General features: G+C 40.6%; 2 protein-coding genes across 6 annotated transcripts in view; both read right to left on the reverse strand.

The window, feature by feature from the left end:
• Positions 1-12,269: 12,269 nt before the first annotated feature.
• On the reverse strand, positions 12,270-66,723 carry LOC140520134 (L-gulonolactone oxidase). 5 transcript variants are annotated; one of them, XM_072633846.1, is made up of 13 exons: positions 66,603-66,723; positions 64,699-64,800; positions 62,366-62,491; positions 60,125-60,219; positions 54,517-54,607; positions 47,109-47,294; positions 35,386-35,493; positions 33,720-33,796; positions 28,270-28,419; positions 27,077-27,241; positions 16,516-16,614; positions 14,599-14,689; positions 12,270-12,441 (listed from the first exon to the last, which is right to left on the reverse strand). In XM_072633846.1, the coding sequence occupies exons 1-13, from the start codon at positions 66,606-66,608 to the stop codon at positions 12,313-12,315; spliced, it is 1,425 nt and encodes a 474-aa protein (XP_072489947.1). In that variant the 5' UTR covers positions 66,609-66,723; the 3' UTR covers positions 12,270-12,312. The 5 variants fall into 5 exon arrangements, with proteins under 5 accessions (XP_072489947.1, XP_072489946.1, XP_072489949.1 ...); XM_072633845.1 differs by lacking the exon at positions 66,603-66,723 and adding an exon at positions 62,840-62,921 and having other exon boundaries at positions 64,699-64,783; XM_072633848.1 differs by lacking the exon at positions 16,516-16,614 and having other exon boundaries at positions 66,603-66,720.
• An 18,683-nt stretch (positions 66,724-85,406) lies between these two features.
• Positions 85,407-144,179, reverse strand: part of EPHX2 (epoxide hydrolase 2) — a 78,285-nt gene continuing 19,512 nt past the window's right edge. The window contains exons 5-19 of the mRNA XM_072633850.1: positions 139,660-139,782; positions 137,659-137,733; positions 132,538-132,633; positions 130,281-130,359; positions 129,072-129,106; positions 121,984-122,010; positions 120,146-120,231; positions 114,622-114,733; positions 99,034-99,111; positions 97,305-97,335; positions 94,457-94,553; positions 92,276-92,345; positions 90,025-90,105; positions 86,998-87,056; positions 85,407-86,377 (exon numbers count right to left, since the gene is read on the reverse strand). Coding sequence (XP_072489951.1) covers positions 86,299-86,377; positions 86,998-87,056; positions 90,025-90,105; positions 92,276-92,345; positions 94,457-94,553; positions 97,305-97,335; positions 99,034-99,111; positions 114,622-114,733; positions 120,146-120,231; positions 121,984-122,010; positions 129,072-129,106; positions 130,281-130,359; positions 132,538-132,633; positions 137,659-137,733; positions 139,660-139,782 — 1,128 coding nt within the window. The 3' untranslated portion in view covers positions 85,407-86,298. The remainder of the gene's footprint in view (positions 86,378-86,997; positions 87,057-90,024; positions 90,106-92,275; positions 92,346-94,456; positions 94,554-97,304; positions 97,336-99,033; positions 99,112-114,621; positions 114,734-120,145; positions 120,232-121,983; positions 122,011-129,071; positions 129,107-130,280; positions 130,360-132,537; positions 132,634-137,658; positions 137,734-139,659; positions 139,783-144,179) is intronic.

Here is a 144,179-nt window from a genome sequence, read left to right on the forward strand (position 1 = left end):
CCCTGTTGTCTTCCCCATTAAATTCCTTGGGATCAAGGGCTGGGTTTTGTTCATTTGTTTTGCCTTTCTATGTATCCCCAGGTGCTTAATAAATGCTGACTGATTCAAAAAAGCAGGAGAAACATCTGTATAGAGCCCACATATTTGTAGCAAGGCCTAAATATATTTTAAACCTTTTGTCTTTATATCACCTTGATTTCTGAGCATATCTCTCACCCCTTCCTATTGACAAGGTGTGGCCCCAGACAAATTGAGACCTGGGAAAGACCTTAATTTAGAAAGGCCAAGGTCACCCACTGCATCCTGGGCCATCAGCAGTCATCCCGACCTTTGTCTGGACACAGATGACTGGAGGAGACAGAGAGGCGGATGGCTGCTCAGCTCTGTCCCACTTCAATCCATTTCACGTGCAAATCAAGACATCACCCTCTTGAGGTCTTGTTGCTCTTCGAGAATGAAGGACTAAAAACAATTTAAACAGAAAAAAAGAAAGAAAAAAAGCATCCCAGGGAAACTAATCACACCACCCAAGCCTGACAGCATGTGACTGTTCCACACCCATATCCTCCCTTCCCCACTCATCAGAAAAGAGGAGCCTACATTTTCTAATCTCTTTTCAAGAACCAAGCTTGGTCCTTGTGAAACCACTGGATCATCTAATAGTCTATTGAAGGTCAAAATTCCATTTAATTTTTAAAAACAAAGAGTAGATTGCCACCTTGCAAGACCAGTTGAGGTTGAAGTCGAATGAATGAAGTTTAAAGTTATTTTATTTAACAGTTGCAATTCTATATATGTTTCATGGCATGCAGAAGGGAATGCAGTAGTGATCTGGTTAAGGGAGGGGGAGTAGGATAATGATTGCCAGCTCCTTTCAGTCTTCTCTACCCTTAACAGCCAAAGATGAAAAGGAGATTTTCTCACCCAAAGTCAAACAAGCATTTAGATTTAGAGATTTGAAATGGTAGCAGGAGAAAAATAGAAACAGAATAGAAATAAAATGGAGAGATGCTTATGGGCTTCCTGAACTACCAACTGAGGTCTGTAACATAAGAGAAGGTTTCACTGAAATTAAAACCTACATTTTAAAAGGTGGCAAGTCCTTCCCCTGGGGAAGTCACAGTACAGATGAACACCAGCAGGTGGCATCAGAGAGCAACATCCACTCAGGGAAGATGTCCCCAAAGGGTGAGGTGACTTCAGAAGAGAGGTTCACTGGAGACACCCCAAAGAGGACAGTGCAATGACATCCCTCCAGGACTTCTGCAGCTCTGCAGCATCAGGAGCACGAACTAGCCAGCAATGCCTGCTCCCTGGCCACATTTCTGAGTGTCCTGCCTGTCATACACATAATATGTGTGTATGCACATACACTCTAAATCTAGTCACAGTCCTATGATGATTTCTGTGAATTGTTCACCATTTATGTTTAGTTACTAGGCTGTACAAAAAAATTGCAATATCTTAGTGGCCCTCTTATGAATGGGTCCCTCCAAAAATACCCTAGGAGCTTTTGATTTGTGGGTATTTTGTGGTTCAGAATCCCTTCAAAATGATATCCCCCCCCATCCCCAATCCAATCAATATTCATAGATTACCACCAAAATCCATAATGGGAGAGCTTTTCATCCTCTCTACTGGTGAATCTTGGATGAGGGTAGAAAGGGAGATGCCTGAGAAGAAAAAGGAAATTGTGATATTCAGTAGGTTATAGCAAAACCAGAAACAAAGTAGATGCTCATTGATTGTGGAATGCATAAACAATGAATATTCTTGTGCATGTGAGTATTATACAGCAGAGGAAATTATGTATATGATGAATATAGGGAAGCATGGGAACACTTGTAGCTGGTCAAGTTTGGCCTGAAGAAAGAGATAGAAGAAGGTACCTCCCCACTGCTCCTTTGAAGAGATCAGGGACTATGGGTATATATACATATATATATGTGTGTGTGTGTGTGTGTGTGTGTGTGTGTGTGTGTGTATGTATATATATATACACACACATACATGCATACACACACACACACACATATACACATATACACATGTATATATGTATGCATACATACACATACATGCGCACACATATGTATTTATATAGTAAAGCTTTTTTGATATATTGGTTAGTTTTGCTAAACTGTTTTTTTCTCTTCTTTTTTATTCCCTGTTTTAAGGGATTACTTTTTGGGAGGAAAAGGAGAGAAAGATAACCTGGGAAGTGTAAGTGGTATAAAAACAAAAGATACCAATAACACTTATTTATTCTTTCATTTGTTTGTTTAGTGTCATAAGTTTTATTTTTTAAATAATATTTTATTTTTCCCCTAGTTACATGTAAAAACAATTTGTAATGTTCATTTAAAAAAATAAATCCCAAATCTTCTCTTTCTTTCTCTCACTTCCTCTCCACCTGAAAAGAATATTTTTAAAAAGGAAAAAAAAATAAGGAATGTGAAAAATATCAGGTATGGTATGGGAAGACATCTAATAATAGATGCAACATAAAATTTCAGAAAAAAGAAAATAAAATGACTGTAGCAATGTAAATGAGAAAAACAAAGCAAAAACACAAAACTATAATCATGTAAAAAAACATGAGTACTGTAATTTTACTGAACAAGTTTGGTCCCACAGACCTGGGCCCCCCAGCTTAATCATAGGCCATCTAGACACACCTTGATATATGTTAGCTAGTGAAAATGTACTCATGGTCTGAAAAACTTCTGAAGAACCTAATCATGGATTCAACTCCAGGTGAGATAGGTCATGATTGGAAGACAATGACAAAAATGGAATCTCGATCTGCATCCTTCTTGACCTCACTCCCATGTTTGATGTTGCTGAAACCACTGACTACCCCTTTCTTCCGAATATTCTCTCCACTTTTGGTTTTCATGACTCTATTTTGTCTGACCGATCCTTCTCAATCTCCTTTATGGAATTGTTATCCATGCCCTTTTCTCTTTCTGTAGTCACTCTTTTTGGTGATCACCTTAGTCCTTATGGGTTCCACTATCATCTCTGTACAGATGACTCCTAAATCTACATATTCATCCACCATCTTTCCCAAGCTATAGTCCCAAACCATAGTCATGGTCATAGACATGGAAAGGACTTTGGTGGCCATATGGTCCAATCTTCTCATTTATAGGAACTGAGGCTCAGTAGGAGTAATTTACTCAAGACCACACAGATGGCAAGTAGCAAAATGTGGATTCAAACCCATATCCTCTGACTCCAAATTCAAAGCTCTTTCTGTTGTCCTATGCTGCCTCACCAAATGCCTGCCCCATCTCCACCTGGATATTTCAGAGGCATTTCCAATTCCACACTTCTCTAAAAGAACTCATTATATTTTCCCCTAAAATGACTTTTTTCTAACAGTTATTTCTGTTAATGGCACCACTATTTTCCCCAACACCTTGGTCTGTAATCTCTAAGCCATCGTCAACTTCTCCCTCTCCAGCATTCCTCCAACTCCAGGTGTCAAGTCTTGCTGATTTTACTTCTACACCATCTCTGAAACTGTTGCTTTCCTCCTGTTTACACAAGTACTGCCACGTTCAGGCCTTCAGCAGCTCTCACCTGTCCTTTTGAGAAGCCACCTAACTAACCTCTCTTTATCTAGCCTCTCCCTTTTCTACACTCCAACCTCCATCATTCATCTACCCATTTTTCCATTCTCTGTAACTGCCAGACTGATACTCCTAAAGACCTGACCATGTAACTCTTCTGATCAAGAAGTTTTGATGGCTCCCTATTGCCCCTAAGATTAAGACCGTTTCAGTATCATTTTCTTATCAATCATATTTGCAATTGATTTTGTCCATTCTGCTTAAGGCACAGTTCTTTGTCTTTGAACTTAGAGTTCAGTTGGCTTGCGATGGGTTAAGTTTAAAAATTTAGGCCTTTTTGTCTCAAGGAATTTTACTGGCCAGAGGAAATATGTGTGAAAGAAACAGTCAGGCCTGCTATCTTTACTCCACTGAGCTATCTTTAAGGATGTCTGGTTTGCTGTCCAAAAGTCTGGGCTGCTATCTTGCACCTGGACTCAAATATTGAGCACTTCTTAGTCTCATGGGAGAAAAAGGGGAGTTGTTGTTGGCCTGCATTACCACACTTCCAACTAATTATGTTGTTTCCCTCATCTCAGCTCTGTAGCCAATCATGTTGTGTTTAAGTCCATGACATCATCTACCTTGTTTTTTGTTCTGTATTCCCCAAAGCCTATATAAAGAGAATTGTACTCTTAGTAGGAGTCTTTGGCTTAAATGGAGGCAAGCCATCGCTCCATTTATAGATAGGTAGCATGCCCCTGCTAATAAATGTTATCTTGCCTGGAGGTCTGCCTTTGTTTACCTTTTTGTTAAATTGCAATTGCGACAGATAAAATACAAACTGTTTTGTTCACTATTTTAAAACTCATTTCAATCCTGTTCCAACCTGTTGCTCCTCCCTGCACACATTCTAAATTCCTGTCAAATTTCCCTAGTTGCTATTCCTCATACACAATAGTCCATCTCCTGCTTTTGTGCCTTTGCCTGAGCTCTTCCCCATGCCTTCAATTTCTCATTTCTAACTCTGCTTCTTGGAAGCCCTAGCGTTCTTCAAGACTCAATTTGTATCATCTAGTAGATGACCTTTAAGGTGCCTTCAGAGTTTGAGGTCTTATAATTCCCTAAGCAAAACATGGGAAAGTTTTCTTCCTCTGCCTCTCTGGACTTCATTTTCTCCATCTGCAAAATGATAGAGGGAGCTGGATAATGACGATGATGGATGCTGATAACAGTTTAAAATAACACTTTAAGGTTTATAAAGAGCTCTGCGTATGTTGTCTATCCTGTTTGATCCTTCCACAAAGACAAGGTAGGTGCTATCATTATTCTTGTTTTACAGATGAAGAAACAGATTGAGAGGGATTAAATGATTGGCCGGTTCATATATCCAGTGGTATCTTGCCTGAGGCAGGATTCAAACTCAAGTCTTCTTGATTCTACATCCACTTAGCAGATGATCTGATTTGATTATCTTTCCTGTCAAAGACTGCTGGTGTTTCTCCACTCTCATGTCTCAGGCACATGTCCTTCCTTGCATCTGGTCCACTGCAATCACGTATACGAGGTCTGTTCAGATGTACAGTCAAACTTTATTAAGAGTATAATGGAATTTCAAGGGCAAAAGCTCCACATAAGGTAATTCACAGGGGCAACATGATATTACTCAGTAAGCTTTGCCTAGGCTTAAAGCATGAACAACCTTTCTCCAGTGATTCCTGATGCTTAATGTTATATCCCTTTGGTCTCTGGGTCCTTCCTCTGGGGGTTACGGCTCCTTCTTCTCTCTTACCTCACTTTCTGCCTTTATATTGAACATCCTTTTGGTTTACTTGGAGGCCATCGTATGGACAAAATCAAGAGATCCTAGAATCCTAGAACATCAGAGTTGGGAAGGATTTCCATGGCCACCTAGTCCCACTAATACACAGAAGGAATCTCCATTATAGTATATTTGATTAAGTGATTATCCAGACTGCTTACAGACCTATAAGGAGGAGGAACGCAGCATTTCTCAAAGTGGCCTATCCTACTTTGAAACTGTTATCAATGTGATGAAACCTTTCCCCCCCCTTATATCAAGCCTAAATTGGTGTCTTTGCAATTTTCACTTTTTGCTACTGAGTCTACCCTTTCCCTCCCCCCCCCCCCCCACCCCTGAGCAGAACAGAATGAATCTAATCCCTTTTCAGCATGACCATCCTTCTGATACCTGAAGACAGCAACCATTTCCCCCTGGAGTCTTCTCCCAATTTCTTCAACTGATGCTCATGGAGTGAAGGCCCATCTCATCCTGGTGTTCCCTCTGGACACTCTCCAGCTTCTCAGTGTCTTTATTAAACCATGGTGTCCCAAATTGAGAACAATACTTTCAAATGAAGTTGAATGAGCTCAGAGTACAGTGGGAGTTTGTTATTGTTTGGTCATTTTCAGTCATTGTCCAACTCTTTGGGACCCCATTTGAGGTTTTCTTGGCAAAGATACTGGAGTCGTTTGCCAATTGCTTCTCCAGCTTATATTATAGATGAGGAAACTGAGGCAAATAGGGTTAAGTATCGTGTCCAGAGTGACACAGCTAGGAAGTGTCTAGGGCTGGATTTGAACTTAGAGCTTCCTGACTCCAGACACTTAGCTTCCCACAGTGGGAGTATCATCTCCCTATTTCTAGAAGGTGTGCCCTGCTCCTCTTAACACAACCCAAGATGGCCTTTGCTCTTCTGGTTGCCACATCACACTGTTGATCTCCAGATATTTTTCAGAATAACTGTTGTCTATTGATGTTTCCTTCATCTAATGCTTGTGGTGCTAATTTTTTGTATCCAAGGACAAGATTTAACATTTATCTCTATTGAATTTCATCCTATTAGATTTTGCCCAGTGCTGGATCCTTTTGGATCTGACTCTATCTTCCAATGTATTTGCTATCCCTCTTAGCTTTGTGTCATCTTAAAATTAATAAGCCTACTATCTACACTTTTATCCAAGGCATTGATCAAAATGCTAAACATCACAGGGCCAATCACAAATCTGTGAGTCATTTCTTATCACATGGACAATGAGCCGTTATCAATTGCTCTTGGAGTCTGGTCATCTAATTAGTATATATGTGTACTATCTATATAGAAGGTAAATATCTACATCTGAACCTATCTGATTGGCATTCATCTAGTTCATATCTCTTCATATTCTAGTTGGAAATACTTCATTAATAGTGATGCTAAAATCTAAATTAAATTACATTTGCAGCATTCTCCTCATCTAATGGTTTAGTCATCCTATCAAAAAAGAAAATGAGCTAAGTCCCATGGTACCTGTTCTTGGTCTAGACTGAGAGTTCTTAATTTGTCCAACTATCTGTCTATGTAGACACACTTACACATACCCTAACTTCTCATATATAGATGTATGCATATATACACACACATCTTGAGCGATGGAAAGATAACATCCCTTGGTCACCTGTCACAGTTTTTAATTATGCTCAATCTAGAAATTCTTCCATATGTAGGATGGATTTCCCTTTATGGCATTTCAACCCATTTTCTTTTTTTTTTTTTCAGCCCCGGAGGAATCAGAAAACAACTATGGAGGGTTGTGGCTTAGCAAGAAAACATTTACAAGCCCATTGTTGATTGTAAAATAAATAGACCTTCAGCTCAAGAGCTACTTGGGTAAAGTTATATGTAAGGAAAGAAATAAGGAAGCAGTTGGGTGGTTTGAGACTGGGCTCTCTTTTTCTGACACTAGCTAGCTCTCCATTGTTTTTTGTTCATCCACATAATGCACCCTCAATATACTAAATAACTCATTTTCAGCAAGTGAAAATTTAGGAGGAGGCAGAATTATAAAAGGGACCAAGTGCTGGCCTTGGAGTCAGTTGTTCAGTCAATATGCATTGATCAAGTACCTACTATGTGCCAGGCACTGTGCTAACGGTTGGGGGTACAAAGAAAGGCAAAAGACAGCCAATTCTCTCAGTGAGCTTACAATATAATGGGGAAGACAACATGCAACAATTATGAAAAACATGATACATATAGGATAAATAGGAGGTAATCAACAGAGGGAAGGCCCTGATATTAAGGTGAATCAGGAACAGCTTATAGAAGTTAGGATTTTAACTGGGACTTGAAGGAAGCCAGGGATGGCAGGAGGTAGAGATGAGGAGAGAGACAGCTCCAAATACAAGGGACAGCCAGAGAAATTTCTCAGAGCTGGAAGATGGAGTGTGTTATTTGTGGAACAGCAAAGGGCCCACTGTTACTGCGTCATGGATTATTATAGAGGGAGTGATAAGGGGGAGGTAAATAAGGTTTAAGAAGACTGGAAAGGCAGGAAGGGGTCAGGTTGAATCAGAAAGAGCTAAATTCAAAGCTCACTTCTGAAAATTGTGGACCCCTTGGAATATCAGGAAACTTTTGAAGGCTTATATAACTAATCTATAGGCAATTCTCTGTGCATTTTAAATCTGAGAGAGGCATTATATGTAAATAACGCCTTCTCATAAGCATCTTTGAATACTGCCTAGAATCTGACTCTCTCTCTTCCACCTAGTATTAGTTAGATAAAATCTTGCTGGAGAGATGCAGTGTTTTATGCACCCTTAAGGAGCTTCGGTTATACTCTGCAAACAACTCTTCTTGAATTAGCAGCATCTGCTTGGACACCGATTTCAGTATTTCTCTTTAATGTCTCAAAAGTTTTTGATCATTCACCCTTATTAGTAAAAGAACACAGTGAGATTTGAGGTGCAGATCATGACCTGTCCCAACATCAGTTCATCCTGGGACATTCACTGTCACCCAAAATGAAGAGGAGGGGGATCTTAGTCTTGTGCACAGGAGCCAAGGATGCCTGGCTCAGCCCCTCTCAGAGGGCTAGGGATGCTGGGAGGCAGGAGATTTTTCCTAAGGCACCTGACCAGCTTCTGTTGTGGGTGGCCAGGTAATGATTTGGTTTGCTAGTTCAACAGTCAGGTACAACTGGAGAGGTTGGGAGTGGGCATAGGGGAAGGCATGGAATGATGATAGATAGATAGATAGATGATAGATAGATAGATAGATAGATAGATAGATAGATAGATAGATAGATAGGATAATTAGTGACAAACCCTAGGACTGGCTATTGCTAGGAAGGTGGGATGCACTCCATCTTTCTACTTTTTGATCCACTTTTCATATATCCCTGGGAGTCAGACTGGGCCTTCCAAGGTACCCCAATCCCAACTTTGAGACCACTGCTCCAAGATTCTTTTTAGTTCTAAAAGTTGTGTGATGCTAATTTCCCTTCCCCATCTATCACTCTTCTATGTGATGAACCAATAGGAGGGTGGGAAAATGGTTTGCATTTCACCCTCCCTGAAATAACCAGTCCTGGGGTTCACCTCCAGAACAACTACATTTATCTTATCCCCCATCGTTCCTCCATTCCCTTCACTGCTTTTCATCCATATTCCAATACAGTATAGCATATTAGGGGATCATAGGGACCTTATCAGTGATATTTCTAATCCAACTTCACCCATTTTGTAGAGATGAGGGAGCTGATGCTCAGAGAATTGTCTGGCTCAAGGTCACGCAGGTAATAAGTGGCATAGCCAGTCTCATGACTCAGATCCTGTGACTCGAAGTTCAGAACTTTCCACTTTACCATGTTGTCTCACTGAGGCCTTCTCTCCCTCTTCCAGGTATCCAGGACATGTCAATACCATATACTAAATATATTCAACTGTTGTTCAGTCATTTCAGTCATGTCTGACTGTTTATACTCTGTACTTCTCTTCTATCTCTACCATGTCCCAGAAGCAAACAGCTTTCTAATATGGAATTCAATCCATAGACTGTGGAGGTCTCATATTTTGACTTGTAATATTGTGGCTGGAAGAACCCATCATACTTGAGCCCCTCCCAAAAGCTAGCATGGGTTCAAAGCCTCTTTGATCTAACATCTACTTAACAACATATCTCATGGGCCCCAATGATGATTTAAAAAAAAATTATCAGTAAAAAGCAAAAAACATTTAACTAAACAGAATAGCAAAATAAATAATAATGAATATTTTCCCTTATACACTTGGGGGCTGACGCTCCCATAGATTTCCATACCATGTGTGACAGAGGGCTACATGCATAGGGAATATATATGGCCAGGGGACACAAATGGAAAAGAGTTATGAATAGCCAGGGCAATTCATACTTCTAGAGCCGTATCCCAGCTGGAACTCCTCTCCATTTCCAGCTCTATTATTGGCTGCTCCTCACATCTGCTGATGTCAGCACCAATCAGATGGTCTCATTGAGCTACAGAGCTGGACTATCCTTTGTTCTGCTCTATCACGGAAGGTCTTCACCTACTCTTCTCCGTATGGGAAGAATATATTGGCTTTTTTAGTTCATGGTCCCAAGGGCTCCCTCAGCTAATTTCCCTTCCCCATCCCACTTCCCTTCACCGGGAGTCAGCCAACTGACTGTCTTTTGGATCTCCTTTACTGCTACATCTATGCTGTTCCTTCACCCCAGTCTACTGATTTAGACTTGAAAAATTCCTTTCAATTCCTTTCCCCTCCCACCATGCCAGTCATGGTCTATGTAAATCTTTTCCTAGGGAAAATGTTGAAAGAGGCTTGATGGGACTAAATACCCTTAGACCTATCTCTCAAGGATGTTTAGTCCCATCGAACCTCTTTCAGTTGTTTTCCTCCCTACATTATAACATTTCACTTTCATTTTATTTCCCCCAAATAGATTGTAAACTCTTCCTTGGTGAGGGTCATGTGTTCTTTTTATTCTCCATAGTTACCCTTTATTCATTCTTTCAAAGTACCGTAGATCAGGCACAAACTGAAAACAAGGCCATACAGAGGAAAAATATAGATGTCTTGCAAAGAAATCTAAAGTTCATAGTTATATCTTCAAATGTCTAAGATGGCCAGAACCAGCATGCCACTCTCTGGTCATTTTCTAGTCATGCCATCATGTATATATATACATACATATGCACATAGGTATACATATATATATATATAATTACATACAAATACATACATATATAAATGGATATGTAATTTATATACAGTGTGTATATGTATATATATGTTTAAATGTAACATATGTGTATGTATATATAAATAATGACAACTATATAAAAATCCCTAGGAGGAAGTGGAATCCTAAGTAATGGAAAAACCATTGAATACTTTGGAGAACAGATAATGAAACATATATCCTCACTTGACAAAAAGTTGCGGAATGAGTAGGATAGACATGATGTCTCTATTCAGTGTTTTTGCTGAATTGTTTTTCTTTAATATAAGGGAGGGTTCTGAAGGGAAGTGGGATGGCGAAGAATGACGTAGAGACAAGAAAGACATCAAAAAAATTTTATTGAAAGATAGTAAAAATAATAAACTTAGTGGAGGAAGATAAGCTGACATAAGATTAAAGGAAGTGAATGATTGAAGGTGTGTGAGGCTTATTTATATTTTATTTGAATTATATTATGTATATAATATATAATTTATATTATATTATTCATTTAAGTTCTAATTTATTTATTCCTTCAACAAGCCTTTATAAGTACCAGGCCCTGTGCTAGGGGATACAAAAAAAGAAAGGAGGAGGAGGAAGAAGAAAGGGAAGATTAGAAGGATGAGGTGGAGCATAAAAGAAAAAAGAGGAGAAAGAGCAGGAGGGCAAGGAAAAGAAGGAGGAGACAAAGGAGAAGGAGGAGGAGAAATAATTCCTGACCTGCCTTCAAGAAACTTTCACTCTAGTTGGGGTGGAGGATGGGGAAAAATTAATCTGAAACAGTTGATTTATATCATCAATAATAAAAGGAAATGAGGTCACTGTTGGCAATTCAGGTCTGAGGCTGCAGTCATTCATTCTGGCCTGGCTGGGACAGAAACACTCTGTGCACATGCACAGAAGGGAAGTTTATACTAGGTGTGAGATCTTTGTCGACTGAATTTTAGGGGCATCATAACCAAGATAATGAGCCTGTTATGCTAGGTTCTGGGGTGCCATGTCTTAGGAAAAGATATTGACAAGTTAGAGGGCAGTCTGGTTGGTAAAGGAACTGGAGCTCATGCTATAGTCCCTTTGAAGAAACTGGGCATGGGAGGCAGCCTGCTGCAGTAGGAAGAATGTTGGATTTAGAAAGAGAAACCTAGGTCTCAATTCTGTCTCTGCAACATACCACCTGTATAACTTTGGGCAAATCATTTTAACTTCACTGGTCTGTTTCCTCATCTGTAAAGTGATGTATATTGTCAGACTACATGACCTCTAAAGTCCCTTCCAACTTGAAATCCCTGATCCTATGGTTAGGTCCAGGGAGAAGAAAAGACTTCGTGTTTAGGCAGTGGAGAGGACATAAGGACTGATTTCAGGTATTTGAAGGACTGTCATGTAGAAAATGGAAAATCTTTTCTACTTGAAGGCAGAATTATGAACAATGGGTAGAAACTGTAGAAATGCAAATTTCTATTCAATAGAAGGAAAAACTTCCTAACAATTAGAATTGTCTGGAAATGGAATGGGCGGCCTCTGGATCCATTCCTGGAGGTTTCGGGGAGAAGATGGATAGAGTAGCCAGTTTTTGGAAATGCTATGCAGAAGGGAACTGATAACATCTGAAATTCTGTGAATCTGAGATTTGGTCTGTGCTATACCGGGGGAGCAGGAAGTGGTGGGAATGAAAAGTTGAGGTATCTTGGAGTAAGCAGCCAGGTTTATTTTACAGTTTCTCCCGTATCTTAATAAAACACTTTCTCCAAGTATGCATTCAGGAACATTCCAGTGGGATCCAATTTTTCCCGGATAGCACAGAATTTCTGAAAGGATGGATACATCTTCTCGAAGTCTTTCCGGGTACAGGTGTGTGCCTAGAGAGGGGAGGGGACCCAAAAAGATATTAGCAGGAGATAGAGTTGTAGCAGTCATACACATATACATGCTTATACATTTGCACACAGAATATGTTAAATCTCACCAAATAATACTTGACCGATAGAGTAATGTAAATATATGGCAGTAGCTTGCAAACACTTCATGTATCTTATCTTATTTGAGACTCATAACCTCATTGTTATGTAAGAAAAAGTAGGAATCAATCATTCTGAGACATCTTGATGAGTTAACAATATAAAAACCTCCCAACCATTCAATGACCTAGTATTAGAACGTCCTCAACCCCTATTGAAAGAGAAATAAAATACAATAAATGATGAATAGAACTGGTAAAGCTGCCATCCATTTTGTAACAATTATTAATTGTCCTTGAATAAGAAATCTGCAGTTTTGCCTAGAAGGACTTCTTTCACAAATGTAAAAGTATTTGGTCACTTCTTGTCTTCTGCTTTTGAACAGGTGATATTTTTTTATAATAAATCCTTCCAATTCCATTCCAAATACTCCCCCCTTTCTCCTTTGGCAAATCCCTCTTTTGTTCTGCCCTCTTTCTTCCATGAAATGCTTTTATTATCTACCCTAAATTGCCACACAACGCAACTGATTGACTGTGTGCCCTAAAGTGGGTCTGAACATCATGCACAGCAACAGCATGCTGTGTGATGTTTGTGATGATTAATTATGAGAGACTTAGCTCTTCTCAGTAATATGATGATCCAAGACAATTCTAAGAAACTCATGACAAAAAATGCTAACCACACCCAGAGAAAGAACTGATGGAGTCTGAACGTAGAATGAAGCATATACTATTTTCATTTTTTTTTTCTTTCTTTCTCGTGGTTTTCCCCTTTTGTTCTGATTCTTTTTTTCACAACATGACTAATGTGAAAATGTTTAACACAACCTATAATGTATATACATATGCATATATATAACCTATATATGTACACATATAGCCCATATCAGATTGCTTGCTATCTTGAGGAGCGGGGAGGGAAGTAAGGGGGAAAGAAAAATTGGGAACTCAAAATTTTATAAAAATGAATGTTGAAAACTATCTTTATGTGTAATTGGGAGAAAAATACTATTAAAGTGGGTCTGAAAGGCTATAAAATCCATACCCTTGGAAGCTGATGTTATCATCAATCAGTCTTCTCCCTTAGCATGCTAACTTGTCTCTTCTTTTGGGTTGGCCTCCTATCTCTGATTCATCAGACCCTCTGCCCCCCAACACCAGTGGGTACACTTCTCCCAAGAAGTTCTGTTCCTCCTGTTTGAGAATTCCCCAATAAGAGCTAAAAGCCAGAACAAAAGACAAAGCAGGAGGAGGTCGAACGTGGGGTGAGGAGGAAATTTGGAACCTGTGATTTCACGGGTGTGGGAGGACTCCCACTTGGGAAGCTCTCCACTGACTGAGTGGTAATCTGAAGGTTCTTGGAGAATGGCTTGTGGACATTGAGAGCTCAAGTGAGTCTGCCCATAAATGTCAGAGGACTTGAACCCAGATTTTACTGAGCCCAGGGCCTGCCTTTACCCATTAGGCAGCACTGCCTCTTCTAAACTGGCATTTACGTAATGATTTAAAGTTTGGAAAGCAGGACGACAAATGATCTCATTCCAGCCTCACAACAATCCTATCTAGATAGCCACTGGTAGGCATGATTATCCCCATTTTCCAAATGAGAAGACTGAGCTGAGGAGGAGTTAAGTGCCATTTCCAGAGTCCCAGCACTAGTAGGTATCTGAGACAAGATTTGAAGGCTTTCCGACTCCAAGTCCGAAGAAGAGGGCTTCTTAAGGAATGAAACAAAAAATCAAGCCTTAAATCATACATTAAATGTTTCCTATCTTCTCCGCCTTGATGGTGCTTATGAGTCACATGATTAAGGGAAACAGGGTCTTAAAAACAAATAGATTTTTCTGCCTTTTGGCATATTCTGCTATTCTAGGTGTATTGTTCTGGGTTTTGTTTTGGTTTGAGTGAGGCCAAAGAGACATCTGTTCTCCTTAAACTCAGTTAATATTTTTGAGTTGCTTTTCATTTAAGCAAAGCCACATTTTGCTTGGGGCCAGAAATCTTCCCAGGAAGTGCTTTTCAGGTCTGAGCTGCTCAGTTAGCACTGTGTCCATACCTTGGCCCAGTGGGGCCTCCCTCCAACCTTCTTCATGATGCGTTCATAGGCCAGCCAGTAGTCAAGGCGGGGAACATCCTTTCCATAGGGCCTACAAAGTAATACATTGAGGTCAGTGAGTACACACCCCAGCTCTTACTCTTCTTGCCATGCGGTAGAACCAGAAGAATAAACACTTTTTGAAAATCCCTTTGTCCCACACCAAGAGGAACTATTCAGGACTTGGTTATAGTAAAATGCTTTCCAAATCACAGGCCATTAGAGATCTAGTTTTAAAAAAAAAATTCTGGAAATCTTCACTCTTGCTGGTGTAGTGTAAACTTCAATTTCCTGGAGGTATAATCTATATCCTGTAAGATATACATTCTCAAGATCTTAAGAGATTAGGGCATTACTATTTTGTGAAGGACTGCTTTTGTGCACTAGATTAAATGTACCTCAGTAGCTTAACATTGTTGGCACAACTCTAGCTCTAGGGCAGAATTTGTGGGCTGAGCTCCTGATAACTACCCTTTAGCTAGCACATTATTATCATGGACCATTTCATGATCTCACCTACCACCTACTCTCTGAAGCCAGCTTCTTTGTCTCATCCAGCCCCATCCTCCAATTACACAGCTTATCATCAATCTTCTGACAGTATAAGAATTTTCATAATTATCCAGATGATTTTGTGTTAAATAGTTGCGAATCAATGAACCAACTACCACTTATTAAGATCATATTTTGTGCAGGCTCCAGAACTAATTCCTGGAGATACAAAGACAAAAGCAAAAACAATTCCTGAGTTGAGGCAGCTTAAATTCTTATTGGAGAAACAATGTGTACATGTGAGGAGGTGATCTTTGAAAGTTTACTTTAAGAGAAAAAAATAGTTGATGAGTTGTCTGATTTGACAGTTCATTAGTCTGGGGGCATAAATCTGACTCAAGATTCTAAATCATGTCTGGCATGGAATTCTATTTTAAGATAGCACTTGCTCATTTATAGACAGTGGAACTTTGGAGTAAATGGAAAATACAATTGACTTCAGTGATTTCCATATGGAGAGTTTAAGAATTAGGGAACTAAAGGTTTATGATCAGGGAAAAAAGAGAACTAAAGATTTATGACTGGAGAAATATGGACCCCAGAACTGTTCTGTGATTATGGGAAAAGCATATTTTACATGATTATAGACAGAGGATAAGAATTTGATTACTAACTATAAACAAAAGCATGATTTTTTTTGTAGAGAGAACACTGCTGTTGAACCAAGAAGGTAACAGAAAAGAGAGAGAAGTAAAAGAATTTGCAGAATTATATAAAATTTCAGATTTATATGAAAAACAGACCAGAACTCCTTCTCCAATGTCACTTGTTGCCAGGCACATAGGTTGGTCAATGAGAGGCTGGATTATTCCCTACTATTACCTATTGCTGAGAAGAAATGGACAAAAATATACTCTCTTCTCTATTATGACTTACTATTGATAATAAGAAATAGAGAATAAATTCTGCTTTCTCTCATGATTTGGTGCTGAGAAAAGAGAAGATAAAAGAAGAGAAGAAAAGAGGAGAGAAGAGACTAAAGATATATTCCTGCATTGTTGTGTGTTGTTGCTGAGAGGTAGAGGGGAATAGAGAACACAGAATATATTTTTCTACATTGCCACCTGTTGTGGAGAAAAATCCTACAAGGGGGTAGCCTAGGAGAGACTTTTGCTCACTTTAGAATAAAGGTCATGGCTTTTTTCCTAAAAAAGAATTGTGCTTCCTCAGCTGAAGGCATCAGCTAAATCTAAAGCTATAAGAGATAGATACTATAGCTGCTGTTAAGCAGTAAACCCAACTGAACAGACTAACAGCATGGAAGCAGAGCATTAAAGAAGCAGCCCATTGGATTAACTGGTCTGGCTGAAATACCGTGAACCTCACCCAGTGAGATGTTTAAGCACAATGTGTATCATCTCGGTTTGGTAATGGAAGCATCTGTCAAGGAAGCTATGCTCATCAGAGAACTTGTATGAACACTTCCTAAAACAGAAAGAAGACACCAAAATTTGTAGTTTCAGAGTTGTAAGTTGTCCTTGTCACATGTGGTTCCTATATATGTTTTACCATCCTGAGACTTTGAATGTGTTCTCACTCTTCCCCTGACACTGCACACATTGGTGGGAGAATGTAACTGAGATATATGGGTGGATGTAATGTAAATATTATGTTTGCTTTGCATTCAGTGAATGTTTTGGTTACAATTAATTTGAGTGTTTAGTGACTGAAATGTTAATGGATGACAGAACAGCTGAGGGTTATAAGCTAAGGTGGAACAATCAATGATAAGGATTACTTCATGACCTGGACATTTAGAGTGGCAGCCACATTTGTGTACCTGCGGGGAACCACTTCAAACTAGTAATGGGTGGAGGCTATGGGGTCAGAAACTGAGCAAGCTCCTGGCCAGGGAAAGAAAATCTAAGAATAGTTGGAAGTCAGGGGTATGAGAAAGCTTCAAGCATATCAGTATATACAAGAAATAAACACAATGAACATAAGGGTTGGATATGGTTGGTTGGTTGGTTGGTTAATTGGTTGTTGTCCTTTGTTACTGAAGAAGACCAAAATGACATCACTGGGTTGGAGACCAGGTACAGTGTGTCTGTGATTGATCAGACCAATATAAGCTCATAAGGCTCTACCACAGGTTGGGCACAATAGTCCATGTGAACATTTGGAGTGGAGATGTCTCTAAATTTGTGCACATTTGTTTTGAGCTACTAATTCTGCTTCACTTATAGAGCACATCACTTCCTTGATGTGCCATGTGACATGCCATGCTTTGCTAATATCTCCCATGTCACGTAATCTATTCCAGAATTCTTCAGAGAGATCTTGGGAGTGTCCTTGTATCACTTCTTCCGACCTCCATGTGAGTGCTTGCCTTTTGTGAATTCTTCATAAAATAGTCTTTTAGGCAAACATACAACTGGCATTCAAAATAGCCAGCCCTTTGGAGTTGCACTCTCTGTAGCAAAGTTTGAATGCTTGGCAATTTAGCTCAAGAAAGGACCTCAGCATCCAGTGCTTGCCAGGTAATCTTCAGAATCTTCCTGAGACAATTCAAATGGAAGTGATTCAGTTTCCTGGCATGGGGCTGGAATACTGCCCAGGTTTCACAGGCATACAACAGTGAGGTCAGCACAATGGCTCTGTAACCCTTCAATTTAGTAGAAAGTCTAATACTTCTTCTCTCCCATACTTTGATTTGGAGTCTCTCAGACACTGAGCTAGCTCTGTCAATGCATGCATCAACCTTATTATCAATGTGTACATCCCTGGAAAGTACACTGCCAAGGTAAGTGAATTTATCCACAGAATTCATTGTTTCCCCATGTACTGTAACTGATGTTTCCATGTATGGATGATGCAGGGTTGGCTGGTAGAGAACCTGTGTTTTATTGGTGTTAATTGTTAGGCCAAACTTAGCACAAGCAACAGAGAATCAGTCGATACTTTGTTGCATCTCAGCCTCAGAGGCTGCACAGAGTGTGCAATCATCTGCAAACAGAAAATTGTGCGCCAATTCTCCCTCTATTTTAGTCTTGCCTTGTAGCCTTTTCAGGTTAAATAATTTACTGTCACTGCAGTAGCTGACCTTGATGCCTTTTCATCCTCGTTGAAGGTGTCTGACAACATTGCTGAAAACAACATGCTGAAAAATAAAGGAGCAAGCACACAGCACTGCTTCACTCCACTGATGACTGGGAAAGTCTGAGAGCATCATCAATTATCCAGAACCCACATAAGCAAGCCGTCATGAAATTGATATACAATACTGATGAACTTCACCAAATTTTGCCATAATTTTCCACAAGCCCTCATGACTGACAGTATCAAAGGCCTTGGTTAGACCAGTGAACATTGTGTACAGACCTCTGTTCTGCTCCTGACATTTCTCCTGGAGTTGTCAGATAGCAAACACCATGTCGATAATTCCTTGGCCCTTTCTAAAACCACACTGGTTTTCAGGTATATGACCATCTTCCAAAGTAAGGATCAGTCTATTAAGAAGGACTCTGGCAAGTATCTTGCCAGCAATGACTAAGAGAGAGACCCCCCCTCTCCCTGTGGTTGTCACAGGACAATCTATTCCCTTTACCTTTTTAGAGATGGACAATGGAGGCATCCTTGAACTCCTGGAGCATAACTTCCTCTTGCCATATAACCTGGAAAATTTCAGTTCGCTTTTGTATGAGCAGTAAACCTCCTGCCTTGTAAATCTCAGCTGGAATAGAATTAGCACCTGGTGCTTAACCACATGAGAGAAGCCTAATGGCATTCAAGACCTCTTCTTTATTTGTAAGTTCGGCTAGAGAGGGACTGACTTCAACCTGAGGTATACAGTCAATGGCTTCAGCATTGATTGATGATGTTCTGTTGAGAACACTATGGAAATGTTCAGCCCATCTCAATAGGATCATATCCTTATGGCTAATCAATGTGGCTCCATTAGCACAGAGTAGTTGAGATGCACCATAGATCTCTGACCCGTAAATGCCCTTCAGGGCATCATAAATGCTTTTTGGATTGTTACTCTCTGTGTAAAACTGAATTTTGACTGGCTTTTTACTGAGTCAAGAATCCTGAATCTCTCTAATTTTTGCTTGCACTCTACTTTTGATGGAATTAACACTGCCTTCCAGGAGATGGATGAACCATCCTGTTGCTAAACCCTGTGAAGTTCTGGGTTTGGTTTTTTGTTGTTGCTGTTTAGCAACTCCTGAATTTCCCCATCATTTTCATCAAACCAGTCTTGATGTTGGTGAGGGCTCTGACTCAGATGAGCAAACGCAGTGCTGTCTATCAGATCTCTGCAAGCTGTCCACTCCTTTTCTGCTCCACTGTTGCCAACAGTGTGTTGGTTCAGGTTTCCCTCCAAGTTAGCCACTAACTTCCTGCTTGAAGAAGCATCTAATCTATTGACATTGTCTTCTAGTAGTTGTCTTGCCCTGGGCATGCAGTTTTTGTTGAATGCAAATATTTCCCTTGGAGAGGACAAGTCTATGATCAGTCTAGGTCTTTTCATCATACACTGCCTTCGTCTCTTTTACATCCTGTCTGTCTCTTCTCCTTAGAATTATGTAGTATATTTAAATGCCAATGCTTGTTGCCAGGGTGCATCTACAAAGTTTTATTGCATTTAGGTAAACCGAAGACAGTGGTGGTGATGATAAGATCATAAGATGCAAAAGTCTTCAGTAGTAAGTAACCATTGCTGTTGCTGTTTCCAACTCCACTCCTTTTAAGGATTTCCTGCCATGTCTGATAGTCTGTGCCTACTCTGGCACTAAATTCACTTAGAATTATAAGCTTGTTTTATTTGGGCACAATGATGATGATGGTCTCCAGTCTTCATAAAATTTTTCTTTGACCTCATCAAGGTTCGTCATGGTGGGAGCATACACACTAATGATAGCGGTGTGGTACTTTCCTGCAAATGGCAATAACATTGTCATAATCCTGTCATTCACTCCTTTCGGTAGGCATAACAATCTTGTTGACTAGATTAGTTTTGATTGCAAAACCTACGCCAGCTTCACAACACTCCTCATCATAGCGACCACCCCAGAACATCGTGTATCTAGCTCTGACATTAATAAGCTAGCCTTCATTTAGCAGCCTTGTTTCCCTCAGCGCTGCTATTTGGATGCCATACCTGTTGATTTCTCTTGAAACAAAAGCTACTTGTCTTTCAGGTCTAGCGGATTTTGTATTGTCCATAAGTGTGTGCACATTCCATTGCAAAAGTTCTTTTACACTTTTTTTGTGTTTCAATTGCAGGGTAGGTTCCCTGACTGCTGCAGTATGCAGGCCAGAGTTGGGTGAAGGAGATAATTTTTAGGGCACCTTTCCTAGATCCTTCCTAATACCAGGAGGCAGGTGATACAGTCTTTCAGGGAGCTGCCGAATCCCACTACATCTTCAGTTCAGTGAGAAGATAACCCTATGACTTGGGTCACCTATATGCAGGGTTGTGGCTATAGATCCCAGTGTATCTGCACCTGCTGCTTCATTCACTTACCTGTTGCCACAAGACTTTGAAGTAGATAAAAATGGTACAATACGATAGGGTGATGTCTTGATTTACCCATGGATTGGATTTAAGTGAGGCAAAGTTGCTCAAGGTCATCAGCCTCACTCTCTCTTCCAGAGTCATTAAAGTCCAGTGGCAAGACAAAAAGTCAAGATAACTGGTGATGACCTTGGTGTCTCTGATGTTTAACCAAGCTCTAAGTGTTCTACAGCACCTACTTCAGTTGCCTTTCTGGTCATTAGAACAAATTTTCATCATCTACCATTCTGCCAGGAGAAGTCTTCTTAGGGCAGACATCCCCTAACTCATTGATGAGTTTGAAACTCCTTGGTTACCCTCAGCCTGGTTTAGTCCATCTGCCAAAATAGTTTACCAGGGCGTGGCCACTGTACCTGCTCTAAGTGGTTGGAGCCACAGTTGAGAATTGGGTGAATCAGGAGGACACCAAAGGTAGAAAGTAGCCAGAGGTACTAGTCTTCTCTGAACACACCCTATACCCCGATATGGACTAGTGGGTGACAGATCAGGAAAAGTTTCTTGAAGAAGGTGGCAATTGAGTTGAATCCTGAGGGGACTGAAAGAAGCAGAAGTAAGGAGAGATCACATTTCAGGAAAGAGAACAGGAGCCCAGGCAAGCATAGAAGCAAAGACAATGTGTACAGGACAGTAATGGGCCAGTGAAGTTGGAACATGAGGAAGCAAGGAAAGTGTTAAGAAGACTAAAAATGCAAGAGGGGAACAAGTTGTGAAGAAAATGAAATGTCCGACAGAAGAGGTTATATTTGAACCTAGAAATGCTAGGGAATCTCTGGAGTTGGGAGATTGGTAACATGATCAGACCTGAACTTTAGAAAAATCACTTTAGCAGCTGCATGGAAGATGGATTGGAGCGGAAAGAGATTTGAAGCAGGGAGAAACAAAGACATATTTCCTGGCACATGGAAACAAAAGCTCCCTGGAGCTTAGCACAGTTCTTGGCACAGAGTTGGTCCTTAATAAATGCTTATTGACTTGACTTGGAAGTACTGATTATAGATGGCCTTCTCAAGGAGCTTTGTCATGAGAAGAAAGAGGAGTACAGAATGTTAGCAGGGATGGATACATTGTGTGAAGGGTTTTTCTGAGGATGGGGAAAACACATCCATGTTTGTAGGCAGTGGTGAAAAAGACAGGAGGGAGTGACTGAAGATTCATGAGAACAGTGAACATAGAAGGATCAGTTAGCTGGATAAGATCAGGTAGAGTAGGATCACTTGCGCATGTAGAGGAGCTATTTTGGCAAGAAGAGCCAGCTCCTCATGTAAGATAAGGGTGATGGAGAAATATAGTGGCAGAAGGCACCTGAGTAATATGAGATCAGGAAGAGGGGAGAAGAGGGAGTTCTCAGAGAATGGTCTCAATTTCTTCAGTGAAATATAAAGCAAGGGAACCTCAGCAGAGAGGATGGGGGGGAAGGAGAACCATGGGAGTTTAGAAGAGAGATGAACAGATCTGGAAAAACTGCTCTGGTTTGGCATAGTGAGTTAATTAGGGAGGTGTAAAAGGATTGCCTTGTCATAGTGAGTGCCTAATTTGGATTTTATAGCATAAATTCGCAATGGATCCAATCAGCATTGGTTCATGATTTTTTCCAGCTTCATTCTGGAATGCATGAGTTGGAGGAAAGACAATGATGGTGGAAAAGATATTGTGAGGGTAAAAACAACAAAATTTGGCAACTGAGTGGATGTAGGTGGTGAGGAAGAGAGAAGAGCCTTGTACAACTAGCAGTATTTACATATGAGAGAGAGCAAACCATACCCAGGAGCAGATATAAGCTAAATATACCATCATAGCTCCTTTTTAATTTTATTTTTTTAGTAAAGAGGAGATGGAGGAGGGGAACTGGCATCAAGGGAAGGAGCTCACCTGGGGTGTGACTGTGGAGAAGAAAGCTAGACCATAAGTTATCCTAGTTTAACTCATTCTTCTTGCTAAGTGCTAAGCTCTATTGTTTCCTTATTTCTATCAAATGAAATAAAACATAAAAAAACACTTGGAAAACTGTAAAGTGCTATATAAATACTAGCTATTGTGAGGTAGCTAGGTAGTGCAGTACATAAAGTGCTGTGCTTGGAGCCAGGAAGACCTGAGTTCAAATGTGGTGTTAGTGACTTACTAGCTGTGCCCCCCAGGCAAGTCACTTAACTGCTGTCAGTTTCAGTTTCCTTACCTGTAAAATGGGGATCACAATAGGTCCTACCTCCCAGGGTTGTTGTGATAAATGGGAGATAATATTTGTAAAGTGCTAAGGGTAGTTCCTGGCACCCAGCAGGCACTGAATAAATGCACTTTCTCTTTCCCCTTCTAAAGAACTGCAAGTACTCTCAGTGTCCTCTACAGTAAGCACCCTAAGGAAAAGTCCCAGTCATCTATCTCCACATAAGGTTCAGTGATGTGTGCATGTTTATGTATACATCTGGAAGTACTTAAGCAATAGGCTCTTCTTGAGTTAGGGGGCTGTCAATGCTGGCTGCCTGAAGGACATCTCTGTTGCTCTCATGCGAATGCTAAACACTCCTAAGTCCATTGCTGTCACTCTGGGCACTGCGCTATGGACCAAAAAAAATGTCACAGATCAACAGCCTTGCTATCTCTCAGATATGCTGCCTCTGAAGAGTGGCCAGCCTCTCATTTATACTTAGACCAAAAGTCATAGGACAGGCTAGAGGGATGCTGTCTGTACTTGGCAACATTTTGTTTTCATTTCCTCTCTTCTTTCCTCTGTCCTTGCTGTTTAGACTTCTGGGAGAGTAGAGTGATGGGAGAGGCTGGCATGTGCAGAGATAGCATGGAAAGGTGCACCTTTCTGGATTATTGCCCAGGGAGAAGCAACCATGACTTTCATGTATCTGCAGGGGCCACAAGGAATGAGGTAACCAGAGGGAAAACCAGGAAAGCTTCAGATTCTGGAGCAGGAATGATGACTGAACGCCTTGAGGAGGAAAGAGATCCAGCAGTGGGGAGAAGGATGAATTTTCATTTCTCAAACTGCTTTCCCCTTTTAATCTGGGATCCTGAGATGGGGAGTGGAAACTTTTCTCTGTTGTCCCACTCTTTGGGATCCACCATCATAAGATGGGGAACATATGTTCTTCTACTGTTTATAGTATGTACAGTACACATCAAAAGACTAGGAGGGAAAGGGGAAGACTGGATGGGGGAGATGGTTGGAGACAACTGTCTTCATATGGGAGTTTGGGATCTAATTTCCTTTCCAAGTATTTTTATGTATATGAACACAACATGCTAAATCTTTCAATTTATAAATACACTGAGAAGTAAATGGAGAGAGTAGAATGCATTGTGGGATGGGGCCTCAGAGCTAGTTACAGATGACAGGTTCCATATTTTTATATTTTGAACAATAGTCCTTTTCAACTTTTAAATTAAATTGGAATATGGCCAGCAAAGCTGCTTCTGCAACGCAAGGTCGGTGGGAGAGAGCAGCAAGAGCCCTTTCAGACAGATGCTCCCCTCGTGGCCAATTGGGATATTGCAACCTCTTAGGATAAGGCTATTCAGATGGAATGGGCTAGAGACAGTAACTGACAAAGGCTGCTGGTTCAATTAGAGCGTCACCTGGTGGGCAATTCAGACATTGCATCCAACTAACTAAAGTCCTTTGTTGGGTAATTAAAAATACACATTGTCGTCCTACAAGCTTATAGAAGGCAGCACGCAACCAAAGGACCCTATATTGGGGCTAATGTAATATTGCTATTTAGTGTTCATCTCTTTGGACACAATACTTTTTCCCGCTTTGGCCTTAGAGATACCATATTCTCCTGGTTTTTCTACCTTTTTAACATTTTTTTCTCTCATTAAAAAAAAAAATCTCCTCTACTCCTTGATGTGTGTATTTTCCAAGAGTCTGCTCTTTTCTTGCCCTCCCTCCCTTGACAATTTCATTCACTTTCATGGTTGCAACTACCATCTCTAGGCAGCATACTCTAAAACCTATTATCCCCAGTCCTGACTACTCTTCTGAGTTCTGGACGTGCATCTCAGTGTTCTCTGTGATCTCTCCTTCTGACTTTTCCACTGGCAGCTCAAGCTCTAATCACAATGGGATGTGGGATTTCCCATTTTAAACCTGTTCTCTGACTTTAAAATTCCTATCTACAGGACCACCAACCTTCCTGTCTTCCATGTGTAAAATCTTAGAGTTATTTCTTCTCTTTCGTGTGCCAAATCCTGGAAATGTCACTTCCATGCCATCTCCTAAAACTGAGATCTTTCTGTTGTTATAGGTGAGCTCTCATTACCATCATCCTGGACTTCTGCAGGTCCTCTCATCTCTACTTTCTCTGCCTTACAATCCATCCTTCACAATTCTTCCACAAAAATATAGCCCTGAACAATTCACTCCTATGCTTCAGTGGCTTCCTATTTCCTACTGAGCAAAATTCACCTCTCTGTGTGGCATTCAGGGCCCTCCACAATTTGGCAACACCCTATTTGGTTCTCCTTTCTGAGACCAAGCACAAATAGCCCTTCAAATATTTGGAAGTAGCTATGATGTCTTCCTTATGTTCTTTAAGTGGGAAGGGACGGAAGGAAAAGGAAATTCCAGGAGGAGGCACATGGGAAGCAAAGGAAGCCCTTGTGGTCATCCAGCTGGGTGGCCTTTCATATGTAAGGCTGTATTAACTTGACTATAAATATATCAAGACCTGTGAGCTCCTTTACAAAGGCACCATGAGAATTGGTTTTGTACTGAAAGTTCCTTTTTGCCAAAAATGCTAAGGAGAAAAATGAAAAAAGGAAAACATTTAAAATCTACAATAATTCCCAAGAAGGAAATTGATTATAATGATATATTCACTTCAAATCTGGTATGGAGGCCATAAGGAAAGGTTTGGATGAGGAGAGACAGAGAGGATTTGAAAATTCTTACCTTGCTGACTGATGACCTGATAGAGAAAGAATTCCCTTTCAATGTTATCTCCAAGATTGAAATAATGGTGGTTTTGGGCAAAAAGAGTCCATTTTTGGAGTAATAACAAGTAATGAGAAGAATTTATGTTTTCCCCCCGACCCTTGTGCCTTTAAATTCCTAGCTTCCTTCAAAGCTGAGTTCAATAGATCCAACCATTCTGGATAGCAATTTGGAGCCATGTCCAAGAGCAACCAAACTGTGCATACTCTTTGATTCAGTAATACTACTTCTTGGTCTGTATCCCAAAGATATCATAAAAAAGGGAAAAGGACCCATATGTACAAAAATATTTATAGCATTTCTTTTTGTGGTGGCAAAGAACTGGAAACTGAGGGGATGCCTGTTAATTGGGAAATGGCTGAACAAGCAGTGATGTATGAATATAGTGGAATACTATTGTGCAGGTGGATTTCAGAAAAACCTGGAAAGACTTGCATGGACTGATGCTGAGTGAAATGAGCAGAACCAGGAGAGCATTGTATACAGTAATAGTAACATTATGTGATGACCAACTATGGTTGCCTTAGCTCTTCTCAGTAATGCAATGATCCAAGACAATTCCAAAAGACTCATGATGGGAAATGTTATCCACATCCAGAGAAAAAACTATGGAGTCTGAATGCAGAATGAAATATACTATTTTTACGTTTTTTCATGTTTTTTCCCCTTTTGTTCTGTTTCTTTTTTTTACAACATGACTAATGTGAAAATGGGTTTTACATGATTGTACATATAAAACCTGTGTCAGATTGCTTGCCATCTTGGGGAAGGGCAAGGGGAAGGAGGGAGGGAGAAAAATTGGAACTCAAAATCTTTCAAAAAATGAATGTTGAAAATTATCTTTGCATGTAATTGGAAAAAATAAAATACTATTATTTTTTTTTAAAAAGTTGAATTCAAGTACTACGCCTTATATGATGCCCTGTTATTGTCTTGTATTTATTTAGTTTATTATTTATATACTCACTATATGTCATATATATGCATGTATATACATACATGTATACAAACATATATTATGTATATACTCATGTATGTATAATTGTTTGTCTTTGATAGAATGTAATCTTCCTGAGGACAGTCATTGTTTCATTTTTGTCTTTGCATTTTCAGAGCCTAGTCAAAGTTGGTGTTTAGTAAATACTCATTGACCACACATTAGTGTGCTGCTGATGGAGCCATAAATTGGTCTAGCCATTCTGGAAATCAGTTTGCCATTACACCTCAATCATGCTCACCCTTTGAGCCAATGATGCCACTACTAGGCCTATACCCCAAAGGGCTCAAAGAAAGAAGAAAATTATTTGTATGTATAAAAATATTTATAGCAATTCTTTGTCTCAAGAACTGGAAGCTAAAAGGGGTGCTTCACCCCCAGCATCCTGAATTGAGCAGAGGGAGTTCACAAATACATCACCCTGTACCTGTACATGATGATGTTCATGTAGCAGCTGTCCTTCTGGAAACACGGACTGAGCAGGATGTCATCTCCCTTCACAAACCGGACTTCCACGGGGAAATGGGCCACCACATGGGGATTGCTCTCCAGCATGGCCTTCAGCTCCAGTAAGGCCTCTGCTGTCTTTTCACTGTACCCAGGTCACAGGAATAAACAGAATGAGATCAGAGTATGTTAGGTTGGTGCAAGGGTTCAGTGCTTCTGTCTGGTGGGTTTCTAGATGTGTCAGTAAGGAATTTGTGGACAGAGAAAGGAAGCTGAGAGGTCCTCCTCTATCTCCACACCAGCCAGACTTTGTAGAGTCATTCTCAAAAAGAATTCCACCTACTCCTTGGAACCACCATCCCTGCTGGATGAACTCCTGACAATACCTCAGAGCCTGAGTGTGGCATGCCCCTTGAACTGAATTATTCATCCACAATCAGCTTGCCTTTCTCCCAGAAAGAGCCCGAGAAAGCTCCTGCAGCCTGAACCATCTTTACCAACTGCTATACTTTTCCATGACTTGGATCCATCAGCCTTTCAAACCACTCCCCTCCTCCTTTTGCTTTCTGTCCTTTTCCTCTTACTGTTATTCCTAATGTAAGAGTAAAAAATGAGTGACCCATAATGCTTGTCAGTTGGATGTCAGTTATAGTGGGGAAATAGAGAAGCCTGAATAAAGGCAGGAAACACACCAAGCACCAGGAGTAAGGCTGGGAATGGGAATGGGAATGGGAAAATGGCAAAGGAATGATTTCTCCTATGGGCAATCACAAGCTTTTTTCGGTTATTCTGCTATTGTGGCTAGTTCAAAGCGATAAGCAATAAGTTAGGAGACCTTAAGAACCAAGTAAGAATCAAAGAAATAATTTAGAGATTTTTTGCAAGTGAAAATCTGAAGCTAAGAGGAAAGGAGGGAGAGAAACTTCTGAGGCACCACATCCATCATTTCTTGTTTCATCACTGTTGTTTACCTGGGATCTCCGCTATCTCCCCTTCTAGCAGTTTATCAGTGTGTGAGAATATTTAACAGGGTGAGGGAGCATTCCCACCCACTGCTATTCATCCCTGGTGTTAATGCCTTAGTCCTGGGAGGCAAGCCTCCTAGCTTCTCAATTCTACATAGTAAGCCTTGTTACTTCTGCTGAATGCAATGATCCTGAAGAGGCAGCGTACATGGGAATGGCCCAGTCCTGGACATACTGCTTGAAGCGACACTCGTAGTTGAGGATCTTGTAGCTAATATCACTGCTCTCCACCTTGCTGGTGAACAGAAGCCAGAAGAAAAAACGATTGATCCAGTGCACGAGGCGGGGCAGGAAGGTGCTGGAAACAAACAAGGCATTACCATCATGATGTATCACCATGAGACTTGATCCTTGACATTATATAGTGCTTACATACCTTATCTCATTTGAGCCTCCCTACAATAGTGAGGGAGGTGCTATGAGCAATATTACCCCATTCTACAAATGAGGAGACAGGCTCAAAAATTTGCCATTGATCCCATGGCAGATAAGTCTCAGAGGTAAGACTTGAATCCAGGTCTTTCCAACTCCCCAGTCTAGCACTCTGTCCAATAAACCACACTGCCTTTCAAGGTCTCCCAAAAAACTGGGAGACCCCAGTAAATTATCACCCAAAGTAAGGAGCCAGTAGAACCAGAGGGCATAGTCACACTTTATGAAGGCAAAGATGCATTCAGAAAAGCATCTTGTCCTGTGAGCTTCTCAAATTCATTAGGAGAACTCATCAATTGATCAAACCTCCCTCTTATAATACTTTGGACTTCTTCTACTGTCTCTTCCCTAACACTCATCTCCACATCATTAATTTACAAATATGCGAAGAGGAAGAATTTTGTTGTTATTGAGTTGTGTCCAACTCTCTGTGACTCTTTGGGGATTTCTTGGCAAAGGTACTGGAGTGGTTTGCCATTTTCTTCTCCAGCTCATTTCACAGATAAGGAAACTGAGGCAAATAAGGTTAAATGACTTATTCAGAGCTAGTAAGTATCAGAGGCCAGATTTAAACTCATGAAGATGAACCTTCCTGACTCCAGGTCCAGTGCTCTATCTACTTGCTGTCCATAAAATATCAATTCATATACAACAAAGACTTTTTAGAATCTTTAATGAACTCAGCTTTGTGCAAGTTGCTATGGTGGATCCAAAGAAAGAGATGGCATGGTCCTGGTCCCCTGGGAGCTTACACCCACTCCCCTCCCCACACACATCCCTAAACCTTCCATTCCCTCCCATATTCCTTCCCATACCAAACAGACATTTGGTTGTGAAGGTATCATAAAACTAGCAAGGGATAGAGAAGCCTTCAACACAATGTTACAATTGCACGACTCCTCTGGGTAAACCCTCTTTCTGGGTATCACCACATTCTAGTTCTGTTTCAATAACTACAGGAACCTACTCACCTGTATAGTAGGAATGGAGAGAAAGGGCATGGATGTGAAAACAGAGGAGAATCGATAGGACTTGCTAACTAAAGATGGAACAGCCTTCCTTTTGCCATTGCCAGCTTGTATTACTTGCCCCACAAGGTTATTGTTCAGATAGAGGAAATTAATGGAGCCTTTGTGGTCCTCAGTTTCTTCATTTATAAAACTACGGATCCTTCCAGCTCTCAATCTATGATCCTATGATCATCCTACCCCATTCTGATCTAGGAGAAGGCATGACTTTAACCCATTTTGCCCTCAGTTAGACTTTATTAAAGGAACTTGGACCTTGTTTTTGGATAGCAAAAAACTGGAAGCAAAGTTAAGAGCTGATCGAGTGGGGAATCAGGAATTAAGTTGGGGAACATGAATGTGATGGAACATCATTCTGTTGTTTAAAAGGGCCAGCGTAAAGAATTCAGAGATGTATCACCCACTATGTGTCTGGTACTGTGCTAAGTCTTGCTAAACAGGACTTACATGAATCAATTGTGAAATAAGCAGAACCAGGAAAAAAACCATAAACAATGATTTAATAATATAAATGGAAAGAATAGAAGCCACAAACCAAACACTTTGTAATTAAGAAGACTAAGCATGGCCCTAGAGAAGACATGAAAAAACGTCCCTCTCTCCCTTCTTTGCAGAAGTGGGGGGCTATGAGTGTGGAAGATTGCATATACTCTCAGACACAGTTGATTCTTAGGTTGGTTTTGCTTTCTAATGCTTTTAAAAATACAGATTAATTTAATTAATTAATATCAATATTATAAACTATAATAATTGCTATTATATTATTAATTGCCATGAAGAATTAATGTTCTATTAATATTTTTAATTGTGACCTTTTAATTATTAATGTTAACATTAATTTAAATATGGGGAAAGGGATACATTTAGAAATAAAGGTAATTTAAAAATCAAAAGATGTCAATAAAAATGAAATGAAATAAAAAGACAGGATTAACCCATTCCTGCCTTCTTTTAGGAGGGGAGGGGAAAAGAGTTTTGCTTAGGCAAAGTTAGTTGATTGGTTGGCAGATATAAAAATCTAGACTAGCTTCTAAACAGATGTAATAAGAAGGCCCCAAAGAAGGACTACATTCAGCAGAAAGGCGGAAATTGATATAGGGAGGCTTTGATTTAGGGTTTCATTTATTTCCTGGACATTAACTTCACTGACACAAACACATAAAGCTGTCATGTTGCTAGTAATGAAATTCGTGATCATGAAGAAAGACTCTGATGTGGCATTTTCCAGCCTTTTTTTACAATCTATAATCTAGGCGCCTTGAGTGACCTCCATGTGAAATGGAGGTACTTTTTAAAATGCCAATAAATTGTGAGGGCAGAGCAGAGTAGATTTTAATTGCTGATGGAAAGTAAGATGAAGGCTCCCAGTTCCATTTGCTCCCCCTGAGATTTCTGATTTTTGCTTAGGCTGGTTTTCAGGGCAACCAAGGTAATGAAGCCGGAGTGGGTAGGGTGAGGTGGCAGGAATTTTCTTACTCCAGTTCCACCCTTTTCCTCTGCAGTTTTGCTAAGTGGGTCTTCAGTGTGATTTGAAGGCAGCTAGATGGCACAGTGGATATAGCAACAGTCCTGGAGTCAGGAGGTCCTGAGTTCAAATTCTGCCTCAGAAACTTACTAGTTGTATGACCCTGGGCAAGTCACTGATTTGAAGGGGGACCAGATTAGAAACCAAGGGACGGAAAAGGGAATTAAGAGAAGTTTCAAATCATGACTTAGATTCCTCAATTATAAAATGAGGTAGTTGAAAGAGATGACCACTAAGAGTCCTCTAAACTCTAAATATATTATCTACGACTGAGAAGTAGTAGAAGGAAAAGAGTTCTAAAAGATGGACAATCTGGGGCAACTCAGGAACACAATGGATAGAGCACCAGCCCTGGAGTGCGGAGGACCTGAGTATGACTCTGGGCAAGTCACTTCACCTCTGTCTCAGTTTTGCCATCTGCACAATGGGGATGATAATAATAGCACCTCCTTCCCTCCCAAGATGATTATGACCCACAAGGGCCACATCAGGTCATTATACTCAAACACATTCTCTTGTCAAATCAGGGACTTGTAAAGTGCTTAGTATAGTGCCTAGAATACAGTAGGCATTTAATAAATGCTTATTCCTTTCATCTCTTCTCTCTTGTAAAATTACAGTGAAATGAGCCTCATTGTACGATCCCAGAATACACAAATAGTAATGTGTTCTTTGAAATAATCCTAGTTGCTGATCAGCCCCAGGAGCTTATATCCAGAAGTAAGACTAGATTAGAAGGACCTTAGACAAGAGTCTCATGTTCTGGAATTTGGAGGGGGGAGGGTCCCTTGTTCTCTGAAAGCTTGTTGTATTCTTCTCTCCCTTTAGTTAAGATCTGGGGGTCCACATATAGATTTCGGGGGGTCTGTGACCTGGGATGGGAGAAAAATACATTCTGATTTTCAGTTACCTCTAACTGAAACTTAGCATTTCTTTTAATTATGAATATAAGAAAATTATTCTGCAAAGAGGTAAATAGACTTTCGCAGATGGTTAAAGATTGACAAAACCTGCATTGACTGGTAGTAAAGTTCTTTTATGAAAATCCCGATCTCAAGTCTCATTTTTCCAAAGGAGAAAGAAAGTAGGGCAGCCAAGTGGTTCAGTGGAGCACTGGATTTGGAATGAGGGATATTCATCTTCCTGAGTTCAAATCTGGCCTCAGACATTTACTAGCTGTGTGTCTCTGAGCAAGTCACTTCATTCTGTTTGCCTCAATTTCCTCATCTGTAAAATGAGCTGGAGAAGAAAATGGTAAACCACTCCAGTGTCTTTGACAAGAAAACCCCAAATGGGGTCACAAAAAGCCAGACATGACTGAAACAACTGAACAGCAAAGTAGAGATTGTTCTCTCTTCTGCCCCAGTAATATAGGAGTTACAGGACTATAGTTTTAGAGCTGGAAGGGATGTTAGAGTCCAACTCCCACATTTAAGATGAGAAAACTAAGTTGGGGGGGGGGAACGAGTTGCATGGTGTGACACAGCTGGTGTCTTGAGGTGGTTTGGAACCTAGGTCTTCCTGATAGTAAGTGTAGTACACAGCTCCTTGCTGAGTTAAGTCAGTAAAGTATGACAAAGAGCTGAAAAGGAAGCAAATCCCAAGTGGGGCAGAATTCAGTGGATTCTCTCTCTGTCTAGGATCTTTTCTTCCATCGTAACAGATACAAACTGCAATAGGATTTTAGATGAAGAGCTGCAAGGTACCTTATATCAACCAAACCAACCCTCTCATTTTATAGGTGGAGAGACTGAGGCCCAGAGAATTTAAATGACTTGTCCAAGGTCCCATAGGCAGGGCCAGGATTTTAATATGGGTCCTATGACTCCAAGTTTTGGCTTCTTTTCACTGCACTGTACTTCCTTCACAGATCTTGACTGTGGAATAGTGGTTACTGATGTGCTAGGTTTATGAATGAAACAATGAAAAAGAACTTAATATGAACTGAGGCAGCAAAATGTCTCAATGAATAGAGAGCTGGGCCTGGAGTCAAGAAGACCTGAGTTCAAATCTGGCCTCAGACACTTATTAGCTGTATGATCCTGGGCAACTCACTTAAATACTATTTGCCTTAATCCACTTAATAATTTGCTGCAAACCACTCCAGTATCTTTGCTGAGAAATCCCATAGACAATATGGTCTATGGGGTGTTAAATGCTGGGCATACAAAAACAAAAAACAAAAAGGACACCTGCTTGAAAGAAGCTTGTGTTCAAATGGGAAAGAACATGCCTAGAAAGGTAGTGATCCCCCTCCTCCTTCCCCAGGTGCTAGTACTTTTCCCTCTGAAAGGGAGGGGCACTTTGGTCTGCAAAGTAAAGGTGAATTTGGCTATTGGGAAGTATATGGACACAGCCCACTCCATCCTAGAACAATGGCACAGTAGATTTACGCATGGTTCTTGGTTCTAAAAGCAGAGATAGGAGATGGGCTGGGAATTGGGGAGGTCGGGAAGGAGAGTCTGATATAGGTGGTCAAACAGCTGCCAAGGGGGCTGCGCAGGAGATGTCCAGAGAGGAGGAAGTGGGATAAAAGGGGGGGGGGGGCTTGAGACCCTCAATTCCTGGCAGAAGTGGAAAACTCTCCAAACTAGCCAACGAGTTCAGTCCTACCTGACCCAGAGCAGGAACTCCAGAAGGTGGAATCCAATGGCATAGTCCCAAAACCAGTTGGCAGCTGAGGTGGGCGGCTAGGGGAGTAGAATGGCAATAAGAAAAGAGCAGAGCAAGATAATCTACTGACCTGGTGACCCAGTATCCTAACAGAGAAGAGACCTTGTCCTTCTGCGAATCTGGGGGAGCTTTCTTATTGCTTGGATAGAGACCTTTCACTGCTCCCAGTGTCCAACATGACTGTACTGTGGTTCTTCAGAACATGGGGAAGGGCCTTAGGGCTGGGCTAGTTCCTAACCAGGTTCTCCCTCTCCTTTTCTTTTCTACCTATTGCTTTCCTTTTACATCTGGAAGAAGGCCTATACCTCTGCCATGGAGGTGCCTCAGATTGTCTGCTCCATCTATCTGAAGATCACTTTCGTTTCTTTATGAACCCCAAATCCTCACCTTTACCTGAGATTCCCTGGCATCCTTCAAAGCAAATTTAAGCACTGATTTCTGTACTAGGAAACTCCTTGGGGGTAGGGCACATTTCGTTTTTGCCTCTGTATCCCCAACACCTAACAGTGCTTGGCAGATAGTAAGTACTTAATAATTGCTTGTAGCTTGTTTGACTTCCTGATCCCCCTCCTCCTTCCCCAGGTCCTAGTGCTCTTCCCTCAAAAATAACTTCATATTTACTTTGGGCATCTATGTGGCATAGTAGATAGAATGTGCTAGATCTGTAGTCAGGAAGCCCTGAGTTCAAATCCAGCTTTAGGCATTGTCTAACTGCGTGACTCTCAGCAAGTCACTTAACCTCTATTTTCCTCAGTTTCCATACCTATAAAATAGGGATCGTAATATCACCTATTTCTCAAGGTTGTTATAAAAGGATCAAATGATATAATAATTGTAAAGTGCTACGTAGATGTTAGCTGTTATTATTATTGTCTGGTCAGAGAGAGTTAGGTGGTTTAGTGGATAGAATGCTGGACTTGGAATGTTGAAGACCTGGGGTTCAAATCTGGGCTCAGACGCTTAGCTGTGTTACCCTGGTCAAGTTACTTAATGCCTCTCTACCTCAGTTTCTTCATCTGTAAAATAGGGATTTAAAATAGTACCTTTTCACAGAGTTATTGAGAAAGTCTACTAAGATAACATTTGTAAAGTGCTCTGCAAATGTTGAAGTGCTACATAGATGTTGGCTATTATTGTTATTAGTATTATAGATTCTGTATATATGTTGTTTTCCCTGAATAGAATACAAATTCATTTGTGGGCAGAGACTAGTATTTCACTTCCACTTCCCTTTAGTTTTGGTACCTAGCACAGTGCCTGGCACATAGCAAGTGCTTAATAAATGCTTACTGAATGAATGTCGACGTTCAGTAATAGAATTTTGAGGAAACTGGGACCTTTCAAGTTTAAGTGACTTGCCAAAGTCATACAGATTGTCCGCATCACAGATGGGATTTGAATCCCCTTTCTCTGATTCCAGAGTCAATATTCTTTCCACTGAGCCATACTGACTTCTCTATTAAGCCCATAGATAGACCATGGAGAGAGTTTTTTACACTAGCAATATCCGTACACCAACCAAATCAGATCCTACAATAGTTTCCATATTTGTGCATCATCATATTCATAATAAAAGTTACTTTAAAAAAATGAAGTATACAGGTACCTTGTTGGTGTGGTCTTGGTAGATGACACTGACATTCTCACTGTGGGGAAACCAAAGGAATCGGAAATATTCTGATTTCCTGAGATGGCTGTCTAAATTGTCAAGAACCTAGAAGAGATGAAGGAAAGAAAGGGAAAATATGGTTTAATCTGGTGGCTTCCTTAATAGGATGCTGGAAGTCACAAGGCTCCATTGGTACCCTAGTTTCTCCCTATTTGCAAACAAAAAAATAATTGTATGAGGATGGAGAAGATGACACCATATAACCCTATTATAAATGTTACTATTATGTCGATTTTGATAGACTACCTGTTAACGATGGCCCCCCCAAACTAATCACTTACATCAATCCATTGATCAACAAGCATGGATTAAGCATTTGCAATGTGCCTGGCACTGTGCTAATGCTAAGGATACAAAGAATGAGTAAAAACAATACCTTTCCTTAAGTTGTTTCCTTTCTAAAGGGGGAAACAGCATGTACATAAATGGAAATAGAGAAAACACATGTAAAATCAGCCCTGAGCCAACATATAGATAATGTGCAAAAGCATTGCTCAGCATATATGCGTACCTGAGTTCAAATCGGCCTCAGATACCAGCTTGATGGCCTTGGACAAATCATTTAACCTCTGTCTGCCTCAGTTTCCTCAGCTGTAAAATGGAGATCGTAATAGCATCTACCTCCCAGGGACATTGTAAGGATCACATGAAATACTATTTATAAAGCTCTTTGTAAACGCTAAATAACAATGTAAATCTACATTGTGTAACGATGACGATGCCAAACCATAGTTTACTCCAATAAAGTGTGAAGTATACGCCTGGGGTCCATGCTGTTCTTTTACAGATACCACTCCTACTCCCAGGTACTTCTTTGAAGTCCTTCCAGTTTTCGCCTTGTTCCCCTTCACCTTATCCTAGCCCATGATGATCTCTCCTTCTTCTCACCCCTACTGCATTTAGAGGGTCATACAATTAGGTTGAAGGGAGAAGGAATCTTTAGGAAGGGAACTGAAAGGATGCCCATCAATCGGGGAATGGCTAAACAAGTTGTGGTGTACACGCAATGGAATGTTATTTTTCTACAAGAAATTATGAAGGACATGGGTTCAGAAAAACCTAGGAAGATTTAATATGAACTGATAGAAAGTGAAGTGAGTAAAATAAGAAAACACTATACATGGTTAACAGCAATACTGTAATGATTATCAACTGTGAAAGACTTAACTACTTTGATTAATACAAGGATCCATGACCATTCAAAGGACTCATGACAAAAAATGATATCTACCTCTAGAGAGAGAACTCATGAACTATGGAGTGCACTATGGAGTGCAGCTTATTTTTTCACTTTATTTTTCTTGCATTTATTTTGCAATGTGGCTAATATGGAAATGTGTTTTGCATGACTTCACATGTATCATATCATATTACATATTATCATACTACTTGTCTTCTCAGTGGGAGAGGGAGAGGGAGAGGGAGAGGCTAAAGGCAGAGAGAAAATTTTGGAATTCATAATTTTTAAATAAATGATTTTTTAAAGGGACAGAATCTTAGAACGAATATTTTTCTATATACTAGATGAATAGATGAAGCATTTATTAAGTGCTTACTGTATGCTGTGTTAGAGATATAAATGTAAGCTAGGCAATCTCTGCCTTTTTCTCTCCAAGTATCTTTCATTCTAAAGAGGAAACACAACATATAAAGGAATGTTAGAAAGGGGAGGGGACTGGGGAAAGAATATCTACCCAGAACACGTATAGGAAGTGACTATGGCATGGTGACCTGGTTCCTGGCAAGATAAAATCAAAAGTTCTTGATGTTGGAGCTGAGGATCCTGGGATGAAGTCTAATTTTCCAGTGGGGTGAGATAGTAATAGAGTAAGACCATTATATTATCTTGAGAACTGTCTTCTTGAAGGCAAGCACCCGAGTTTGTTAATCTCTCCATCCTGTCATCAGCAGGGATGCCCCTGAATTGCCCCTTTTCTTTCATTTTGCATTTAATGAAGAGTAACACAGTTATGATAGATACCTCAATAATTGCTTATTGCTACCAAAGCACCAGCTACAACACACATCACTGTTATCAAGAGCCATCACTAGGTTCAGATGAGACGGTTAATTAAACTAGTCATAATGGTGGACTCAGAGAATGAGTTTTAGCTTTAATGTTTATTCTTAATAGGGGGGGAGTAAAGGTCAAGGCCAGGAGAACATTGAGGAAGAGACTGAAGCAGTCATCCTACTTGGTTGTCAAGATGAGCAGAGCTATAACTAAGGTAGGGTAAATAGAACTTTGATTCAAGGTGTTAAATTTAGTAAGCACTGAAAGCATTTGTAATCCTTTGGTGGCAAAGACACAACAAACCTCAGTACCTAGTTAGCAAGAAAAATTAGTAAAATAATAATATCTAATACTTATATAGTGCTTTAAGGTTTACAAAGCCCTTTGCACATTATCTTATGGGATCATCCCCAAAATTCTGTAAGGTAAGTACTACTATTATTACTATCCCCATTTTGCAGATGGGGAAACTAAGGCTGGGACAGATTTAAATGACTTGCCTGTGGTCACAGCCAGTACGTACCTGAGGCAGCATTTGAACTCAGTCTTCATAACCGCATGTCTTACAGCATACACTGCACTCCCCTTCCCTATGCCACCTAACTGCCTAAAAAGTTAGGAAACTACCAGATGATCTGCTTCTCACAGCCATAGCTGGAGAGCTCCTCTCTAGCCTGGACCCACTTCTTTCCTTTCCCTTCTTCTCCATCATTTAGCCATGGCCCTTCAAGTGTCCTGGTTTAAGCTGATTTCATGCTATTTGCCCTAGTTACTAACATTGATAGGTATATGTAGGAGGGGGAAAGCTGTAGCAGAGTCTGAATCCTAGAATCCCAACCAGAAATGTTGGGAAGGGCACATGGCCCTCCGTTAGCTGAAAAGTAAAAGGATTTCTAGGAGAAAGGAGCTAGTGCAGGAGCTGTGCCTACATTACAGTGATTGTCTGGAAGAAGACCATCTGGGCTGTACTGAAAGCCAAAACTCATTCATTGAAGGACCCAAGTTCCCTTTGAGGTTCTCCCCTTGTTTAAAGGAAAAACATAACTAGAGAGTGAGCAGAAAGGTTTGAGAGAAAATACAAGAAGATCTATCTCCTTGTCACAGTCAACTTAAATTGCTAGAAGCTTCAGGCCACCAATTAGTAGGTTTAAGAGAATTCCAAGTAGTCATGGATCACTTCAACCCCTTGAGCTCCCTCTCAGACTCAACACAAGGCTCAGGTTCAGTACAAGGATGAAACAGACAAACTCTGTCATTTAGAAACTTACAGTCTAATGGAAGGAGTGTATGAAACATGGATGCACAAATAGTATATAATATGCCACAAGAAATGATGAATATTAAGAATTCAGAGAAGCAGAGTAAGGTAAACCATACCATGAATATAATGTCTATAATGACTCAACAATCTAAAGGAAAATAATTCTGAAAGACTTAATGACTCTAACATAATGAACACTAATCACTCCAGAAGACAGTTGATGAGGCACGTTTCTTGGCAGAGAAGTGATGGACGAGAGGTGCAGAATGAAATACGTACTTTCAGATATAGCCAATGGGAAAATTTGTTTGTCTTGACTAAATATATTTACTACAATAGAAGGCATTTGTCTGGGAGAGAGGGAGGAAGAAGAGTCATGGAGGAGGAATGAGGAGGGAGTGATAGTAATGCACCAAAAGAAAAGAAAGAAAAGAGAATGGAAAAAAATACACAGAAGGAAGCAGAAGAAAGTTGAGAAGGGAACTGACAAGAAGAGCAGTGTTGTAACTTAACATCTACTATATGCTATTTACTTTAACATATTGTTTACCATATACTACAATATACTATTGAGAATGCATACTTTAAAATATATATATACATACATATATAAACCCAGGCTGTTCATAACATTGATTCATAATTTTATATGTAATCCTTTTTTCTTTTCTTTGTTACATATTGAAACGTCTGCTTGTTAAGTTTGTAATTTAAAAAAAGAGAAATTTAAAAGAAAACAGTGTCAACCAAAAGACCATCACCATCAGCTACAAACCGGACACCAAATGCTGTATAATTCTAATGAGCAAACTTAGCTTCAAAAACAGAGAATGTATCTCTGCCTTCCCTGAAGAGATGAGGGACTTCAGGGACACGTACTGTCAGGCTCAAGTGGTCATTGCTCAGTTTACTGAACTGCTTCTTCCACTGTTTTTATTCATTACTACAAGGGAAGGTAAGAAGACATGAAAGGATTCAGAAGGGAGGATGATATGAAAACAGAAGACATCAACAAAAAATTAAAAACAGGCATGATACCAAAGACAGTACTGTGAATGCAAAGAGTCAAAGTAAAACGCCAAGAGAAATTTGAAGTCTGAGAAACTGCTTTTCTGGGGTAAGGTGGGGGTGGGGGAGATGCATCAGGAAGAGCTCAACTTGACCTTCAGCAGACAAGAATGCTTTGCTGTTGTTGCTGAATCATTTTCAGTCGTGTCTGACTCCTTGTGACCCCATTTGGGATTTTCTTAGCAAAGATATCAGAGTAGTTTGCCATTTCCTTCTCCAGCTCATTTTATAGATAAGGAAACTGAGGCAAACACAATTAAGTGACTCACCCAGGGTCACACAGCTAGTTAGTGTTTGAGGCCAGATTTGAACTCAGGAAGATGAGTCTTCCTGAGTCCAGGCCCAGCACTCTATCCACTGTACTGTCTGGCTGCCCTTAGGCAACTACAATGAGGGCATCTATTTCCAAGAGAAAGAATGACCTATGTAAAGACATAAAAGCGGGAAGCGCTAGGTGTATGATCATATTGTGTGATTGATGGCCAGCAGTCCAGTTTGGTTGTAAGGTAGGGTTTGTTCCCAAAAAGTATGAGGAGACACAGGGTCAGGTGGCTTACTACATCAAAGGATTCTATTCCCTGATAAGGGGTCACTATCTCATGTGGTGTGTGGGGCAGAACCAATTCTGTTTGTGCATTGGGAGTGCAAATAGTTCCTTGGTTTTATCTCCTCTTGTTAAAGGACAAAGGGTAAATCTAATGCAAACATCTCCCTCTTTCTCCAGTTCAACAAATATTTATTAACTCCTCACTATGTGCAGAATGAGAAGAAGCACAGTGTGAGCCGTGGAGTCACAAAGACTTGAGTTTAAATCCTCCTGTTGATTCATGCTGGTCAAGTGACCCTGGTCAAATCACTCACCCTCTCAGTGGTCTGAACAATTCTCTAAGACTCCAGGTTGAAAAGGAAACACTGATCTGTGCTGAGAATGAAATCCTAAGTACTGTCTATGAGTAAGAAAGGCACTGGCCTACCTGCTGGGGATACAAAGGTGGGATAAGATGTTCAATGGATGCGTAGAACCTGAAAGAGACGTTAGAGATCATATATTCGAATCCCTTGATTTTATAGGCAATGAGGTCCATAGTCAAGTAACTTGCCCAAGGTTACACAAGTATTAAATAACCAGAGTTGGGATATGATCCGAATCCCTTTGACTTCAAATTCAGGGCTCTTTTCTTGATTCCATATGTTCATAAAAAAAACAACAATTATGGTACAAGGCAGAATAGGATAAGGGAGTTATTTCAACAGGTAACACGTAAGAGAATTCCATTTCAAGTACAGGGGATTGTGAGAGCAAAAGTATACAGAAGAAAGCTGGTAGGACAGTATTTGGGAACAGCAAATTGTCTGATATTGCTGGAGCACGACATGGGTAGGGGGTCGCAGAAAACCGCAGGGTAGGGTGGAGTGATTTTGCAAAGAGCCTTGATGAAGAGTCTACAATTTATTTGCTTGTCAATGGGAAACTAACGAAGAGGTTTGAGTAGGAGTGGTGTGAACAAAGCAGTAATTAGGGACAATATGAAGTCATATGGAGACCCGACTGGAGATGAGGAGAATGGAAACTGAGAGACAGTTTAGGGTTAGGATGATTACAATAGTCAAGGCATGGTCTGTTGAGATCTTATACTAAGGTGCTTGTGGTAAGATCAGAAAGAAGATGGATGCGAGACATATTTAGGAAATGGAATAGACAGATCTTGACTAATGATTCAATAATAGGAGTGAGATTCCTACCCATCAGTAGGAATCCCAGCCAGGGGATTAGATTGAACTTGGTGATTGAGAAAATGGTAGTACCATCAATACAAAGGAATAGTTAGGGAGAGGAGTAGGGATTTGGGGGGAAGCAAAATAATAGCCATTACCATTACTTAGAGTCTTAAGCAAAGAGTCTTGCAAAGCTCTACAACTCGGTGAAGTAGGTAATATTATTCTCATTTTGTAAACTAGAAAATTGAGACTTTGAGAGGTTTAGTTATACACCCAAGGTTACACAGTTTAGTAGCGTCAGAGGCTGGATTCCAGTCCAGTTTCTTCTGAATCAAGGTGAGGAATTTGACTTTAGACATGTTGAGTTTGAGCTTTCAAGTAGGGCTATGTAAGAGACCATTGAAAAGAAAGACTTAGAGGCAGCTAGGTGGTTCAGTGGATAGAGTAACTGGAGAGTTCAAATCCAGCCTCAGCCATTTACTAGCTGTGTGACTCTGGGCAAGTCACTTAACCCCAACTGCTTCCAAAAAAGGAAAAGAAAAGAAAGAACTTGAGCTCTAGACAGAGTTGAGAGGTTGAGATCAAGATTTGTGAGTGATATGTAGAAAGGATTTGAAGGAATGGCAGTTTATGAAATTTCTGATTGGGACAAAGTTCAGGAATAGATAAAAGCTCTGGACAGAGCCTTTGAAGACACCCAAATTTAAGGAAATTGAGAATAAGTGGTGAGATAAGAAGTAACCAGGGGAAGAGAACCAGAAAAAGGTAGCATGTCTAGAAGCCATAGGAGGAAAGCATCCAGAAGAGTGAGATACTCATGCCAACTGCTGTAAAGCAAGTAAAACACTCTTTTAAGTTTGTCACTCTCCCTCTGGCTCCCACTCTGCCCCTCAAAATTTTTCTAGGACTTTCTGTTACCTATAAGATATGATCATAGGATCATGATACATATAATACCGCTCTGAATCCAGCTCTTGGGCATTCATATCTAGTTGGGGAAAGATCAATAATACAAAGATAAGTAACCCAGTAGTCAACCAAGAGTAAAGGTAATCAGCACTAGAAGAGGTCACCAAAATAGGTCCTTCCACAAAGAATTGGCAGGAAGATGGGATACATTTCTCAGGGAAGACTAGGATTTTAGCTGAGTCTCAAAAATCATTAAGACTGAGACTAACAGAGAAGAACGGAAAACCATTCTCCATTTGAAATGAGGGGAGTCGGAGTGAGAAATGTTATCAATGAAGGTTTGTTGTTCAGTCCTTTCAGTTGTGCCCTACTCTTCGTGACCCCATTCTCTTGGCAAAGATACTGGAGTGGCTTCTTCAAACATCTAAGGTAGTAATCTTCAAAGTGAAGGGAGGGGTGAGTGGGCAAGCCCTGACCTCAAGGAATATCACAGTTGGGAGGATCAGTAATTACCCAGGGTTTTTTTTAATTTATTTTTTCCCTTGTCACTCATTATTTCCTTATTTCAAAACAATGAATACTGATTCCTTGGCCGGGAAAATTTCAGGTTGAAGCAAGTCTTTGTTTCCTGTAGTATCCATTTTCAAGGGTTGGGATTAGTAGCTTAGGTCCCAGAAATCTCAGCACTGGCAAGATTGGGTTTGGCTGTTTTAGGGTTAGTGAACCTTGAAATCACTGGATTTGGTGATTTTAGAATCTGACTTCTTCCCTTAGCTTTGCACTTGGTAATCTTGTTGTCACACATGCTTTCCTTAGCTGTCAGTAGGCTAAATGAGTTTGGAAATCTTAGGGTCAGAGGCTTTGGCAACCTCTTAAATTAATTAGCTGTGTGGCCTTAGGCAAATTCCTTAATCTCCCTGTAAAAAAAACTGAAGGTTTTTCATCCAAAGTCCTTGTGGTACAGTGGATAGAGTGCTGGGCTTGGAGTCATCTTTGTGAGCTTAAATCTGGCCTCAGAACTACTCACAATGAGACCTTGGACAAGTCACTTAACCCTGTTTGCCTCAGTTTCCTCATCAGTCAAATAACCTGGGGAAGAAAATGGCAAACCACTACAGTATCTTTGCCAAGAAAACCCCAAAAGGGGTCACGAAGAGTGGGACAAGACTGAAAAATGACTGAACAAGCATGACAGGGTGTGAGGGGCACTAATGTACAAAATCAATTTTAAAAGATTAGTTGGCACCAGATTATAAACTGTTTTAAATGCCAATCAGAAGAACTATAATTTTATCTTGGAGTCAATAGATAATCAATGAAGCTTCTTGAACAAGGAAGTGAGTGGGGCAAATCCCTTAACCTCTCTAGGTTTCATTATCTGTGAAATGAAGAAATCTGCATAGATGACCTTTGAGGGCTCTTCTGCCTCTAAATCTAGGAACCTAATGATCTTGACAATCCGGATGGAATTTCTGTTTGAGCGTTTTCTTACTCACTCGGAATTCCATCCTGAGATAAGCCATACCTATCTCTGCTTGGCTTCAGTTTCCCCTTTTCATGCAATGGGGATAATAATCATAATAAGTTTTCTAGGAAGCCACTGAATTTCTTCAGACTGGGTGGTCTTGAACTTCCATGTACATGTGTATGTGTATGTGTGTGTATGTTTAGGTATATGTGAGTACATATATCTATACATACACATGTATAAAAATTGTATATGTGTGTACACCCACACCCACATATAAATAAATATATTAATGTATAAATATTATAAATAAATATATAATATAAATACATAAATATATATTTATAGATATACATAAAATATAAATATATATACGCACACACACACTACCCACACACATGTTTAAGCTGCCTGTTTGGACTTGACTATTCTCAGATTTTGTCGTGTTTAATCATGGTTACCCTTGAATCCTAGGGCGGTCCCAAGTGCTGCATCACTGAAATCAACCAGTTTTAACAGTACACATTTCAGAGCACTTTTGAGTTTCCTTTCTTTGCCTCTGAGCTGACATAAAGGACGTCAGGACTACCGACCCTGGTAACCTGGTCCAGAGCATCATCTCTCCTCCATGCTAGGCTGGGGTCGGCCCTGCAAGAGATTATCTTAGTCTGGTGGTCTAAAGTATGAACTACCAAGGCACGGCTTTGAGCTGAGGGTCAAGGGAGGGCTGAGGTTTTTTCTCTTTGCCCATTTTCATTAATATTAAACTTCTTAAATGAAACAGCCAAACCATATTTTGAAATACTATTATTTAAAGATGATACATACAGAAGAACTCAGAGTTTGTTGATGTTGTCGGTTTTTAGTTGTGTCCCATTCTTTGTGACTCCATTTGGAATTTTCTTGGCAGAGATAACTGGAGAGGTTTTCTAATTTCTTCTCTAGCTCATTTTACAGATGAGGAAACTGAGGCAAACAGAGTTAAGTAACTTATCCAGGGTCACACAGCTAGGAAGTATCTGAGGCCAGATTTGAACTCAGATCTTCCTGACTCCAGGCCTGGCACTCTATCCATTGTGTCACCTGCACAGCATCATATCTTCCATCTTTGTGCCTTTGCAGAGGCTAACACCCCGCCTTCCTACACACCCCATGCCAAGTGGGATCTCCTCCTAGATTTCATCTCTTAGAACTCCTAACTCCCTCCAAAGCTCAACTCTTCCTTACTAGCATACCCCCCCATTATTTTGCATATTTTGTGTCTAATTATTTCTGCATGAATTATTTCCCTTCCAGCAGAATATATAAGTTCCTGAAGGGCAGGGATTGATTTGTTATTTGTTTTTGTATCCCCTGCAACTAGCACAGTGTTTGACATATAGTCATTACTTCATGGGGCAGCTAGGTGGTACAGCAGAGAGAATGGTGGGTCTAGAGTCAGGAAGACTCATTTTCCTGAGTTCAAATCTGGCCTCAGACATTCACTAGCAGTGTGACCCTGGGCAGGTCATTTCACCCTGTTTGCCTTAGTTTCCTCATCTGTAAAATGAACTGGAGAAGAAATTAGCAAACCTCTCCAGTATATACGCCAAGAAAACCCCAAATGGGGTCACAAAGAGTCAGTCACGACTGAAATAACTGCACAATAACAAAAAACACTTAATGAATGCTTTAAAAAATTTTTTTTTCAGTCAACAAACATCTATTTTCTCTCAGCTTCTCCTTACCCTCTTAGTAAATGCCTGTTGAAATGAATTGTCCAGGGTCACAAAGATAGCAAGTGACTTAGCTGCAGTTTGAACCCATGATTCCAGATCCAGAGCTCTTTTCACTGTGCAGTACTAAGTGCCCCATTACTCCAAACAGATTGACCTTATGGAAACCTGGAAAAGGGAACCTGTCCTCTTATCTGTCTATCATGATTTATCTCCTAATCCCAGCAGTTTCAGAGAACCTTCAAGGCAGCCGCCCTACCATGCCCCCAGCCTGTTATTTACTGAGCAAATTCCCTTAATCAAATGGTTGAAAATGCCAGCCCAGGCTCACAATGAACCAGCTTTATTTATGATCCTGCTTCCTTGCAGTGGAGATAGCTGTCAGGAGTATATGATGGAAACTGATAACTGCTAGATCAATAGTGTATCTGAAGCACCGCAGAGGACAATGACATCCAGCTCTGGGAAGAGAATGTAGCCTGACTGGTTATGTGCCCGGCAGCCAAGGCCTCTGCCCTCCTAAGGGGAGAGGTCTCTGGTTAGAGGTACAGCTATTGCCCATACCAAGCAAGGAAATATCTAGGTAGGATTGGACAAAGTCCCTACCATGTATGGGAGCTTCTGTTCTTCATTAGCTTGAACCTAAGAGATGAGATTGGGGCATGAATGTTGGCCCTGGAGATGGGAGCACCTGAATTCAAATCTGGTCTCAGATACTTCCTAGCTGTATGACCCTGGGCAAGTGATTTAACCTATTTGTCTCAGTTTCCTCATCTAAAAAATGAGCTGGAGAAGGAAATGGCAAAGCACTCCAGTATCTGCTAAGAAAATCCCAAATGGGTTGACGAAAACTTGGATACCACTGAACCACAGTAACTAGAACCCCCGATATTAAAGAAGTAATGTGAGTTAATATTCCTTGCAGAGAAGTCAGCTCTTTCTAGAATTCATGTTCCTTACAGCATCTATCTCCCTGTCTTAATTCCTTGCCTCTTCCATCCAGGCTGGAAATAAAGCTGCTGAGAGAGGGTCCTACTGCTGTAATCCATGGTCTAAAAGGACTAAGAGTGGTGGAGGATTAGATAAACCAGCACCACCCAGAGCCAGAACTAGGGTGAAAATCAGAGGGTACTACTAGCAATTACAATCTTTGAGAAACATAGCTCACAAGCTTAGTGGGAAATAGTAGGTTAAAAACAGGAAGCATTCTTCCTATACTGTAAATATGTTCTCCCCACCCCTTCATGACTCTGTGTTTTCCCTTCAATGTTTATTCCTGCCCTCATCAGCCTCCTTGGCAACAGCCTGAATAAATGGGGAGTTTCATCTCCCCGCTATTACATGGTATCCTGGCATCTTTTTCCCCATCCATTTGATGGCATTTGTCTCCAGAAATTTATCTGAAGGCATGTTTTTTAAAAAATACTTGCCCGGGGAACCCAAATTCCCAGTCCCCCTCTGGCTTGACTCTTGGTGAGACATTGAGGTGGAAGGAGAAAAGCATACCTCTTTAAGGGTGGAAGGAAAGGAGGTCTGTTGTAAATGGAATTGGGGCACACACTGGAAGGTGATGGTGAGTATGATACCAAGGCAGCCAAGATGCACGAGGGAAGCCTTGAATATGTCCTCATTGCTGGTCTCAGAGCACTCGATTATGGTTCCTTCTGCTGTTAGTAGAGTTAATGCCACCACCTAGTACGGAGAGAAAAAGAAACCCACATCTCATCCCCATCAACCTTCCTGCTCTGACAATCATACCGGCCCACGCTCACAGGACCTGAGTGACTGGGGATCAGAAAATGGGATAGTATCTGAGGGGGGGTAGCTCATGCTTTTCTGGAGAGCCAGGAGCCCAAAGGTGAATGGCCAGCACTACTTTTTAAATGAGATCGTGAACCTCCAATTCCACGAAGCCTTGGGAAGACAGAGAGTGAACAGCACCCCAATTTAGGCCATAGAGGCAGTCAACTCAGCTGTGTTGGGTTAAAAGTCAAATATTGGGAGTAGAACACAACTGCAAATATGGACATTCTGGATGTTGGTACTACCCCTAGGAAAAAGCCGAAACCCCTTGGACTCTGGACTTTTGTTTAGGCGAAGCCTGAGGAGCACAGGAAGGAAGAGGTAATGGGCAAGGTCTCATGGTCTCATCCTGTTTCTTTTCTATTGCTTGGCTATGGGGCTTGGATCTTGGTACCTCCATATCCCAAAGGCAGCAATACTTTCTACTACTACGAAATAGTTCTAAGAATGTCAGCTCTGCCAACACAAAGATGTATCTGGGAAAAGTGAAATACAAAGCAAGTATATTCAGCCATACCTGAGTGTATGTGGGTGTGTTTACACACACACAGGTGTGTACACATGTGCCTCAGTCAGATGAGGAAAAGCAAACAAATTGTTGCAAACGCCAGAATGATAGTCAATAAACCAGGGTTTGATTCCTAGCTTTTGAATCTGCTGCTAGTTAGCTGAGGAACTATGGGCAGTGTCACAGGGGCCTTGGCCTTAATCCTGGCCACCTGATTCCTGGGGTCTTTGAGGCTTCCCCAGGAGTCCTGCTCCAGGTCATACACATTCTGAATGCTGTCTCTGCCCTAGGGAGTCCCGTATCAATCCACTGGCTTCTTGGTCTCTCTTTCCACCTCCGGGGTGCCTCCCAATTCATCTCGTATCTAGGCCATAGACGAGAACCTTTTGTCTCCAGAGATTTTTCCAGTTCTGTAGAGGCCTTTCCTACAGCTGACCCACTTTCACTATTCATGCCTGCTGTCTGATAGACCTCCTGAACCTTGACAGATCACCACCTGCTCCAAGGTTGGATGCTGAGGGAGAGCCTTGAAAAGTCTAATCATCTGCCTACCTCAGGGGATCACTCTCCAGCCACTGATACTCTACCTGGTTTCATTCCTCAATGGTTAGCATGTTCCCACTTCACCATACTTTCACAATCCCAATGATACTGAACCCCCAGCTATAGAAGTACACACCCTGATTCATAGATACGTAATCCCCAACTGCCAGATCCCCTATCTCCCACCTTATTCAGCCCCCAATGTCCAACTCCATATCTGTCCAACCCTTCGGCATGCTTGTTCAATAATTAACAAACTTCCTGGCATCTTAAACCTTTTTCTTTCTCCTTCCTTCTGTCGTCTAGCTCTCATTGAGTTCTGGGCTCCCTTCTGATAAAACTGCACCCTTGGCAGGGGTAGAAGCATCCCTTGCTGCCTTAGCTGATCATAACCTTCTATCACTCCATCTTTCCCTCTGCCTTATGACACCTAACCCTGTTTTTACCCTCTTCATGACTTCTAATACCTCCATCCTAAGTTCTTTCCCAGGCCAAAAACTTCTGCAGCATCTATCCTTTCCACCTTTCTCTATCTTGACCCTTTAGTGAACCATTTTGACTATACCCTATCCCCTAGACTTGCCCCCGTTGTCCAAACAAAGATCATTCCTTGGATCATCACTCAACCCTGGATTACTCCCACCAACCAGATACATTCTGTCTGCCCCTGAGAGCATCTGATTAACATTCGATCAACCAATTAACTAACAGTTCCTTGCCAGGTACTTCGAGTCCAAGTACAAAGAATGAAAAAATCCCTAATTCCCTAAATCCCCAAATTCCTAATCCCTAAATCCTAATTTTTTGCACACACACAAGGAATAAATACAAATATGGATTGCTTTCCAAAGTGTGGGCATATAAGATTAAGGCCTTATTCAAGTCCTAAAATATTAAGAAGTAATGTTAAGGAAATATTTCAGTCTAGAGTCCTTATTTTTACTTGTAAAGACCTAATCAGTCTTCCTGAAACTTAATCAGCTTCAGAGAGGGATCTTAATTTCCTGTGACTCAGAGCATTAGAGTAAATGAGTAAGAATCTCTTCCTGTTTGATTCAATTAAGAAGAATTTCTCTTTGTACACCTTGAACTAGATGGAAAAGGGGAATTAGAGAGATAAAGACATAGTGATTGGGTTGGGGAAAATAACTGTCCAAGGGGCCCCTGCATCTACCTCATCACTGCTGTTATTTGGTAGATTTTAAAAAAGCAATCAAACTATGTACTTTCATCTTTTGGTTGTGGAATTTTGTCTTCTCTTTGAGGATTGTTATAAAATATGAGAAGACACTTCTTAGGTGAGAGATATTTCCACTTTTGAAGGGGGCAAAGGAAGGAGGGAAGGAGGGAAGAAGGAAGCATTTATTAGGCACCTACTATGTATCAGGGATGGTGCTATGTACTTTTCAAATATTATTTCATTAGATTTTCACAACAAACCAAGAGGGACTATTGTTATCCCCATTTTATAGTTGATGAATTGAGGTGAAAAGAGATTAAGTGACTTGTCCAACATTACACAGCTGAGTGTCTGAGATCACTTATGAAATCAAGTCTTCCTGATTCCTGGTCCAACCTTTATTTACTTGGTTGAGGGGACTAGGGACTTGGAGTTAGTCTCTCTTTGACCTAAAGTATAAGTCACAGGGCAGCCCAGTGGTCAAAACCTTTTGTTTTTCTGTTTCCAAATTTGACTTCAGACTCTTACTGGCTGTATGACCCTAGGCAAGTCACTTAACCTTGTTTGCCTTAATCCCCCAGAGAAGAAAATAGCAAACCATTCCAGTATCCTTGCCAAGAAAACCCCAAATAGGGTCATAAAGAGCTGGACATAAGTGAACCACAAGACCACAAGTCACCTGACCCCTCTGAGTCTCAGGGTTTCCTCACCTGTAAAATGAGAGACTGCACAGTCATGATAAAGGTTTTGATTTCTTTCTTTTTCAAAGACAATGGGAGGAAAGGTGAGAGGAAAAGAAGGTGGATTTGTGTTCACTGAAAAAAAAAATTTAAGCCAAACCTAAAAAAAGGAGAAAAAGCATTGGAACTTTTTCCAGACTGACAAAAAAATAAATGAATTAAAAGAGAGATGGACTAGACTATCTCCAGCAGCCCTCCTAGCCCTAGCATCTGCTTCACAAGGTTGTCATGAGGATTAAGTGAGCTCGTGAAGGTTAACTTTGTAAAATGAAGAGGAAGTGTATTGTCAGGAACGTTGGAGGATAGAGGTTCAAATCCAGCCTCAGAAGCTTGCTGCCTGTAGGACGTTGGCTAATTATTTTATCTTCCTGGGCATCAGTTTCCTCATTTGTGAAATGGAAAGATGTTGTTGTCTCACCTCTTGCAGTTACTACCTCTGTGACCTAGAACAAGTCCCTTCACTTTTTTGCACCTCAGTTTTCTCATCTGTCAAATAATGAGGTTGACCTTGATAGGCCCTAAGATCCTTTAAATAATATTAGCTATTATGCTGGTGATTCTGTATCATGGTGGGCTGGAAAGTCCATCCTCAGCCCCACTCATTTCTAGGCTTTCTTTGTTTGGGGGAAAAGGCAGGGAGCCCAAGACAGCAGGTGGCACTTGGGAAATTAACTGTAACTTCCCTTTTGGCCTTCATTTCCAAATTAAAACTCTCTCTTATTCCCGCCTTCAAATGTTCCTCCACACCTTGTTACCTGCTGATTTGGAGGAAAATTGCTTTTGACAAGTGCAGCTGGTGCTGTTATGCTCAGGGTGAAAGACCAGATTACGCTGAACTAATTTCTGATTAACCATAGTCCAACTTGTGCGGTAGAATAAGACCTCTTTCCAGCTGGGCACAGGAAGGATCCAGAAAAGGTTTTTTTAAAAAGCTGAGATTTCACATAGAATATAAATGAATTTTGGTGTCCTGTTTTATCTCTGGAGTTCAGGAACCCAACTAAACCTTAGATTATGAGACAACTAAAGGGTACAGTAGATAACAAATATTGGGTTTAAAGTCAGGATGTTTCTTGTGCAGTCATTTCAGTCATGTCTAATTCCATGACCCCATTTGGGGTTTTCTTGATAAAGATACTGGAGTGCTTTGCCTTTTCTTTCTCCAGGTGACTTTACAGATGAGGAAACTGAGGAAAACAGGGTGAAATGACTTGCCTAGGATCACACAGCTAGTAAGTGTCTGAGGCCAGATTTGAACTTAGTTCTTTCTGACTTGGCATTCTGTCCACACAGCTGCCCTAAAGGAGTCCAAAGACAGTCTTCTAACTCCCAGGTTGTCCCCCATGTCCAGAATGTTTTTTCTCGATCACTCAATAAACATTTATTAAGCACCTACAGGCAGCTAGGTCGTACAGTAGATAGAGTGCCAGGCCTGGTGTCAAGAAGATTCTCCACCCTAAATTTAAATCTGGCCTCAGACACTTAGTAGTTGTACACCTCGGGGCAAGTCGCTTAACCCTGGTTGTCTCAGTTTCCTCATCTGTAAAATGAACTAGAAGAGGAAATGACTAGCCATTCCAATATCTTAGCCAAGCAAGCCCCAGATGAGGTCACAACTAAAACAACTGAACAATAACAAGTCCCTACTATGTGCCAGGCACTGTGCTGGATGTTGGCGATACAAAAAGACAATCCCTGCCCTCAAAGAACTCATAATCCAATAGGGGAGAAAACCAACAAGTAAATATATACAATCAAACTCAGTACAGGATAAATAGGAAATAATTAACAGAGGAAAGACACTAGAATTAAGAGGGGTTGGGAAAGGCTTCCTGTAGAAAATGGGATTTTAGTTGGGACTTAAAGGAAGCTGTAGAGTCCAGGAGGCAGAGATAAGGAGGGAGAGTGTTCTAGGTATGGGAGATGATCAGAGAAAATGCCCAGAGCCAAGAGATGCGGTGTCTTGTTTGTGGGGAAGAAAAGAGGCCAGTGTCACTGGTTTGGGGTACATGTGGAGAATAAGATGTAAGAAAACTGGAAAGGTAGGAAGGGGTTAGGTCATGAAGGGCGTTGAATTGCCAACAAAGCACTTTGTATTTGCTTCTGAAGGCAATAGGGAGCCATGGGAGTTCACTGAGTGGGGAAGCAATATGATTGGGTCTGAGTATATGGAGTGGGGATGGTGTGAGTGTGAGTGTGAGTGTGTGTGTGTGTGTGTGAGTGTGTGAGTGTGTGTGTGTGTGTGTGTGTGTGTGTGTGTGTGTGTGTGTGTGACACATCTGTCACTTTAGGAAAATCACTTTGGTGGCTGAATAGAGGATGGATTGGAATAAGGAGAGACTCGAGACCTCCAGATCCACCAGCAGATTATTGCAATAATCAAGGCTTGGGGTGATGAAGGCCTGGACCAGGGTGGTGGCAGTGTCAGAGGAGAAAAGGGGCATATTTGAGAGATTTATAAGGTGAAATCTACAGACCTTGGTAATGGAGGTCTTCACTTTGGCTCTGTAGTATTGTTAGCTTCTTATAAGACTCAGCTCAAGGCCCACTTCCTGTAGGAAACTATCCTGATTGTTGTTGGCTCCCATCCCTCCATCAAAATTTTTTCTATCTCCTTTCTATATATCTTATATTAAGTTTTCTGAGCAAATGTTGCACCCTGCCCTTTCCCCCATAGAACATTGAGTGTTTTTAGGGCAGTAAATATTTTATTTTAGTCATCATATTCCCAGTACCTAGCACATAGTAGATGCTTTAAAATGCTTACTGGATGAATGACCATTTTACAGATGAGGAAACTGACCTTGAGAAGTTGATGGACTTCTCCATTACCAAACGGCTTTGGCAAGGTCAGAGTCAGGATTCCTGACTTGAAGATCACCAGCATTTCCACTATATTTACTGCCCCTCAGAGGTGGATGAGAACTTAGGAACCATCTAGTTCAATCTCCTACTCCATGCAGTAATAGGCCAACCATGATGTCTGGTTATCTATTTGTCTATGTGAGAACCCAGGACTTTGCAAGGTACTCACTGTATTACTTACTACCCCTGAGAGCAGCATAATCCCTGAAGGACTGGGTTCCAAAAGAGTAGTGGTCTAGTGAATCTGCTTTATAGCAGTTGGCTACTGTCCTGATGCCTTGGCCTTCTGACTGGGGCACCTGACCACTGCTAGCCTGCCCCAGACCTAACCCCCACTGCTGCTCCCCAAGCATCTGGTTGTCTTGCCATAGCATATGCTAGGTTCCCTTCCCTCCACCCCTTTCTGTCTCTAGCTCAGAGAATAGTAATCAGATCAATACTACCATGCCAGGAAATAATGTGTCAATCAACTGCTCGGTGACTCAGTATCCCTGTGGCTTCTCTATCCAAAATGCCCCTCCCTGGTTAAGATGCTCCTATGTTTTGTTTTCCCCCATTAGGATATAAGCTCAGAGTGGGCCTGCTCTTTGTATCCCCAGTACTTAGTACAGTAACTGGTATATACAATAGGTGCCTAATAAGTGCTTTTTCCCATTCATTCATGATAATAACAACAATAATTTCTATAGGGATTTAAGGTTCGCTGAGTGCTTTATATATATTATCTCAATTGAGCCTCACTACAATCGTGTGAGGTGCATATTACATAGAAAATGATTTCTAATTGGCAGATTAGAAAATTGAGATTCAGAGGGTACAGAATTTATCCAAGGTCATACAGCTAGTGCCAAATGTGGGATAGATTTGAATCCAGGTTTTCTCTATTCTAAAACCCTACCTAAAGCACTCTATCCCACTGATAAAGTGCTAATTATTATTTGATATCTATCATAAATTCACCTTTTTTAAGGTAACCAAGGCATTGAAGATTAATTTCATCTTCTTGAAGTCTCATAGCAAAATACCATCTTAGGAAGGATAAAGGCTCCTAAGTAAACTGTGGCTCAGGGTAGCAGCCTTAATCCTTGACAGATTTCAGCCACAGAACTGAAACTTTGCACCTGACTCTAGAATTCTCCCCCTCGTAAGAAGAGTTGGCTCTCCCAGGAACAAGAATGGATGGTTTTTTCCCACTTTCATTCCTCACCCTGAACGCAGGATTTTGTGAATTACCCACCATTAGCATGGGATACTGACATGGAACTCCATTCTCACCTGAGTGGGCAAAATGCCATGCTTGATTCCCGTGTTGTGGGTCCCTGTCCCAATCACACCAGCAGCAGTGACATCTGACACGGCTCCCAAGCTGTGCCCACCAGACAAGGAGTCAGAAAAAGAGAAAGGGCAGAAGAAGTGGTTAATTTTCCTTTGGAGGATAGATTACTTTTCCATGAAACAGTCAGAAAAGAGTGTGCAGACCAACTCTAGGCTAGAACACTGGACCCTAGTCTCAGCCTGGCTACCATGCTTTATCCTCTTCCCTTCCAATTCTAACATCCTGGTTCTCCTTTTAAAACCCTGGGGAAGTCAGGGTTCAAATTCTAGGATAGAAGTTCTAACATAGATAATATGGTATAGTGAGAAAAGCCCTAGGTTTGGAGTCACAAGATGGGTTCAGATCCTTACTCTGCAACTTATTTGCTCCCTGATAACCTCAGGTAAATCACTTCATATCCCTAGACACCAATGTCTTCTTTAATAAGGAGTGGAGTGAGGTAGACTAGATAATTTCTTAGGTTCTTTACAGTTCTAGATCCTGTGATCAATCAACAAGCATTTTTTTTAAGCAACTACTTTGTGTCAGGCATCAGGCTGGGTGCTGGGGATATGGAGATAAAAGTCCCTTCCCTCGAAGATCTATTGGGGGAGACGTGCATATATCACTATAGATCAGTTAAACGGAAGGTAATATTGGAAGGGAGGTACTAGCAACTGGGGGAAAATCAGCCTTCAGTAGAAGGCAGTGCTTGGGCTGAGTTTGGAAGGTTTGGGAAATCAGGAAGACCTGAATCTGAATCCAGCCTCAGTCAATCATTAGTGGTGAGACCTTGGGCAAATCATTTAACCTCCATTTGCCTTGGAGTCAATGAGGTGGCACAGTGGATAGAGTGCCAGGCCTGGAGTCAAGAAGACCTGAATTCAAATCTAACCTCAGACTCTTACTAGCTGTGTGACCCTGGGCATCAATAAACCTCAGTTTGCCTTAATGCACTGGAGATGGAAATGGTAAATCACTCCAGTATCTTTACCAAGAAAACCCCATGGACAGTCTGGTTCATGGGATCACGAAGAGTCAGACATGACTAACAACAACCATAAAGCGAGGAAAGCATTCTGGGCACGAAGGACTGCTCATACGATGGCACCAACATGGGAGATGGTGTGTTGTGTATGATGAACAACAGGAAGACCAGTCTGGCTAGACTGTGGAGTGAGTGGAAGTGAGTAATAAATGATAAAGCTGGAAACAGAGGTTGGAGTCTGGCTGTAAAAGACTTTAAATGCCAAACAGTGAGGTCTGTAGTTTATCTTAGAAGCAACAGGAAGGACCTAGAGTTTTTGAGCGGGAAGGTGACATGTTGGCACCCAGAATCTTTGCTCCTGATGGACTTATAACTGCTTTCTCTCTGCTCCTTCCCCACATAATTCCTTGTCCACAACAGACCTTTGACAAATACTCACTGATCGATTATGAAAGTGGCACTTTGCTTTGTACCAGTTGTATGACCTTGGACAGTGTCTTTGGGCTCTGTTTCCTCATTCATAAAATGATAGGGTTAGGCTGGATGGTTTCTGGGATCCCTTCCATCTCTAGATCTATGATCCTCAAATTCCAAATCCAAGGCTCCTGGCTCTGCCAATTAGAACTGGTCTTCTTGGCTAAATTACTTGAATCCACTGTACAACTAGAGAGTTGGAAGAGAAGAGGTGGAAGTGAGCTTGAAGAGCTAGGATTCTGAAGCAAAGGTTCTTAATTTTTGTGTATGTGTCTTGGACCATTTTGCAATCTGGAGAAATAGCCTAGGGACCTCATCTTGGAAGAATGGTTTTAAATGCATAAAATAAAATACACAGATTTACAAAGGAAACCAATGATATTGACACAGTTATCCTTTAAAAAAAAACCACACCAAACTCATGATCATTTGTTCTAAGTGAGGGGAAAGGAGGAGAAAGACACTGGTCAGGAACCTGAGTTGCCCCAAGTTCAGGTACCAAATAACACAATGGAGATACTCAAGCTCAGCCATAGGGAAGCATGGGCGAGGTAGCTGACCTTCGTAGTCCCCTGGAGATTAAATGGAAGAAAATTCTAGCTTTCTTTTATGAATAATTATTGACAATTCTTTTTATTTACTATGTAAATTTGTTCATATGATTTATCATTTTTGTTATTCAGTCATGTGTGACTCTTTGTGATTCCTTTTGGGGTTTTCTTGACAAAGATACTGGAGTGCTTTGCCATTTCCTTCTCCAATTCATTTGACAAATGAGAAAACTGAGGCAAATAGGGTCAAGTGACTTGCCCAGGGTCACACAGGTAGTAAGCTTGAGGCTAGACCTGAATTCAGGAAGATAAACCTTCCACAGCACCTCCTAGCTGCCCATTGTTTATTTATGCTATTTATACAAATATGTGTGAATATGTGTGTGTATATACACATGTACATATAAATACATGTACACACATGCATATATACGTATACTACGTATGTATGTATATATGTATGTGTGTATATTCTAGCCCATTAAGAGGTTACATTGCACTGTGCGTACATTACCTCATTCAGTCTTCACAACTACCCTTTCAAGCAACTAGAAGAACAGTGGATAAAGCCCTTGGCCTGCAGTCAGAAACACCTGAGTTCAAATTTGGCTTCAGACACTTCAGATACACTACAGTGTGTGACTCTGGGCAAGACACTTAAATGTCTATTTGCCTCAGTTTCTTCATCTGTAAAATGATCATAATAATACCTACCCCCCAGGGTTGTGGGGATCAAATAAAATAATATTTATAAAAATGCATGTACATAGTAGAAGCTATGTACATTTTTACTCTTATTAATATCCGTCAGAGGTGGATGCTACTATTTCCATTTTTCAGATTAGGATAACTAAAAGTCAGAGAGGTTAAGTGATTTTCCCAAAGTCACACAGCTAGTGAGTATTGGAAGTAGGATTTGAACACAGAGCTGGAGCTCATCTCATTAAACCCTACTCCCACACTCCTGAGCTGCCTCAAGAAAGGGAAGGGGAGACCACCACACTGAAACAAAGCTGTTTTTAAAATTATGGCAGGGAATGTCATGAAATACTATTGTGCTATAAGAAATGATGAACAGGTGAACTTCAGAAAAACCTGAAAAGACTTATATGAACTGATGCTGAGCGAAGTAAACAGAAGCAGGAGAACATTATATACAGTAAAAGCCACAGCGTGTGAAGACTGACTGATAAACTTAGCTTCTCAGGAATGCAAGGACCTAAAACAATTCCAAAGGACTCTAGATGGAAAATGCCATCACATCCAGAGAAAGAACTATGGAGTATGAATACAGAACAAAGCAGACTATTTTCGTTTTTATTTTGTTTTATTTTTTCTCTTTCTCATGGTTCCTCCAATTCATTCTAATTCTTCTATATAGCATGACTAATGTGAAAATATGCTTAATAGGAATGTATATAGAGAGCCTATATCAGAATGCATGCTGCCTTGGGGAGGAGGAGGGCAGGGAAGGGGAGAAAACTTAAAACTTATGGAAGTGAATGTTGAAAGCTAAAAATAAATAAACCTATTTTAAAAACAACAAAAACAAAACAGAATATGGCAGGGGCTGTGCAATCCCCTAAGATAAAGACCATGATCACATTCTTATCACTAACAGGGTGAGAGAAATTCTAATGCTCCAGAAATTAATACTCATAATTAATAAGAACACGTTTCTTCCTGTCCTCTCAGTCACAGGCTCTGATGTGAAAAGTTCCTTTCAAGAGCAGAACTCAACAACCTCTCCTTCCCTGTTTGGGTGCCACATCCTTGGGATGTTAATGATTACTGAAAGCCAGTGAGCAGAAACCTACTGTCCTGACCTTGAGGCATTGGTAGAATAGATAGCTATCAATACAGTATGTTTTCAAGGCCACAGAACCAAAATAATTCTCCAAACTGGTACCAAAAAACCCACAAATAGAGATTCTTTCCTTTGGCTTAATTTTGGTCCTCATCAAAATGCCAATGTCCTGGGACAGCCAAAAGCCTTACCATCTCTCTGCCTTCACAGGGTAAAATTTCATCTTCTCCTAGGCTCTTTCAAGCAGAACATGTGACTTATTGTTTATATGATTTCAAAAGAGCTGAATTGTGACCAGTGCAGGTGGCTTGGAAAGGGAGCAGGGCAAAAAGATGCTGGGTTTGTATCCTCGTTCTGCCTACTTAAGAGGGCTGTGGGTCGATAGCTGAAAGTGGTTGTAAGGTCATCCAGTCTAAATATCTCATTTTACATGTCAGGAAATCAAGGCTCAAGGTCATACAACTAGCTGGACTGAGGTTTAAAGCCAGGTCTTCTAACCCCTTTCCAATGTACCACACTCTCTATCTGTGTAACTATGGGAAAGGCACATAACCTGGAAAGTATACTAGATTTGAAGTCCCAGAAAGTCTGGGTTCAAATTCCGGCTCTACAATTTACTACCTGTGTGACCTTAAACAGGTCTTCTGAGACTTGGCTCCTTCTCTGTAAATGAGAAGGATGGAATAACTGGCCTCTAAGGTGCTTTCCATTTCTACATCCATGATCTTAGGATCCTACAAACTTCTCTGAGAGTCAGTTTCCTCATCTGTAATTACTCCCACTACTTTCTACCTAATAGGACCATTATTAGGAGGATTTTTTATAACCCATAAAGTGCTCATAAAGGTACAGATGAATTCTCATTATCGTCCTTTCTTAAAGGATGTTGAAATACAACCCTCATCTTGTGCCTTCCTCGATAGTCTTCATGGGTTGTTGTGGTCAAACCCCATCATTGTCCTTGGAACACAAAACTTGTCACTCTTCATGGCTAAATTCAGAGCCTTAGCAGGTTGGTAGGACCTGCATGCTGGCATAACCTTTGAAGACCCAAGGTCAACCACCCCACCAGGATGAGGATGACACTGATAGAAGCTCTCCTTTGGTCTTTTCAGAAATTTAAGTGTCCAGCTGAACAACATGGCAAGGCTGAAGAGAATAAGCTGGATTTAAAAGTCAGAGGTTTTTGGTATTCAGTCATTTCTGACTCATTTTGACCTCATTTGGGGTTTTCTTGATAAAGATACTGGGGTGGTTTGCCATTTCCTTCTCCAGCTCAATTTACAGATGAAGAAACTGAAACAAAGAGTGTTAAGTGACTTGCCCAGGGTCACACAGTTGCTTATTTCTGCGACCACATTTGAACTCATGAAGATGAGTCTTCCTGATGCCAGGCCTGGTGCTCTGTGCACTATGGCTCCACCTAGCTGCTCCAGAGTCAGAGGATCTGACACTGTCAGAGGCTCTGTCACTCATTTCTCTGTGTGACCTTGGGTAATCAAATAAAAGCCTACCAGGTCCTGTCAATCAAAGATAAAAGAGAAACAGATCCTTCTCTCAAGTCATGTCACCTCTCTGGGCCTCAGTTTCCTCACCTGTAAAATGAAAGGATTAGAGATGATGACCTCTAAGGTCCCTTCCAACTCTAAAATCTATGATGCTATGACTTGGGGATAAAAGAAAACCAGGAAATCAGTCCCTCCTCTTTAGGCAAGAAATTGCCACTAAGATAGGAAGGTCTTGCTTACTTGGGGAGTGCCAGGCCATGCTTGCTCAGCTCCACATTCAGGTCCTTCAGGAGGATGCCACCTTCCACTGTGATTTGGTGCTTTTCCTTGTCTACCTGCAAAGGAACAGAGCTGGGCTGGGGAGCCACTCTACCTTCAAGAGAAGCCCTTACCAGTCATGGTAAACTGAGCTACCCTTTCCCCTGGAAGATAGAGGCAGTTAGGTCACAGTGCATAGAATCAAGAAAACCTGAATTCTGATCCTGCTTCATAGTTACTAGGTTTGTGACCCTGGTTAAGTCACTTAATTTCTAAATAGTCCCTTCCCTCCCCCCACCCCCCCCAACCTAACTGAATTTCTTCACTGGAAAATGAAGGGCTAAGTATAGCTCAGTGAAGAGATTTAGAAAAGGACTAGAGAAAAAGAAGTGACCTAAGAGATCATCTAATTTGAAATCAGAGGCCTGGAGCAATTAAGCAACATGTCCATTATTAATGTTGGGGTCAGGGCTAGACTCTGACTCCCAATTCAAACAGGGCTCATTACATAGGCATGGCCAGGTAATGGTACCCATTACCCTGCACGTCCAGGTTTCTTTGGGAGGTTGTCAGGTCACTGACCCAGTGGAACTCTAACAGCTACAGAGGGTCCTCAGTCTCACTAGAACTCTGAATTCTCTTTGCCTTCTTCCCAAAGTAGATGGAGTTCTTTAATTAATGAAGCATCAGGAAAAATGGGTGAATGGATGCTCCAGTAGATACTTTGGGGAAATTAATTAGCATAATTCTGCTAATTTAGTCACCTTTAATTACTACCATGTCTTATTTCTTGACAGAATTTTCAGGAAGAGGCCAACACCAGTGGGCCTGGATGGTAATGAATGAATTTAGATGAGAATAGGACCGTCAAGGTTATCTTCAGAACCTTCTCATTTTACAGATGAGGAAACTGAGGCTCAAAGAAAGGAACTGACTTGCTCAAGGACTTGCCTTTCTAGTCCTCCTACACCTTATTCCCACCTTTCATGCCCTTCAGTCTAGTAACACTGACCTTGGGCAAATCACTTAACCCCAATTGCCTCATCCTGGGTCATCTCCAGCCATCCTGATGAATATCTGGTCACTGAATTCAGATGACTGAAGGAGAAGTGAGGCTGATGACCTGCATAGCCCTTCCTTACTCAAAACAAAGTCAAGTGCAATTCATGTCATCATTTCTCTGATGGCATGGTCTTCTTCGGCAACAAAGGATGAACACACACCGACCTCCTGGCTGTCCTCAGAACACAACACTCTCTCTCCTGACTCCCAGCATTTTTACTGGCTCTTCCCTCTCCCTGGAACTCTGTCTCTCCTGACTGGTCTCTACCTCCTGGTTCCTGTGGCTTTCTCCGAGCTTACCTTCTGCAAGAAGGTAGGGTCCTTTCCTGATCCCCTTTCACACGAAGATCTTCCCTCCCATTGACTATGTCTAATTTACTCTGTAAATAGCTTGTTTGTACTTTGTTGTTTCCCCTATTGGACTGTAAGTTTCTTGAGAGCAGGAGCCATCTTCTGCTTTTCTTTGTATCCTCAGCCCTTAGCACAGTGCCTGGCACCTACTAAGTGCTTAATAAAGGCTGACTGTGGTTGATCACTGAATGACACCACAGGTGAGGGGCTGAACTGGGGTGAGGACCCAGGTCCCCATGACTCCATATCCAGCACTGTTCCTTAGAGGCTGATGAGGAGGTGTGCATCTGGTTTAAGACAACTAGTTAGAGGTTAGTTCTGCCCAAAATCACAACCAGAAGGTCTTCTTAAGAACCCTCCATGGGGTCTGTGGTGTAGTGGGAAGAGAGATAGGCGAAGAGTGCCCAAGACCGATGGACTCCAGCCCTGGCTCTGCCATTGACAAATTTGGTGGTTTCCCTGGGCCTTAGTACCATCATCTGTAAAATGGAGGGGTTAGACTAGGTGGCCTCTAAGGTATGATCCCCACCAGCTCCAACATTCTTAGATTCTGATCCTAAATTGAGGCTCTTTTTTTTCAACAAAGAACACAGGAGCTCAGACTAAGAGAGGAACTTGCACTCACTCTCACTGTGGGAAAACTTAGAGACATCAACCTGAAAGTGCGACAGGATCCTTAGCAGTGGTTCCCCAACTCTACCTCCTCCCCAGGGTGTCTGACCTCCACAACAAGCTCTTGGGATGGAAGACAGGGCTTGTCAGACTCTGGCGATCTCAGAGGTTTAGAAATCTAATGGTTTGTGGGGTTACCTTGAGGATCCGGTTCATCTTTCCCATATGGATCATGAAGCCATCAGTGCAGGCGATATCTGAGGGTGAGTGGCCTCCCCCAATTGCCTTCACACGCTTGTTTTGCTGCCTGGCTAGGTCCAACACCTGTAGAGACATCAAGACTAGACTCAGGACCTTTCCCTCCCTCCCTTCTCTCTTCCTTCCTTCCTTTTTTCCTTCCTCCCTTCCTTCTTTTCTACCTTCTTCTCTCCCTCCCTCTCTGTCTTCTTTCCTTACTCCTTTTCTCCCTCCCTTCTTTCCTCCCTCCTCTTTCCCTTCCTCTCTCCCTCCTTTTATGCCTCTTTCCTTTACTTTCATCTTCCCTCTTACCTTCTTCCCTTCTTTCTTCCTTTCTTTCTTTTTCCATTACTTTCTTCCTTCTTTCCTTTACTCCCTTCCTCTCTTCCTCTTCCTCCTTCTCTTCCATCTTTCCTCTCTTTCCTCCTTTCTTACCTCCTTCTTTTTCTCTCTTTCTCCCTCCTTCTTTTCCTTCCTCCTTTTCCTTCCTTCCTTCCATCCATCCATCCGTCTCTCTCTGTACATTTCACAACATTCAGAAAAACCAGGATAGGAACAACGTTGCAAACCAATATGTGAAAAGTGAATCCAGTCCATTCCCATTAACCAAGAATCTTTTTAAAAAAATGTTATCTATATCTTCTGTTTTTATACAACTTTCATTTCCCTATATATGTACCTTCCCCAACCCAGAGAGTCATTCCTTATAATAAAGAATTAAAAAAAAAAAAGATAAAAAGGCAGTTCAGCAAAACTAACCAACACAGAGTCCAACACAGTCTAATCCAGTGTCCTATATTCACAGTCCCCCAGCTCTGTAAAGAAAGTGACTTCCTTCACTAGGAAGAAACTATGGACAAAAGTCAAGAAATTGTTGTGCTTGTAATAAGCTTTCTCCTGGAAGGACATGATGAATGAGAGGAGTGAGGGAAGTCAAAAGAGGGCTAAATCCAGAAAGAGGAAAAAAAGAAGTGGCTGGGGCAGGGCTGGGGAAGATGGACTGGGGCTAAAAAGAAATAAAAGCAGTATGGCCTAATGGGTAGCATGTTGGCCTTGGTGTTCCAATCCCTCCTCTGACACTGTCAGTTTTGTGACTGAGAAGCAATCCCCTTGGCCTTAACTACAGTCAGTTCTGCTATAACTTGACATATATATTCTTAAAGATCATCGGTCTGTGCAAAATTGAACAATTAAAAACCAAGGCTTACAGGAAAAATTGGGTTGGGGCACAAACACTCAGAAACTTCATCAGTTACCAACTAAAAAGATAGGAAACTAATAAAAATGGTAACACAGATTTATACATATGCAATGGTTAAGAAATATACAAATAAGACAATAAACAGAGGCAGGCTGCTGCTCTGTCTGGGCCATTCTGGAACTGGGGTAGGGATAGGGAATTGGTTATATGGGTGGGAACCTGCCCTTCCCTGCCCGCACCTCCACCTGTACTAGAAGATAGCTTATACAATAAATATGGACTTAGACATGTTTAGGATATTGAATGAATTCCTTTACATACAGAAAAGTTCACAAATGCAAAAGAAGAGCAAAGCACAACCTTATAGAATAGCTGGTAGACATTTGAGATGTATGACTTTGGAATACTCTTCCAAGGTTCCGTTCAGCTGGGCAGTCTTTTTGCATGCTTTCTGTTTCTCAAGGAAGAAATTGAGCGCAAACTAAAACTTCATGTTATGCTTAAGTTGTTCTCTAATGTATCCGTTGAATTGGAGCAAATTCATGTTTTTAGAACAAGCTTATAGCAGAACTGACCTCACTTAGACCCAGAGGGTCATCTACAGTCTTGAGTTATAGAGATCCCACAAAGGAAATTCTATACCTTTGCATATTGGGGCAGGAAGAAATGCAGATAGCCACCCTGGCTCAGAGTGGATTCAGTTAGCTCTTTTCTACCAATGACTTGCCATGAAATTTTGGATTTTTCTGGGGCCAGGAAAGGCAATCTCCTGGGTCTCTGCTATAGGGAGAGCTGTGTGGGGTAAAATTGCTATGGCTCATACTCTCATAGAGCTAGGTTTTAAAAAGACATCAGAGGTATTTTATTCCAACTCCCTCATTTTACAGAAGAGGAAATTAAGTCTCAGGCAGCAGAATAAGTGACATGTCCAAGATCTTATTGATAGTAGGTGTCAGATGCAGGCTCAGAACTTAGAACCAGCATTCCTTCCTTCACAGAATGCTGCTTCTCTATGGATGGAGTCTGACAGAGCTGTGGGTGGTCCCCGAGGGCGGCTTGGGCTATGCCTCCCATTGTTGGCAGTGCCACTCACCTGTCTGACCTCCTCCACACATGTGGGCTGAAAGTACATCTCTGGGTAGCAGCCATAGGTCTTTGCCCAGTTCTGGAACTTGAATCCTTTGTGACCATGCACCTGAGTTGTGAATAAGCAAGATGAACAATCGCTTACATGGTGGGGCACCAAACTCTCCAAGAAACCAACAAACCCACTTCCCCCCCTGCCCCTCTGCACTTGCCAACCCTGCCCTGGCAGATGGACAAGGGTATAGGAAAGGTTGCTTCCATTTTATACTTTATTGGATTATAAATTTAAAGCCAGAAGTGACCTCAAATGCCATTTGGTCCAACCTCCTCATTCAACAGGTGAAGAAACTGAGGACCAGTTGTCTTTAGGTACTGTCAGAGATATGGTAACAGGAAGGACTTTAATCCAGTTCTTGACCCCAAATTTATCTCTCTCTCCACTGTGCTACAAAACACAGAGGCTGAGGAGACATTTTGCCCAATTCAGCAACCACCTGTAAGAGAACAAAGATTTTCTACACCTTCCTAGGGACCATCTTGGGATGGACCCTTTCCAGGCTGGGTTAGGACTTTCTGAAAGATGGCTCTCTATACTCAGCTCCACCTGAAGACGGCCAGATTAGGGAGGACTTAGAACTGTCCAGAGGGGTGTCTGCAGGTTTCCCCTCATCAGGAAGGGGGGAAAGTGTCTTCTGACAGAGCTCATGAGTGGGAAAGGGAGAGCAGAGCACATTAAGGTTTTAATTGACAGGAAGTTAGTGGAGAAAGAAAAGCATGGATTTGAGAAGATTGTAGAGGATTTTGTTAGATCATAGGTAGTTAGTATTAGAGGTAGGATTTGAAGCTGAGCTCCATGGATTCCAGAGCAGTTAGGTGGTGCAGTGGATAAAGTGCCAGGCCCGGAGTCAGGAAGACTCATCTTCCTCAGTTCAAATCTGACCTCAGACACTTACTAACAGTATGACTCTAGACAAGTCACTTAACCCTGTTTGCTCCAGTTTCCTCATCTGTAAAATGATCAGGAGAAGGAAATGGCAAACCACTCTGATATCTTGGCAAGAAAATTCCAACTGGGGTCATGAAGAGTTAGACAACCTTACAAAGAAGACTGAAAACAAATACAACTTCTGATTCCAGGGTTAATGCGCATCCCACTGTATTGTGCTGCTGCCCTGGCTAATCAAATGAGATCAAACCCTGTATCAAATCTGATAGGATGCGAGTACTTTGAAAACCTTAAAGCACAATTTAGCTATTACTGTTAAGAGATATGGAGCTGAGGATATAGAGCTGGCTTCAAGGGCAGAAAAACCTGGCTTCAAGTCCCAACTCTGAAGCATACAGGCTGTGTGATCCTAGACAAGTAAGTAATTCCTTAGTGCCCTAGGCCAGAGATGTCAAATACACAGCCTTGGGAAATATTTGACAAAATAAATAAAACTTCAATAGAAAGTAGATAATGTTAATATATAGCTTTTGAAATCAATATACAGCCAGTAGGGATCCTTAGGTAAGGTTTAACCACCAGGGTTTCTTGAGTTTGACACTGATGCTTTATATAACTCTCTAATGGCTGAGAAGATGCTGATCTGCATTTGTGGCGCAAATTCTTTGATCAGACAATTCCTCATACCAATGAAATCCCAGATTCATTATTATTGCTACTGGAGTCTCATATCAGAAATCACAATGCCCCATGAAGGCATCGCATCCTTGTGTTCTAAATGAAGTTCCAAAAAATTCTAGCACATGCATAAAGAACAAGTCCTCAGACTGTTGAATGGGTCCCCTGTCCACAACCCTGCTGCCCAGCATCCTTGACCCCACTAATCTGAATCTCTGGAGGGTTCCAGACTTAAACCAGACTTCTGTAACTGATCTATGCCAGTACTATCATGGGAAATTACTTACCATCATATCCAGCTATCCAGTTGCTCCAGGTCTGTTTCTATCTCCCTTTAGAAGTGAGAAGGTTCTGGGCAGAGATCTCAAAGGAAAGGTGATTTTCAGAAGAGCCCTCTCCGGTTTTAACAGCTCCGCCTCAGCTGCTGAGTCAGCCCTTGGGGGTTTGGGGCTAGGTAATAAGTAACTGACTCCTTTCCCTATGATGGGAGAGGAGATTATGGGCTGCAGCCCAGGGCACTGGCAGTTGGGGGGAGAGATCATAGAATTTAGAGTTGGTAGGAGCTTTCAGATCACTTATCCCAATCCCCAAAGCCTTCTTTGGTGTGAGGGAAGAGGAGGCAGGGAAAGAGGAGAGGAGTTCTCCTGAATGTACATCTTCCCCAGGTTAAACCTGGGAACTGAGTTTCAGGAGCAAGAATCCTCCTGGGCTTCCTGGCTTTGTGACTAAGACCCTTGTTTGTTGTAATTATCTGTCCTTCATTCTAGAAGAGGGCCATGACATCAGGAGGTGATGCCATGATTTGCAAGTGAATTGTAAGTAAGTGAGACAGGGCTGTGCAAAGTAACCAGCCTCACTTTCTCCTCTTGAAAGTTCAGTGGCAAGATATAGATCAGGACGACTGGAGATTCCCCTCCAGATACATTATACAACTTGTCTAAGGTCACAGGGATAGTAAAGACAAGTCTTTTGATGGTTAATTTAATTCTTCCTCTTTCCACTTTCCACCCCTATTATATTTACGTTTAATCCAGCATATTTTTCACTGCACCACATTAGGTATCTACAAAGGATAATATCCCTGGTAATTTAAGTCAAAGAGCATCCTCAGCTAAACTGTTCCTAGTATGTTACCTGAAAGCTACCCTGAGCAACCTCCCCTGAACAACAGGTAAGGAAACAGCTCATCATAAGGCTCTAGACTTCAGAGGACCCACATTTGTCACGTAAGGGAGGGGTCTAGACCAGAGCTATCCAAAGAAAAACATGGGGAAAATTCCCACAAGATCTATGGAGAGAAGAAAAATGTATAACCAAACAAGGGATAGAGGGGATAGCAGAAGATAAAATAGATGACTTGGATAAGATGAAATTTTAAGTTTTTACACACACACATAAATCCAGTGGAAATAAGATGAAAAGAGATACAATTAATTGGGAAAAATATTTACAGTAAGTTTGTCTGATAATGGTCTCATTTCTAAGACTACATAAGGAACTGATTCACATTTATAAAAATAAGAGCCATTCCTTGGCTCATAAATGGTTTAAGGATATGAACAGGCAGTTCTCATAAGAAGAAACCCAGGCTATCTGTAGCCGTATGAAAAAAAAATGATCCAAATGACTACTAATTAGAGAAAAGCAAATCAAATCAATTCTGAGATTCCTTCTCACACCCATCAGAGCGACAAAAAAGAAAATGATCAATGTTGGAAGGGTTGTGGGAAAACAGGACCTATTAATTAACACAGTGTTAATGAATACGAACGTTCTGAAAAGTGATTTGCACAAAATTACTGAACGGTCATGCCCTTTGACCCGGTCATGCTATTGGGTCAAAAAAAGATCAAAGAAATAGGAAAAAGTCTCATATGTAAAAAAAATATTTATGTCAGTGTTTTTTGTGGTGGCAAAAAATCAAAAACTAAAGGCATGTCCATCAGTTGAAAAATAACTGAATTAGAGAGAAAGAATAAAAAGTATGATGTTTGGCTTTTGGTATGTGAGTAAAGTGATCAGTGGGCATGTGTAAGATAGGAGAGGGGAAGAGAGAAGAAGGGAGAAGGGGAAGGAGAGGAGAAGAGAAAAGAGGGGAGAGCAGAAGAAGGGGAACTAGAAGGAATGAATCCCTCTCAGACTATCTCCAATCTATCCTGTATATATCTTTTCTGTATTATTTGTCTTTGAGTTATCATCCCCTTTAGAATGGAAGCTCCTTTAGGGAAGGGGCTGGTTTTGTTTTTCGTTGTCATTCTTTGTATTCCCAGGATTTAGGGCAGTGCCTGACCCATAGAAAGCACTTGTTAAAAGCTTGTTGATTCAACCTGACTTGACTTGATCCAACTTGAGTAGATGCCTAGTCTGTGGTACGTGTAGGTTGACTTTAGATGGGGTGGAATATTTGGATATCACAAAATGGGCCTCTCCCTTTAAACAGCTCCTTGGAAGATTCACCAACCAACCACAACATGAGAGATGAGAGAGTGGGAATTACTACTCATCATTATTACAAAGTACTTTCCCACCTCTTTTCCCTAACTCTCAACACCAAGGATAAAAAAATCAAAACAAAAACCCAGCAACCTGGAGACATTGTTGTTGTTTGGCTGTATTCAGTTCTTTATGACCCCATGGGCCACACTGTCTGATGAGGTGCAGGGGTAATGGGGGACCCCAAAATACCGACAGTCCCGGTCATGCTCGAATGAATTCGACTCAAGCCTTCTTAAAGCCAAAGAAAACAAAGTTTATTAAAGATTCACCAAATTGGGTTGGCTTTTAAGGAACCTAAGCATTTTTAATGCTTGTATTCACAAGCAGGCCAGACAGAATCCCAGCTAGACAGAGTCTGAGCTGGATTGAATCTGAGCGCCTTCATAGAGGCAAAATGGAACTTAAAAACAGAAAAGTATAGGACGGATCTGGGGCGGGGGGAGGGTCTGGTAGTCCAGGGTGATGGGAGGAAGGGTTTAGGAAGGGTCTGGAGGAGAAATCCAAGGAGGGTCAAAGGCTGGAAACACCTGGAGGCTATCACGAGACAGACTAGGAGGCAGACTAGGGGGCGCCTAGGTGGGAAGCAGGTGGGGCAATCCAGAGATCTTGATAGGGGCAGTATGGAAATAGATACAGATCTTGATGGGAGTGGTCAGGAGCCTAGGGCATGGGGTTTTGATGGGATCAAGGGTGGGGAGTGCAAGAGACCTGAAATGATAATGAAAAGCCCTTGGGCTTCCTGAGACTGCTGGAACAAATGGGAAGGTTAGATGTGAGTAAGAAACGCCAGATTAAGTGGAAAGATTCCAGGGGAGCTCAAGGAGGCTCCCAGAGTCTGAACCCCATCATGTCCAGGGGGGTTTCTTGGCAAAGATACTGGATTGGTTTGTCATTTCCTTTTCCTGTGGATTAAGGCAGGAATTAAGTGACTTGCAGAGGGTCACACAGTAAATGAAAGAAGGTGGATTTGAACACAGATCTTCTTCCTCAGTGTCCCATCTACTGAGCCATTTAGCTGCCTACTCTGGAGAGAAGGTAGAGAAATAACTGCCTTGCCTCCTAAAGGAAGGCAAGCCTGAGGTAGGATGAAGGGGGGAGCAGAGCTTGGGGGGAGGAGAGGGCAAAAAGTGGCAGAAAAGTGAGGGGGAGGAGGGTATGGAAATGGCAGCTGCCCAGCTGATCCTGGGACCGGTCTTCCTGCTATATCGCTGGTACAGCTATTGGTCCTCCAGGGACAAAAATGCCTGCCCCATTTCTAGTATGGCAAGGAGAAATAAATAAGAGTTTATCTTTGGTGCTGATAATGTTTAATATAAAATTTTGGAATAATCTCTTTGTTCTCTCTGAAGCAAACTCAGAGAATGCCTCTTCCTATGTCAACAAAGCCAGCCAAGGCTGACTCTGCACTCCTCGGGAGACCTTTAACCTATGACATATCTTGAATAATGGGACTTTCCTTTGTATCTTATTATCTATAGACACATACTATGTTATGGCATATTAATGGTAAAGAAAAAATAGGCATCCTGGGTTTCTATTGAACATTGTTTGCCCTTTCCTGCATCAGTTATCTGTTTGGGGCAGGAAGCCTGCCACTTCCTAGTGGTGGGATTTCCGAGACATGTTTACCCAGCTTGGAATCCCAAGGCCTGACTAACATTGCTTTGTTAATTGTCCTGTCTTACTGAATTTATGATTTGCTTAATTAGGAGAGTTTCTTTCTCATGGCAAAATGTACTTAAGACAGATGATTTCTGTACTAGATAGTCAGAGTCACCTCTGACTCCATAGCGCTATGTAACTGTTTTCTTTATGGGGAATTGATCAATTAATTAATTAAATCATAAAATGTATGCATTTAGCCTGTTGCCTTTTCTTAATAAGTTTTCAGGTCAACAGTGCCCTTTACTTGCTGCTTCTTTGATATGGCCTCTCTTCCCCTAAAATGTAAGCCTAACTAGAAGCAGGTAGTACCCTGTCCAGGTGGGGAAGGGGCTGCAGAATTCACTAGAAATGTCTGCCCTGCCAGACAAAGGAGGGTGAGGGGAAGGGGAATGATGAGTCTGGGCAACCTGGAGCTCCACGGTAGGAGAAGGTGGTGTGTGTTGTGTGGCCCAGAGCTTGTCTTTCTTTGCTCAGGTCTGTTGCAGTCAGGTCTCCCTTTGGAGACCATGGAGCAGGATGAGAGACCTTATCAGGCACAGACCGCTGGGTTCCGCTTCCTAACCCTTTAGGGGACAATGTGGAGACACAGGAGGCGCCTCTGGCCAACTATGGCCTTCGGAAACAGCAAGTCTTGGGGGATGGTGGCTCTGGAGCAGTGGGGGCCCGTGACCTGTGGAAAGGGGTGAAGAAGCTGCTTGGCTCCCATCCATTTCTGTGCCTTGCTCTCGAAAGGCAAGCCTCACCTGCCTTTGGGGCCTGGGGCAGCTAGGAATGTTTTTCTCTCTTTCTTTCATTGTAATGTAAGCTCCCAGCTTGTGCAGAAAGCCATCCCTAACCCAGTGCCCTCCAATATATAACTCCAATGCCCTCCTTCTTTTAATTATTTCCTATTTATCCTGCACATAGCTTGCTTTGTATACATTTTTGTGGATGTTGTATTTCCTCTTCCACCCCCCCCACCCCCAGATTGTAAACTCCTTGAAGGTATTTTTGGCCTCTTTTTGTGCCCAGGGTCTAGCGCTTAGTTGGCACTTAATAAATGTTTATTGAGCTGGCATGAACTTGAGGGCGGGGACTATTTTTGTTCTTTGAATCCGTAGCATTTAGCACACAGTAAACACTTAATATTGCTTATTGACTGACTGCCATCTATTCTGATCTAGCCCCACCAGCCTGAGAAGGGCGTTGATTATGGAATGGGGCAGTGCAGGTGTCATGACAAAGGAGAAAATTGGGTGGGAAAAGGAATGTGGAGGACCATTGTTGTTCAAGAATACTACCTATTGGCAAAAAGAAAAGCCTGGCTTTCAGTCCTTCCCTGACCCCTCTGTCCTTTCCCCTGGAATCAACAGATTTAGGGCTGGAAGGGACTTTGGGGATCATCTGAGCCAACTCCATCACTGGATCATAGATCTAGAGTGGGATGAGATCTCAGAGGCTTCTTTTACATATAAGGAAACTGAGGCACAGCAAGGTAACTTGTCTGAGATCACACTGGTAACAAGTACATACTTGTAGCTGGGTTGTTTTTGTTTTTCCAGACCAGGTGGTACCCAATGCCAGTGTCCTGACCTTGGCAATATAAACTGTTATTTCAGTTACATTGTAATTGAATACAAATGCAAAGTAATTGTTAATCCAACATATTTTGTTTTATGCATTTAAAAACATTCTTCAGAGAGGGGCTTCAACCAGACTACTACAGGGGCTCAGGTTAAGAACCTGAGATCCAATTCAAACTTCTTATTTGATAAATGGAAAAAATACATCCCAGAGAGAAGAAATAGCTTGCCCCAGATGACAGAGCCTAGTAGTGGTGAAGTCAGGACTGATAATAATTAGCATTTATTTACAAAGGCAGCTAGGTGACACAGTGGATAAAGCTCTGGGCCTAGAATCAGGAAGACCTGAGTTCAAATTTGACCTCAGACACTTACTAACTGTGTGATCCTGGGCAAGTCACTTAACCCTGTTTGCCTCAGATCCTCATCTGTTAAGTGATCTGGAGAAGGACATGGCTAACCACTCCAAAATCTCTGCCCCAAATGGGGTTACAGAGAATTGGACACAGCTGAATTGACTGAGCCAAAGGTATACACAGTCCTCGATGCTATCTTATTTGATCCTCACAATAATCCTGTGAGGTGGTTGCCACTATTACACCTATTACAAATGAGGAAACAAGCCAAATAATCTGTCCAGTATCCCGCTACAAGTGTCTGGGGCAGGACTTGAATTTCATTCTTACTGAATTCCAAGTCCAGCATTAGAATCCAAGCGTTTTTATGTCTTCTGGAGTGGGTACTTTTCCTACCATACCACAAACATGCTTCAGAATCTGAGTTGTGGGATGTCTAATCTCTAGAACTCCTGGGGATTGGAGTCTGAGTCTGGAGTTCTGAAACACAGGTCTAGGCCCCCCCCATCCTGCCAGAGTACAGGTTCTACTACCTGGCTCATGGTTGAGGTTTATCTCCCCATCTATAATCCAATCTCTCTCCTCTTGGTCCAGAGTCCAAGTTGTTGTGGATCAAGGAAGGCTCTGGATCTCCCCATCCAGAGGCATTGTTCTTGGATAGTGTCTTACTTTCTCCCTTGTGATTACATAGGTTTGTTAGGCACTACATGGAGTACAACAGCATCCAGGGTTCTAGCTCTTCCTATTTAGGAGGAAAGAAATTTAAAAATATCTCCTGCTTATAAGTGGGGAGATAAGGGAAACCCAGTCCAAGACCTTTGTTTTTTGAAGAGTATTCGTGTAACTGATAAAACTGTCAACATGCATACTGGCCAGAGGCTCTGAAACAGCAATCAAAAAAATCCTAAAAATTTTATTTGGATATCTAATAATCATTACTAATGATAATAATTACAATAAATATGAGAACTTATTAGGTATGACTAATGGTGAGTTCAATAATTATGGGTGGGAAGGAGCCAGTAATTAAAATCTGGATATCCATAGGTATCATTAACCTGTAAAGTGGGCATTACCCTTCCAAGGGTCATCATGGAAGTGAAGATGGGGTACTACACTTGGAATCAAGATGTGTGTTCAAGTCCTGCCTTTGGTATTTATATCAACTGGGGCATCAGGGGCAAGTTGAATACATTCTCTGAGCCTGAGACAACACCCTAAGACTTCTCCCCTAAGTGGAATTCTCAGATAATCAATCAAGAAGTCTTTATTAAATGCTTACTATGTGAAAAGCTGCATGGTGTGATCATCATGATAATAACAGCTAATCTTAGAGGCAGCTCGGTGGTGCAGTGGATAGAGCACCAGTGCAGGAGACAGGAGGACCTGAGTTCAGATCTCACCTCAGACACTTGACACTCACTAGCTGTGTGACCTTGGACTTAACCCCCAACTGCCTCATCCTGGGTCATCTCCAGTCATCCTGATGAATATCTGGTCATTAGATACAGATGGCTCTGGAGGGGAAGTGAGGCTGGTGCCCTGCACAGCCCTCCCTCATTCAAAACAAAGTCAAGTGCAAGTCATGTCGTCATTTCTCTGATGGCGTGGTCTTCTTCGGCAACGGACGAGCACACACACACAATAGCTAATCATTATATAGTGCTTTATGACTGTGTGTGAGGAGATGGGGGAAGACCAAGAGGATTGGATTGTGGAATGTATGGACTGGTATAAAGTATAAGAAGGCTAGAAAGTTAGGAGAGGACCAGGTATTGAAGAATTTTAAACACAGGACTTTATATTTGATCCTGGAGGTAATAGGGAGCCATTCGTGTTCATTGAGTTGGAGGGTGTCATGGGCAGACCTACATTTTACAGTGTAAAATATATTTTACAATGTACTTAAAAAATAATATCCCTTTGGTGTGGGGCAGCTAGATAGCACAGTGGATAGAGTGCTGATTTGGACAGGAAGACACATCTCCATGAGTTCAATCTGACTTCACTTAGTAGCTACGTGACCCTGGACAAGTCACTTAACTCTTTGCTTCCATTTCCTCATCTATAAAATGAGCTGGAGAAGGAAATGACAAAGCATTCCAGTATCTTTGCTAAACTATGGGGTCATGAAGAGTCAGACACAACTGAAAAACTGCTTGAACAACAACAATAACCAAAATGAGTTGGAGAAGGAAACGGGAAACCACTCCAATATCTCTGCCAAGAAAACCCCAAATGAGGTCAGATACGACCAGATAAGAAACAAAAACCACTTTGGCAGCTTCATAAAGAGTGGATTAGAGTGAGGAGAGAGCCAAAGTAGGCAAGGAGACCAATTAGAAGGCTATTGCATCAAAACAGGTAAAGAGGACTGAATGGGTTGCATGAGAGGGGGGTGGGGAAGTGCCTACACAAGTGATGATTTTGTGAAGGTAGAAACAAAATATGACAACTGACTGGTGCATCAAAGTAAGGACTGGAGGATGCCATCAAGGTTGTGACTCAGAGGATGATCATGCTTTCCCTGGACAGAAAGATGAAAATTCAGGGGTGGGTTTGGCAGGAAAGGTAGTGAGTTCTGTTTTGGACATGCTGAGTTTGAGATATCTATGAAATATACACTTCCAAATATCCAACGAGCAGTAGCTATTGTGGGACTGGAGCTCAGAGAGAGACAAAAAATTTAGGCATTACTAACACACCCTTGTTACTGTCTGAATTCGTTGTACTCATAGCCTCTGCAACATCCAGTTGGCAGAATTTTCATTCACATTTCTGAAAAAAGAAAAGGATTAAGATCATAAGATTCAGAGTTGAGAAGGACCTTAGAAGTCATCTTGCTCAACCCTACATTTTATAGATGAAGAAACTGGGGCTCAGAAAGGTTAAGTCCAATGTTGACCCAGGGAGTAAGTACCAGAACCAGAACTCGAATCAGAATTTGAACTCAGGTTTTTTTATTCCAAATCTAGTACTTTCCTCTGAAGATTTGTTTACATTTACCTGAGTCATTCTCTTTTTCATTATTCATGTCCAGAGTATGTCCAATTCATTTCTGGGGTAAGTTTCATTTGATTTTTTGGGGGGGAGTGAATTTTCATTTGATTTTAAGACAAAGGAAAAACCTCTATACTCTGGACTTTTGGAGTCTGTCAAAGACAATGTATACAAGAATTCCTTCTTGAAGGGAGATCCAAAGGGGCAAAGTTTATGCTACAAACTGGGGAAGGTTGCCTCCAGATTGTGGTAGAAGCCTACAGCCTAGGGGCATTTGGGGAGGGGTTTTTTTTTTAAGAGGAACTGACTTGGACATGGCCTTCATGCCTTCTAAGGAAGAAGAGGTTATGGAAAAATTTTGAGTGTTTTTTTTACTTTTATTGGGAGGTCTTGATTTGGCTACAGCTCGGATTTTTTTCTGGCTCTGTTCTGATAATTTAGCTAGAATTGTGTTGTCTGTCAGATACAGCCAGGGCCAGTGTGAGTAATAATCACTAAGTTCTGAACTGACATCAGCCTGGAGTTTTATCATCTCCTGATCTGTGACCCTGCTGCTGGTCAAGGCCACTTCTATTGATCAGCTCCAGTTCAAAGGCGGCAACATCATGAATGAGCAGAGTACAAGGGAGCACATATGTGTGTGTGAATTTAATTTAATTCAGTTCAATTTAACAAATGTTTCTTTTTTTAGTTAATTTATTTACTTTTAGCTTTCAACATTCACTTCCATAAGTTTTTAATTTTCTCCCCCTTTTTCTCCCCTCCCTTCCCAAGATGGCATGCAATCTGATACAAGCTCTACAGATATATTCCTATTAACCACATTTTCACATTAGTCATGTTGCATAGAAAATTATAACGAATGGGAGAAACCATGAGAAAGGAAACAAAACAAATAAGGAAATGGTCTGCTTCATTCTACATTCTGACACCATAGTTCTTTCTCTGGATGTGGATGACATCATGAGTCCTTTGGAATTTCTTTAGGACCTTGCATTGCTAAGTCTATCAAAGTCAGTCATCGCACACTGTGGCTGCTACTGTATACAGTGTTTTCCTGGTTCTGCTCGGCACTCAGCATCAGTTCATAGAAGTCTTTTCAGGTTTTTCTCAAGTCTGCCTAACAAACATTTCTTAAGCATCTGTTTTCTGTCAGGTACTATGCTAGATTCTGGGGATGCAAAGACAAAAGTGAAAACTTTCTGTCCTTCAGGAGCTTATATTCTAATGTGAAAAAGGAACAACATGTGCAAAAGAAAGCAAATGTAAAGTCTGTACATAAAATACATTCAAAGTAATTTCAGGTCACCAGGTGTCGCAATGAATAGTGCCAGACCTGGAGTCAGGAAGACCTGAGTTCAAATCTGACCTCAGATGCTTACTAGCTGTATGACCCTAGGCAAGTCATTTAACCCTGTCTACCTCAGTTTCCTCAACTGCAAAATGAGCTGGAGAAGGAAATGGCAAACTGCTCTAGTATCTTTGCCAAGAAAATCCCAAATGGGATCACACAGAGGCAGACATAACTGAACAACAACCGAGGCATTTTGGTGGTGGGAAGGGTCAATCAGGAAAGGCCTCATGTAAGAAGCAGTCCTGGTGCTGAGCTCTGAAGGCATATCAAGAAGGGGAGGGGAGAAGGACAAGGAAGATTTAGCTGCTTGACTATAAATGGGAGTATCATGAATAGGGAACATCACGTAAGCTAGTTTGGCTTCAATATAGATTATGTGAGGAAAGACTACGTAAAATCAGCCCAGAAAGATGGGCAGGAGCCAGAATTTGAAGAGTTATCAACATTAAACAGAGGAGAATGCATTTTATTCTAGAGGCCATAGGGAGCCAATGAAACTTCTTGAGCAGACAAATGACATGGTCAGACTTATGCTTTGAGAATGTCAGTTTGGCAGCTGATCCTTTCACAAGAATCCATCTCTCAATTCCAGGGATTTTTCACTGGCTCTCCCTGAGGAGAAGTGAGGCTGGTGACCTTGCACAGCCCTCCCGCACTCAAAACAAAGTTAAGTGAAAGTCATGCCATCATTTCTCTAATGGCATGGTCTTCTTCAGCAACGAAGGATGAACACAACAACTTGTGAGTAGACCCAGTTGCCTGAATGGGGACCCAGGTAGGTAGGTAACTCAGCTCTTCCTCTCCTGTCTGTCTCCCCCTCCCCATCTTTTTCCTATCCAAAGGAAGGTAAATTTGGATGACCAGAGGATGCCCAGTTTACTTGGGGTTTACTGGCTAGGTCTTTTCCTCCCTTCTCCTCTCCTCTCCCCTCCTCTCCCCTCTCTTTCCCTCCCCTCCCCTCCTTTCCCCTCCCCTCCCCTCCTTTCCTTTCCTCCTCTCCCCTCCTCTCCTCTCCTCCCCTTCCCTCTCCTTTCCCAAAACCTTAAACCTACTGCACTCTGAAGCCCATAGATTGTACCATACTAGACCCCTGCCTAAGCTCCCCTTAAGGGCTATTTCCTGGACCCTCCTGGCTTAAGAGTGATTATCAATAGTAATTGTTGCCGTTTCCCTCCCAGACTGATTTAATTATTTTTCTTTGCTTCATTAAAGGGGTCATCCCCTGACTACTTCTTAAACAGGTCTATTTGCTGAATGGGCATTGCCTCACCCTAAGTGAGTACTGACTAGGCCTTGGCCTAAAGGGCCCAAGGTCTCCCAGTGCATCCTGGGTCATCTCCAGTCATCCTGATGAATATCTGCTCACTGGATTCAGATGGCTCTGGAGGAGAAGTGAGGCTGGTGACCTGCACAGCCCTCCCTCACTCAAAACAAAGTCAAGTGCAAGTCATGTCATTATTTCTCTGATGGCCAGGTCTTCTTCGGCAAGGAAGGACGAACACAACTGGCTCTCCCCTACACCTGGAATGCTCTTCTTTCTCATTTCCACCTTCTGGCTTCTTTCAAATTCAAGCTAAAATCTTATCTTCTAGGAGAAGCCTTTCCTTATCCCCCTTAATATTAGAGCCTTCCCTCTATTGATTACCTCCAGTTTATCCTGTGTGTATATATATATATGTATATATGTATGTTTTTTTTTCTTTGTACATGTTTATTTCCATTTTGTCACTCTTGTTTGATGGTGAGCTCCTCGAGGGTAAGAATTTTTGGTTGTGCCAATTTTTTTTATCCCTAGCACTTAGTACAGTGATTGGTATATAGTAGACACTGAATAAATGTTTGTTGACTGACTGACTGAAGAAGTTTTCATAGCTAAGAAGAGATTGGAGGGTCAGTCACATAGGCTTGATGGCAGAAGTGGTGAAATTGTATTGTTTTGTGGAATATTTCCTGGCCTGGCGGAGACAAAAGAATGATTCAAGAGGTGAGAAAACCTTTGAGATCACAGGATAGTGCTATATCACTGAGACAAAGAAAGGAAAAAATTTTAAGAAGTGGTAGCACCAGTTTGAAATAAAAAGAGGTCAAGGAGAAAGAGGCCTGGGAAAAGGCCAAAAGATTTGGCAAGGAGGTCACTGGTGACTTTCACTCTTGTAGTTTCAGCAGAATGGCAGAAAATTTAATTCAATCCAATCGATGAATATTTATGAACCATATCTCAGAGGCAATGCAAGAGGGAGTGAGGAATGAAGGGATGGAGTTGGCAGGTGGAGAACACTCATTGGAAAACTTGGCCATGAAATGAAGGAAGAAAATAGGATGTTAAGCAATGCAGAAGGAGCAAGCAATGTGTTTTTTCAAGTTAGAGGTGTTTGAAGGTGGAAGATTAGGATGGGGGGAGGGAGGTGAGAATAGGCAGTAGAGGGAGAAATTTAAGGATTTAAGAGCCTAGAATGAATGAAGCATTTAATAAGTGCTTATAATGTGCCAAGCACTGTGTCAAACACTGGAAATACAAATTCATTTGCAAAGAAAGGCATTCTTGACCCTCAAGAAGCTTTGTAATTTCCATGGAAAGATATTTTCATTTGGAAATTTACTGGGATGGGGAGTGGAGTCATGAGGAAGTGGATTGAGAGATATGCCCTTTCCAGTAGCACTGACATTATTATTGGTCTAGAGTAATAGATAAATATCTGGTCAGGAAGTCAGGAACAGAGTGACAAAGACTTGGATTTAAGACCACTTCTAATACATTGACTATGTGATCTTGGACAAATCACTAAAAATGTCCCAGTGCTCTAGGCAATTCTGGAAGGCTTTTAAGTCACAGAAAAAGTACAGACATCCATTAGTAAATTAGAACACTCCTCACTCCCTTCCCTAATCTCACTGGAGTAGCTCTGATCCTATTCCCTATCTCTGTGGTTCCAGAACTGGAAAGGGGAAAGAGGGTGGAGGTGATCAGGAGACAGTTATACCTGAGCCTGGTAAAAGGATGACTGGGGATTGTGGGGGTGGGCAGTAAAGTGAAGCATGCCTGGGGTCCCATTAGTATGTCAGATGAGGTACTTGCCAAACAGAAATGGGAGGAGGGTCCAGAGTGAGAAAGGAAATAAAATTGCTAGAAGGAATGGGATCAAGAGCACAGGTATAAAGATTTGTCTTGAAAAGGAGAGAGAAAGATGGAAGATTTTGTTGTCTGTCATCGGGGATCACAAGGCACTAAGGTGGGGTTTCTAAGTCTAACCAAAAATAAAGCAGTGCATCACTTTTACAAGGTTATTAACTCTTGGTTTGGAGGATGTTGCCTCTTCCCTCACAGAATTTACACTACAGTTCAGGTAAGACACACTTGGATGGATCAGCTAGATGGCCCAGAGGTTAGAGCTTAGGTTAGAGGTTAGATCTGGATCAAATCTAGCTTCAAAAGCTTATTAGCCATGTGACCTTGGGCAGATCACTTAACCCTGTTTACCTTAGTTTTCTCATCTGTCAAATGAGTTGGAGAAGAAAATGGCAAACCACTATAGTATTTTTGCCAAGAAAATCCCAAATGGGGTGACTAAGAGTCAGACATAACCGAAATGACTGAATAACAACACTTGAATACTCCTGAGGACATCTGGGAACTAACAGAGGTCACTGATGTTCCCAATTTCAGTCGCTCCTCTGACATACACTATCTGTGGCAGTTGTTGGAGAAGAGAGATAGGTTACATCAATTTCTTTCTTTTTTATTGTGAACTTCATCATTGCTGCCAAAAACAAACATTTTAATCAATGAAAAATAAGGAAGAGAATTGTATAAGAAACTGTAAACTTCCATAAAAGATTTTTGAAAACATGCATGTATATGAATAGAAGAAAAAAATTATTAAGCACTATGTGCCAAGAATTGTATACAAATATGCTGTGTGTATATGTGTGTGTGCATATGTGTGTGCAAACCAGGTAGTAAGAACATTGCTCTATGTGTGGCCCTTTTTGTACTTTTTTCTGTATATTAAAAAGATATTTTCTTGATGCATTTTTCATGTCTAGTCCTACATATTCACCTATTTTCTCCTGGAGTGGTAGAAGCCCTCCTTGTAACAAACATAGATGGTAGAGCAGTACCAATCTACACAGTGACTGAGCCTATCTGCACACCTCCTTCTGCACCTCCAGTCCATACCCCCTTACCACCATTGGCAGTGTGTTTCATCATCAGTCCTGTGAAGTCATGATTGGTCACTGATGTGGTCAGAGTCCTGAAGTCTTTCAAAACTTTTTCCTTTCATTTTATTATTGCTATCATTAAGTAAATTGTTCTCCTGGTTTTGCCAATGAGCCAGCTCCTATAAATCTGTTCATATTTCTCCAAATCCATCGTATTCCTCATTTCTTGTGGGGTGATAAAATTATATCACATTCACATCCCACAATTTTTTCAGTCACTGCATGTTAGCTCTGGGGACTCTGCTTCATATTGGGACTGGAGCAGGTGATCTCCTAAGTTAGGTCATTTCTAACTCTGAGATTCTATACTTCTAAGGTTCTTCTATGCTCTCAGGCTGCCTTCACTATGGCTTCTCTAAGGGCCTGTCCTCCCTAGGATTATCCCGTAGACAATTTTTATAAATTCAATTTTCTTTTCAGATCCAAATTCTCTTCTTTCTACCTCTACATCCTATTGAAAAGCAAGAAAAACAGGAACTATTACAAGAATGTATATATAGTCTAGCAAAACTAATCCAGGCATCGTCAGTTAGATAAAAAATTTTAATAGACATAAAATCCCAGAATAGGGCCTCAGAGACTATCTAGTCCAACTCTGTCACTTTGCAGGTCAGGAAGCTGAAGCAGGGAAGGCTGACCTAACTGCCCAAGTGTCCTGTTCTTCCTGGGCCTCCATGACATAGAGTCAGTGAAGATAGATAGCTTTTGCAAAAAAAAAAAAAAATGAACAATGAAAAGGAGAAGATACAGGGGTTGGTAGGTGGCTGGATGAGCTAGAAAGGTCAAAGGGAAGTAGTTTTAGGATTGGGCAGACCTGAGCATGCTTATGTTTGTAGGCTGATGGGAAGGAGTGAATAGAGCAAGGATGGAAGATGCTTTGAAAGGTCCTGGAGGAGGTTGTTGCTGTTTGTCATTCATTCATCCCCAGGAAGGTGATGTCATGACTTGCAGTTGAACTGGATTTAAGGAAGAGGATGTGAGAAGAGTTGAGCAAAGTCACCAGCCTTACTCTTTCCTTCAGAGTCATCTGGCAAGATATAGATCAGGATGACTGGAGATGGCCCCTGGAGGACATAAAGATTTGATGGGATTATGGGTTCAGGTAGAGAGATTAGCCTTAGTGAGGAGTAGATCTACTTGTTCTGTAAGTAAGCAACAGAGAAAGTTCTAGGCCTGGAGTCTGGAAGAGCAGAATTCAAATCCAGCCTCAGACAACTACTAGCTGTGTGACCCTAAGCAAGTCACTTAACCTTTATCTGCCTCAGTTTCCTCAACTTTCAAATGGGGATAATAACAGCATCTCCCTTCCAGAGTGGTTGTGAGGATTCAGTGAGATATTTGTAAAATGCTTAACATGGTGCCTGGCATATGGTAGAACCATATGATGTTAGCTATCTTAATATTATTATTTTAATGTTATTATTATTATGAAAAAGGAGAGAGCAAGGGGTTCTGAGGAATTGTTGAAGAGAATTCATATTACATGGCCACAGTCTCCTCAGTGGAAAAGGTGAAGTTATTTACTGAAAGTGTTGGGGGACAAGCATGATGAGGCTGGGAGCAAGAAGAGAGAGAGTTTACAATGATCAAATCTGCAGGTGCTGTTGTGGTTCATCCTACATTCTCAAAGAAGGTCCACAACATCATGAGGGTGGGAGTTATAGCTAACAATAGAGGATTCAGGATCCAAAAAGATGTCGCCAGGTCTAGAACCTGGCCCTGCATTTCATAAGATGTAACTCAACAGGGATCTATGTTAGAAAAGTCTTGCACTTGGGTTCAAAAATCAATTTCTCAAGGATAGGATGGGAGGCGTTATTAGACTGTTTGAAGAAGATCTGAGGGTTTTAGTGAACTGTAAGCTACATACCCATGAGTCATCAGTGTGATGTGGCAGTCACAAGTGCTAATACAATATTGGGCAGTGCTAGTAGAAGTATTGCTTTCAGAAATAGGAAGGTGATTCTACCTTATCCAGGAGTATTGTGTTCAATTGGGAGCCTCACAGTTTAAGGAGGACATTGATAACCTGGAGAACAAAAACCAGAAAAGTGAAAAGCCTTGAGAACATGTCATCTAAAGATCATTTGAAGGAACTGGGACTATTTAGCCTATAGATGACTGGGAAGGGATGTATTAACTGTGTGCAAGTATTAGAAAAGATATCGTGGAAGAAGGATCAGATTTGTTTCATTTAGTTCCAATTAGCAGTCATAGGTAAAAGTTGCAAAGGAATAACTTTAGGCAGGATATCAGGAAAACCTTCCTAACAATTGGAGCTGCCCCAAAGTGGATTGGGCTGTCCTGAAAGGAGGTAAGTTCTTCCTCATCAAAGGTCTTCAAGCAGAAGCTGAACAACTCTCATTGGATGTGAGGTAGTAGGAGTTCCTTAGATATGGTACAGTTGGAATTCCTTTGCATGTATGAGTTGGTCATCACCTCTGAGGTACTTGTTAATTCTAGAATCTATGTTTCTGAGAAAGAGGTTTTGGAATAGTCATTAAGGGGCAAGAAATATGGAGTCACCAGCAGTAGAAGAGAAAGCTGATGGTCAGCACTGATGATCCTGCTGATGTGATGCACCATAAACTTAAACTGAATCAAATCAGTTCCACTTTGTGACAGTCTTTCATGGTGTTCAGCAGTTCAGAACCAAGAGTGAAGAAATCAGATGGTGAAGGATGAGGATCCATAGTTTGGGAATGGCATAAGGTTGGTGGAAACCTAGGAAACTTGTAGGGTAATGGCTAAAGAGCCATAAAAGTAGAGAACCCATGGTATAAAAACTGGGTATGTCCTCTGAGGACCAGCCCCCTAAATTCAGAGAGGCTTATCATTAAACAGCTGGCCACCAGCTGATGATCTCCCTAATTCCTTAAGCCTAAGGCATGGGAAAAGAGGGGTTTATGATCTGAATCTCCCCCCCCCCCCCCATGAAACCACAGCTATTTTAAGGTACTGAAATGCTGTCATCAGCATGATGAGGCCAGATGTCTGACTTCCCTCCCCTTCTCACACAACCAATTAGGATGCACATTGCCTTTTTATGTTATTTCCTCCCCTTTTTCCTTTCAAGGTCATACTTTGGATAGTCATAAAAATGAGAGGGTGTGGGAAGGCTAACAAATTCATATGATCTAGTATTGGAAAGGAAGAAAACAAGCACTTATTAAGTACCTACTCTGTTCCAGGCACTGTGCTAAGTGCTTTTCAAATACTATCTCATTTTAATATTATTTTTATATTAATATTATACTGTATATTATAATTTTATATTTTTTATTTTTATATCATTCCCATTTGACAGTTAAGGAAACTGAGGCAGACAGAGATTACATGATTTGCTCCTGGGTCACACACCTAGGAAGTATCTGAAGCCAAATCGGACCTCAGATCTTCATGAGTTCAGGCCTTGAGCTCTCCCCACTTTGCTTCCTTGTTTCTAAGGACCTTAGAGATCATCTAAGGAAATGGAGGAATCAGGGAAGCTGCACAAAATAGTGGAAAGAACCCTGGATTTGGAGCCAGGGGCCTTGGATTCAGATCCTGGCTCTGCTTGAGTGACCTTGGGCAAATCTTGTAAAACCTGATCTCTTACACCTTTAGACTCCACAATTGTAAAATGGAGACAGATAGTCTAGATAGTCTGAGACCACTTCTGGCTCATAAGCTATTACCCTGTAATCTAGCCTAATCCTTCTCTTTTTTTTTTTTTTTTTTTTTTACAAGTAAGGAAGCTAAGAGGCTTAAGCAATGTGTCTATTGTTACATACAGGAGGCAGCTGAACTGGGTTTCAGACCCTGGTCCTCTGGCCCCTAAAATCAGGGCTCCTGTTACTTAACTCTTCATGACCCCATTTGGGGTTTTCTTGGCATACTGAATACTGATACTGATGTGGTTTGCCATTTCCTTCTCCAGCTCATTTTACAGATGAGGAAACTGAGGCAAACAGGGTGAGGTGACTTGCCCAAGGTCACTCAGCTAGTAAGTACCTGAAGCTGGATTTGAACTCAGGAAGAGTCTTCCTGACTCCAGGCCTGGGGTTCTATGTACTATGGTGCCACCTAATGACCTGCTCTGGTCACTACAATACAATTAAGATGCCCTCAAGTCCCTACCTGAAGGATAGCATGGAGTTAGCTGAAAACCTTGGAAGGAAGTCCTGAAGAGAAGGCCACTTAATAGGTTTCTAAGCAAGTCCAGGCCAAACTCAGGTCAGAATTGAGGTTCCTTCCTCTCGCTTGACATGAGTCCCAGGAGTCTTAAAGCCTTCTTTGAATGCCACTTATTTTCTGGTGTATGTCCCATGACCACAGGCAGAATTTCCCAAGGTCCCTCCTCCAACCCAAATTCCCTTGTGCTCATCATCACTGACTTTATTCTAAGCATGGATCTGGCTTCTACCTCCCAAACAAAGTAAACCCAATGATACTATGTCTTTTACAATTTTTTTATTGTAGTTACAACCATGATTAACAAATTATTTGCAACACTATTAAACACTCAATCAAATTAGAAACCCCTGTTTTAACTCCTCCATCCTACACCTCAAGACTAATCAGGAAACCTTATTCCTTTAGTGGTTTTTTATCCTGCAACATTTGCCCCATTTTTAATTTCCTGATCGATCTATCTATGCTAGAGATGGAAGAGACCAGGGAGATTATCTAGCTCTAGTCCAACTCTCACTGGATGGATGAGGTTCAGAAATGTTGAATAACTTGCGCAAAGTCATTCAGCTAATAAGTAGCTGAGCTATAACTGGAGCCCAGAAGCTTCTGATTTTTGGGCCAGTTGATAAAGATTACCCTTTCCCATTCTGACTTTTTAAATTAAATCACTATTATTTAAGAACTGTCACCTATCTCAATTACTGTCATAAGGAAGAAAGTGTTAATGGGAGTAATTCAAATAGCTTCCTATCCTTGCTCACTAAACCAACTTTTTCCTCCCCCCAGAACTGAAGCCCTTATTGTGCATTGTAGCAAGAGTAGAAGAATGCACTTTCTGGTGCATTCCATGGGCCTCTGATAATGCTGTTGGTTAAAGGGGGTGGATGGAAGACAAAGATAGCAGTAATCTCCCCATATGAAATGACAGAGGTTTTTTGCAGGATCTCTCTCTCTCTCTCCCTCCCTCTCTCTCTCTTTCTCCCCCCTGTCTCTCTCTCTTCCTCCCTCTCTCTCTCTCTCTCTCTCTCATTCCCTCTCATTCTCTCTCTCTCTCTCTCTCTCTCTCTCTCTCTCTCTCTCTCTTTCACACACACACACACACACACACACACACACACACACACACACACACACTCACTTTTACACACATGCCACATTACAGCATAGAGACCAATGACGGATTCTTGGCCACATCTTGTAGCCACTCAATGAGGATCTGATTCAACTCTCTTGGCCTGTAAGGGAAACAAAAGCTGTCAAGAATTCTGTTGGTGCCATTTGTCCCAGTTTGGATCCATGGTAAATGGTAAAGTCAGAAATTGGGCATAGCTAAGACCAAAGCCAAGATAATTCATATCTGAATGAAATTGAGTTAAGAACAGGGAATTTAGAATTCTACACTCTACTCTCCTCTGAATCATCAAGCTGTGCTTTATGCAGGGCGTCCCAAAAGTCTTATCGAAGTTCTCACCCCCCAACCCTCCCAAGTGGCTTTTGGGACATCCTACATCACACATGATGTACATGGTATCCATTATGTAACTTGATCCTTTCAACAACCAAGTGATATAAATAATATCTCAATTTTCATAGAATATTAGAATTGGAAGGAATCTTAGAGATTACTTAGTCTAAACACTTCCTTTTCAGTGGGAGAAGCTGGAGCCTTGAGAGGCCAAAGTGACTTCTCCAGGGTCATACAACTTGTCAGACCTAGGGTCTGAACCTGGGGGGTGGGGGGTGGGGCGGGGCAGGGGAACAGGACGAATTAACTCCAAATCCAGCATTCTTCTACTTTTCACCAGAAATAGCTCCCAAGGAATTTCACCTAAGGGGCTGTCCAGCATTTCCTTACTTTTCCATCTGAGTCCAGTGTCCACAGTTCTCAATATTTCTCCGTGTCAGGTTGGGGATCTAAAAGAAAGAACCACCAAGATGAGAGGAAGCTATTTTTATCTTTTAATGCAGAACCTGGGCATAAATTTATCTTCCCGACTCTGGGGCAGGCCATGGAAACAGGGGCAGGTTAAGATACATTCCTTTCCAGCCCCTGTAGATTGGAAGTGTCAAACTCAAACAGAAACAAATCCTAGGGTTCTATGTTCACTTAGAAAACCACAAATTAACATCATCTATATTGTATTGTATTTATTTTATATATGTATATATTTTTATACATTTATTTATCCATATTATATTTTTTTTTATTTTGTTAAACATTGCCCAATGATGTTTTAATTTGGTTTAGGCTACGCTGTGAGATGAGTATTTGATATTTCTACCCCCAAAACATACCTTTCTTTATCAGGTCAAAATAAGCTTCATTTGCCATTAAATAGACTGTGTATCTAACATAATGGGCCCTAACTCTTAAACCAGGCTCTCAGATCCAAGCAGGCCGTCTTCCTACATGTTACCTCCTCAACAGCATCCCACCACCTTGTCTTGGTGGCAAGTGAATAGACCCTGGGTTCTGGAGTCAGGAAGACCTGAGTTCAAATTTGGCCTCAGACTCTTAATAGGTGCATGACCCTGGGCAATTCATTTGACCCTGTTTGCCTCAGTTTCCTCATCTGTAAAAGTGAGCTGGAGAAGGAAGTGGCAAACTACTTCAGCATATTTGCCAAGAAAACCCCAAATGGGATCACAAAGAATTGGACACAACTTAAAAACAACTGACCAACAACCAACAACATAAAATCCTGTCACTTAGAGCAGGGTGGGCTTGGGAGGTCATAGAGGAGAGAACTGTGGGGCTTTATCTTTAAATCAGCATAGGATCAAGTAGGCCAATCTACTACTGTTAAACTTAGTGATTATGATTGCAGTGGAGTAAGTTTGGAGTGGGTTTTGGCCCTAAGTCACCATAATAATAATATTATTAGTATGCATTAAATTGTGCAGCACTTTAAGGTCTGCAAAGTATCTAAAGTACATTATCTCATCTTCACAACAATCCCATGAGGTAAGTGATATTATTATAGCTACTTTACAGATGGTCAAATAGTGTCAGAGAGGTTAAGTGACCTGTCCAGGGTCACACAGCTAGTGAGTAAGACAGCATTTGAATCTCCACCTTCTTGCCTTCAAGGTCAGTACCCTATCTACTCAGTCAGAGGACTAGAAGGTACATCACAGAGTTCACTCAGGTGCCTTTCATTTGCCTTTCACTTCATGTCCTTCGTCTGCAGTTTCCAGGCAGGTTATTGCTATAACAAAGGCAGATGAAGTAGGCAAAACAAATTATTTTGCAAAAGATTACTTCCCAATAGATTTGAGAGGTCCAACAATTAAGACAGGTAACTTTTCTGCAACTTTCAGTCTTACAGAGTTACCTGGGGTGCTAAGAGCTTAGCCAGTGACCTGCTCAGGGTCACAGAGCCTGCTTGTGTCAGATGTAGGATCTAGGTCTTCCTGGGCACCTAAAGGCAGCTAGGTGAAGAAAGAAGAGAGTGCTAGGAAGTTCTGAATTCAAATTTGACCTCAGATATTTATTAGCTGTGTGATCCTGAACAAGTCACTTAACCTCTGTCTTAGTTACCTCATATATAAAGTGGAAACTGTAATAGCACCTGCTTCCTAGGGTTGTTGTGAGGATCACAACATTCCTCTCTTTCCTTCTTCCTTCCTTCCTTCCTTCTTTCCTTCCTTCCTTCCTTCCCTCCACTCTTCCCTCCCTCCCTCCTTCCCTCTATCCTTTCTTTCTCTCCTTCCTTTCTTCTCTCTCTCCCTTCTTCCTTCCTTTCCTCCCACCTTCTTTCTCTTCCTCCTTTTGTCTTTCCCTCCCTCCTTCCCTCCTTTCTTTCCTCCTTCCTTCCTTCCTCTCCCCTCCTACCTTACTTTCTGATTCCAAGGCTGACCTTTTATCTGTTATACCATGATTCCTCTTATTTATGTCAACAGAAATTCCTGAGCACTCATTCTATGAAGTGCTCTGGGGAGACAGAAAGAAAACATGGTATGGTTGTGCCCTTTAATACTTCTTTGGGGGATCCCTCTTCTACCTCCTAGTAGACAAGATTTTGGGGTTTTGGAGTTGCTAGGACAGAGAATTTCCAGAGCACCCTGCAGACAACTAGGCCTTGAACCTCTGAACCTGACTAAGCTGTTCTTGCATGACAGATACATGATGTATAGACAGATACCCAGTTGATCCTCCAAGCCTCTCCTGAACCCATCAGAGATTGTGACCTACTGGTATAATCTTCAAGCCCCCAAGAAGGGCCACCTCCCCTTGTAAAGTCAGTATCTTTCATGTTGGCAAGGAAAGTTTTTGTTTAAAAGGTATTAAAAATATCTTTCATACTTAGTTGGCTCAGGGGGACTAAATGGGGGCAACTGATGTAGCTTTTGGGTGGCTTAAAAACCAGCACATAAGGAGGCAGGAGTTTCTCTGCTCTACCAGGTCTCTGACTAGTAGACCAGCATAGCCAACAGCAAGGGAAGGAAGCTGTGGTCAACTGAATCAATGGTGTATCCTTGCTGAATATCCTTCCCCTAATACAATTACATAAAACTCCTCTTATTAACTGTTAAATAGTCAATTTCATTCCAATCTGAGCTAAGTAGGCCTGACCATCAACATCTCCAGTCTGCCATGAAGCACTTGAAGAGGACTTTTGTGGAAGGAATGCCCTCAAGATACCCATCTTGGTAGAAGATTCAAATGGACTTCAAAATCACTTCACCTTCTGCTTTGCTTTGTCAAGTAAGGCACTGTTACTGGTGCTCTGTGATGACTGACAAACCTTCTCCCTTAGCTTCTGTCATCCCTCCCTCTGGGGCATTCTCTTCTCTTGGATAGCTGTTTTTCTATCCTAAAACATTTCCCACCTCCTCCCTCCTCCTGCCCCACCTTGATTTTGGGCCCCAGGACACTTACCCACATCTCCATGTGCTCAGAATACTTTGGACGGAGAACCTTGTCTTTCTCAGCTGTGACCATCAGGGATGGAATCAAGATCTGGGAACACAGTATAGCAAAAAATAGCAGTTGGAGGAGAAGGAAGGAGACTTGAGAATAGATACCTTTTCTTTCCACACTTTTGTAGTTTAAAATCTCCCTCAGTCCCAGTTGGAAGTGATGTAAAGATATGGGCCTCAAGAGTTGCAGTTATGATTGGTATCCCCAACCCCAGCTTTGTGGTTGTGAGTAATGGGACACATCAGAGCATTCTAAATATGAGAGTAGCCCAAGCAAAGGTACAGAGAGGGGAAATGGGATGCCATATATGGGAGACAATGCCATATATAAAGCAGGCCAATTTGGCTGGATTGTAGTTAGTATGTACAAATGGAGTAACGTAATTAGGCTGGAAAGGTAGGATGGGACCAGGTTGTGAAGGTCTTGCATGACAGACTGTATATCTGATCTTCAAGATAACAGAAAACCACTAGAGTTTACTGAGTAAAGGACTAATATGGTCACACTTGGACTTTAGGAAAATAACGTTGGTGGCTATGTAAACATCATCTACACATATCAGTTAAACACTAGAGTGGTGAGGGACTGAAGTCAAGGAGACAAATTAGAAGACTACTGGAATAGGTCATTCAAGAGGTGAGAAGGATATCCATTAGAATGGAGAGAAGGAGATCGATTTGAGAGATGTTATACAGCGAAAAGCGACAAGATTTGGCAACTGATTAGAAACTCAGAGAGTAGGAAAGTAAGGAGCGGAAAATAAGGGTAAAGTAAGAATTCCAAGATTGCTAACTTGGGTCATCAGAAAGATGGTGGTGGCATTCTCATTGAAAATAGGGATTTTAGAAAAGAGACTTTTTTGGGGGGGAAAGGAAAGAAAATGCATTCTGTTTTGGACATGATGAGTTTGAGATACCTATGAGACATCTAAATAGAAATGTTCAATAGGCAGTTGATGATACATTACTAGAGCTCGGGAGAGAAATGAGGGCTGAGTATATCAGTCGGAGACTCATCTGCATAGAAAAGATAATTAAACTTTGTTTTGAATTGTTGAAACAGTTTTCTGTACTCAAACAATAATATGTCAACAAAGCATCAAAGAAATGGCTTGAATAATAAATATTTATTTCTGGAAATGGAAGGGTTTATGATGGTGATTCAGGAAGCAGAACTTCACCACTGGGTACTATATCGTCACCTTTACAGAGTTTGGTTTCATGAGTGTTCCAAAAGTCTCAGTGCAGTTTGGAGCTGCTACAGTTTAAAAGCTTAAAACTGCCCTAAGACTTTTGGGATACTCTGTATATCCATAATGACTATAATATTGTAAACAGAAAGAACAACTACCACAAAACAATAAAAAAAAAAGAATGTTGCATAATTACAAAGAATTGTTCTTGCTCCTCCTCTTCTCCCTCTCTGTCCAAGGTAGAGGTGGAGGGTCCATGGGTATGAAACATTGTATATATTTTTAGATTTTTAAAAAAGTGCATTATCTGGTTTTTCTTTTCTTTTCTCTCTCTCTTAAAAAATTTTCTAATATGGGATGACTCTTGGGTTGGAGAGAAGGAGGGATACATAATAGTGGAATTGAGGCTACGTAAAAGACAAAACCTATCAATAAAATTTACTTTATAAGAATGACAATAGATGATGATGATGATGATGATGATGATGATGATGATGATGATGATGATATGGTAATAGTGTTTCATGGTTTGTTATACCTAAAAAACTTATCATTGACTGGTCAGCCCAGGATTTTGAACCTCTCTGAACTTAATTAGCCTGGACCACAGAAAGCAGCCTGTTACTGGGATTATATGTAAAGCTTTTCCACCATGAGAAGACCTGCCAAAGTTTATGAGCCACTGGCAGAGCCTTCAAGGACCCAGAGTCACCTCCATGCTACAATGAGGTACAGGAGCATAAATGACATTATATAGAGCTTAAAAGCTTGCGAACCACTTTCTATACATTATCTCATTTGAGTATCGCAAGACCTCTGTAAAGCAGGTAATACAGGTATTGTCATTCTCACTTTACAGATGAGGGAAACTGAGGCTCAAAGAGATGAAAGGACTTACCCAGGTCACAAAGTTAGCAAAGTATCAGAGATGGGATTTGAATTTAGACCCCCCCCCCCCCACTTCAAGTGTACCTTTCTGTGTACCACATTCCCTCGTTTCATAAAGATAATACTCACTTTCCTTTTGGCTGCAGTACAGCCCCACTTCCAATTTGCATCCATGTTCCGATACCAATTTAAGGGACCCCTAGGGAAGCAAAACAAGGAGAAATGGCTCAATGGATGATTCCTACTAAACGCTGAACCTGAAAGAAAGCAAGTTTGAAATGAGAGGTCCCCTTTCTCAGAGCCTGTGTTGTTTTCTCCTGACAATCAATCAATGATCAACAAGCATTTATTAAATGACTATTATGTGCTGGGCACTGTGATGGGTGCTAAGCACAAAAAGTTAAAGTCAAAACTGGGCCTGCCCTCAAGGATGAAGGGTAAAGCTACTGATGTCACTTATTTCAGATTCTGTGTACCCAGAGGGTGCTAGTATGCCTCTGTATCCTCTAATTTGCCACACAACCCCAAAACATGAACATCTGAATTTAATCTACAGGAACTTGGGCTTGGTTTCCTGTTGCTCATTATGGGTGCTGTGTGTTTCCTCAGAGTCAGTGAAATTACTCTGAAGATCCTTCCCCCATCAGCATAGGTTCCCAAAGTGATACCACCCTTGGGGGGGCACTGAAAAGATCCAGGAAGGGTGGCAGTAGTCCCTCTGGTGCAACTGGGGAATGTTGAATAAAAATAAGGGGGCAGTGGAAGCATAATGAAAGAAGAGAAGAAAATGTTGAAAAACCATTTTATATGTTTCATCTGTTGTATGATAGAGTTAAAGTCATAGCGATTACATTTTTTTTCCAAATAAACACACAGTGTTATAATCAATCAGTGGTCAAGTCTGCTGACAGGTCTTAACAAGCAAGTATTGGCAGGCAAGCTTGCTGTGCATTGTCAGGAAGTCCAGCATGCATATGCAGGAATATGTGCATGTAATAACTTGTTTGTAATATGATACTATACACTGTGTAGTATATGGTCACATTACATAATATTACATCATCAGAATTTCAATGCAGTAAAAACCCCACAAGTTTACAATAAATTATTAAATTTAAGTTGTATCATTTAAAAATATTTGGTTTTTGACATTTCAAAAAAGAAACATTAAAGGGTTAAAGAAAGTAGCTTTCCAGAAGGGTCCCTGAGCAAACTTTTTTGAAAAGAGGGCAGTAGACTAACTAAGTTTGGGAACCTCTTCTCTGGAATACCCTTTCTGAAGGAGCTGTCAAAATGTTGGGGAGAGGGGAAAATAGGGACCATGCCTGTAACTTCATTAATGAAAGGAGTTTCCAAAGAGGAAACTCCCTTTTCCAATATAGATTCTCACCTCCTCAATTTTGAGGATTTAGGGGGATGGTATTGAGAAGTTAAGGGACATTTACAGAGTCACACAGTCAGAGTATGTTAGAGGAGGGACTTGAACCCAGGTCTTCCTGACCATTAAGCTGGCTTTCTACTCATACCACACTGTCTCTTATGGGAGGGATGGAGGAGAGGAGTTACAGGAAGAACTACCCAATAAAGAATGGCTAACACATACCTGAAAGAAGCAACTTTTGGACTCAGGTTCTCCCAGAAAACCTTTCTCTTTATGAATCCTAAGGATTCCTTTGTCCAGGTGGGGGGTGGGTCAGGAAATGGGGGAGGGGGTGGTGCTGGTGCTGGTGTTTGAGGAGCATCCAGACAACATGAGGATATTCAGTCCCATAATTGGAAAAAAGGCATACCCTTACCAGAGAAAGACAGTATGATGCAGCAGATGCAGGGGTAGGGAACAAATCAGGATTTGCTCTGTAAAATTTGGATTCAGTTTCAGGATCTAGAAGGCCACATGTGGCCTCAAGCTGCAGGTTCCCCACCCGTGAGATAGAGAGTTAGACCTAGGTTCAAATCCCATTTCAGACACTTACTAGGTATGTGAGTTTGGCTAAGTCACAACTCCTCTGGGCTCCAGTCTCCTTATCTGTAAAGAGTACTAATTTGAGCCCCAATGTTTCTCAGTGGTAGGGCTAGAAGGGAAGGCTACACCATTCTGATACAAGGGCATCCATATGCTGCTAGAAATACTCATTTTTTTGAGGGGTGCCCCTCAGGAGGGGAAAAAAAAGGGAGGAACTAAGCCTTTGGGCTTTGGTAGTGAGAACAGCCCTTGAAGATGAAGCAGACTTAACTCACTTTCTCTCCATGAAGGCCATCCTTTCTTCCCTACCCATCCCATCCCATGACAGGAAATCATTTGTACTTTACCGAAAGCCAGTTTTCTTGAACTGCTGCACGTAGACCTTAATCTCCTCCTCTGTTACCATCTTACTCCATGGGGGATTCTCATTTTTTTTCAGAACTCCTATGAAAGAAAGACACTCATCTGCGTCCCTGTACTCTGGCTTCATGGGTTTCCATAACTGATGTCATTTCTTCCATGGGTGACCTTGAACACTTCATCCTTTTGATCAAATCACTCTCCTTCTTTCTGAAGTATGCTGTGACACCTAATTGCTTCTTACATTACACTTAACATTCTAGTTCTAGAGCTGGAAGTGACCTTCAGCACCAAAGCCTCCTCTTTTTACAATGGAGGAATTGAGGCCCAGAAAGGGCCTGAAGTGACCTGTCCAAGGTTACAGTAGAGGTAAGCAGCAGAGGCACAATTTTGATCCTAAATGGTCAGACCTGAAATCTATTACTTTTCCCACTATACCATGCAGTCCCTCCCAGGGCTTCCAACCATTGCTTCCACTATCAAAATGCCCTTATTTCCTATTTCACCTTAGATGGGGTCAGAGGACCTGGATTTAAAGTCTGCCTCTGGTGCTTACCACCTGTGTGACCTTAGAAAAGTCACTTAATCTTCCTAGGCTATAGTTCCCACATTGGTACAACAAGAGTGTTGGGTTATGGAGCCTCTGGAGTCCCTTCTGGCTGTAGAAAGAATCCTACTCCTACTTTCCCCCTGTTTCGCATAACCCACAACATATCCTTGGTCCTCTGTACTAAGTCACTTTACATTCCCCACTCTTCTGCCTAGCTGTGATCCACCTTCCTTTCAAAAACTTACTGGAAACTCCAACACCAGGTAGCTCTCTTGGAATGAGCTGGCCCAGTTCCAGTGATGACAATCCTTCTAGCAACATATCACTAATGCATATATTTCTCTATGCTCCTGCACAGTCATCATTGGTTTTGCCTATAAATTATGCATTTCCTGGTTAATGTTCCTGAATATTTTTTATCTATGCTTATGTAGTTTTCTCTATCAGTCAATCAATCAACTTGTGTTTCTTAAGCCATGTACCAGGTACTGGGGGATCCAAAGACGAAAAAATGAAATAGTCCCTACCCTCAAGGAGATTACATTCTATTTTGGGGGACAGTATGTACATATGTAGGTATATACATACAAAATGTATACAGAATAAATATGAGGTGGTATATGAGTGCAAGGAGAGGACACTATGGAGGGGATTAGGATAGGATCATATAACAAGTGGGCTTGAGTCTGTGAGACAATTAGAATTATAAGAGATAGAGGTAGACATATATAATGTACAATATATCATGTCATATATAATATAAGAGGGAGCATATTCAGGCCTTTGCAAAGGGAAATGGAGAGTCAGGTATGAGGTATAGTAAGAAGGCCTCGCTAAATTCCTTGGTAATTTACAGAGTTTTGTACCCTGCAGGTGACCAAAGCACATTGAACGACTGATTCACTTACCCTAGCAGAGCCTCAGTTTTTCCATCTTTTACCTGGGACTTATCATCAGACATTTACCTTACAAGTATCAAGTTGACTCTTCTTTTACAGAAGATCAGCACTAATCAGCTTAGAAAATCGATGTAGAGGGTTGACGGAGATAGGGGGAGGGTGCTGAGTCAACTTGCTGAGCTTAAACTTTAAGCCTTAAAGGAATGAGGCTATATTTAGGATTTTGTGTGCAACCCCCTGTGGAAGGTTGGGCCAGGCATACAGCAACACCTCAGTGAGAGACTTCATCTGGATCTGGGAACCCAGGACCACTCATTGATCCATTCACCCCTGAAGAGGGATGAGCTTGGACATGTTTTGTTTGGCTCAAGCTACTGGGCCTACAAAAGGGAACAAGAAGCTTCTTATTCCATGGTTTTTGCTGTTTTTCAGCTTTTTCAGTTCTGTCTAACTCTTCATGACCTGATTTGGGGTTTTCTTAGCAAAGATACTCGAGTGGTTTGCCATTGCCTTCTCCAACTCATTTTATAGATGAGGAAACTGAGGCAAACAGGGTTAAGTGACTTGCCCAGGGTCACAAATCTAATAAGTGTCTGAGGCCAGGTTTGAACTCAGGAAGATAAGTCTTCCTGACTCCAGGCCAGGCACTCTATCCACTGTACCCCCTAGCTGCTTATCCTATGGTAGGATTGGGAAACTGCAGGAGATCTAAGAGTGGGACCAGGGATGTGTTAGAATTAGCTTAAACCTGTGAACTGATTGTTAAATTTTCAGTGTAAGCACTTAATACCTTGGAAATCAGAAAATACTACAAAATCAGAGCTTGATTGACAGGTTGGTTTTTTTTTTAATTGTCTAGACTTAAGAAAGTGATGAAAAAAATGTTAATAATGGAGATTAAATTTAAAAGTGTGTCATACATTATTTTTTTCTGCCCTCTGGAGAGCTAGATGCTAAACATTTACCAATATACTTGTGGATAAAAAGTCTATGTCTCTCCACAATACCTGTTCAAGAGGTTCTTAACTTGGTGTCTATGCAATTATTTAAAATTTTTTTGAATATTTTTATGATTTTAGTTTTGATAATTTTCAACATAATTGGTTCCTTTGGACACATTTTATTTATTTGTTTGTTTATTTGGAAATATTTTATTTTATGCATTTAAAAAATTATTCTGAGAAGGGACCCACAGACTTCACCAGACTGCCAAAGAGGTCCATGGCATATAAAAGGTTAAGAACCTCTCTTCTGAACAGAATAGCTAATACCATCAGTCTCTCTATGAAATTTGTTAGTAAGGAACTTTGTGGAAAACTTCTCACAGATTTTATCAGTTCCTTCCCCCCTCCCTTCCAATCATCTCCTGTCAATGATGTTTCTTACCTGTTTTTAAAGAACTTCCCATTGTAGTATACTGCAAGAAAAGGAAAACAAAACAAAAAACAACCTCCTTACAAAAGATGACAGTTCGGCAGAAATTAGGATTAGACTAATACCTTTACACCATATGCCATAATAAACTCAGGATGGATACTCATTCTGAATTTTAAAGGTCCCACCATTTTAAAAAAAAGAGAATCAGATTAGACACTTTTCACGGCTCAAATAAAGAACAGAGGTGAATGCAAACAATAAAAGATAGTTTAAATTATATGAATTAAAAAACTTCTGCATTTACAAAAATCAATGCAATTAGGATAAGGATGTGGCCAAGTGGGGAAAAAAAATCTTTGAATCAAAAATCTCTGATAAGAGTCTAAGACACAAGATTAGAACACCTAATGTGAATATATAAGCACTAAAAAGTCATTCCCCAACGAATATCCTTAAAGGATATGAATAAACAGTCCTCAAAAGAACAACAAATCATTAACTACTCAGTGAAAGATTGTTCTAATTCAGTAATAATAAAAGAAATGAAAATCAAAATAACTTTGAAGCATTATCTTACACCTGGCAAACTAGCAAAGATGACAAAAGATGGGAATAGTCAATGTCAGAAAGGCTATGGAAAGACAGGCGCACCAATACATTGTTAGCGTAGCTGTGAATTGGTCCAATCATTCTGGAAAGCAATTTAGAATTCTGATAAGAAAGTAACTTAAAATATCTTGCCCTTTAAACCAAAGATCTCACCCAGAGTCACATATCCCATATGACACAATCTTTGCAGACCTCAATTGCCTCACCTGGAGTATGAGGATAATTAATAAACTAGACTCTTGAGGTATAGACTTGAGTTCCTTTTTGATTTTTATCATTTATTTCTAAAGTAAACATAATTTAGTAACTGAAAGGACTCTTGGGAGCAAGAGTCTATAAAATACTATAAAATTGTTACAACACAATTAAGAGAAAAATAAGATTAGGAGGAAATTTCAAAGATTTGGATAAGCTGGTTTAAATGCAGAAGAAAGATTAGGTCCTCCAGACTTGGAGCCAGAAGGGGTCTCAAAGGCCATTTAGTCTAACCTTCCCATTTTACTGATAAGAAAAAGAGGTCCAGAGGTTAAGTGACTTGCCTAAGGTTATTCAACCAGGAAGTGGCAGAGTCAATATTCAAACCCAAGACCTTTGACTCTAAATTCGTGTTCTTTCTATGACACCAGTCTGTAGGGTCTCCTGGTCAACCCTTAGATCTTAGGGTAGGTAAGGTAGCTAAGTGGTGCACCAACCCTGGAGTCAGGTGGATTTGAGTTCAAATCTGGTCTCAGACACTTACTAGCTGTGTGACTTTGGGCAAATCACATGACCCTATTGCCTCCAAAAAAATAAAAATAAAAGATCTTAGGGTAGGTAACAGCAAGACCCTCACTGTTGTCATCTCCCTTCATTCTACTGTAATGTGAAATGACAAATTTCCCCCCTATAACTTCCAACTACGGGTGGGATAAGCTGGAACTAAAATAGAAGGTTAGAGGTACTTGTTTAGTAACAAAACTAGTAAAAAAGAGTAGAAAAGGTCAGGCTCAGATCCTTCAGGATATCTGTCACACACTGAGACATATCCTGCTTCCTGCTTCCTCCCTCAGAGCCAAATCAACCACCAGTTTCCTTCCCACAACCCTCTACTGCCCTCAATGGTCCCTGAATGCAGCATATACAAATATACCGATGTCTCATCACTTGCTCGGAACATAATTTTGAACGTCTGGGTCAGGTCCTTCTCCAGTTCAGCCTCTGCCACTCCCTGAAAAGATAATGGAAGAAAAGTGAAGAATGTGCCAATGAAAAGAAGTCTTCTCTGAGCCTCAGCTCTCCTGATGAATGTCTAAGTGGGCCAAATGTCTTGCTAGGTTGCCTTAGGAAAGTCATTTTCCTTGAAGGCCTCCATTTTCTAACCTGGAAAACAGTAAGAATCAGAGCAGTCATAGGAGCCACTTTAAGCCTTGGGCAAGTCACTTAACCCCAATTGCCTCATCCTGGGTCATCTCCAGTCATCCCGATGAATATCTGGTCACTGGATTAAGATGGCTCTGGAGGAGATATGAGGCTGGTGACTTGCACAGCCCTCCCTCACACAAAACAAAGTCAAGTGGCAAGTCATGTCATGATTTCTCTGATGGCATGGTCTTTAGCAATGAACGACTAACACACACACAAAGGAAGGTATCATGGTGTAGTAGAAAGAATACTGATTCTGGAGTTGAAAGGGCTTAGTTTCCAGCCCCATTTCCTGCGCAATCTCAGCCAGATCACTCTCCCTGCCCAGTTTCTGTTTCCTCAACAGTAAAATAAGGGGATTGGACCAGGTGGTTTCTGAGGTCCTTTCCGGGTCTAGATATGTACTCCTATATCCCAATTTGAACCTTCCAACAACCTTGGGAGGCAAGATCATACTATTTTAAAGCCAGAAGGATACTGAGAGGTCATCAAGTCATACCATTGTATTTTGCAGATGAGGAAATTGAAGTCAAGAGGGGTGTAATAATATATTCAAGGTCACAGTTGAAGAGCTGGAATATGAATTCAGGTCCTTTGATTCCAGATCTGATGCTTTCCCTCCGCCTCCAAACTCACCATATCATGATGTCTAGGTACCACAGCTAGGTGGCTCAGTGGGTAGAGCATTGGGCATGGAATCAGGAAGACTTGATGAGTCTAGCCTTAGACACTAGCTGTATGACCCTGAGTAAGTAAACTTAACCCTGTTTGCCTTACTTTCCTTAACTATAAAATGAACTGGAGAAGGAAATATTCTTGGCCAAGAAAACTTCAAATGGGGTCATGAAGAGTTGGACATGACTGAAATAAGTAAACAAAAGCTTTATCCTTCCCTAATAGCAAAGATTACAGACGTGTGCTGCAATAGTCTGCTGGTGGGTCTCTTTGCTTCTAATCTCTCTCTATTCTAGTCTGTTCTCCTATCAGCTGCCTAATTAATCCTCTTCCATGTCATTCCAGTGGCTCCCTGTCACCTTCAAGGTCACAAATCGAAATAGTGTTTGGCATGCAAAGTCCTTCACAATTTGGCCCCTTTGACCTTTCCAGTCTTGTTACACCTTACTCCCCAACACATTCAGCAATCCAGTCACGCTGGCTTCCTTCCTGACATAAGACACTCCACCTCCAGATTCAGGGCATTGTCACTGGCTGATTCCCATCCTTCTTCCTCGTCCTTGCTCCTTAGTTTCCCTGGCTTCTTTCAAATTCTAGCTAAAATCCCACCTTCTTTAGGAAGACTTTCCTGATCCCCATAATGTTAGTGCTTTGCTCCTGTGGATTATCTTCAATTTATACTTTACACAGCTTGTTCTTACATAATTGTTTTCTTATTGTCTCCCCCATTATACTGAGACCTCCCTGAGGGTAGGGATACCATTTTTTGCCTTTCTCTGTATCTTCAGTGCTCAACCCAGGGTCTGGTACATTGAAAATCTTAAAAAAAAAAAAAAGTGCTTGTTGAATTGACTTGACTTGAAAAAGTCCCTTCTCTTTAATAACTTATTATGTTCATTCTACTTGGAGATACAATATGAATAAAATAAAAGGTAGAGAGTAAAGGGGAAAAGGAGAGATCCATTCAAAGTGATCTTCAGAAATTTGATTAAGGGAAGAGTCTTAACTCCTGGAGGGATTGGAGAAGGCACACTGGAAAAAAGTGGTACCTCAGCTGGACCTTGAAAGAAGATAAGGAATCAAAAAGGCTGAGATGAAGAGGGAGTACATTTTAGGCACTGCAGACAGCCTGTGAGGACACAGGTGAGAGACAACATGTCAAGACTGGAGAGGGGCTAATTATTCCCTTTGACCAGAATTTGAATCCATTTCACCCTCACAGATATACCATTGAAATTCAGAGGACAGCAACCGTACTCTAGCCTTTCAACAGTATAAAACCAAAAGCCTAATTCCTAGTTGGCTTCAGTAATTAGTTACAATAGGATGGAAACAGAGGGCCTGCTTTCTCCACTTTGTGGCAGTTCCTGTAGTAAGTTCTACATACTCAGTTGTCATAACCATATATATGAATGGAATTAACCCACTCATAAAACAGAAATGGATAACAGAGTGGATTAAAAATTGGAATCCTACAATATGTTGTTTACAAGAAACATACTTGAAGCAGAAGGTAAGGCGCTGGAGTAGACTTCACTGTGCTTTAGCTGAAGTTAAAAAAAAAGCAGGGGTAGCAATCATGGTCTCAGATAAAGCAAAAGCAAAAATACACCTAATTCAAAGAGTTAAACAGGGAAACCGCATCTTGCTAAAAGATACAATGAAGTGATATCAATGCTCAACATATATATATACCAAATGGTATAGCATCCAAATTCTTAAAGGAAATGTTAAATAAGTTACAGGAGGAAATAGAGAGTAAAACAATACTAGTAAGGGACCTCAACTTTCCCCTAGTTATGGTAATGCTAGTACTTAATAGGTGCTTAATAAATGCTTATTGACTGATTGATGATTAGATTTAATAGGCCAACGTGGAGGAGTATCCTAGGTATAAAGATAATTACAAGCAAAAACATAGAAAGCCCAGGATATTTTAATGGAAAAATTTGTAGTCTAATTTGGCTTGAGTGTAGGCTAGGAAAGTCTACACATACAGATAGAGTGATTCAGAGTCACAGTAATGTGGCCATTATTGAAAAGATCCACAATTTCGTTACTCTAGTATTCTTGCAGATGGCAACCTCTCTAGACTTTTCTTAGTAGACAGTCTTCTTGAATTGTATTGTCAATAAAACAAAACAATAGCAATCCTGCTGCCACTGCCTCAACAACCCAATTAACCCACCCACATCTGACATGTGCTAGCTGTGCCACACTGGGCAAATCACGTAACAGAGCAACACAACTCTAGAAGACTACACTACAAACAGCAGAATGATTGAGGAACTGTCTTTGTAGGAGTTTCCTGATGGGAAGCTCCATATACCAAGTAAATCACAGGTTTTGTCTCATTTCTTTGTATATAAAATGGACAGTCAGGATTAGACCATATTGAAAATCCCTTTTAGCTCTAAATGTCTATGATTCTAGACATCTTAAACTTGTTAATGTCTTAGATTCTGCCAGGTTTTACAAAAGGGAGACCATTTAAGGAAATGACCAGCAAAATTAAAACAAAAATTAGTGCTTGACAGATAAGGTGATGAAGGGGTGCTTACAATCCCAAGATAATTCTTGCATTAGAAAGACCATACTGTTTGCTACATGGGATGGCTCTCTAGGTGGGGGAAGAGAAGGAATACTGAGAGAAATTCCAATGATGTAAAAAATAGCAGCAAAAATTTATCTAAAAAGAGGACAATAAAATTCTGTAGTGATAAGGAGATAAATACACCTTGCTTTGTTGTACAATAAATTTAGTGAGTTAAAAGCTTAGAAGAAAGAGTTCCCATTGTTCTAGAGAATAAGCACCTGGTCTTGAAAATGGGCCCTATAACAATGCAAGGTCACAAGGAAAAAGAAGGAAGAAAAAGAGGAGGCTTTCTAGACTGAGGGAGTCCAGTTCCACCCTCCTTTGGAGTTAGATCTTCTCTTTTCTCTGACTTATTATTTTCTCTTTCCCTTTGTGCTCTTCTATTTAATTCAGAAGACCATGACATCCAAGGAGGTGATGTCGTGACATGAAAGTGAATAAGATTTAAATGAAGGAGGTCTGTACAAAGTCATCAGCCTCACTTTTTCCTCTGGGTCCAGTGGCAAGACACAGATTAGGAAGACTGGAGATGGCCCAGGATGCAGTGGGAAACATTGGCCTTTTTAAGCTAAGATCTTTAGCAGGTCTCAGTTTGACTGAGGCAACACCCAACTAGTGATTAAGACTAGGTAAGAAATGAGGCAGAGAATGGTCTCTTTTACCTAGACAAAAAAACCAAAAACAATCTGGGAGGGAAAGATGATCAAGATTACTGACACGAACAGGAACAATTTCTATTTACATTCACTCTGAGCCAATCAGGGCCTAGACAATGACCAAGTGGGGCTTGGCCTGGGACCTATTGTTGTCCAATCAATGAGTGCCAGAATGATTTGGGTTTAAGGCACAGTCTTTAAGAAAAAAATCTGGCCTTCCATCTTAAGCCTTAAACAAAAGTTCATGCTTGGAACTTGACTGGGGTCATACAGAACTGGAGCTGGAAGGTCTGGACAACTGAGGTCATCTAGTAGGACTCCTTTGTTTTACATATAAGAAAACTGAGGCCCAGCGCTGTGGAGTACATTGCCTAAGGGCAAAGTTAGATACTGCCAGAGCTGGCACAAGAACTCCTAAATTCTAGTCTGATGTTGTTAATGAACAGTGGCTTTAATATGGTTTGGTACTTCTCTTTTCCCAGAAGCCAAATGCAGGCTGGAAGAGAACTGGGAATACTGGGGACTAGGTAAATAAATATGGTACAGGATTAGAAGAAAGTCAGGGAAACATGGAAGGATTTACATGAACTGATATGAGGTAAAGAAAGTAGAACCAGGAAGACAATATACACCCACTAAGCAAGATGATGTAAAGATCTGGAATAAAAAGAAGCTAAAATGATATAATCAAAGTAACCCATTTTGACCCCAGAAGAGGTAAGAAAATGCACTCCCCCCTCTTCCTTGAAGAGGTGGTAGTGATGGGAATGCTATGCATGGGAATACTGTATGCACCGTCAATCTCTTTAATTGTTTTTAGTGGCAAAGGAAGGGAGGGGAGGGATGTGGAAGGCAAAGTGATATAAAGGAAAGTGTGCCTGAATTTGGAATCAGAGGTCCTGAGCTTAAATGCTACCTCTGACCCTTACCATCTGTGTGACCTTAGGCAGGTTACTTAACCTTTAGGGGCCTTAGTTTCTCCATCTATAAAATGAGCTGGGTGTTTTAGATGGTCTCTAAGGTCCTTTCCAGCTCTAAATCTATCATTATATAATCCTATGCAACATAGGGCTCCACGTACTTTTATGTCTCTATTTAATTTATGCAAGTTAATACAGCATAATAAAACATAATAACAACTGTTATTTCTCATTTCCAAATACTCTTGTTATAATGTATATTGTGCCACTGGAACTGGTCAGAAGTGTTGTAACCTTTTCCCATTAATCCAAAGAATTTAGGAGATTCATAAATTGATCAGAATGGCCAGTAGTTCCCTTGAAAGTCAGGGTAAGCCTGTCCCTAATGAGATGCATCTCCATGTCTGGAATGCACCTCTCACCTTTGCCTTTAAGAATCCCTCATTTCCTTCAAAACTCAGCTTGAGCTTCCTTTTATTATTAATTTATTACTATAGGAAGTCTATTCTGAAACTTTTGGTTGTTAGTATTCTTTCCTCCAAAAAAATTTAAAAATATACATATATATGTATATGCACATTAGAAAGTATATATGTGTATTTGTATATATACTCACATATATATACACACACATATATACATATACACACATATATCATATACATATTTGTAACAGGGGATTAGTATATATGTAGCATGATTATGCTTGGCTGATTTAATTTCCCCATGTGGAAGTGACAAGGGAGCCTGTTTCTGGGAGTCTTGATGTGGAGTCAAAATGCCTTGGAGACTGTGGAGCATGCATACACATGCGGTAACCACATGTTTAGGAGAAGGCTTTTGTAGATCAGATCTTTTCTTCAAAGGCTTTTTTTTAGATTGCGTAGTTTGAACTGGGAGCATCTTCAAAAATGTCTTAGTCCACCTTGGCCCAAAAATTCTTCCCTCATTGTCTTCTGCTGGTCTCTGGGAACTTGAGTCCCTTAATGATGGCAGTCAGTGAAAGACAATGCTGTAAGGAGAAGAAATACTGAGGCCTTCTCCCCTTAGAGGCCAGGTGGCTGCCAGTTCTTAGGGGCAGCTAGGTGGTGTGGTGGATAGAGCAGGAGTCAGGAGAACCTGAGTTCAAATCTTACCTCAAACACTTGACACTCACTAGCTGTGTCACCTTGGGCAAGTCACTTAACCCCAATTACCTCATCCTGGGTCATCTCCAGTCATCCTGATGAATATCTGGTCACTGGATTCAGATGGCTCTGGAGGAGAAATGAGGCTGGTGATCTGCACAGCCCTCCCTCACTCAAAACAAAGCCAAGTGCAAGTCATGTCATGGTTTCTCTGATGGCATGGTCTTCGGCAATGAAGGACAAACACACGTTTGCTCCTTTCTCTTCTAGGTAAAGGGATTGGAACCTCCATGCTTATGACTTTTAAAAGGCTAGGAGAGTGAGTCCAGGCTTCCCAGTGCCAGGGTTTTGTAGCCAGCTCAGTATTGGTGCTTGGAGCATCAAAGAATGACCTTGAGGACTCAGGCCAGTGGGAGCTGAGATAAATCATCCAGAGGTCATGCTGCACTTGCTGTGATGTGAACTTGATGGGACCAGTGTTATGTCAAAACTGAGCTAAGTTTGAGTCCAAGGTTCCCAGAGCCATAGGTGGGAATAGAAGAAAATATGCCCTCAAGTATTAGAAAGAAATGTTTGTATCTTTGTTATTGCTATAGCTTCAAAATAGATTTAAGGGGTTAAATGGAACCTGGGCTCTAGTCACTGATACCTAACAGTAAAGAGGGAAAGAGAGAACAGTGAAGAGGGGGGAACAGAGAAGAAAGAACCCAAACTCCTTGGGGTACCCTGGAGCACTGAAGGGAAGAGGTAGCCTGTCTGTCTTTGGGAGAGTGAGTGATCTAGGAAGTATGTCCTACATATTTTATAATTAATTTTCTATCACTCAATCAACAAACATTTATTAAGGGTTTATTATGTGCCAAATGACAAAATGTAATCTTCTCAAAATTAAGAACTGCTTCAGTTTTGTCTTTATATCCATATAACATAACAGCATCTAGCACAAAGTAGCACCTGTGTAACTAGGTGGCACAATGGTTGAGCACAGGAAGACCTGAGTTCAAATTTAGCTTCAAACATTTACTAGCTAAGTGACCCTGGGAAAGTCATTTAACCCTGTTTGCCTCAGTTCCTCATCTGTAAAATAAGCTGGAGAAGGAAATGGCAAACCTCTCCAGTATCTTTGCCAAGAAAGCTCCAAATAGGATCACAGAGCTGACATGATTGAAAAACAACTGAAAAATAGTCCTCTTGAACAGGAAAAAACTTAAGTTTCCCAAGTGGCCATTATTAATCAGCTTGACTGGTATTAGATTACAGAATCAAGGAAGCTGGACCAATATTTACAGACACTGAAGAAACTTCAAAAAAAATCCAAGTCTTCATAGTGCTATTGGAACTCTGATAGTCTATGTGTAGCTACCAGGAGGTAGAGATCCAGGAGGCATGGATAGGGCTGAAGTCCCAACCATTATATCCTCAAGACCTTGGAAATCACAGATTGTTCCTTAGATCTAGTCGTCTAGAGTTTTTTAATTCATCAAAAGATTGCTCTTCTGTAATCCCCTTCTGAGGCCTCCCAGGGGAGCCAAAAGATTTACTGTCTTTCCAAATGCCTCATTAAATCTTTGTGAGTTTACTTTTTAGTCTTTTAAGGCTTCCTCCATGAAGCTGTCAGCCCCTCTCAATACTTATGATGGGTAAATTATAAACTTGAATAGATTTCAGGTGTTTATTTTTAAGAACAAGATTATTCCGAGGGCTCATTTTTTTTAAAAAGACATTTCAAAGCCAGTTGCCTCAATTAGTACCACGTGGGCTTGGATTTTTAAAAATATTTATATTTCTTTAAGAATCTTTAAAAATCAGACATTTTCCCCAGTCTAGATCTCTTCAGCTAAAGAAAATCTCTCTCCTAAGATATCTCCAGGAATAGGGATTGCTTGTTTAGTTGTGTCCAACTCCTTGTGTCCCCAATTGGGGTTTACTTAGCAGAGATACTGGAATGGTTTGCCACTGCCTTCTCCAGATCATTTTACAGATGAGGAAACTGAGGCAAACAGGATTAAGTGACTTGGCCAGGGTCACATAGCTAGTAAGTAGGATTTTCAGGAGGGTGAATCTTTCTGACTCCAGGCCCAGCACTTTATCTACTGTGCCACCTAGCTGCCCTCCCCTCCCCCTCCAAGAGCTACTTTAGGCATATGTTAAGTGCAACCATAGATAATGGCTAAGGATCAGAAATCAATGAATGGACCCAGAATAGGAGCAAAAAAACTTGGTCCTGATGGTGGCTAAAGGTCAGAGGGGAATAAAAGGCAAGAGATGACTATACAAACAGCCCAAGAAGTACTGTGAGCACCAAAATGGGATGACTGGGAAAAGAAAATTTCCTTCCCCAGGATCTTAGTGTATGTGTTGTTTTTTTTTTCTTTTGAAAATTCACTATAATTTTTAAAAGAATATTTACCATCCTACTCAGTTTATTCACATGGCCTCTGGAGTTCTTTCAACTCTACATTTGTGTTCACAAGATCCCACATAACATTAGCCCCAGGAAAAATGAAAGGAAAGAAGTGTGTTTGGCTCCCCTGTTCAGAAACTGAGATTATAAGTGGTCCCTGCTTGAAAAGCAGGGAAGTCAGGGTCCAGGGGGCATAAGAATGGGTTTCTATACTTTCACTTCTCTTTTTTTCTCCTTCTACTATCTTCAAAAATATTTAATTTTTGCCCATCAGTTGGGGAATGGCTAAACAAGGTGTGGTATATGATTGTGATGGAATATTATTATGCTGTAAGAAACAACAAACAGGATGATTTCAGAAAAGCCTGGAAAGATTTACATGAAATGATGCAAAGTGAAGTGAGTAGAACCAGGAGAACATTGTATACAGTAACACCAATACTATACAATGAAGAACTCTGAATAACTTAGTATTCTCAGCAAATAAAATGATCCAAGACAATCTCAAAGACCTAATGATGAAGCATACTATCCATCTTCAGAGAAAGAAATTACTGTTTGAATACAGACTGAAGCATGCTATTTTTCAGTTTCTTTCTTTCATTCTTTTTCTTTTACTCTAGTCTTCTTCTACAAAATAACTAATAAGGAAATGATTGGACATGTATATATCGTATACCTGATTGCTTACTATCTCACAGGGGAGAGAAGGAAGGAAAATCAAAACTATAAAACTATAAAAAAAGTTTTAAAATTATTTTAGCATGTCATTGTGGAAAAAATAAAATACATATTAAAAATAAAAATATTTGGTTTAGCCCCATAAAAATAATAGTAATTAGGTTCACATGTGTCAATATACCATTTGTACCCACACAATCCTATTTGTGCATATCATTAAAATTGCAATGAATTAACTCTGCTATGACCAAATGTAACTTACAATGGTTAACTTTACTCATCCTACATCTTAATGCCATTTGAGATTTGGGATTTAAGGAGCAGTATAAGAAAAGACTTCAGTATGCTTTGTATGCCACTTATAGTGCCAGGGCCAAAATCCTGTGGGAAAATATTTTATTATTTGTCATTCATCAGTATTGTTTGAACCTAGCTTTATGTGGCTAGAAAAATTATCTACCTCCAAAGCTCACTGTAGAGTCAGGCTGACCTTAGAGACACTCAGGGGAAGCCAGATGTCTGTAAGGGATGCTTAGATCCTACCTAGGGTTTTTTGTTTTGGTTTCCATCCGAAGATCTTGTTTTGAGTTCCCCAAATTAGATTAATCTACCTGCTGAAACACGTCTCTAACTGCCCTTCTTTGAAGACTACTTACTACTTAAGAGATCAATCAGGCAAATGCCCTTAAACCCTTGTCTGAACTCTAAATACTGTAAAATTCCTCAGAACTGAAGAGAGAGACATCTTCCCAGTCTCTGCCAAATGACCAAATACATTTCTTTCTAAACCTATTTCAGATTTTGGGGCCTAAGGGGTGGGTGGTTTGGGGCAAGATCATCTTGCTGAGTTGAAATCTGGCCTCAGACCACTAGCTGTGTGACACTGGGCAAGCTGCTTAACTTTGTTTGCCTTAGTTTTTCACAACTTAGTCACAGCTCTTTTGGAGAGAAAGGGAAGGTCCTACTGTAGGTTCAAGTCCACTCCTTGAATTCTATGGTCCCCAAAGCATGGCTGAGGAGATAGGGCTGGCTGCTGAGACCATAAGTTACAGCCCTGAACAATGGCTGGTGCTTCTTTCTACGTAGAAGAGACAGAGCCCTACAAAAGAGAATCATAACAGCTACATTTATATTGTGCTTACTTACCATTATTATCTTATTTGATCCTCACAGCTCTAGAAAGTAGGTGCTATTATTACCCCCATTTTACAGATAAGGCAACTGAGGCAAAAAGAGGTTAAGTGACTTGCCCAGGGTCACACAGCTAAGTCAGTGTCTGAGGCCGGATTTGTACATCCTAGGCAAGTCATTTAACTCTGTTTGCCTCATTTTGTAAAATGAGCTCAAGAAGGAAACGGCAAACCACTCCAGTATGTTTGCCAAGAAAACCCCAAACGGGGTCATGGAGAGTCAGACACAACTAAATGACGGAATAACAACAGCTTCCTGAGTCCAGGCCAAGCATTCTATCCACTGCTCTGCAGAGCTGACCAGCACAATGCGAGAGCAGGGAGAAAGAAAATGAGGCAAGACTAGTTGAGGAGGAATGTTGTCAACAAAGGGTCAGTCAGGGAGAATGGACACAGCTCAGGTCTGCTGGGGTTCTGGGTAGAATCAGCTGGCAGAAAAAGGAAAAGCAAGGGGGGTGTTAAGAGCCTTTTATGGAGTTTGAGCAGGAACTGGTACAGGCAGGAGAGGGGTTGTAGGGTGGGAAGTGGGAATGCCTGGAGAATTAATTAATCAAATTCTCCATGGGCAGAAAAGAGGGCTTTCAACTTTTTGCTGCAGGTCTAACTTGGACAGGGATTTGAGGCTCCCTTCTGACTTCCTTCAGGGTGGCTCGGGGACTTTGAGCTTCCCACGCGGCAGGGCACTTGGCAGGCTATCCAAGACCTTTTACCATGTTTCTAACTTAAAAAAAGAGAGAGAATATTGATTAATAGGAGCTGAGCCCAGTTAGTCATTGCCTTTTGGCTTGTGTCCATGCCTCCAGTGTTTTGCATCTTTAATCCGCACCCCTAATAATCCTGAGATGCCACTTTCATCAGATGAACTCTCTACTTAAGAAATTTCCATTCAAAGCAATTTGGAATTATGTTTTAAAAAAAGTGACTAAAATACCCATAAACTTTGACCTAGAGCTCTCCTGGCTAAACTCAGCCCCCAAAGAATTCAAAGGTAGAAAGAAATGTCCTCTGTACACTGAAATTTTTGAGCCAGAGCGTTGTACGTTAGCAAAGAACTGGGAACTAAGTAGATGCTCAGCATCTGGGAAATGGTTAAAAGAACTATGGTACATGAATGTGAAAGAATATTAATGTACCACAACAAATGGTAAATGTAAAGAATTCAGAGAAATGTGGGATGCTGTACAGGAACTCTGGCTTTACCTGCTCCTGCCTCTAATTCCTCTGATGGGTAATCTTAGGCAAGTCACAATGTTCCTGGGCCTCAGTTTTTTCATCTGTAAAATGAGGGGGTTGGGTGAGATGACCTTTATAGTTCTTTCCAGTCCCATAAGTATGATTCTATTGCAACAGGTATTGGGTCTCTGAGCCAGAAGGAAGCAAAGCACACCTGGTCAATGAACCCAGTTCTTACAAGCATGTACAGAAAGCTCAGTTGATGCAACTCCCCTGTGGACTTTAGAAGACAAACATTCTCTAACCAGGTCTTTTTGCTAACCATGTGGTAAATGGGAGTATCTGTGATTGGCTGCAGTTTTGTAACAGAACCAGGCAGAGGGTGAGGGTGGGAATGGCATTCAAAAGGCCCTAGCTGACCTCATCCCTTTTCTTCTTGGTTTGGATTCTTGTAGTCTGACGGCATTCTGGTGTAAGCCAATGTTATAAAGGGAGAGGTCACAGGGACCCTCCCCCTCTGAAGTCAGTACGAACAGGAACCTTGGATCTTTCACTTTAGCAACTGTTCTTCCATTTTAGGTGAAGATTAGAAGCTAGGGCCTTGCAAGTTCTGAAAGGTCAGGAGAGAAGTCAGTTCATTTAGGAATGGTGACCATGCTGGTATTGTAGCCAGCCAATTCAAATTTGAGCTGAGGAGTCACCTTCAAGACCTAGTTCAGTAGAAGCAGACAAAGAGCTCATCCAACCACACTGGCTCTGATTTAGCCATGAACTTTGTGGGACCAATGCTATGCAGAAACTATGTCAAATCTGAGTCTACTCTTCCCAGAGACTGAGATGGTATGGGGAAGATTGTGCCCCATAATACTACAGGGAAACACTTATATTTTCATTCTTGCTATATCTTCAAAGTAAATGTCCTCCTTTTTTGTTGATGGGGAGGGGGAGGCAAAGTGTTTTGCCCAGGGTCAGATAGTTATGAGAGCTTGAGGTTAGATTTGAACTCAGGTCTTCCTGACTCTAGGGCTCTGCCCTATCCACTGTGCCACCTGGCTGCCCCAAATATCCTCTTGTAAAAGCTAAGTGAAGTTAATTATTTAAATGGAACTGTGATATTTGTCACTGGTACCATCAGGGGAAAATGGAGCAGGCAGATCTTACTCTGGGGTACTAATACCAGAATAACTCACTACCCTATGGTTCTGTGAACTGACAAAGAGCAAAACAAGCAAAACCATGGAACCTATAAACACACAAAACGCCATCCCTGAATGTGTGTAATGACAGTGATCAAGAGCAGAGCTGAGAAGATGCTTAGGTGTGGGATACTGCAGACTGGGGGACGCAGTGATATGTTGGCTGCTTTTGCTGACTTGCTTTTTTTCCCCTTTCTTTTCAAATCTTTGTTACAAGGGGTGGCTCACAGGGTGTAGGAGGGGAAAGAATTTATTTGGAAATGAAGAAGATGTGAAAACAAAAGATATTAACAAAAAATTTAAATTAAAAGAAATTCTTATTTCCCCATTCAAATACCTATTAGGCAGTGACAAGAGGTCAACAAAGAGAACAACACGTGGCGCAGAGCAAATGCTTCATAAATGCTTGTTCATTCATTCACTTATTCAGTATATGAAATCACACTGAAGGAGGGTGGGAACACCCAGTAACAAAACAGGAGACTCAGAGCAAAGAAACGTTCTGAGCACAAGAAAAACAAGAGAAACCCCAGGCCTGGTGCAAGTCAAGATGGGATAAAATCCATGGTCCAAAATGGGAAACCTTGGTGGGCACAGCAGGTCCAGAGGGGCAATGGTATCACTGGGACTCCTAGGGGTCCTTGGAGGGGAAGGGGTCACACTTGGTCATCTTGGAGCACCACTCCCTGAGAAGGGAGCATAGAGAAGGGTGAAGGAGCTTTCCCAAGGCCATTCAGCCAAAAAGGATTTGAACTCAGACTCTTAGATCAGAGGGAAAGCCCCAAGCAGGCACTAAGCCAATTTAAGTCCTGTTCATCTGCCTTTCATTTAGGAGGGTTCAGATGAAGTTAGTCTCAGTTTTAGGCACTCCTCTGAAGGAGGTCAGTTTGTCTGCTTCAGTTTCTTCACCTATAAAACAGGGATAATAATAGCACCTAGCTACTAGGATTATTGTGAAGATCAATTGAGATTATTTGTAAAGCACTTAGCATAGTGCCTGGCACAAAGTGGGCACTGTGTGAAGGATTATCTTTTCCCCCTTCCCTCCAAGTAGTCACTGTTCACTGACACTGGCCTGAGTGGTTTCTATGGTGCCCAGTTTGGGAATGTTAAGTATCTAGGAGACACTCCATACTACCAGTCCCTAGAACAATTGGAACTTGTGGGGCAATGCTCAACAACAAAGAAAAGTTGCTCTTGGCCCTGTAGCACAGAGACATGCAACTCTGCAACCTCCATTCTTCCTAAGCATCATTTTAAGAGATCTAAGTGCAATATATCTTCTTGTTTCCTATCACCTTAGAGCCACAACCCAATTCTCCACATGGGTGCCAAAGTGATATTCCCAAAGTCCAGGTCTGACCATGTCATTCACCTACACAAGAAGTTTCAGTGTCTCCCTATTCTCCCCAAGATAAAATACAAATTTCTCTGTTTGGCATTTAAAACCCATTCCCAAAATGATAGATGTTGGAGGGGATACGGGAACACTGAGACACTAATGCACTGTTGGTGGAGTTGTGAACTGATCTAATCACTCTGGAGAACAATTTGGAACTATGTCCAAAGGGCTATAAAATTGTGTATATATACACTTTGATCCAGCATTATCATTACTAGGTCTGTATGCCAAAGAGATAAAAAAAAGAGGGAGAGAAAAAATACTTATGGCAGCTCTTTTTGTGGTGGCTAAGAATTGAAAATCAAGGGACTTACATAAACAGAGACAGAGTGAAGCAAGCAGAACTAGGAGAACATTGTACAGAGTAACTGCAATATTGTACAATGATTAACTGTGAATGACTTAGCTATTCTCAGCAATAGAATGATCTAAGACAATGATGAAAGATTCATAATGAAAAATGCTATCTGCCTCCAGAGAAAGAACTGTCATCCCAATATAGTCCAAAGCAAACTATTTTTCTGTTTCTTTTCTTCCTTCCTTCCTCCCTCCCTTCCTCCCTTTCTTTCTTCGTTCTTTCCTTCCTTTCATTTCTTTCTTCCACAAAATGACTAATATGTAAATATTTTACATGACTGCACATGTATAACCTATTTCAGATTGCTCACCATCTCAGGGAGAAGAGGGATAGAATTTGGAGCTCAAAACTTACAAATGTTAAAAATTATGTTTATGTAATTGGAGAAAAAAATAAAATAATATTAAAAAACCTTTTCCCAATTTGTCTCCAGTATATATTTCCAGACGGATTTCATGTTATCCTCCCTCATATACTGATGTTTCAGCAAGATGGACCCACTTGCTGTTCTCCATAAATGGCATTCTCTGCCTCAGTACACATTCTCTCATTTCTGCTTTTCAGAATTCCAGACTCCTTTCAAGGGTCACTTTGGCTGCCACTTCCTACACAACACCTTTTCTGATCCCCTATTTATCCAAAATCCCCACTTTGTATTTACTTCTATGTGTTGGCATTGTATCATCCCAATAAAATGTAAGCCCCTTGAAAGCAGGGGCTACTTAATTCCCAGCACCCAGCACAATGCTTTAAGGGACCACCTAAGCTCGAGATCTCTACATCTCGAAGGAATAGAAAACTCTTTGGCTCATGAAGTCAGAAAATAGGAGCAAATGAAAACATATGAAACACCTTGGCAGAGAGTGGGGTAGAGGAGTAGGGAAAGAAAAAGGGGGAGAAATAAATCAGCATTATTGCCCCCAGGTCCTTCAACTTACTGGTTCTTGGAAGTAGAGTTGGTAATGAAAGACTGGGTTAGATTTGATCTTCTCTATATGAGGCACAGCTGGATCTGCTGGAGAGAAGGGTGTATTCAAACTGCCCACTGCCCTAGAAAAAACAAAAGGGAGGATCTTGATGAACCCTAAGGAGACAAAAATGCTAATAATAATGCTAGTACTAATAATGCTAATAAGAATAATAATAAATGTCTTTTGGATTTAAGTTTAAAATAAAAGGAAATATTAGGTTAAGATTAAAGGCTTCAAGCTTGAATCTAGAAGTCATATTGAACAAAATGACTGACAGCACTATCTAATAATACCTTGATCTCCTCCAAGCAAAATACATCAGGTGTAAAAATACCAATAAGAAGACTGTGGCTGAATATGTAAGAGATTCATTGAAAGAACATGGATTTAAGATTACAGATGTAGAGTTAAAAGAGACCTCAGAAGCCATTGAGACCAACCCTCTCATTTTATAGATGAGGAAACGGAGGCATAGAGATCTTATGTCTTGCCCAGGGTCATGTACCTGAGGAAGTATTTGAGTCTAGATCTTTCTAACTCTGAGTCTGGTGTTACTATACATTTAAAAGAATTGACCCCTATCCAATGCTGGAATGAATTGTACATCCTTGGAACTGTAAAAATAGACCATTACAGATTTGGAAGAATCCTAACAAAAACCTACATCTTATTACCCAAAGGTAATGGTAAAAGATTAAAACTTTCATTCCAAAAAAAGTAATAGTCATTCTTAGAACATGAAAAAAACCAAAAATCTACAGAAATACTCTTAGAATAAGCAGACATCATTTTGCTGAGAAATAGTAATAGACACATCACACTAGATTGGTTACATGCAACCAAAAATGAATTAGCTCTAGTTGGAATGCACAAAAGAATCAAGATCCATTGGTGGAATCAAAGTTCACATCCACATGAACTTAGTCAACAATATGGTGACTATAAAGCCTCAAATATATGAATAGCAATGTGAAATTTGTTTTTGGAAAGAGTAGAGCTTATGATGGCAATTCAGGACCAGGTCATCACCACTGAAACTACAGGAGGGTTATCAGTAAGAATTCAGGGCTTAATAATCAATGAAGATTATAGCAGGAAACAATGGTGAGAGGGTAACACTGCTGTCAAACTTTGGGACTTACTAAGTGTATTAGGGTAGCAGAACAGCACAGGTGGATAGAGCACTGGGCCTGGAGTCAGGAAGATATGAGATTTGGGTTCCAATCTGGACTCAGACCTTAACAGCTGTGTGACCCTGGGGCAAATCACTTCACCCCTATTTACCTCAGTTCCTCATCTATAAAATAGGAACACGCTAGAGAAGGAAATGGCAAACCATTCTAGTGTCTTTGCCAAGAAGAGTTGGACACACAACTAAACAAGTGAACAACAACAAAAAAGTATCTACAGCAACATTACCTGGTTCCTAGAACTGTACATTAGAAGCATCCTCTCTTTCATGGACTGAAATCATACTAAAAACATAAGCCTCAACATATACAGGAGATCACAGACAATAAAATGTACTAGAACCAAACAATCATCACAGACCAATCTCTTGTCACCATAGTCTGGATGAAAAATCAAGAACAATATTTTTAATAAAAGTTGTCAAACCAAATATTATTTCCAGGCTACATGGAAAAAATATTTCAAAATATAAAGACCCTGAAGTGGAGATCAAAATCATGTGCAAATAGGATAAGGTGCATATTGTCCCAGTCATCCAGGAGTTGTAATGAGGATGCTTTCAGTGTGCCTGCAGAAAATGAGCTTGCTTTCCAATACGTTTATTTAACTACCAAAAAAGCAGTTATTTTATTCACCTGTGCAAGATTCTATAGAACAATGAATATAAAGGAATAATAACAAACTATAATCCCAGAAGAAAGAGAAGAAAACAAGGAATAATAAAACAGCAATAATGAGCAAGGTCTGCATGAAATTAGCCAATTATTGATCAAGAAAAAAACATCCAACAAATGGCGGAGTCAGCTGAAATTATGATGGCAGTTTAAGGCCAGTTCATCACTACTAGGAATTTTGTTGGTTCAGTCGTTTTCTAGTTGTGTCTAACTCTTCATGACCCCATTAAAAATTATAATTATATAAATTTAAATATAATTGACTCACACCTGTGATGTCTATGTAGACTCCTTCGAACTGCCCTAATAATGATAAAGTTCTTAGGAGTTACATGTATCATCTTTCCATATAGAAATATAACAGTTTAATTTTGTCAAAGTGCATACGATTACTCTTTCATTTTTACTTTTTTATGCTTCCCTTGAGTCCTGTATTTGAATATCAAATTTTCTGTTCAGTTCTGGGTTTTTTCACCAAGAAAGACCTTTATTTCACTAAATATCCATTGTCTCCCTGAAGGGTTATACTTAGTTTTGCTGGGCAGGTTATTCTTTGTTATACTTCCAGCTTCTTTGCTTTCCAGAACATCATATCCTAAGCCCTCTAACCCTTTAATAAATCTTGTGTGATCCTGACTGTGATTTTAAAGTATTTGGATTGTTTCTTTCTAGCTGCTTGCAATATTTTCTCCTCGATCTGGGAGCTCTAGACTTTGGCTATGATATTCTTGGAAGGTTTTCATTTGGGGATCTCATTCAGGAGATGATCAGTGAATTCTTTTTATTTGTATTTTACCCTCTAGATCTAAGATCAGTTTTACTTGATAATTTCTTGAAATATGATGTCTAGGCTTTTTTTTGGATCAAGACTTTCCAATAATTCTTAAATTATCTCTCCTTGATCTATTTTTCTTATTAAATTTTAATTAAAATTATTAAATTGTCGCTCCTTGATCTATATGCTTTTCTGATGAGATGTTTCTCGTTTTCTTCTTTTTTTCATTCTTGTGACTTTGTTTTATTGTTTCTTGATTTCTCATAAAGTTATTAGCTTCTATTTTTCCATTTCTTACTTTTAAGAAATTATTTTCTTCAATGAGCTTTTGTGGTTCTTTTTCCACCTTGCAAGTTCTGCTTTTTATGGAATTCTTTTCTTCAGTGGATTTCTGTGCCTCTTTTTACCATGAGGCTAATTCTGTATTTTAAGGTTTTTTTAATCAATTTTTTATGCTTCATTTGCTGGTGTAGTTTAGTCATTTTTCAGTCATGTCTGACTCTTTGTGATCCCATTTGGGATTTTCTTGTCAAACATACTGATGTGGTTTGTCATTTTCTTTTCCATCTCACTTTAGAGATGAAGAAACAGAGGCAAACAGAGTTTACTGATTTGCTCAGGGTCACAGAAAGTGTCTGAGGCCAGATTTGAACTCAGGAAAATGAGTATTCCTGACTCCAGACTTACTGTTCTACCCATTGTGCCATCTAATTGCCTTTTTTGTGTCTCTTTTACTCATTTGTTAATTCTCTTTTCATAGTTTTCTTGCATTACTCTAATTTCTTTTCACATATTTTCCTCTGCCACTTTTATCTTTCTTTAACTCCTCTAGGAATTCTTGTTGTGCTTCGGTCCAACTAACATTTTTTTAAAAAGCTCTGCTTGCAGCTCTTTTCACATTATTTTCTTCTTCTGAGTTTATATCTTGGTCTTTACCACTGTAATAGCTTTTTATTATCAAATTCTTTTTTTGTTGTTGTTTGCTCATTTTTCTGATCAATTTCTTGACTTTGAACTTTATGCTGATGGTAGGCTCTGCTCAAATGGGGGTAGGGAGGGACTGTGCCAAGCTTCATGCTTTTTTGTGCTGCTGTTTTCAGAGCTAATTCTAGGGGTTTGTGGATTTTCGTGCTTCCAAGGTGGTGTGATTTGGGGAGAGGTACGGTCATTGCTGTCCTGGTCTGTGCTCTGGTCTTACTCAGGAAAGGCCCCTGCTCCCCTGCAGCAGCAAGTGCTAGTGCTCCTCTTGACTTCAGACCTGTGACTGGGTCCCCTGATCCCTTGTGACTGACCAGAAGCACTTCTCTCCACACTAAAACTTTGATCCAGAGCTAGATATGAGCAATAGAGCTGCCAACTACACTCCACGTCAGAGAACAAAGGTTCTCTGTACTCTCTTTCTGACCAGTTGTCCAACCCCATTACTGTCTCTGAGCTGAGAACTTTGGAAGTTGCTGTTGCTGCTGTGGTGGGCACCTTAAAGGCCTGCTGCTTGTGTTGCCCAACACAGGCAAGCTCCCACCCCGGTGTCAAAGACCTCTCTTACTAACATCTGAAGTTACCTAGGCTGGAAAAATGTCTCACTCTGACCTTTTTTTTTTGGCTCTGCCATCCAGAATTCTATTTGAGGAGTTATTTTAAAGTTGTTTGGAGAGGAATGTCAGGAGAGTTCGGCTGGGTTGCTACCTATATTCCATCATCTTGGTTCTACCTTCTTTTTTAGATCTGTTCCAGCTTTAAAATGCCTAAGGTTCTATATTTCCCAACCCAGAGGTTCCAACATTTGGCACATGCTGCCCCAGGATTCTATGGCCAAAATAATCCCAAATACATTTGTATCCCAGAATTTCAGAGACGTTCTAAGATTATAACTTCCTAAAGTGCTATACTGTCCCAAATAGAGAATGCCCTGAATATAGGTTTTGGAGGATGAGGGAGGGGCAGGAGGGCAGATCATGGGGCAGAAGAGGACTGCTCAGTCCCATGATTTCCATGTATATTTCAAAGGAGAAAATTCCTTCTCACCAAACTATATAGGCTAGAGATATCAAACATGTGACCCATGCCACAACACTCCTGAGTATGGCCTAAACCAGATTAAAATGTAATTGGAAAATATTTAACAAAAGAAATAAAAATGTAGTACAATATAGATAATATCAATATGTGGTTTTCTAAGTCCATGTACAACTGTAGGAACCTTCAGGTATGGTTCAGTGACCTCCATCTCTATTTAAATTTGATAACACTGATATTAAGTAACTGTTCTGCAGAGCAGAGCCTTGGAGTTTCCCAGCCATACATGGCTGTATATATGTATATTTGTGCATGTCCATGTGTATAAAGAACACCAATTATAGACTACTTTCAGATTTTAGGTTTAATATATGCAGATTTGGGAAGGGATAGGAAGGGAGAGAGGTTGCCCATATTCAGACCAATTAGGTAATCTTTGCCAATGTGTTAATAAGCTTATATGCTACCCTACCAGATAGTTCTAATACTAGGAATTTCAGGAATTTGATCATAAGTGAAATTATATTACAAATGAAAAATACAGTTATGAGTCCTTAGAAATCATACTGTTTAATTTCATCTTATAGTTTATGTTACAGGGGTGTAACCTTTGGCCTTGAGGCCATATAAGGCCTTCTAGATGCTTATGTTGGACCTTTTGACTGAACCCAATTTGTTCCATAAAATTTGGACTTAGTCAAAAGGTTGCACACACATGTGGCCTCAAGGCTGCAGTTTCCCCGCCTCTAGTTTAGGACATTGAGGCCCAGAAAGAGGTGATCTTTCCACCCCTTGCTGGCTCTCCCTCATCCCATTGTCTGTGTTCTGTATTTACCTTATTCTCTCTGGATAGAAGAGGGCCATGTACCACACCAGGGCACCACCCCAGTCATGGCCAATAAACACTGCTTGGGAAATGCCCTGAAAAATAGAAACATATATGAGATGAAGTCTGGAAAGGAGTATAGGTCAGCAAAGAGGCAGTCCCCAAGCCCTAAAGAACAAGAATTCTTGCTAAAGGAGGTTCCAAATAAGAGTTTTGTCTCACTTTGCTGTTCAGTGATCTTTTTGTTTATCTCTCATGGATTTCCTAAAATAATCCTCATAACAGCTATCCCAACCTCCATTCTCCTCTAGCCCCAACTCAGATGAGATCCTTCATCTTCTCTCCCTCAAGACCTATTTGATACTCTACCCACCCATTCTCTCTTCCATCCTGTTTCAAAGGGAGTTATCCCAACCCTTTTCTAAAATGAACTCCCTTCTTGTCTCGTGTTCTTGTTGTTTTCATTTCTTCAAAAAGTCTGCTCTCTCAATTATCCACACCCTGGTTGATCTCTCTGTCTCCATTAGCTTCTTCTGCCTTGCTTTCAAATTTGAAGGACCTTCTAATCCCCCAAAGTCTCCACTTGATAATTCTAACCAAATTGTGTAAACAAGTGATAAATATTCACTGCCTTGTCTATGATACCTTAATATTCTTGGCTTAACCTAGTAGAATATTAACTCCTCAAGAGGAAGGATTACTTTTCTCTTGTTATGCCCAGCATGGTGCCTGACACTTAACAAATACCTGCAGATTGACTAATAGTTTGGCTTCATCCCAACCACCCTTCTGGAATTGTACTTCAGGTTATCAATAACCACCTAATAATCACCATATCCACCTCTAATATCACTGAATTACTCCCTATTCCCTATTGTACCCTGTGTGAATTTCTTCTGGTTTTAGGGAAACCTGGAGACTTATATGAACTGATGCAGTGCAAAGTGAGAAGAACCAGAAAAGACGATTTCTACAATAACAATATTGTAAAAACAAACAACTTTGAAAGACTTAAGAATTCTAACCAATGCAATGATTAACCATGATTCCAGAGAGCCCATCTACAACAGTGTGCTGTCTCCTAATGGAGGCTCAAGATGCAGGAGAGACATAGTTTTGTAATGGCCATGGTGGGAATCTGTTTTCCTGGACTCTCCAAATAGATTACAAGGGTTTTTCCTTTTTCTTTTTTTTATCCAGTGGGGTGAGAGATAATAAATGCTTGTTAATTGAAATTTTTTTTGAAAAGAAACTTTCTCTTTAGCTTCTACACTACATTGTTCTGATTTTCCTATCACTAGGACCACTGGTCTTTCTTCTATCTACTTGTGTTCTCATACCCTAAATGTACCCTAAAAGCCTCCTCATATTTCTACTTTTCACTTCTCTTTCAACAATCTTTTCCTTGGAGATTTCATCTATTCTGATTACTATAACTATAACTGATATATAACTCTACATTTCCCAGTCCTGACCTGGAAATAGCATGGAAATAAGAATAAAGGATCCTGGCTGGAATATCCATTCTGCTGCTTACTACCTGTGTGATCTTGGTTAAGTTATTCAACTTCACTGGGTCTCTGTTTTCTTATTTATAAAATGAGATACTCGGACTCAATGATCTCCAAAATATCTTTCAGCTCTAAGTCTATCATTCCATCATATATTCCTTTCCCATCACCTGCTTCTGCCACCTCCCCATAGTATTCCTTCCTCTTTCCTTTCTCTGCTCCTTAGAATCCCTGGCTGCCTTTCAAGGTCCACCTCAAATCACATACTCCTTCCATGAGTACTTCACTGATTATTTCCACCCTGGAATGACTGGCCCAAGGTTGAGAATTTCTTACCAACTTATCCAGGAAAGTAACAAGCTCCTAAGGAAGAAAAAAACGAGAAAAGTTAGAAATGTCCCTCCAATACTTCAATATGCTGATTCGCCTTCACTCAGGTGTCTAGTCTTAGAATACTGATTTTGGAATCACTCTAGCCATTCCCTTCTCCTTTTTCCACAGGAATAAGAATAACAGTAATGCAAATACTTTTATTCAACTAAAAAATAAAAGCAGTTCTTTTATTCACCTTGCAAGAGTCAATAGAAGATTGACTATAAAGGGATAACAGCAAGATGGCCACTTGTTTCAGGGTCATTTCTATCTAGCATTGGAAGAGATGAAAAGAATGAGCTAATGATAATAATAGTTTTGGAGAGAAAATGTTAAATTGCACTTTTAGGTCTGCAAAGTAATTTACAGACATTTTCTGTCCTGTTGCAGTTTCTTTAGCACATATTTTTGTACCTTCCACGTATGTCTTCTTTGTTATATGTTAGTCTTGTTTTTTTGTTAGATTGTTAACTCTTCCAAGGCAGATCATGTTACCTGCTGCATTTCATACATTTCCCTATCTCTTTTTGCCCAATTAATCCCCTATTTAGGGACTATTGTCATTACTAGCAACAGTCCAAAGGCTTGGCAAGAGGGTTCACTTAGACTCTAGTATCTCCCCTACTAATTACAGTCAATAAACTTTTATTAAGCACCTACTATATGTAGTCACCGTGCTAAGATACAAAGAAAAGCAAAAACAGCTCCCGCTCTCAAAAAGTTCACAATCAAATGGGAGAAACCATGCAAACAACTTTGTATATACAAGATATATACAGTGTAAAATGAAGGCATTGTAAACTTTGTGAGAGCAGGGACTATTTCTTATTTTGTGTCTGAAGCTTCAGTTCCCAGCACAGTGCCTCACATGTTGTTGGTGTTTAACAAATACTTATTGGATTATGACAGAAACACAGAATTTCAGCATCATAAATAAGCTTGGTAGCCATTTCATCCAACTCATACCTGAAAAAAGAATCTCCATTGCAACATATCCAACAATTGGTCATCCAGTCTCTTTTAGAATACCTCTCATAAGGGGAAATCCAGAAATTCCTGAGACAGTTCTTTCCATTTTGGGATAACTCTAATTGTTCCAACTTATTTCCTGAATTCAAGCCTAAATTTGTTTCATTGCAACACAGTTCCTGGTTCCATCCTCTGGCGTCAAACAAACAAACAAAATGAATCCTTTATCTGCATAGATGATTCTTCAAACACTTGAAGATAGCTGTCTTTCTCTACTAGGATCTACTCTTCTGTAGGCAAAACATCCTTAGTGTTTCCAAATGATCCTGATATGGTAATGATTTCAAGATCCTCAGTTCTTAGTTGCCTTCCTCTAGATATCCTCTGGCTTATGAATGTCACTCCAAAAATTTCTCCTCAGTATGCAACTTAGTACTGCAGATGTGGTTTAATCAAGGTGGGTTTGTCATTATCCTTTGTTCTTGAAGAGGACTAAATTATATCACTACATTCAAGTCAAGGTGCAATGTGCCTTACTGTGGCTGATCAGACCAATATGAGCTGAGAAGGTTCTACTACATGTTGGACACAGTTAGTCCACATGAACATTTGGAATGGAGATATCTCTAAATATGTGCATCTCATGTTTCTTTTGAGCTACCACAATTCTGCTTTGCTCATAGAGCACAGAACCTTCTTTGATGTAGGTATGCCATGCTGGGAAGTCCTTTGGCAGTGTCTCCCATATCATACAATCTATTACAAAGTTCTTCAGAGAGACCTTGAGAGAGTCCTTGTATTCTGACATCCATATGACCAGCCTTGTATGAGTCCTCCATAAAATAATCTTTTAGGCAAACACAGATTTGGCATTCAAATAATATGGTCAGCTCATCAGAGTTGTGCTCTCTGCAATAGTTTGAATGCTTGACAATTAGTTCAAGAAAGACCTCATTATCCAGTACCTTATCTTGCCCGGTGATCTTCAGAATCTTCCTAAGACAATTTAAATGAAAGCAGTTCAGTTTCCTAGCATGGCGCTGGTAGACTGTCCAGGTTTCACAGACATTCAATAATGAGGTCAGCACAGCAGCTCTGTAGATCTTCAGTTTGGTAGGCAGTCTAATACTTCTCTGCCTCATTTTCATTCAGAGCCTTCCACACACTGAATTAGCTCATCATCTAGTTGTACATCCCTGGAAAGTATACTGCCAAGGTACATGAACTTATCATTCACAGCATTCAATATTTTTCCATTTGCTGTCATTAATGGTTCCACATATGGATGGTACAGGGCTAGCTGGTAGAAAATTTGTGTTTTCTTGGTGTTAATTGTTAGGCCAAAATTAGCACAAGCAGCAGAGAATTGATCCATATTTTGTTGCACCTCAGCCTTAGAGGTTGCACTGAGTGTGCAATCATCTGCAAACAAAAAAATTATGCACCAACTTTCCTTCCACTTCAGTCTTGGCTTGTATGTACCCTTTCCAAGTCAAATAATTCACCATCAGTGTGGTGGTAGCCAACCTTGACATTGTTTCTATTCTCACTGAAGGCACCTGACAACATTGCTGAAAACATCATGCTAAAAGCATGGAAACAAATATACAGTCCTGCTTCCTTCCTTTGGTGACTGAGAAAGCTTGAGAGCATCACTCATTATTCAGAACCTGGACAAGCATGTAGTCATGGAACTGATGTACGATACTGGTGAATTTCTCCGGGCACCCAAATTTTGCCATAATTTCCCATAAGCCCTCATAACTGACAGTATCAAAGGACTTGGTCAGATCAACGAACACTGTGTACAAACCTCTGTTCTGCTCCTGGAATTTCTTCTAGAGTTGTCAGGTGGCAAAACACCATATCAAGCATTCCTCTATCCTTTCTGAAGCCACAATGGATCTCAGGTAGGTGACTATCTTCTAGGTAAAGGATCAGCCTATTAAGGAGGACTCTAGCAAGTATCTTGCCAGCAGTGACTAAGAGAGAGATCCCCATCCTTGTGATTGTCATAAGACAATCTATTTCCTTTACCTTTATAGAGATGGACAATGAAGGCATCCTTGAACTCCTGGGGGATAAACTCCTTTTGACATATAATTCAGAAAATTTCAGTCAGTTTTTATATGAGTGGTTAACCTCCTGCTTTATAAATCTCAGCTGGAATAGAATCAGAACCAGGTGGTCATCTACAGGAGAGGAATCTAATGGCATTCAAAACCTCTTCTTTAGTTGGAAGTTCAGCTAGAGAGAGACTGACTGCAACCTGAGGTACACAGTCATTGGCTTTAGCATTGATTGATGATGGTCTGTTGAGAACACTATAGAAGTGTCCATCCTATCTCAATAGGATCATGTCCTTATTACTAATAAATGTGGCTCCATTTGCACTAAGTAGTTTGAGCTACACCATAGGTCTTTGCCCCATAAATAATCTTTAGGACATCATAAAAGCACCCTGGATTGTCACTATCAGTGTGAAACGGAATTTCATCTGCCTTCTTAGTGAGCCAAGAATCCCACATCTCTCTGTTTTTTTTGCATTTTATTTTTAATGGATTGAAATGTTGCCTTCTTAGAGACAGATGAACTATCCTGCTCATAAACCCTGTGAAATTCTTGTTTTTCATTTAGCAGCCTCTGAATTTCCCTATCATTTCTGTCAATCCAACCTTAATGTTTGTGAGTGTTCTGGCCCAGATGAGTAAATGCAGTGCTATACACCAAATCTCTGAAAGGTGCCCACTTTTCTTCTGCTCCACTGTTGCCAGTCATGTGTTTGTTCAACTTTCACTCCAAGTTAGCAATGAAATGTTCCTACTCAGAGAAGCACTTTAATCTGTTGACATTAAGTCTTCTGGTAGTTGTCTTTCCTTATCTTGGAGAGAATAAGTCTATGATCAGTCCAGCACTCTGTACCACACATCACCTTTGTCACTCTCACATTCTGTCTGCCTCTTCTCCTTACAGACATAGTCTCTTATGCCAATGCCTGTAGCCAGGGTGCATCCACAAAGTTTGATTACATTTAGGTAAATGGAAGACAGTGGTGGTGATAAGGCAGGGAGATGCACACTTCAGTAGTAAGTGACCAATGCTGTTTCTGATTCCATTCCTCCCAAGGACTCCCTGCCATGTCTGGTAGTCTGCGCCTGCTTTTACATTAAGTTGCCCACAATTAGAAGCTTGTCTTCTTTTGGCACACTGATGATGCCCTCCAGGTCTTCATAAAATTCTCCTGTGACCTCATCAAGCATTGTTGTGATGGGAGCATAGACACCGATGATGCTGGCATGAAGTTTCCCTGCAAGTGGCAATTGCATCGTCATGAGCCTTTCATTCACTCCTTTTGGTAAGCGTACGAGTTTGTTGACTAGATTAGTCTTGATTGCAAAACCTGTGCTAGTTTCACAGGACACTCACTGCGACTACTCCAGAAATATGTGTATCCAGTTCTTACTTTGGTGAGCTGGTCTTTTTTTTTTTTTTTTTTTACCAGCCCTGTTTCATTCAGGGCTGCTATTGGAATGTGATCTCTGCTAAGTTCTCTTGAAACAAAAGCTGTTTGTCTTTCAGGTCTACTGAATTTCATGCCATCCACAAGTGTGTGTGCATGTTCCAGGTACTGATGGTGAATAGAATCAGCATTTCAAAAGTTTTTGTAAATTTTTTTTCTGTTTTGACTGCAGGATAAGATCCCCACCTGCTGTAATATGCAGGCCAGGGTGGGGTGAAACAATTTTTAGTACACCTTTTCTCACCCCTTCCTCATGACAAGAGGTGAGCAGTATGGTCCTTCAAAAAGCCTGCTCTGAAAAGCAGGGATTGCCAAACCCCACTTCTGCTTCAGTCCAGGGAGAAGACAACCCTGTGGACTGGGCCACTGGTATTCAGGGCTGTGACTATAGGTCTTGGTGTATCTGCACCTGCTGCTTTGTTACTTGCCTATTTCCACAGGACTTTGAGGTAGGTAAAAATGCTAAAATGGCATGGCTGATGTCTTTTGATTCATGCATAAACTGGATTTAAGTGAGGCAGAGTTGCTTGAAGTCATCTGTTTCACTCTTCCAGAGTCATCAAAGTCCAGTGGTAAGGCAAAAGTCAGACGAATGGTGATACCGGGGATGACCTTGGTGTCTTTAATGTCTAACCAAGCTCTAAGTGTTCCACAGCACTTGCTTTAGTTGCCTTTATGGCCATTGGAACAAATTGTTCTCATCTACCCATTTTGCTGGAGTAATTCTTCACATGTGAGGGATAGACACCCTCCTAACTCACTGAAGGGTTTGAGACCCCTTGTTTTCCCTCAACCTGGCTTAGTCCGTCTGCCAAAATGGTTTACCAGGATGTGGCCACTGTAAATGCTATAGCTTCTCAGAACCACAGGATGAATTAGGTGGATACCAAAGATGGAAAGCAGACCTGAAAACAGAGGTACACAGTCTACAGACCTCTAATCAAGGTAGAGTAAAGATATGTGAACATATTCCTAGTTCTGGACAATATGCAACAAACAAAGGGGAAGAAGAGAAGGGAAAGACTCAGATGAAGGATAAGATAATTCCAAAATTAAACTAGTCCCTGCCTATAAGGGGATTACATTCTAATGGAGAAATCAGTTCTGAATCCAAGCCATATCTCTCCATCTTTTCAACAAAAATTGTATGAGATACTTTATTGAATGCCTTGCAGAAACTCCCCTAATCTTTCAGGTTAGTAACTCTGACAAAAAAAAGGAAGCAAGATTAGTTTGATATCACCTATTTCTTGTGAAGCCTTACTGGCTATTAGTAAACATGCCTCCTTTTCAATATATCTACTAATCATCTCATTAATAATAAATTCTGGAATTTTGTAAGAATTAAAGTCAAGTTCACAGGCCACTTTGAGCACTGTAATGGTAACTATGAGAGTTTAAAGATCTTCCCCACCCATTAATTGCCTGCCCACTAAGGAAAGTTTGATTAGAGGAGGCCCACATTTTTTGTTAATGTTCTAATGAGGCACTGATTCTCAAGGGTTATGTAGCCCTCTGGCTCTGAAAAATGTATAAATACTCTGAAGTGAGGTTTTACTTTGGGGCTTAGTTTTTGGAAGAAGGTTTGTGTGCCAGATGCGACTCTGGGAAGCCACTAAGCAGCCCCCCAGCTTTGAAAACTCAGATGTCAGTGCTTCTCTCTCTGGTAACTATGTATGTATGGTCAGACAGACATCTGTCTGTTGATCTGTGATGTATGTATTACTTATGGTCAGATAGCTGGAAGCCCTGTTGATCTTTATTTCTTTGTATTTTCTCTGAAGTTCAGGGTACTGATTATTTCCCCTGAACTAAGTGAATGATACATATGCTTGATTAAAGTGATTGTTGACCCCTAAAAAGTTGCCTTTGCTTTTAGAAAAGCAGATCAAAGAACCTGTACAGCAGGCCCTCCTCTGTATGTCAGGGTCCTTGCTTTCATAAACACCTTTTCCTCCTTTTAGAAAAGTAGGACATTTGCCCTTCTCCAATTCTTCTGTTCCTCTCTGATTCTCCAGGCTCTTTCATATGTCACTGACAATGGCTTAACAATCACATGTGCCAATTTTCTCCTTCCCTAAAGATACAGTAATTCATCTCAGCCAGGTGACTTGTAGTCATCAAGAGCCACTGGCTGTTCTCTCACCATCTCTTTATGTGTCAAGGGTAGAAATTTCATATTATCCCTACCCAATTAGAAGAAGTAAATGAACTTACTATTCCTTATTAATTCTGAATCTTGGAGGCTCTACTGGATCTCTCTGCATTTTCCCCATCCAAATAACCCTTCTAAATTAGAATGTCATGAGTTGAACAGATATTGCTAATCAGTTGACCAACTGGTCAGATCCTGAAGAAAAAGGTCAAATGAACTGATTCTTCATGCCTCTTGGGGAATAGTACTGAGGCACCACATAACCAGAGTGAAGATGAAGTGGATAGAAACTTAGAAAAGCATGTGGTTCATTCTGGCTTTCTAGGTGGCAATTCAGTTAGGCTCAGGAGGCAGTCTGCATGAGTGAAATAAGATTGAAAAAAATATTGCCATATAGTCCTTCTTTACCTTACACATGACTTCCATGGAATATTCTTTTATTTCTGAAAGAAAGAAAGAAAGAAAGGAAAAAATTAATTTCTGTCACATGACTTATTAGAACCTGTCCTGAACTTTCTGGATGCTTATGTTTCAAGCTCCTCTCTTGAACTATTCCAAAGGCTGCCCAGTCTTCACTATAACATATATGGAGCTACTAATGCTAGTGACAATAACAATAACTAAGACTGATATAGTTCTTTGAAGGTTTGTAAAGTGCTTCATGCAAATTATCTCATTTGATACAGACAATAGCCCTGCAAGGTGGTGCTGCTGTTAGCCCTACTTTACATATGAACAAACTGAGTAGGGAATGATCTTACCCATGATCAGGTGGCTTCAGATCAAAGGCAGAAAGGCTGACAACTCCAGGGGAAGCATGCTCTTGAAAAAGGAATGGATTGATAAGTGGGTTCCATCTAGCTAAACTGCACACTGAGTGATCCATAAATAATATGGCCTTTGGGATATTGATTCAAGGTCACACCAAGAGCAGGCATCAAAAGCAGGACTTGAATCCAGATTCTTGGATTCAAGAATCAGGGTTGTTCCCATAGCACCAAGTTGCTTAAAAAAATTAAAGAGACCCTAGAGACCAACTTTTGTTGATGTTACTGAGTTGTTTGATTTGTGTCTGAGTCTTTGGGAGCCCATTTGGGGTTGGCAAAGACACTGGAATGGTTTGCCATTTTCTTCTCCAGCTTATTTTACAGATGAGGAAACTGAGGCAAACAGGAATAAGTGATGCTCAGGGTCATATAGCTAGTTAAAGTCTAGGGCTGGATTTGATCTCATGAAAATGAGTCTTCCCAATTCTAAGTCCAGTGCTCTATCCATTGAATCACCTAGAAGTCCAGCAGTCTGACCCTTACAGTTGAGAAGTGAGGACAATGAGGCTCAGAGAAGGTGTGATGATTCGCCTTAAGGTCATACTCCTAGGAAATGGTGGAACCAGTCTTGAAGCCTAGAACCCTGACTTCCAGTTTTGTATAGGATTTGACCCAGGACAGTTAAGAAAGGCTGAAAAATACTTAAGATGAGTAAAGGAATTATTTTCTTAGAAGGGAGGAAGGAAGAGAATCAACTTTTATTAAGTGCCTATTATCTGCCAAGCACTAAGCTAAGCACTTCACAAATGTTATCTCATTTGATAAACCCTATAAAAAAAAACAAACTCACCATAGGGGGAGGAAGAATCACCAAAGCCTTTCATATCTGGAACAATAACCCGGTAGCCTGCTTCTGCTAGAGCAGGGATCTAAAGAATGAGATAAAGCTTATAGCATTAATTAGCCTGGTTTGATTTGCTCTGGCCTCTTCCTATTGGCTTGAAGTAATTAAAAAGAAATTCAGAAAAAACTTGCAAGGTGCTAAATTCTAGCCTGCTTGTTTCTTTTTGTTTGAATTTGAAGGAGGCACATGCGTGCCTGCATGTGTATGCGCGCACATGTGTGTGTTCAGATCTGTGATTTCAATAGCTGAAGGGAATCCCAATATGTAAACTCATTCCACTCATCCAGGTCTTTGTCACTTATTTTTTTAGAGAGTTATTGGACAATTCAGTCACTTAGTCAGTTACTAAGCATTTATTAAGTGCTTACTATGTGCCAGATACTGAGAGAACAATGCAGACATAGAGAAAGGCAAAAGAAGCTTGCTTGGCAGCATGATATGAAGTTAAATATATTCTTATGGCTCAGATATGAAGACTGAGCATCCCATTTGCATCCTATCAAGGTTCAAGGATCTAGGATTTATCACTTCAGACACTCCATGTGCCAATACAAATAACAACTTACTTGTAATTTAGAAGACAGTCTTAGGCAGTTGCCTGAAGCTCAGAGAAGTTAAATATGATAAATACCTAAACACATTCTCGTATTCATAACTTGTTATTGTATTAGAACCAAGCTTTTTCCCCTTTTCTACTTCCTTACCCAGAAACCAACCACTGTGGGAAATCTTTCTAAAAGATTTACCCAACCAGGATGGCTAAGATCTAATCAAAGATAGTAAAAGAAATTCTAAGTTGGGGCTAATGCGCAGCGCGTTTACTCAGACAGGTCTGGGAAAATGTCAATTCTCCCTTTTCACCAGACAGATGATATGGAAATTATTAATTCTCTTTAATCAAGATTTGGGTCATCCAAGTCATGTACCCAAGACTCTCGTAATATAGCCCACCCTCTCATTGTAACATTCATTTTCTCATTAATTGTTAACCAATCAGAGGTGACTGCCACCCTCAGGAACACCTGCACATAACAAAGAACTAGGGCACATAAACTGTGAGCCCACCACCACGAAGGGTCCTTGGTCTGAACCAAACGAACATCCTTTTATTAATAAACATGCTGGTATTGTTAATAAAATTATTAAATTACCCATAAATGATGTCTCTCAAACTTTCTAGATACTCCATAAATAAATTGGCCATGATCATATAGTCAGTAAGTGCCTGAGGCAAGATCTGAAGCCAAGTCTACCTAACTCTGGAACCAGATATCAATCCACTACACCATGCTTCCTCAGAGATCAGTGCCAATGCCCAGAAAAACTTCACAACATTCCAAGGGCTGTCCAACTCGAACCCCCCCCCCAAAAAAATCTCACTGTCTCACAATGTCCTGCTTTGGGACAGAGGAGATCCTAGGTTCTCTAAGACAATGCTGTAGAACTCATGCTCTAGAAATCCTACTAAGCTGGAAAGCTTTCAAGTGTGGACCCAGTGATGGACTATCTTCTCAGGTTGAATTATCTAGGTGAGCTTCCTGATGAAATGTCACATATACATCCCCATCCCTTTTTTATTTTTAGATCATATTGGGTGGTCCAGAGGTAAATTATGAGGGGGATTAGAGAAACTCAGTCTTGGGCTGCAACTGGTATGAGTCCAGATCCCCAAATTCCTACCTATCTCCCAAGTGTGAGGATAGAAGGGACCTTACCATACACCAGAGACAGCATTCTCAGACTCCTCCACAAAACTCTCCCCCAGGCTTCAGTCCCTCAGTTTCCCTGATCCTTTGTCCTGAAAGTTCCTTCTTTTCCTTCTGCCTCCTCTGATGTGACCTGGGATCATTGCTCCTTAATGCCCTGATCAATCTGCACTCTATTAGGTTAGTAGCAAAGGGACTAGGAGGACATTTGAGGGAAAAAGAAACAGAAGCAAGGGTCACAGTGCCTTCTTCTTGAGCCAGATGTGGACTAGGTTGATGGAAGGTATAACCATGATGGGATCTAGGACAGTGCTACAAGTAAGGAGCAGGCTTAAGGCTATAGGGCATCTCTAGACACCATTATCAGCTGTGTAGAGTTCAATAACCCTCCTATGTGACATGCTCATCACTCTCTTTACTACTCTGGAGATCAGACCACCTACTTTTTCCCTCAATTCACCCCCACAAAAATGTAGTAAACCTGGCCTGAGATTTACCTGATACCTCCAAGAGAACCAGCTTTCAGGAAAGCCATGGCAGAGACACACAACAGGGCCAGACCCCATCTCCACGAAATGCAGCTGGACGCCAGGCTGTGTGAAAGACAGAAAGGCTGTGACTAACACCAAGCTCTTAGGCTGGATGATGGATGCACACTAAAGGCACGGTCCCTAAATTCTCAGATCATTGCTGGACCTCAGCTGGTTGCTCTCCATCCACATGTTCTAGCAGGCACTTTCTCTTCTCTCCTCTCCATCCCCATTTCTAGGCATATATTGGATATTTAGGGTGGGGAGAAGAGAGAGTAGGATAGGCAGGGAAAGGAAGAAGAAGATGAGAGGGAAAGAGGGGGAAGACAGAGAAGGCAGAGGAAGAGAGAGAAAGAAAAAGACAGAAGAGTGAGGGGAGGGAAAGAGAGGGAGAGGGGAAGAGAAAGAGGAAGAAGAGATGAAGGAGGGAGAGAGAGAAAGAGAGAAGGAAGGGGAGGGAAAAGGAGAGGGACCTTGGAGGCCACCTAATTCAACCTGTCATTTTATGGGATATTGAGGCCCAGAGAAATTAAATGATTTGCAGGGTCCCACAAGTAGTAAGTCATCAGGAGAACTTGAATCCAGTTCTTCTGACTCCGAATTCAGTGCTCTTTCCATCTTAAGTGTTAATAGCTAGTATTTTATATGGTGTTTTAAGATTTACAAAATGCTTACAAATATGTCATTTTATTTTGACAACAAGCCTAGGAGGTAGGTAATATCAATCATATTAATAATGAACTTACACATATATAGCACTTACTATCTCATTTGATCTTCACAACAACACTAGGAGATAGGTGCTATTATTATTCCCATTTTATAGTCGAGGAAATTGAGGCAAAAAAAAAAAGGTAGAGATGTCTCTATATGTTTCATGGCTGTGAGATAAGACATGATAATCTCCAAAGAATCAAAAATTATGATTACCCTACTAACTTTCTTCTGATGATTATTCTTGTTTGTACATAGTTATTTGCATGCTTGTTTCTCCATTAGACTATGAGTACCTTGAGATTCCCAACACTCAGCATAAAGTCTGACACACAGGAGGTAATTAACAAATGCATGTTGACTGACTCAGAGGGCAATGAAGAGACACATGACAGGCCACAACTGTAGCAAAGGGGTATAAAAGATGTCATTGAAGAAATGTAAGTACAAAAAAGGACTGGTCATATGGTGTAAGAAGGGATAACTAACCTATGGACAATGGAATATTTATAACATCAAGAGAAAAAGAAATTGGGTAAGGGCTCCACCACACTGGGTAGACACCCTATGATGAACTGCGGGGAGGACATAGACAAACGTCACCCAAGATGGGAGACTTGTGTGCATGACCACATGTACCACTAGCTCAAATGCCCACATTTACGAGGTTACAGCTACCCTGAGTCCATAACAGGGCATTTCAATCTTTAGCTTTAAGAGTTCCTTTCCCCCTTCCAAGGATATTATAGTAAGATCTTGTTACTGAATGAACATGTCTAGAAGAAGGCACCTAAGGACAAGTGACTGGAAACGTACAAAAACAAATAACCTTTCATACAACTTGGTTGTCAAGTTAGACAAAAAATACTAGACTGGGAGCTCCTTGAAGACAGATATTGTTTTTACCCTTTTTATCTTCAAATCTGGCCTTGGACACTTACTAATTGTGTGACCCTGGGCAAGTCACTTAACCTCTCTCTGCTTCAGTTTCCTCATTTTTAAAGTGAGGATAACAATAGCACCTACCTCACAGGGTTGTTGTGAAGATCAAACAACACTTGTAAAAACCCTTTGCCCGACTTAAGTCACTATATAAATGCTAGCTATCATCACTGTCACCATCATCATGTTGCTACTGTTGTTAATATACCACATTGCCAATTAATGACATGCTTGAATATTAGATAATGATTAATGAATGACACCCTAAAGCAAAAATTTTACACCTCTAATTTGTGCAAAAGGGTGCTATGGCTACATTTTGGCCTTTCTTGGTACCTTTGTCCTAAATTCTGGGCTTTGGGGTCTCTTGAATATTGATAGCACCAGCCATATCTGAGATTATCTAAAGATCCAACCATATCCTTTTTTTTAATATGGGTGACCAGCAGTCAGATGGAAACTTTACTCCTCAAAATTCCACAACAGGCTGAACTCGCATTTCTCATTCTTCTTTTTTACTGTGACATTATTGAAACTTCATTCATTACAAGAAACCCGGTTCTCCTTTAAATTTTTAAAATGCCCCTTTAACAATTAATGGACCAATTACTTAAGCACTTTTAAGTAAAGTATGTTGAAATAAAAGAAAAACTATACCAACTGGCCACCTCCTACCTTTCCGGATTTCTTATACCTTATTCCTCCCCATACACTTTGGGATCCATTGACAATGGCCTTCTTGTGGTTTCTTTTTTATTTTTTGGAAGTTATTATTTATGTTTAATTTTCAACATTCATTTCCACAAGATTTTGAGTTGCAAACTTTTCCCCCATCTCTCCCCTCTGCCCACTCCAAGACAGCAAGCTTTGTGATTATCCCTTCCCCTAATCTTCCCTCCCTTCTATCATACTCCACCCTTTTCTTATCCCCCTCCCCTCTATTTTCTTGGAGGACAAGATATATTTCTACACCCCATTGCCTGTATATCTTATTTCCCAGTTGCATGTAAAAACAATTTTTAACATTTTTTTTAGTACTTTGAGTTCCAACATCTCTCCCTTCCTCACTCCCCACTCATCCCCACTGAGAAGGCAAGAAATTTGGTATATGTTAGACATGTGTAGTTATGCAAAAGACTTCCATAAGAGAATTGTTGTGCAACACTAATTATATTTCCTCCATCCTATCTGGCCCCCCATTTATTCTATTCTCTCTTTTGATCCTATCCCTCCTCAAAAGTATTTACTTCTAATTATACTCTCCTCCCATTTGACCTCCCTTCTATCATTCCCCCATCTCCCCTTATCTCCTCCCCATTTTCCTGTAGTATAAAATAGAGTTTCATGGCAAATTGAGTATTCATGCTATTCCCTCATTAAGCCAAATGTGAGGAAAGCAAGCTTCACTTTTTCCCTCTCACCTCCCCTCTCTTCCCTTCCACTGAAAAACCTTTTTTCTTGTCTCTTTTATATGAGAGATAATTTGCCCCATTCTATTTTTCCCTTTCTCCTTCCAATATATTTCTCTCTCACCCTTTATTTTTTTTTAAAATATCATCCCTTTCTATTCAACTCATTCTATTCCCTCTGTCTATATGTATATAATCCCTCCAACTACCCTAGAACTGAGAAAATTTCAAGAGTTATAAATATTATCTTTCCATGTAGGAATGTAACAGTTCAATTTTAGTAAGTCCCTTATGATTTCTCTTTCCTGTTTATCTTTTCATGCTTCTCTTGATTCTTGTATCTGAAAATCAAATTTTCTATTCAGCTCTGGTCTTTTTATCAAGAATGCTTGAAAGTCTTCTATTTCATTGAATGACCATTTTTTCCCCCTGAAGTATTATACTCAGTTTTGCTGGGTGGGTGATTTGTGGTTTTAATTCTGGTTCCTTTGACTTCTGGAATATCATATTCCAAGCCCTTCAATCCCTTAATGTAGAAGTTGCTAGATCTTGTGCTATCCTGATTGTATTTCCACAATACTAGAATTATTTCTTTCTGGCTGCTTGCAATATTTTCTCCTTGACCTGGGAGCTCTGGAATTTGGCTAATTCCTAGAAGTTGGGATCTCTTCAAGGAGGTGATCAGTGGATTCTTTCAATATTTATTTTACCCTCTGGTTCTAGAATATCAGGGAAGTTTTCCTTGATAATTTCTTGAAAGATAATATCTAGGATCTTTTTTTGGTCATGGCTTTCAGGTAGTCCCAAAATTTTTAAATTATCTCTCCTGGATTTATTTTTCAGGTAAGTTGTTTTTCCAATGAGATATTTCACATTGCTAATTTTTTATTCCTTTGGTTTTGTTTTATAATTTCTTGATTTTTCATAAAGTCATTACCTTTCTTCTGTTCCATTCTAATCTTTAAGGAATTATTTTTGTCAGTGAGCTTTTGGATCTCCTTTTCCATTTGGCCAATTCTACTTTTTAAGGCATTCTTCTCCATGTTGGCTTTTTGGATTTCTTTTGTCATTTGGGTTAGTCTATTTTTCATGGTGTTATTTTCTTCAGCATTTTTTGGGGTCTCCTTTAACAAGCATTTGACTCATCTTTCATAATTTTCCTACATCACTCTCATTTCTCTTCCTAATTTTTCCTCTCCTCTTACTTGATTTTCAAAATCCTTTTTGAGTTCTTACATGGACTGAGACCAATTCATATTTTTCTTGGCTTTGGATGCAGGAGCTTTGACTTTATTGTCTTCTGTTTGCATGTTTTTGTCTTCCTTGTCACCAAAGTAAAATTCTATAGACTGACTCGTTTTTTGGTTTTTGTTCATTTCCCCATCCATGTACTTAATTTTTGAGCTATTTGTCAAGGTAGAGCTCTGTTTCCAGTGGGGGTGGGGGGTGTACTGTCAACTGCTGAATTGCCCCACAATCTGTGGGCCTAGAGCTCCAGAAACAGTTGCTGTCTCTGCCCCTGCTGCTGTGGTTGCTGTGGTTTCCTCCGCCCCCTTTCCTCTCTGATGCCCTGGGGCTGGGGTCAGATCACTCCACTCTCCCACACTGGTCCCACAGGCTTTTTCCACTGACCTTCCAATTTGTCCTCAGTGTTTTGGGGTCATAAAGTCTGGAAACCACCACAGGTGTGAGAGATTCAGTCTCCCTAAGGCCTGCTCAGGTCCCCTCAGTGCACTTGAGGCCCACACTGGACTGTGCCCTGCCCCCAATGTGGCATGATGGACACTTCTTAGCAACCTTCCAGGTTGTCTTGGGCTGGAGATTTGCTTCACTCTGTCATTCTGTGGGTTTTGCAGCTCCAGAATTTGTTTAGAGCCATTTTTTACAGGTATTTGGTTGGGCTTGGGGGCAGCACTCTAGAAAGTGCGTGCATCTTGGCTTGGCCCCCTCCTCATTTCTCATTATTGCCCACCTAATATGAGGAGTTTGCTCAGCTCTTTGTTCATAAATCATTGTTCCTTACCTTGACTTCGACATATCCATGGGCAACACTGCTTGGCTGGACTGCAACCGGCTTCATCACATCGTCGTGGAGAAACTGAAAGCACAAAATGTATGATGAAAGAGAAGCCCTTCATTTCCTTCCATAAGTTTTCTCAGTGTTTTGTAGGGTGTTGAGGTTGGTGAGGAAATCTCTAATCCATGGCAGGGATAACCAGGATGGCAAAGGGCTTTGAGATCATGTCATATAAGGATGAATCAAAGGAACCCATAGTGTTTGGCTTGGAGAAGACTTCATCAAGGGGCTTCCATCCTGGGGTACACATACCACAACCTCCTTCAGGGGAGTATGCAAGAAGTTTCTCAAGGAAATATGGAAATCAGTTGGTAAATAACTATTATCATACTAAAACACACCAAAACTGGTAGTGTTAGTAAAAAAAAAAAATAAAAGTGAATTAAAGAAAGAAAAAAGAGGAGGCAGGGAAAAGGGTAGAAAAGGGAGGAAGGCATTATATTATATCTGAAAAATATGAGATAGTGAGTTGAAGGAAGAATTCCTATTAAACAAAATAAAATGAATGAGATTTGAACATAAAACCCTTTACAGGAAGGTGGAGCCAAGATGGTGGAAAAAAGGCAGGGACTTGCCTGAGCTCTCCCAAATTCCTTTCTAAAAACTTTAAATCATGTTTCAAAATTAAATTTGGAGAGAACCCATAAAAGGATGGGGCAAAACAATTTTTCAACCCAAGATAAATTAGAAGGACTGCAGGAAAGATTTATCTTACTTGGGTAAAGGGGAAGCACAGTCCAGTGCAGACAATGTCTAGGCAACCCAGTGGGATGCTCCTAGAGTCAGCACAGATCAGCAACCAAGGCCTCTTAGTACTGGTGCAACAGAGCAGCAACTCAACAGGTCAGCTGGGAGGCCCCAACCTCTAGCACAGTAGACCATCTTGGACTAGAAGGCCTGATGACCCTGGCCCAGCAGGCAATTGGCCAGGCCCTGTAGTCCAGTACAAGAAGCTTGGGACAGTGCCACATGTACTCCAGGAGCACAGTTTAACTTTAAAAGTCACAAAAATGCCAGAAAATGAGCAAAAAACCACCCCAAAACAAAACAAAAAACACCTTTGTTCATAGAAAGTAACTACGGCAACGGGGAAGATCAAAACACAAACTCAGAAAGAACAACAATGTCAAAAATGCCTACATGTGAAACTTCAAAGAGAAATGTGAAATGGTCTCAGGCCTGTAAAAAACTCCTAGAAGAACTCAAAAAGGATTTTAAAAATCAGATAAGAGAGGTAGAAGAAAAATTGGGAAAAGAAACTGATGCTAAATTTTGAGGTTATAAAAAGAGCTAAAAGGTAGTTTCTGCCTTAAGGAACTCACAATCTAGTAAGGGAAACAACATACAAACAAATACATACAAAGCAAATATATACAAGATAAATAGGAGACAATAGACAAATAGGACAATAGACAAATAGAAGACAACATAAAACAAATATATGCAAAGCAAGCTATATATAGGATAAATAGGAAATAATTAATGGGAGAGCAGCAGAATTAAGAGGAGTTGGGCAGGGCTTACTGCAGAAGGTGGGACTTTAGTTGGTACTTAAAGGAAGACAGGAAGGTCAGTAGTAAGAGCAAAGGAAGGAGAGTATTACAGTCATGTGGGAAAGCCAGAGTTGCAAGATGGAGTATCTTCGTCATAGAATAGCCATGAGGTTAGTGTCACTGGATCAAAGAGTACATGTCAGGGACTAAGTTGTAAGAACACTGTAAAAGTAGGTGGGGGCTAGATTATGAAGGGCTTTGAATGCCAAGCAAGAGAGCTGAAATTCAAAACCATGGTCCTTCGACTCCAAATCTGGCATTCTCTCCACCATACCACATTACACATACACACATACTACACACACACACACACACACACACACACACACACACACACACACACACACACACACGGTACTTGACTGATTAACAAAACTAAGCAGCTCATAATTACCTGCACACCAGTTGATTTTTCCAATTCCTTCAGGGCCATCTTGGTGTCTTGGGCAAGGATGGTGACCATTCCTATTTCATGAGCTTTCTTGAGGTTGGCCCCAATATCATCTAAGATAACAGCCTGAGATAAAAAGAGAGAAGTTTAAAATATAGCATAAAAAGTTTTAGGACAAAGGCATTTATCAAACACAATTCAAAGACATATAAGAAAAATGACAATGAATAATCAACCTAAGTCTAACTCCTACGGTAAATTTAATCATAAATCAGCTTAAGCCTACCTCCAGTTCCAGCATCCAGCCCAGTCTGAAGCCTGCAGTTACTAACAAATGAAATAACCAGGAAGTCCACAAAAAAAGGAGAACCTGCTGCTCTGTGATTCTGAACCTGCAGAACTTTCCAACTCACTGATAGTGGCTGAATTCAGCAGCAGTCTATTGGAATTTCCAAGCAGGGATTATCCAATAAGAGTATTTCACAGACTCAAAACCAGGACAAAAACTGAAAGAGTTCATACTAGGAAGGTAGGGATCAGATTTCGTCCTAGATCACACCATTTTGGGAACACTGAAAGCTTGCAAGTTTCCAACCTGAGCTGTCCCTGGCATTCTGGAATAACAGAAGAAAAGCTCAGCTCAGACATCTTCCCTCCCCACCCCTCAGGAGTGCATAGAGCCCTAACATAAAGCCCAAACTCAAAGTGGAATGGAAGAATGAGCAAATAAAAAAATAATTCCACCATAAATGGTTATTATGGTGACATCAATGCTCTAGACACAAATACAGAAGAAAAGTATTTCAAAATATTTATAAGCAAAGAGTAAAAAAAAAAAAGGCACATCTTTGACATGAGTTTAATTCTAGAATTTTTGGAAGAGATGAAGCAGTTTTTTTAAAAAAATATTTTAAAATTATTTCTTAAAGATAGAAGTACTAGAATAAACATAGGAAAAGAGCAAATAAGATTATCACTTTCTGCAGATGATACAGTAGTTTTACTTAGATAACTCTAGTGAGTCAATAAAAAAACTACCTGAAACAATGAACAACTTCAATAAAGTTTCAGGATATAAAACAAAATATATAAATCACTAGCATTTCTGTATAACAAATAAAATTCAGCAGGAAGAGATAAAGAGATTTCAATTAAAATAAAGAAAATATAAATACTTGAATCTGTTAAGATACACTCACAAGAATTATATGAACACAACCCCAGGAAACGCTTAAACACATATAAAGACAGGCCTAAATAACTGGAGAAATATTGTTTGTAGGTATGCTGAGCCAATATAATAAAAACAGCAATACCTAAGTTAATTTTCAATACCATTGCAATCAAACTACCAAAAGATTACATTGTAGAGCTATAAAAAATAATAAAATTCATCTAGAGGAACAAAAGATCAAGAATCTCAAGGAAATTAATGGGGGGGGGGGGGGAAAGTAGGAAGGAAGGAGGTCTAATAGTACCAGACATTAAATTATACTACAAAGTAATAATCATCAAAACAATTTGGTATTTGTTAAGAAACAGAGAGATTGATTAGTGGAACAGATTAGGCATATAATATACAAAGGCAACTGAGGACAGTAACCTGGTGTTTGATAAAACTAAAGAGTTTAGCTATTGGGGCAAAAACTCATTATTCAACAAAAACTTCTGGAAAATCTGCAAAGCAGTCTGGCAGAAAAACTAGGTCTAGACCAACCTCTCACACCATATGCCAAATGGGTGCACAACATAGACAACACTGGGCAATTGCATAGACAAATCAGAAGAGCAAGGAAGAAATTATCTGTCAGATCTATGGATAGAGGAAGTTTGTGATCAAACAAGAGATAAAGAAGATGACAGAAGGTAAAATGGACCATTTGGATTACATACAATTAAAAGTCTTTTTCATAAAGAAAGTCAATGCAGCTAAAGTCTCAGAGTGCAGACTGAGATATATAGTTTGTTGTTATTGTTGTTTAATATGGTCAATACAGGTATTTGCTTTCTTTGGGTATACATGTCTATAAAAGATCTTTTTTACCCCTATTATTTTTATCAGTGATGGATCAGGGTAGGGAAAGGTACAGGAAACAAGAGAGGGGAGTAGAAGTAAGACAGAGAAAAGGCTTGAAAACGTTATAAGAGGTCCATAGACATCACCAGGCTGTCAAAGGATCATGACAAAACTCTGAAGAACTCCTGCTCTAGAGTCTTTCCTTTGATGTAGGAACTATGCTGTACTCTCATTTTGTCCATTTTTTAAAAGTAATAAGAATATTTAATTTCTTCCAATGAAGCAGTCAAAAATGATAAATGCTTAAGGACTTAGAGTAATAAAAGATTTTAAAAAATCATTCACAAGGGCTAAAATCAAAGTGGCTATTTTTTCTTTTATCAAACCAGGTTCTAACTCAATTGTATAACTATATGTGTTTATTTTAGGCCAACCTCATAGAAAGAAACATGGCATAGTGACTAGAGAGCTCGCCTTGGAGTTAAGTGCAACCTTGTTTTAACTGACATATTGGGTACAAATTGGTCCTGGTATTTTAGCCAAGTCACTTAACCAGGCAGTTCTCTAAGATAATAACTCGTCAAGAAGATGTATAACTACATTGACAAATGGAGTTTTCTCAGTAGGAGGAATGAAATCACAAGTACAGTCCCTCTCTCCCCACTGCCATTTGAGGACAGCAGTGGGAAGAATTAACAACTGGACTGGTAGTTAGTTCAATGAGGCAAAGATGAGGAGGGAGAGAATTCTAGGCATGGAGACAGTCTATGCAAAGTCACAGAGATGGGAGATGGAGTGTTGCATATGGGGACCAGCAAACAGGCTACAGAGAATATAGACCACCTCATAATTTTTTATATCAGTGATAACTCAAGTAATCTAGCCTATGGGCCTTCCAAAAACTTTATAGTGATCCACTCCATCTTTTCTACCACATCATGGTGCTATTCAAAAAATCCTAGCAAGGACGAACTATAGTATATAGTTCAAGGAAGGTATAGATCAAGGATAGTGGGGAATGGGGTGATCTTAGTACTTAAGAGAGTAGAATCTATGGGCATATGTCCATTATGTTTTCATGAACCCCACTTTGAGATATTATCTGAAATCAACTGTACATGGTTGATAATTTCTTTTCTAAACAATAGGAAGAGAGCAAGTAGTCTTATTGCTTTTACTTATGTCAATAATGAAGAGACCATTAAGCTTTTTTCCAATACCTGCTTAAAGTACCATTGAAACCCATGGGGAAGGGAGAGAGGAGGAGAGGAAATAAGCATTGTCAGCAACTACTACGTGCCAGACACTGAACTAATCACTTGGCAAATATTATCTCACTTGATCCTTACAACCCTAGAGGTAGGAGCTATTTTGATCCTTATTCTACAGATAAAGCAGATAGAGGTTGGGTTTATTCAGGACAGGGCACTGTGGGTTAACTTGAAGGTAAAGTAATTTGCTCATGATTTGCGGTTGATAGCCATAGGGCTTCCATAGAGTTTCCAAAGAGCTTCCATAGAGTTTCCATAGCACTTTACATACATTTTCTCATTTGATACTCCACACACAAATGGATCTGTGATCTCATCTATTCAGAAATTCCATTCAGTGATGAAGACCACATCCCATCCATACCTGCCCTTGTGCAATTCTTGTCCATGTGGTCTCAGAAGTTTGCTGCACATGGTCCACCCAACATATTGGATACCTTGTGAGGGTACCTATGAGAACGATGTCTATTCATCTGTCACCTTTTGTCCTTGTGTGTATGTGACCAGTCTATCTGTTCTTCCCATCACAAAATTCTTTGGTGATGTATTTTATTCCTGCTCATCTTCAAAGTGAAATGAGTTTCATAAAGATTTTGTGTACATGGGAGAGTAATTTACATATTGGTAGTTCTCTTGCTTGGTTTTTTCAATATTAATAAAGTCTAAGATTTTTTACTCCTTTGGTGTCTTTCCTTCCTTCAACACTCTCACAATTGTGTCAACTCTGTCGTGTATCCCTTCTATCCACATTTAGTCTAATTTGAGGGCTTTTCCCATCTTTGTTCTCTTTAGTGCCATTTATACTTTTTTCTATAAGCACAGCTAAGGCAATGATTTTACAAATATTTTCCATTTTTCTTCTTTTTGTTGTCTGACTTCTTTTTTGTTCTTAAATGCCCTTAGCATGACTTTGCTTAGTTCAGGAATCCTTAGTTCTTTTTGCTTTATTATCATAGACTCCTTCAGCAGTCTAGTGAAGCCTTCTTAGAACACTGTTTTTCAAATGCAAAAAATGAAATATATAGGATTATAAGAAGAAGCAAATGTGTTGAAATATAGTTATCAAAATATTTAAAAAGATAAGTTAATTGATTCCAGATTAAGAGCCCCTGGCTAAGTTGGATGTCTTGACAAATTTCTTTTTAAGTGAATTTGAAAGTATATCTTCAAAGGCCTGTCATGTTGGGCTGGGTTATCTCTTCCTAGGGCCCTATGCCACACAGGTTAGGTTAATT

Source organism: Notamacropus eugenii, chromosome 1 (genome assembly GCF_028372415.1).
Source record: "Notamacropus eugenii isolate mMacEug1 chromosome 1, mMacEug1.pri_v2, whole genome shotgun sequence".
Classification (NCBI taxonomy): domain Eukaryota; kingdom Metazoa; phylum Chordata; class Mammalia; order Diprotodontia; family Macropodidae; genus Notamacropus; species Notamacropus eugenii.

Bases quoted from the DNA above. Each gene is read 5' to 3' on its own strand.
- LOC140520134 (XM_072633845.1), bottom strand. From the start codon at position 64,754: ATGGCTGCTACCCAGAGATGTACTTTCAGCCCACATGTGTGGAGGAGG. The intron at 33,797-35,385 runs GTACCTGTATAC...CTACTCCCCTAG, and splicing joins ACCAAGACCACACCAACAAG to CCGCCCACCTCAGCTGCCAA. The intron at 14,690-16,515 runs GTGAGGTTCACG...ATTACTTTGTAG, and splicing joins GTGCTTAAACATCTCACTGG to GCCCTATGGAAAGGATGTTC.